This window comes from Saccopteryx leptura, chromosome 3, assembly GCF_036850995.1.
Source record: "Saccopteryx leptura isolate mSacLep1 chromosome 3, mSacLep1_pri_phased_curated, whole genome shotgun sequence".
In the NCBI taxonomy this organism is placed as follows: domain Eukaryota; kingdom Metazoa; phylum Chordata; class Mammalia; order Chiroptera; family Emballonuridae; genus Saccopteryx; species Saccopteryx leptura.
In genome coordinates, this window is record NC_089505.1 from 8,027,937 (window position 1) to 8,151,117 (window position 123,181).

At 48.5% G+C, this 123,181-nt stretch overlaps 3 protein-coding genes, 1 long non-coding RNA gene, 2 other non-coding genes and 2 pseudogenes across 7 annotated transcripts; 7 read left to right on the plus strand and 1 right to left on the minus strand.

Annotated features, from left to right (window-relative positions):
• Nucleotides 1-9,427: 9,427 nt before the first annotated feature.
• On the plus strand, nt 9,428-22,067 carry LOC136398118 (microtubule-actin cross-linking factor 1, isoforms 1/2/3/4/5-like). The gene is made up of 9 exons (XM_066372525.1): nt 9,428-9,472; nt 11,431-11,664; nt 12,786-12,975; nt 15,620-16,137; nt 16,917-17,093; nt 17,355-17,478; nt 19,080-19,288; nt 19,674-19,988; nt 21,834-22,067. Exons 1-9 carry the CDS (start codon nt 9,428-9,430, stop codon nt 22,065-22,067), a joined length of 2,046 nt encoding a protein of 681 aa, XP_066228622.1.
• Nucleotides 22,068-28,138: 6,071 nt separating this feature from the next.
• On the plus strand, nt 28,139-72,763 carry LOC136398119 (E3 ubiquitin-protein ligase RNF213-like). The gene is given in 58 exon segments (XM_066372526.1): nt 28,139-28,175; nt 28,770-28,934; nt 28,937-28,986; nt 30,287-30,427; nt 30,548-30,712; nt 31,607-31,688; nt 31,691-32,046; nt 32,049-32,192; nt 32,194-32,575; nt 32,578-32,760; nt 33,681-33,865; nt 34,084-34,239; nt 35,785-35,971; nt 35,974-36,048; nt 36,051-36,692; nt 36,695-36,869; nt 36,871-37,086; nt 37,088-38,259; nt 38,262-38,429; nt 38,432-38,479; nt 38,482-38,589; nt 38,592-38,885; nt 38,888-38,932; nt 38,935-39,126; nt 39,129-39,349; nt 40,882-41,018; nt 42,222-42,317; nt 43,200-43,223; nt 43,225-43,316; nt 44,082-44,201; nt 44,683-44,828; nt 45,171-45,318; nt 45,462-45,600; nt 47,970-48,161; nt 49,581-49,726; nt 50,671-50,825; nt 52,564-52,772; nt 53,102-53,259; nt 53,262-53,280; nt 54,311-54,431; nt 56,316-56,416; nt 56,530-56,575; nt 56,577-56,716; nt 58,088-58,182; nt 58,185-58,244; nt 58,771-58,823; nt 58,826-58,872; nt 63,725-63,836; nt 64,962-65,075; nt 65,077-65,161; nt 65,392-65,502; nt 65,505-65,581; nt 66,331-66,453; nt 67,587-67,697; nt 68,884-69,123; nt 69,980-70,061; nt 70,774-70,808; nt 72,543-72,763. Coding segments are annotated over 58 exon segments (9,279 nt in total). The 3' UTR covers nt 72,699-72,763.
• Nucleotides 61,441-61,547, plus strand: LOC136402015 (U6 spliceosomal RNA). The gene has a single exon (XR_010750922.1). It is a non-coding gene; the product is annotated as a U6 spliceosomal RNA (small nuclear RNA).
• Nucleotides 72,764-73,129: 366 nt separating the features above from the next.
• TRNAV-GAC (transfer RNA valine (anticodon GAC)) lies at nt 73,130-73,205 on the minus strand. The gene has a single exon. It is a non-coding gene; the product is annotated as a tRNA-Val (tRNA).
• A 953-nt stretch (nt 73,206-74,158) lies between these two features.
• LOC136398681 (uncharacterized) lies at nt 74,159-76,910 on the plus strand. Of its 2 annotated transcripts, none has more exons than XR_010750030.1 (3): nt 74,159-74,292; nt 75,656-75,730; nt 76,520-76,910. It is a non-coding gene; the product is annotated as an uncharacterized lncRNA (long non-coding RNA). The 2 variants fall into 2 exon arrangements; XR_010750031.1 differs by lacking the exon at nt 76,520-76,910 and adding an exon at nt 76,109-76,501 and having other exon boundaries at nt 75,656-75,875.
• Nucleotides 76,911-78,086: 1,176 nt separating this feature from the next.
• LOC136398120 (microtubule-actin cross-linking factor 1-like) lies at nt 78,087-106,020 on the plus strand (annotated as a pseudogene).
• On the plus strand, nt 82,756-83,543 carry LOC136397054 (mortality factor 4-like protein 1 pseudogene; annotated as a pseudogene).
• A 1,168-nt stretch (nt 106,021-107,188) lies between the features above and the next one.
• On the plus strand, nt 107,189-116,077 carry LOC136398122 (microtubule-actin cross-linking factor 1, isoforms 1/2/3/4/5-like). The gene is made up of 7 exons (XM_066372528.1): nt 107,189-107,318; nt 109,956-110,473; nt 111,253-111,429; nt 111,691-111,814; nt 113,410-113,618; nt 114,005-114,319; nt 116,015-116,077. The coding sequence occupies exons 1-7, from the start codon at nt 107,189-107,191 to the stop codon at nt 116,075-116,077; spliced, it is 1,536 nt and encodes a 511-aa protein (XP_066228625.1).
• The last annotated feature ends 7,104 nt before the right edge of the window (nt 116,078-123,181 follow it).

Below are 123,181 nucleotides of genomic sequence, written 5' to 3' on the forward strand. Positions count from 1 at the left end.
CAAACTGGGTGGGCAGGCTGAGTGCCCAGGCTGAGTAGGCAGGCTATCGTGACATGTGCAGTAGGCAGGGTGTGTGGGTAATCTCAGGGGCCAGACTGAGTGGGCAGTTTGATTGGCCAGGCCAGGTGCCAGACAAAGCGTGAAGGCCGAGTGGCCTGGCTGGGGTTCCATGCAGAAGTACCTGGATGCGAAGCCATGTAGAGTGGGCAGTCTACATGTCCATGTGTAGTGGAGAGCCTATTAGGCTAGGCTGCATTGACAGGCTGAAGGGCCATAATGTGTGGCCCGCCTAAGGGGACAGCCTGATGGGCCAGGCTGAGTGGCCAGGCTCAAGGTCCATTCTTAGCAGTCATTCCAGGCTGCCAGGAAGAGGGGACATGTGGAATGGCCAGGCTGAGGGTCCAAGATGAGGAGACATGCGGAAGAGCCATTCTGAGGGGCCAGGTGGAGTGGGCAGGTTGAGTGCCCAGGATGGGTGGCCAGCCAGAAATGCCATCAGAAAAGCCAGGCTGAGTGGGCCAGGCTGAGTGGCTAGGCTAGTGGGCAGGAGGCTGAAAAGCCATGCTGAGTGGGCAGGCTGAGTAACCATGTGGAGTGGGCACACTGAGGTGCCAGGATGAGTGGCTAGGCCAGTGGGCAGGCTGAGTGTCCACGCTGAGTCAGCAGTCTGATGGGCCAGTCTGATAGGTCAAGCTGACGAGCCAGGCTGAGTTGGCAGGCTGAGGGTCCAAAGTGAGTGGCCAGCCTGAGGTTACATGTTTAAGCAATCTGAGGGGCCAGACTGGGTGGGCAGTTTGATTGGCCAGGCCAAGTGCCAGACAAAGTGGTCAGGCTGAGTAGCCAGGCTGGAATGCCATGCAGAAGAACCAGGCTGAGGTGACCTGCAGAGTGGACAGTCTACGGGTCCATGTGTAGTGGGGAGCCTGTTTGGCTAGGCTGAACTGACAGGTGAAGGGGCATATTGTGTGGCCCGACAAAGGGGACAGCCTGATGGGCCAGGCTGAGTGGCCAGGCTCAGGGTCCATTCTTAGCAGTCATTCAGGGAGGCCAGGAGGAGGGTTCATGAGAAATGGCCAGGCTGAGTGACCATATGGAGTGTGCAGGCTGAGGGTCCAGGCTAAGTACCATGGATGAGTGGGCAGGCTAGGGTCCATGTGCAGTGGAAAGGCTGTGTGGGCAAGCAGAGTGGCCAGAATGAGTGGGCAGTCTGAGTGGGAAGTCTGAATGGCCAGATAAAGGGGTCAGGCTGAGTGGCCATGTGGAAGGGCCAGGCTGAAAGACCAGTCTGAGGGGCCATGCGGAGTGGGGAGCCTGTTGGGCTAGGCTGAATTGACAGGCTGAAGGGCCATATTGAGTGGCCCGCTAAGGGGCCAGCCTGATGGGCAATGCTGAGTGCCCAGACTGAGAGTCCATTCTTAGCAGTCATTCCGGGGGGCCGGGAGGAGGGGACACGTGGAATGGCCAGGTTGAGGGTCCAGGCTGAGTGGGCAGGCTGAGGGCCAGACTGAGTGTCCAGGCTGAGTAACCATGTGGAGTGGGCACACTGAGGCGCCAGGCTGAATGGCTTGGCCAGTGGGCAGGCTGTGTGGGCACAATGAGTAGGAAGGCTAAGTGTTGATACTGAGTGGCCAGGTAGAGTGGCTCATCTCAGTGGTCAGGCTGAGTGGCCAGACTAAGGAACCAGGCTGAGTGGGCAGGCTGAGATGCCATGTTCAGTGGGCAGGCTATGTTGGCAGGCTTAGTGGCCAGGTGAAAGGCCGGACAATGGGAACAGACTGAGTGGCCTGACTGGACCGCCATGCAGAAGACCCAGTCTGAGGGATCGAGTAGAGAGGGCAGTCTGCGAGTCCATGTGTAGTGGGGAGCCTGCTGGGCTATGCTGAGTGGCCCGGCTGAGGGGCCAGCCTGATGGGACAGGCTGATGGGCAGGTTGAGGGGCCAGGTTCAGTGGCCATGTGAACAGGGTAGACTGAGGGCATAATCTGAGTGACCTTGTGGAGTGGGCAAGCTGAGGGGCCATTCTTAGGGGTTAATCTGGGGGGCCCGGCTGAGGGGCCATGTGGAATGGCCAGGTTGTTGAGGGTCCAGGCTAAATGCTCAGGCTGAGTGGGCAAGCAGAGGGGCCAGAATGAGTGGGCAGGCTGAGTGGACAGACAAATGGGCCAAGCTGAGTGGCCATGTGGAAGGACCAGCTTGAAAGACCAGTCTGATAGGCCATGCAGAGTGGGCAGGCTGAATGGGCATTTTGAGTGTCCATATGTTGTGGTAAGGCTGTTATGCAAGGTTGAGGGGCCAGGACGAGTGGCCATGTTGAATGGGCTGGCATAGGGGCCAGACTGAGTGGCCAGGCTGGTGGTGAGGCTGAGGAGCCAGGCTTAGTCAGCAGATAGAGGTGCCAGGCTGAGTGGCCAGTCTGGGGAGCCTGACTAAGAGACCTTAAAAAGTGTCCAGGCCTAGGGGCAAGGCTGATTGCCAGGCTGAGTGGCCAGGCTAAAAGACCATGTGGAAGGGCAGGCTTAGTGCAAAAGATGAGGAAACAGTATGAGGTGCCAGGCTGAGTAGCGAGTCCAGTGGCCTGGCAGAGGTGCCAGACTGAGGTGCATGCTGAGGGGCCATGTGGAGTGGACAGGCTGAGGGGGCATGTGGTATGGCCAGGATGAGGGTCCAGACTGAGTGTCCAGGTTGAGTGGGCAGGCTGAGTGGCCAACAGAAGGGCCACACAGAGTGTGCAGGCTGAGGGCCAAACTGAGTGTCCAGGCTTAGTAACCATGTGGAGTGGGCACACTGATGCACCAGGCTGAGTTGCTAGACCAGTGACAGGCTGAGTGGCAACACTGAGTTGGCAGGCTAAGGGTCCAAACTGAGTGGGCATGCTGAGTGGCCAGGCGAGGGGCCAAATGGGACAGACTGAGTGGCCTGACTATACTACCATGCGGCAGAGCCAGGCTGAGGAGCCATGTAGAGTGGGCAGTCTCTGAGTCCATGTGTAGTGGGGAGCCTGTTGGGCTAGGCTGAGTGGCCCAGGTGAGCGCCCAGGGTGAGTGGCCAGCCTGATGGGCCTGGCTGATGGGCAGGTTGAGGGGCCAGGCTGAGTGGCCATGTAAACTGGGTATGCTGAGTGCCAGGCTGAGTGACCATGTGGAGTGCACAGGCTGAGGGTCCAGGCTAAGTGCCCAGGCTGAGTGGGCAGGCTGAGGGGCCATGTGGAGTGGGAAGGCTGTGTGGGTAAGGAGAGGGACCAGAATGAGTTGGCAGGCTGAGAGGGCAGGCTGAGCGGCCAAAAGGTCCAGGCTGTGTGGCCATGTGGAAGGGCCAGGTTTAAAGATCAGTCTGAGGGGCCATGCGGAGTGGGTAGTCAGTGGGTCTATATGGAGCGGGCAGGCTGTTGGTCCAGGCTGAGTGGCCAGGTTGAGGGGTCAACCAGAAGGGCCAGGCAAAGTAGGCAGGCTGACTGGGCAATTTGAGTAACCATGTGTTTTGGGAAGGGTGTTATGCAAGGTTGAGGGACCAGGATGAGTGGTGCCAGCCTGAAGAGCGATGTGCAGTGGCTAACATGAAGGGTCCAGCTGAGTGCAGGCTGAGTGGCAGGCTGAGTGTACAGGCTGAGTGTTTAGTGGTCATGATGAGGGGCCAGGCTGAGCCACCAGTATGAGGGGCCATGCTGAGTGTCTCGGATAGTGGGGATGCTGAGATGCCACGCTGAGTGGGCAGGCTGAATGTTTCGAATAGTGGGGATGCTGAGACACCACGCTGAGTGGGCAGGCTGTGGGGCCAGGCTGAGGGGCGATGTGCAGTGGCCAACGTGAAGGGTTATGCTAAGTGAAGGCTGCGGGGCCAGGGTAAATGCAGGCTGAGTGGCCAGGCTGAGCATCCAAACTGAGGGGATATGAGAAAGCACCATTCTGAGGGGCCAGGCTAAGCGGCCATGTGCAGTGGGCAGGTTGAGTGGCCAGGATGAGTTGGCAGGTGAAGGGCCATGTTGAAGGGCCAGGCTGAGTGGTTATGTGGAGTGGGCAGGCTGAGAGGCCAGGCTGAGTGGCTAGGCTAGTGGGCAGGCTGAGAGGCCAGACTCAGTGGGCAGGCTGAGTGTCCAGACTGAAAGAATAGGCAGAGGGACCATTCTGAGTGGACATGCTGGGGGGCTGGGCTGAGCGGCCATGTTTAGTGGTTAAGCTGTGAGGCCAACTTCAGTGGGCAGGTTTATTGTCCAGGCTGAGTGGGCAGTCTGTGAGTTCATGTGAAGTGGGGAGTCTGTTGGGCTACGCTGTATCGACAGGCTGAAGGGCCATATTGAGTGGCCTGGATAAAAGAACCAGATTTGCGCCAGTCATTATTTGAAAAGAATGTGTATTCCAGCCCCCTCCTCATGCCTCCAAGGAAACCAGTGAGGAACTGAAGAAAAAAAGAGGCCTCTGAGCTCCCAAATCCTCAATCTGAGTGTCGCGTAAAATGTCCAGTTCCCATGGTTTACCCATCTTAGCTCCTCGGTCAGTAATGATTTACTCTGATTGCAACATGCTTTCCCAATAAGCCTGATTTTCTCTTTTCCAGCCCCTGCCAGATGGGAAGCTTTAAGTTAAAGGGGGGAGGTCTACCGAGGGCAAACCACGCATGGCCCAGAAAACGGACGCCTCGGTGGACCTTCTGTTCTGGAAGGGAAGGGGTGCTGAATAACTCTCGGAACACTTTCTATCCCTGGTGTTTGAATTTTAAGATGTAATTGTGTTGGAAAGTCTGTCCCCCTGATCTTGGACCCTTCCCTCTGACTTAGACCTCTGTCCACGGGGCTGCTGGCAGACTCACAGGTAAACCAGATGTTGGTGGTCAGGCGCAGGGGCCCGGGCAGTCCTGAGGCTCCTCATTTGACTTCTAAATGATTTTATGGGGGTTTCCTTTCAGTTTTATGTTGTCCACCTATGTAAGACATTTGACCCAAGAACCACGAATCTTGTACGACAGAAGCACCCTGCGGCACGTGGTGGCCCCTCGGTGACAGGACCGGCCCCTTGGTGACAGGACCGGGTTTACACATCTTCTTTCTGGTGGCCCCGGACTTGACGTCACAGCTGCTGGCTCACCTGAAGGGACGTAGGTACTGACTTTCTGTTTTTCCTCGAGATGAACTTAATGCCCTCATGTCTTGAGCATTCTTGTTCTGGGAGGTTAGCCATCTTGCAGACTCAGGGATACACCTAGGGGACAGTGCAAGTGTCATCACTGTCATCAGTGGAGGAAAAATGGTACTGACCCCTTTCCCCAGCGGCCATAACCAGCTGTCTGTGAGGCACACAATAGGGCTACTACATAGGAAATAGAATCGTCCAGGGGCTGCCCGGCAAAGGACACCACCATCTCAGTGAAAGGGAGACCTACTCAATCGAGAGAATATTTGTAAACCGTACATCTGATCATAGGTTAATATCCAAAACATATAAGGAACTCCGACAACTCAATAGCAAAAACACCAACATCTGATTTAAAACTGGACAGAGAATTTGAATAGGTATCTTTCTCCCCAAAGAAGACATCTCCATGGCCAACAGGTGCATGAGAAGGTGCTCAACATCACCATTCAGTGGGGACATGCAAACTAACCACGGCTAGGGACACCTGTTAGAACAGCTACTCGCCAAAAGACAGGAAATAACAAATGCTGGTGAGGATGTGAAAAAAAGACAACCCTTGTGCACTCTTGGTAGAAATAAAAAGTGGTGCAGCTACTAACAAAAACAGTGTAAAGTGTCCTCAAAAATTTTCTATATAGAGCTACCGTATGATCTAGCAATTCACTTCTGGGAATATATCTGAAGAAAACAAAAACACTAATTCTGAAAGATATGCGAATTCTCCCATTCATTGCAGCATTATTTGCAACGGCCAAGATAGTGAAACAACCCAAGTGTCCATCGGTGAATGAACGGACAAAGAAAATGTTGTGTGTACATGTATATATGTATACACACACATACAATGGCATATTATTCAGCCGTAAAAAGAGAATGAAATCTTGCCATTTCTGACAACATGGAGGGACCTGAGGGACATTACACTGAGTGAAATTAATCAGACACAGAAAGACAGGTGCATTATGATTTCACGTAGATGTGGGATCTAAGAGGAAGAACAAGCTCACTGATACAAGGAACAGATTGGTGGTTCCCAGAGGGAGGGGATGGGGGTGAGTGAAATGGGTGAAGGGGGTCAAAACTGACAAACTACAGTTATAAAATAAATAAGTCGTGGGGATGCCGTGTACAGCGTGGTGACTATAGTTCACAATACTGTATCGCATATTGAAAAGTTGCTAACGGAGTAGGTCTTTAAATCCCTCATCACAAGAAAAAAATTCTGTGAAATCGTGCAGGGGAATGTAGAATCTTTTCTCCTTCTAATGCCGACTTCTACTCATCCCTGTGCAGGAAGCTGCGGGTCTCCTCTCCAGAGAGTCCCCATGGACACCCTGGGGAGCAAACCGCACAGAGGGTGCAGGTGAACACCCAGGTCTGAGCCACAGGGCAGCTCAGGGGGCTCCAGGCCTTTTAGTTGTGAGAACTGGTGGAAGGTGGGACGTGGGAGTATGTGGACCGTCTCAGGGAAAGCGGACATGTTATCTGTGTGTCATTCTGAGAGCTGACTTCTTAATGGAATGAGCTGAGAGTGTGAGATTGGAGGGCAGGAGAGCTGACATGCCAGACTGCACAGAGTGCACCTGCTTAGAGGACATGGGCACCCCTGCACATCAGGACTGGAGCTGCTTGGCTCTGTGTCTGCAGAGGATTCTGAGCGGCTGGGCCACGGGTGATGGGAGGAGGGGCCGTCTGGACTGCTCTGAGTCATTCCTCAGGCACAGAGGGTGGCTCTGTGAGCTGGGCTCGGGTCGGAAGTTTTTGTAGGAGCGCGATGGAGAGAGGAACCAAGGATGATTCCTGGGCTAAGACCTGATAGAGACAGAAGGCTTTTGTGCTCAGGAACAGTCAACCCACAGCTCCCAGCACGGTCCTGTCCACTGTGACATTACCGGGAAGTTTTCTAGGTCACACGGGGCTCGTGTTCAGCTCTGGTCACTCACAGTTCAGGAAGCAGAGTCGGTTTGGCCAACTGCTGTCTGAGCTGGAGGACCAAGAAAGTGGAGGATGTGGGGACTGGGTCCGAGAAGGCAGGAACTGGAAATGGCTAGCCCAGAGGTGGTGTGTCTAGACATGCTCTGAGGGCGTATCCAGTCAAAGCACTGACTGGTGGAAGAGCAAGGAAAGTAACTTTTTTGAAACTCTTAAGTGCAAAGTTAGGAGTACTGGGTAAACTCGACAGGGGTGTGAATTCTGGCTCAGTGAGCAGTCTCCTGGACCCGAGCTTTGGGTTCCGCCGTAAAAGGGCTCACTCGATGTGGACTCAGCGTTAGCCATGATGGGGTTCTGGCAGAGGCTGGGAGGTCATTTGTTCGGGGCACTGCTATGGGGCCCTGGACCAGAAGAAGGAAAAGAGGGCCCCTAACGTTACCTGATCTCAAAGAGCTGACAGTCTTCAGGGACATACAGTCAGGTCACGCAATGTCATGTCAACAGTTGACCCCAACAAGCAGTGAGATGTGAGAATTACAGAGATGCATGTGTAATGCCACCTGGCTGGCTTCAGGGAAGGTGAGGCTTGCACGGGGTTCTTCCTCTGTGACTTCCACGCCCCCTCTGCCCCTGCACCTCCTTTTTTCTCCCCAGTGGGGCCAGCTCATTCTTCAGTCCCGGTTTTTCCTCCTCAGCTTGGTTTCCAAAAATTCTGCCCCCTTGACATCCTCCCCTGGCCCTCTCATCCTCTCTAAATGATCTCATCTACCATCATAGCGACAATGATGTGAATTTTTCTTGAACTTCTGATCCTGAAGAGTAACTGCCCCTGATAGTCTGCATGCCTGTGGTTTCCTGTGGGTTTAAAGCCCCTTGTGACTCTGATCTCTCTCTCATCATTGAATTTTCTCTGTGTATAGCCTTGTTGGGCACATTTCTCTCTCTGTGTAATACCCTTGGGTCAGAAACCCTGAATTTCTTAAGAGCTATATAAGAATCTGGACGGTGTGATGTTTACCTCATTCCTGACATCACTGTTTTCTGTCCAAAGTGCAAGTCTGGGATGTTCTGGCTTCTTCCTTAAGAAAAGTGGTTCTCACCTCGGTCACGATGGAGGAGCCGGGCGTGTCGTACACCCAGCCACACTGACAGGGGCCCAGCGGCAGGTGGCTCCTGTTGGTGGCCAGGACGGCCAGCGGGTCCACGCAGCCCAGGGCGCTCTGGTTCCAGTCCGCCTCGTAGCTGCGGCAGTGGCGGGGGAAGGTGTGAAGTTCGGCTCCTCGGCCGGGCTCCAGCCACAGCGCCGGCTCAGCTCAGCCACGCTGGGGCTCGGGCAGCGGTGGTCGGGGGTGAAGCCCAGGAAGACGATGCCCACGTAGATGGGGGCGAAGGCGGCGGAGAGCAGAGCGAGGAGGAAAAACGTTTGCTTCTGGAAGAAGTTGAACTCCCCTACGTGCTCTAGGATGTCATCCACACTGGGCACTCTTGCTGCAGGCAGAAGTCCTGATGCGTTTTCCTCCACGGCCGCACTGTCCCTGAGAGAGGCTGCGGCCAGCTCAGCACAACTCTGGACCAAAAGTCAAAGTGTGAGTGTGAGTTTGCTTTAGAAAGGGGGCAGCTTTTGGTCCAGACCTTCCTGAGATCAGGCCGGCCCCCAGCTGTGCCCTTCTCCAGAGGGAGCTTGTCCTGCTGCTCTCCTGATGTGCCTGAGCAAGTAACGGGGCCAGATGTTGTGTTGAGTAACGTTGCTCCTGACGAGCTTGCACAGCCTCCTACCAGCGGCACAACCAATCCTTCCTCTGTGTCACAGCGGGAGACACCTGAGCACTTGCATATCATGGACCTGTTCATCTTTTCCTCGTGTACCAAGTGTCCAGGAAATTAACATATTCGTAGCTCACCCACACAGTCCGCCTTTTCTCCAAGGCTCTGCAGTGAACGCACAAGCACTTGGCCATGCCCGCCAGCGGCTTGTGACGCAGGGACTGGACCAGAGCCCTCGCCGGTATTCGAGGAGCTGTGCAGACACTTCCACCGGTCTGCACTACAGACAACGGCATGTGCCCCGGAAGTGTGGCGCGGCTGTTTATTTGGGGTTTTCTCTGCATGTTATAATTCTACTTTTTTAAAAAAATGCCAGTTCTCGCCTTTCAACTCTGAAGTGTCCTTCCCTTGACCCATTTGTAAGGAAAAATATTTGCCACACTTGTAGGTCAAGGGTGAGACAGGAGCGTTCTCGTCCTGCTGTGTTGTGTTCCCAGATATTTCTGCCTGTGGTCAGGGTGCCCCATCAGCATAGTGTTGGGCGCACCCAGATGCCAGGGAAACAGGCGACCCATCTTCCTGGTGGGCTAAAAAATACTGGCTGCATGGGGGAGCTGCCCCGTGAAGGTGGCCTGTTGGTACCTCCACACGTGAGAACACCAGACATCGAATCCAATTTTCTTTCCTCCTCCTGTTCTCATCTCCCACCAACTTTTTCACCCTGAGCTATAACCTTGTTTTATATTTCAGGGAATTATCTTGTTTTCATAAAATGAAAGTTATTAATTGTCTCTTGGCCCCTTTGCATTTTAATTAGACCCTGCAGAAACAACAAAATACTTGTCACCAGAAACTGGAAGATCTTTGCAGCTGGGTAGGACAGGCGGAAAGAGCATTGGTGGGCCACCAAGGCAGAGCCACCCAGCAGGATGTTTCTGCTTTGCAGAAGAACCAAAGTGACTTGAAGGTCAGTGTGGGTTAATTCATTTCTTAAATTCCTTCAACAAATATTTATAAAAGGTTGCTAGATATCATGCATAGTGCTTAGTGCTACCAACATACTGGTAAATATCCCTGCTCACATGAAGCTTACCATCTAGTAGAAGGGTCAGGTGTGTGTGTGTGTGTATAGAGTCATGAAAATGTATAAGTAATTATTAATTATGTCAGGAAGGAAAAGTTACAAGAACGTATAATAGAGAGACCCAATCTAGTCTGGGATATCAGAACAGTTTACCTTGAAGAAGTGTCGCTTAAACCGAGAAATGAAGGACACACAGGGTTGAAGGCATGAAAGGGTGAGAGGAGGAAGAGAATATGTAGCCTGTGTATCTGTGTTGGTGAGAATGGGATCAAGCCCCTCACTGTCCAGAACTGAAAGACAGCTAGTTCAATTGGATTGAAAAGAACACAAGAAAGATTAGTGACTAATGAGGCTGGAAACTACTCGGAGGTGCCCACGTCATGCTGGTTCTTACAGGCTCCAGTAAGGATAAGGAGAGGATGGAAGACTAACCAGGCCTTGACTCAGCTAGAATCCTGTTGTCAACTCTCATTACACAGTCAAAATATATTCAACACGTTTATGGAGTTCTTCATTTTTGTCTTCACTAAATATTTAGTCAGAAATTTAAATTTAAATTTTGCTTTAAAATTGAATATTAGAGCCTGACCAGGCGGTGGCGCAGTGGATAGTGCGTTGGGCTGGGATGCGGAAGGACCCAGGTTCGAGACCCTGAGGTCACCGGCTTGAGTGTGGGCTCATCTGGTTTGAGCAAAAGCTCTCCAGCTTGGACCCAACGTTGCTGGCTCGAGCAAGGGGTTACTCACTCTGCTGAGGGCCTGCGGTCAAGGCACATATGAGAGAGCAATCAATGAACAACTAAGGTGTCTCAATGCGCAATGAAAAACTAGTGATTGATGCTTCTCATCTCTCTGTTCCTGTCTGTCTGTTCCTGTCTATCTCTCTCTCTCTGACTCTGTTTAAAAAATTTTTTTTGAATATTAGAAAATTTCTTAATTAAAAATTATTTTAAAGCCTAACCAGTCAGTGGCTCAGTGGACAGAGCGCCAGACTGGGAAGCAGAGGGCCCAGGTTCAAAACCCTGAGGTCACCGGCTTGCACGTAGGCTCACCAGCTTGAGCACAGCGTCGCTATCTTGAGCGTAGGATCATATAGACATGACCCCATGGTCACTGGCTTGAGCCCAAAGGTCATTAGCTTGAAGCCCAAGATCTCTGGCTTGAGCCCAAGGTCACTGGCTTGAGCAAGGGGTTGTTCTCTCTGCTGTAGCCCCCGGGTCAAGGCACATATTAGAAAGGAATCAGTGAACAACTAAGGTGCCACAACAAGGAATTGATGCTTTTCATCTTTCTTCCTTCTTGCTTATCTGTTCCTATTTGTCCCTCTCTGTCTCTCTTTCTCTGCCTCTGGCACAAACAAACAAAAAAAATTTTATTATTTGCATTGGTTTAGGCCTAAACCTTAAGCAATTATAGTCAGGGACATACATGTGTTGCAGATAGGTCATCCCACCTCGTAGTGTTGTTAGAGGTCTTAGGTGTACTGAAGTCAAAGGCTCTGCCATCCCTGTTTTCATGTGTTAAGGATTTACAGGACGACATTCAGAATCATGCCACCTCATTCGCCAGTGTTATTAGAGACATTGAAGGGCTCCTGGAAGAGGACCAGACCAAGATGAGCCCCCACGAGTTGACAACTCTTCAGGAAAAACTTCGTCAGGCTAAGGAGCAGTATGAGGCTCTCCAGGAAGGGACGCGGGTGGCCCAGAAAGAGCTGGAGGAAGTGGTGACCTCAGCCTTACAGCAAGAGACTGAGAAGGTAACCAGACTGCAGTGACACTTGCTATTTCTCCAAAAATGTTTTGGTACCTACACAAATGAAAGGTAATGAGGGGAAACTACCTTATAGAGAGCATAGACTCATGAACAAGGGCTGTTTCAGGAACAGATCTGTGAACCAACATTTTATTTTTTACAAGAAACATGCTGAAGAATTTTAAGTCAGGAATAGTTGGTAGGAAATTCATATTACCCCAACCCCCCCCCAAAAAAAAAATCTGGCTGCTGAGTGCTCAGTACTCTAGTTGGAAAATGTCAGAAAGAATTTAGTGAGAAAGAGGTACTCTGAGGAGGACAATGCAAATGTCATATTTCTTCCAGGAATCTAGACTCGTGATTCGAGAGTGCTGGGGGATGGGGAGTATTCGTGGGCTGCAAGCCACCCCCCACCTGCCACTGTGGTTTCAGTGGGAGTCAGCACTGGGATACCCTGTGAGAAGGGAGGTCTCAGGTGGTCTTGTGTGCCCACTCGGCACTGGCAGATTGAATTGGAATCCTTTGTCTGGCCACGGACTCTGATGCTAACAGGGAAGTAGAGAAAAGAGAAATAAGTTACTTGAAGATGAATTCTGAGCTATATGAATGTATCCCATGGCATATCTTTTCAATCAATTAAAATACTTGGAGAGTCAGAAAATAGTTTCAGAACTTAATGCTCTTTTGGCAGAGAAAGGGATAGCAGGAGACTATTTCCCTTAGGGAGGAGCAGCCAGGGAGTTGAGTGTGACTGTGTTCTCTCTTACCCTAGGAGGCAGTGTATCACTTGCATATCTAGAAAGGATGCTGTGAGACTTGCTGGGGTGCCAGGACTAAATCGCCTCCTAATAAAATGAAGCCTTTTAATAAAATCCTGGGATTTTCTCCCTCCCACTCTATCTTTTAAAACAGTAAGGTATAGAGAAAATCTAGAGATAATTTTAAATAATTCTTTTTTTCAATAGATTTAGATGCTTGTTCTTTTTTGTGGGTCAGTGACAAATTTTACCATGTCTTAGAGCTTCTCTTTTTCTTTAGCGTAAAAATTTCCCTCTTGACTTAACCTGTACCCTGTAATTGCTGAGTATCTATGGCCTTCCCACTGGGCTCCCTCTGTGGCTTCAGAGCAAGGCAGTAAAGGAACTGGCTGAAAACAGAAGTCAGATCGATGCTCTCTTGGATTGGATGGCCTCAGTGGGCTCCCCTGCTGGACAGATGGAGCGGCTGTCAGGAGCTAGCCTGGAGAAAGGAGACTTGGATACCACTGATGGTCACATGGGAGTGAACCACACCGCAGAGAAACTGGACAAGCGATGTGAGAAGATGAAGGTGAGGGTGTTAGCTTGTCCTCACTGTGCTGGGGACTCTCTTCTGCCCTGGACAACTTACCATAACCTTGCTCATAGATCCAGTGAGCTGTTCAGTTTATCTCTTTGATGTCTCAGCAGCTTTGTCACTGTTGGGCGCTCACCTTGCAGTACTCTGCCCCTTACTTTGCACAGCGCTGCTCTGCCCTTCATAATCTTTCCCCTAGGCCCCCTTTCTAGTGCTGTTGTGCTTTCCAGTAGTGTTCTAGGCCTCCTCTCATCTTTCAGAATATACTTTTCTAGTCTTGTCTATTTATGACATTTCAGTTATCATTTATACTAAATAATTACATGTGTATATTTGTCTCCAGCCCAAATGCCTGTGCTGAGCTTCAAGCCAGTATATAAACCTCTATCGGTGACTTGGAATCACAGGCGCCTCAAACTGACAAGTGGAACTCTTGTTTACTATACTGCCCCTCCCTGATCAAACACGTTCTCCTTCCTGTATGCCCACTCACTGCCTGAATTAGACCTCATCTTAGATTCCTTTCCCTGCCTCACTGCCCCATATCGCATCGGTCATCAAACCCCATGTTGCTTATCTCTCTTTCACAGCAGCCACACTGCTTTATCTCCAGTGAGATGTTACTGTAGTTCCGACTGCTATCAAGTCATCTTCTACTGGTCTCCTTTCCTGTTGGCTTTTATCCTCCAATCCATCCCCCACACTAAAGGGATCTTTCTAACATGCTATACTCTTTTAATGGTTTCCTATTGCACTCATGAAACCATTTCTTACTATGTATCTCTACTCATTTATTCATTCATTTAGCAAATATTAACCACCTGCTATATGACAGGCATTAGAGATTAACCAGTGAACCAACCAGATAAAGTGTCTCCTGGGACATTAACTGACATGCGCAGGTACATTGTATTACATGATTGAGGGATGCTTATATATTCAGGGCACTTAAAAACACATGGATCACATGTTTTAGTAGTGATATCTTTCTAGCAAAGCCAATCTGATTTAGCTGGAGCGCTTCATTGAACAGCTTGTGTGGTCCATTGCCTTATCATGTACTAATAGGATTTCTGCCTCTGGCATGCTTCTGTGCTTGGAAGATTCATTGTGTTGTGTCCCCCCTAAGCCCTGGCACTCTTGTAACAGCACAGAGCAGAGATGGTTCTGCTGTCATGGGAACCTTCCTGACACCTCCTGCTGGCAGCAGTCAGCTTGCCCAGGGCTATCTCCATTCTAGGAAGGAAACTGCCGTATTGATGGTGGATGGGTTAGAGGATGAGAAGGAGACATCTGGATGTTATACAGATAGGCTATATGGTGCTATACGCTCCCTGCTATCTATGTGAGCAGGATATATATATATATATATATATATTTGTCACCCCCGCTTCCCTGAGAGGATGTTGGAATCTGAGGCTATCAGATTGCTGTTGGTACAGGCTAAAATTGGATAATATCCTGAAGAAACGTAGGCAATAGTCCTTCTCTCAGTAGTTGCGTAAACAGTATAGATATTTAGGCACACTGACTGAGCTCCCACTGACTTTTGTTAGACTCGGAAAGAACATTGTTAAAACAACCACTACTTGCCTGACCAGGCGGTGGCGCAGCAGATAGAGCGTCGGACTGGGATGCGGAGGACCCATGTTCGAGACCCCGAGGTCGCCAGCGAGAGCAGGGCTTATCTGGCTTGAGCAAAGCTCACCAGCTTTGACCCAAGGTCGCTGGCTTGAGCAGGGGGTTACTCGGTCTGCTGTAGCCCCACAGTCAAGGCACATATGAGAAAGCAATCAGTGAACAACTATAAGTGCCACAACAAAAAACTGATGATTGATGCTTCTGATCTCTCTCCATTCCTGTCTGTCTATCCCTCTCTCTGACTCCCTCTCTGTCTCTGTAAAGAAACAACAACAAAAAAAACCACCACTACTGTCCTCCTTTCACTTGTATTCCTTTGGAATAGAAAGAAGGTCCACATAGAAACACATGGAGATAGCACATACAAATGACCTGTTCTGTCCAGAAACACTATTTACTCTAATATATAAATTTTTTACTAACAAATTAATTTTTCTAGATCTTTCCTGTTAGGGACGTAGGTAATTGTCTTCACAGATAATTGACTGACAAGTCCCAGCTAAGAATTTGCAGTTTTTATATTGTCCCATGTGTGGCTCACCCAGCTTATTCTCTCCTTCCATTAATGTAGGTAACTATTAGTTGGCAATTTGTACCTTCTCTTTGACTAAGGTAGTTTAGTGAAGAGAGTCAGGTCAGGAGTTCATCCCTTAACTATCTGCATGACCTTTATCAGTAGTGTGTCTTTTTGGTATTCACTTAACCCTATCTTTAATATTGATATTATATTGTCTTCCCACATTGCATATTGTGCCACAAGTCAGATGAGATAATACATATAAAATATGTTTAAGAAGTATGTTTCTATATGTGTTAGTTCAGCTGGAATTGGCATATGGCATCATGCTTAGAGAGAAAGAGATTAGTGATTTCTGAACATCTATAAATGTGGTCTATGAATTTCTCTTTCACCTTTAGTTATAGTTATAATCAAATTGTTCTGGTTTCTGTACTGATTATCCTTTGGGGGATTTTTTGCCAAGGCCGACACCAAGAATTGCTGTCTCAGCAGCCAAATTTTATCCTGGCCACCCAATCAGCTCAGGCCTTTCTGGACCAGCATGGCGACGATCTCACACCTGAGGAGCGACAGACGCTGCAGGAAAAGCTAGGAGAGCTCAAGGAACGCTACGCTACTTCCCTGGCCCAGTCTGAGGCAGAGCTGAAGCAGGTGCAGACGCCACGGGGTGAGATGCAGAGGTTTCTGCAGGACCATCAGGAGTTTGAAAACTGGCTGGAACGGTCTGAGAAGGAGCTGGAGAGCATGCACCAGGGAGGCAGCAGCCCCGAGGCCCTTCCCTCCCTCCTCAAGCGGCAGGGCAGCTTCTCAGAGGACGTCATTTCCCACAGAGGAGACTTGAGATTTGTGACTATCTCAGGACAGAAAGTGTTGGACACTGAAAACAGCTTTGAGGAAGGCAGAGAACCATCAGCAACTGGAACCTTAGTGAAGGACAAGCTGAAGGATGCAACAGAGAGATACACTGCTCTCCATTCAAAGGTATGGAAGAGGCTCTGGCAGCCTCTGGGTCAACGATCGTGGCAGCCCCCACACTACTGTGGGTGGTTTCTGAGGCTTAGAAACCTCACAACACAGTGAGTGAGCTCATCTGTATATAGACTACAGGCAGAATGTCTTTTTGAGCTGTGCAAAAATGTAAAATGTAGAGGCCTATGGGCTGATGCCTGATCCTAGCCATACTGGGTATGTCTCACTCTGGTGATGAAGGTGGAGGTGCTCACCTCTTATATCTTGACCAGCAGACACAGCTCCCGAGAGACATAGCACAGGGGAAGCTTACACCACGTACGCAGTCTGTGTTCCTGGACAGAGCATCTAGGGTTAATCCTTATTTTCACTCCTATCGAAGACCTCTGTTTAGCTCCTCAGGTATAGAGTCTAGTGAGTTCTTCTTACTTTTATTGTGCTTTGTACCAATACCTCTTAACCCTTGAAAAGGAATACTTTTGTACCTCTTAATGCCATTTCTGCCTGCAACCTGATGTATATTATTGAATACTTTGGTGGTTTGTCATCCAACTCACTAAATCTTCTCTTGTATGTAATAAAGTTGAGGTGAATAGTAGAATCAAGCAGCAAGGAACTCACTCATAAAAGGTCGTTGCTACCCCTCTATCCATGGAGGCCTCGGTACTACTTCTAACTGTAGTTACGGTGAGTTCCCTGTAACAAAGCCGGGCCTCTCTTTGGACTCGGCCTAGGCAGCTGCTACCTTTTGCCGGGCCTTGCTTAAGCTTGCTTTCCCTCCTCTCTGGCAGTGTACACGATTGGGTACTCACCTGAACATGCTGCTAGGCCATTACCGGCAGTTCCAGAGCAGTGCTGACAGCCTGCAGGCCTGGATGCAGGCTTGCCAGGCCAATGTGGGGAAGCTCCTCTCAGATACTGTTGCCTCTGACCCTGGGGTCCTGCAGCAGCAGCTTGCAACAACAAAGGTAAGACAGGACACAGGCTGTGGTTTTGTATGGCTTACAGTATCCAAAAGTAAAACAAATACTGGTATTTAGGTTAAAAGCTGCTGTTGGGTTGGGATGCCTGGGAGAAGATCCCATTCCTAAACAATTTATTCTAGTATCTACGGCTGTGGATAAGCTGAGAATTACTCTGTAAAGCATCTTAGTGGTCCTGGATTCCTAGAACCAGCTTTGATTACTCACTCACATGTTTTTCTTTTGTCCTTTTTCATGGACAAGCAGCAGTTGCAGGAGGAATTGGCTGAGCACCAAGTACCTGTAGAAAAGCTCCAAAAAGCAGCTTGTGACCTCATAGAAATTGAAGGGGAGCCAGCCCTAGACCACAAGCGTGTTCAAGAAACTACAGGTGTGAAGTGGCAACAGGAATAATGTGGTCTTAAATCCTAGTATGTACCTCTGTAATAGATCCCATTGTGTTCTGTAAGTATCTGATCCTAGCTGGGTGCTGAGGATATAAACATGAATAGGTTACCCTCTCATGAACTTGATTCTTCTGTCATTGAAGGGCCTTTGCAGTCTGGCTTCAACCTCTTTTCCCTAGGCTTTCTGCCTTCTATCCACACCCTACATTTTCCTCTCCCAAGTAAATTTCGCATTTCTTTCTTTCTTTTTTTTTTTTGTATTTTTCTGAAGCTGGAAACGGGGAGAGACAGTCAGACAGACTCCCGCATGCGCCCGACCGGGATCCACCCGGCACGCCCACCAGGGGGCGATGCTCTGCCCCTCCGGGGAGTCGCTCTGTTGTGACCAGAGCTACTCTAGCGCCTGGGGCAGAGGCCGAGAAGCCATCCCCAGTGCCCGGGCCATCCTTGCTCCAATGAAGCCTCACTGTGGGAGGGGAAGAGAGAGAGAGGAAGGAGAGGAGGAGGGGCGGAGAAGCAGATGGGCGCTTCTCCTGTGTGCCCTGGCCGGGAATCGAACCTGGGACTTCTGCATGCCAGGCCAACACTCTACCACTGAGCCAACCGGCCAGGGCCAGATTTCACATTTCTTAATTGCTTTACCCCTGAAGTTTTTTCTGTTGCTTAGCTGATAACATTAATTGTTTACCATACATAATGAAATCTTGCTTGTGCTTCAAGATGTGGCCAAGAGGTTGCTTGCTTTGTAAACTCCTGACTTCTGCTGGAAAAGAGGTCTCCTGACCTCCCAAAAGAAATGAGAGAGAAATAATTGTTCTTCTTTCAGGCTTCTCTAGTACTCTTAATCCCAGTGTGAGGCACTCGTGCTTTTGTCTTCACGGTTAGTTGTGATGTGCCTTCCTCTGCCTATGCTCTTTTACATTTATAAAAAGCAGGATTTGACTGTGATTGTCTTTAGTCCTCAGCTTCTAGCACAATTTCTGGCACTTAGTAGGTGCCAAATACATAATGCTATGGAATTCGGCTCAACTACTAATGCCCTTTAAGCTTATTCCTTCTATTTGTCTTGATGTCTATTACTATGATAATTAACATGCCATTTAAATACATTCTTTTTTTTTTTTTTTTGCATTTTTCTGAAGCTGGAAACAGGGAGAGACAGTCAGACAGACTCCTGCATGCGCCCAACCGGGATCCACCGGCACGCCCACCAGGGGGCGACGCTCTGCCCACCAGGGGGCGATGCTCTGCCCATCCTGGGCGTCGCCATGTTGCGACCAGAGCCACTCTAGTGCCTGAGGCAGAGGCCACAGAGCCATCCCCAGCGCCCCGGCCATCTTTGCTCCAATGGAGCCTTGGCTGCGGGAGGGGAAGAGAGAGACAGAGAGGAAAGCGCGGCGGAGGGGTGGAGAAGCAAATGGGCGCTTCTCCTGTGTGCCCTGGCCGGGAATCGAACCCGGGTCCTCCGCACGCTAGGCCGACGCTCTACCACTGAGCCAACCGGCCAGGGCTAAATACATTCTTTTTTAAAAGCATAACACAAAAATAGTCTCCACTCTCTTTTTTCATGGCCTTGACTTTCCAGATTCCATACTTGGCCGTTTCCAAAGCCTGTCCTGTGGCCTGGTCGAACGCTCTGCTCTGCTGCAGAAGGCGATTGCCCAGTCTCAGAGTGTGCGGGAGAGCCCGGACAGCTTGCTGCAGTCCATCCGGGAGGTGGACAAAAACCTGGAAGAGAAGCAGGTGGCATCCCTCTCATTGGGAGTCATCCAAGAAGCCCTTGCCACTAACATGGTGAGACCTCTACCACCAGAGTTTCATATAGGTTATATTTGCCATGTTCCATAATTGTATCACTTTGCAAAAGTAACAGGAGAAGAATTCATTTTTATGAATCTTCTGATGATGAGACTTTGATTGACTAGTCCATATGAAGATATTCCTACCTAATTTCCAAACCATTGTTAAACTTGAAGAACAGTGGTGACAGCATAGTCATTTGGTGGAAGGGGTTCTAGTACTAGGGGGAATGAGACATAGGGAACTCTGAAGGCTTCGTTGCAACTCTAAACCTCCTTGAGGGGGTGAGCATGTAGTTATTACAAGTTTATTAGTCTGTGGCTCGGGTCTCCTAGAATAAGTGAGCCAGGAGCTTGGCAGCCATGTTTTTTGATGACAGAAATTGAAGCAGGACATTGCTCGGCAGAAGAGCAGCTTGGAGGCCACCCGTGCGATGGTGACCCAGTTCATGGAGAACGCAGACAGCATCACGGCCGCAGTACTGCAGGGCAAGCTGGCGGAGGTGAGCCAGTGCTTTGAACAGCTCTGTCTACAGCAGCAAGAGGAGAGCTCTCTAAAGAAGCTCCTGCCCCAAGCAGAGATGTTTGAACATCTCTCTGACAAGCTGCAGCAATTCATGGAAAACAAAAGTCGTATGCTGGCCTCTGGAAATCAGCCAGATCAAGATATCGCACATTTCTTCCAGCAGATCCAGGTGAGGACGTACCTGCCAAATGACAAGACAAAGGGAAAACAAGGGCGAGGAGGGGACCAACATTTATTGAGCGCATACGTTGTCAGTCAGTGTACTGGAAACTTTACCTTAAAGTTATCTTAAAAGAATTATCACAACCATCCTGCAAACTAGATATTGTTTGTCCATTTTTTAAAAACATACCCTAATTTTTCACTCATAATACATGTTCAGCCCGATCAGAAGGATACTTAGCTCATCATAGTCACTCAGGGATGCAAGTTGATGAAAACTTCATCCTGACACAAGTTTTTATGATTATTGCTTCACTAGGAAGAAAGAATATCATATACATTTTGTTAATTGAAGCAAGCTTTACTTGCCTGCAGCTGACTGACTGATATGTAATCCTGCCAAGTAACTAGAAGGCATGGAAGTAGGAATATTTGGTGAAGAGTATTATCTACCAAACATAGATACATATATCCAGCAGTGGAATTGCTGGGTCATAATATATAGCCAGCCAACCTGTGCTCTGGAATGGCTGCCCATTCTGTTTCATTAGCCTTTCTATTCATTTACTATAGTACACTATTATTAATTACCAGAACTTTAAGGTATGTTTTAATATCTGGTATGCTCTCATTCTTGTTTTTTTCCTTCAGGATTTTTCATAGCTATAAAAATATGAACTTTATGAATCAACTTTATTCTATAAAAAAATTGATATTTTTATTTGGGTCATATTAAATTTACCTATACATACATACATACATGTATATGTAAATACACATTTTTATGGACACCTTTCCATTTATTCAGTCTGCTTTTGTATGTTGCAGACTGTTTTACTCATAAAGATTTTATGTTTCTTATTAGCTCATTCCTGAAATTGTACCTTTTGTGTGGCTATTGTATGAAGTCTTCACACTTGATTTTTATATGTTGGTTTTATGTTCTGATACCTTATTTATTGAATTACTTCATTGTTTGATTTATTTGTGTTTTTGATTCTCTTGGGTTTTGCAAGTACACTTTCATGTAATGTGAAAATGTAGTTTTATCTCTTTCAATTTTTCTGCCACAAATTGTTTTCTCTTGCCTAACATCTTCAATGCAATGTTAAATAATAGTGGAGAGAGTGTTTGCCTGGTTTTTGGAAGAAGAGGTAGACTGTAGAAGCTTAGAGAGGTGTAATGGCCTAAGATCACAAGCCAGTAAGAGGCAAAACTGCCATTGAATTTCAGGTCTTTTTGATTCCAAAACCTCCATTCTTTTCATTCCCTTATGCTGCCTAGCTTCTTTCATCTTTTAGTGTGTACTTATTTTTCTCCTCCAAGGCAATGCCTTCTCATTCCATAACTAGAATGGGCACAACGGGGTCTGAGGGGGAGCTGGGCCAGGGGTGGGGGGAGAAGAGGGCGGGACTCTCCCTTGTCAGGAGATTTGCTCTGCTTGGCGAGACTCCTGCAGTGTGGCTCCCGTCCTTCGCCCTCCCGGGGGCGGGGCTTTCCCTCCAGCCTGAGGGCCGCGGGGGCGTGGCTTGCTGAGCCGAGCGGCTGGCGCCCGGGCTCTCTCTCCCCGAACCGCGCGGAAGCCCCTCCCCCGGTGCCTCGGCCTCCAATCCCTTCCCTGTCCGCTCGGGTCTCTCCTTTTCCTGCCCCCGCCCCGCTCCCTGTCCGCCCTCCTCCCCTGAGCTCTGCGTCGCTCCTGGGCTTCCAGGGGAGCTGCCCGCCCGGCGCGGCTGAGGCGCGGCGGCGCCGGGAGGGCGTGAAGAGCCGCCCGCCAGCCCGGCCCTTCCAGCGAGCCGCGGGCAAACGGCGCCTTTTGTTCCCAGCCAGAAGTTTTCGTGCCGAACCATGACAGCTGCGGGCCGGGAGGTCGGCGGGGCTGGCGGCGCGGGAGGCGGCAACCACAGCACGCGGGACTCAGCTGCCGGAGGGACAAACTAACTTCCGGAGCGCGGGACCCGAGGCCGGCGCGGCCCGGAGCCACCTGCCAGCCCGCGGTGAGGCAACCCTGGCCCTCGGGGTGCGCAGCGTGGCGGGGGAGCGGGCCGCGCTGAGCGAGCCCTTCCGACAGACCCGCGGCGGCTGCTGAGCATCAAGTGTGAAAGCACAGATCCAAGAGCAGAAGGTCAGTGAGAATGTTGGGACAGGGAACTCGAACAGCCGCAGGGAGTGGCAGACAACACATTCGCTTACACTTTAAGAAGCGTGTTCAGTTTTAGTGGAAACCTCACATACTTTGTGTGATCCTGAAAGAGAAAGGTAGACATTTATTTTTACTATCTTTAACGCACTAGTTTACTGTGGCATGTATTAGACTGAACACTTTGACTTAAGTATCCTATTTCAATGTTTTAGCCACAGCTTTAGCTTAAGAGGTTTTTGGTGTTTTAGGGTCAGCAAAATTTTAAACAATGCATTTATATAATTTTATGTATAAAGAAAAGTCTATCTAAATATCGGGAGGGTGTTAATTTTTATTTCAGTGCATTTTTCTCCTGGTTCAAAGTAAGTTTCCTGTTAGTCACGTAATGATGGCAGTCACTGCTCCATTTAAAAACTTAAGTGTATGAAAAGTTTCCGTGGATGGTAGGAACTGTGCTGTACATCTTATGTTTTTGCCTCAAGGTGAAAAAAGTTTCTTCTATTATTAAGCTTAGTATTTGGTTGGGGTGGGGATTGGGGACTTGTTTTTTATTCTTATTGTGAATTTTAAAGTGACCGACCCCATGTTATCACTTTTCATTCTTTTTAATCATGTGTACTATAGCTGCTCCAGCGACCCTTGGATGATCGAAAGGCCACTGTAGACAAGCTTCAAGCAGAAGGAGGCAGACTAGCCCAGTCAGCTGAACTGGCTGATAGAGAAAAAAATCACTGGACAGTTGCAGAGTCTGGAAAGTAGATGGGCTGGGCTCCTCAGCAAGGCAGCAGCCAGGTAAGGCCAGAGGCGTTTTGAGAATGGGTCAGAGAAGGTTTGTTTTGCCCTATTTTTGACTTGCTATCACTGAGATGCTCTAAAAGCTCCTGGGTGCTTCATACAGTGCTTTGAAAGGTATTTAATGGCTTTTATCTTAAAGAGGGTACAGTCTTACAGATGATCCTCATAACCAGAATATCTCTCAGGTTATGAGTGTCACTCCTCCCTAAATTACTGAGACCTGGAAGACACCTTGGTCTGTTTTTCTGCTGCAGCATAATTGTGATTCCAAACAGACACAAGATTCCTGCCATCCAGCCAGTTAATTTTCTGAGTGTTTGAAACAGATTTTTTCCCCTTCATATTTATAAACAATGTTTTTGATACTTAGAATTGAAATTTTCACTGATTTTCTTTCAGCTTATTAGAATATTAGATGTTTTTGCATCATAGAGCTAGTCTGTGGTTCTGTTAAATGTGCTTTCAAGAAATGCATAAATATTACTTTCTTCAATAAATGGCAAAAAGACAGGTAGTATACTTTTCTCCTCCAAGGCAATGCCTTCTCATTCCATAACTAGAAGTTCCCCTAGTGTCACATGGGCTTAATAAGTCACAAGGATGTCTTTACTTTCAGCCTGTACAGTCCCCATTTTTAAAAATAAATGATAGCTGATCAGAAATCAATACGAGAGTAGTAGAGTTGATTATTTCTTATTTTGGACTAATTCAGTTGTCTGCCAATAGCAGACTTCAAATAACTTCCTCCTCAGTCTGTTTACTTTCCCCTGCTCATGGCTTATGTCTTATCTGAGTTACAAAGCAATTGCTTGTCCATATTAGTGAGAAAAAACAAAAATAAAAGAATTCAACTTATTTTTACTTCCAAATTGCACGGCTTTTCTTCTTTCTCTGGCCATTTCTATCAGGATTGCCATTAAACTTCCAGTTACCCAGGCCTAAAACCTCAACCCTACTGTTAGTTCCCCTTACCTCCCACCAGCACCCCCAGTTTGTCACATCTACCAGCATGCTAACTTCTGTCCATTTTACGTCTATGGGGTCTTCCAATTCATGTACCTCAGTTCATGACTTGAGTTCTCATTTGGCTTAGTTCACATGAAGTAGCTTCCTAACCAGTCACTTTACTCATCACTCTGCTGCCACTTACCCCAAGGCCTTTGCCTCTTTGCACACTCAAAAACATTAAATGTTGCCTGTAAATAAAATCTAAACTATCAATAGTTAACCCAGCATTCAAAACTTTCTACTGTTTGGTCTTAATTTACCTTCTTAGTTTCCCCTATTCCTCTCAGTCTTTATACAGTGTGTCCGTAAAGTCATGGTGCACTTTGACTGGTCACAGTAAAGCAACAAAAGACGAGAGAAATGTGAAATCTGCACCAAATAAAAGGAAAACTCTCCCAGTTTCATACCTATTCAGTGCAGTTCAATGTGGGCTCAGGCACAGATTTTTTAGGGCTCCTTAGGTAGCTATCCCATATAGCCTCTACAGACTCGTCACTGACGGCTGGCCTACCAGAATGGGGTTTCTTCACCAAACTGCCGGTTTCCTTCAACTGTTCATCCCACCGAGTAATGTTATTCCTATGTGGTGGCGCTTCGTTATAAACGTGCCGGTATTCACGTTGCACTTTGGTCACAGATTCGAATTTAGTGAGCAACAGAACACACTGAACTTTGTACCGTCCGCATCTCCACTGGCATGGCCGTGGGCTGCTCTGCTGTATACACGGTATTACATCATCATCTGCGCGTGCGCACATGCTGCCACATCATCCTACAGAAACTGGGAGGGATTTCCTTTTATTTGGTGCAGATTTCACATTTCTATCGTCTTTTGTTGCTTTCCTGTGACCAGTCAAAAGTGCACCCTGACTTTACAGACACACTGTATTATAGGTAAAGAAAATCATGTTCTGTTCTTCAGTATCTTCTCTCAGTCTCCTATTCGGTCTTTTTGCTGGTAGTGTTGCATCTCCACAAAATACTTTTGCCATCTTCCCTTCTTCTGTGAATTCCCTAAGTACAGCGGTACCTTGAGATACAAACAGACCAACGTACGAATTTTTTAAAGATAAGAGCTGCGACTTGGTCCGTATTTTTGTTAGAGATCCGAGGGAAATTCCGAGAAACATGTCATGATTCATTCGGGAAGCTGCCGCTAGTTAACACGTTGGCACACGGGTCCAGTATCGGCAGTTTGATATACGAGTTGACTGACTTTTGAACTCGGTTACAGAACAAATTAAATTCGTATCTCAGGGTACCACTGTATAGAATAATCTCACCTTCCTCTTAAATAGCTGTTTATCAGTACCTTGCACTATGGTTTTTATTAGTTTACGTAGTAATTATCTCCTGGGTCTATACTTTCATTAAAGTCATGATTTGTTTCTAATGGACCTATGATTCTTGTTCTTCCCTACTCATTCCCATCCTCCTGGCCTAACACAGTTTTTAGGCCATTTTTTAAAAGAAAAATGTCAAAAGCAGCTTCATTTGCTATAGACATTGTAAAGATCTTTTTGGAGTTTTTTTTTTTTTTTTAGAGTACTTGATTATTTTTTTAATTTCTTTTTTTACAGAGAGAATGAGAGAGAGGGGAAAGATAGGGACAGACAGACAGGAACGCAGAGGCATCAATTATCAGTTTTTCATTGTGGCACTTTAGTTTTTCATTGATTGCTTTCTCATATGTGCCTTGACTGTGGGGCTACAGCAGAATGAGTAACCCCTTGCTCAAGCCAGCAACCTTGGGTCCAAGCTGGTGAGCTTTGCTCAAACTAGGTGAGCCCGCGCTCAAGCTGGTGACCTCGGGGTCTTGAACCTGGGTCCTCCGCATCCCATTCCGACGCTCTATCCTCTGCGCCACCGCCTGGTCAGGCTAATTTAGAGTTTTAATACTAGATTTTCGATGCCTCTATATTATTTTAGGTTTTCTCTTTGAACCCCAAGTCCTGTATACATTGAGTTAGTCACACTTCCAGAATCCAAAATTAGAGATGAATCAGAAAGACAAATTAGGGCCAATTTTTTAAAATGAAATTCTAGTTTAATATTAATCTTTAAAATAATATGTTATTGTTTGCAAGAGAGAGAGAGAGACCAGTGAAGCATCAACTTGTAGTTGTGTCACTGTAGTTGTTCATTGATTGCTTCTCATACATGCCTTGACTGGGGGACTCAAGCCGAGCCAGCGACCTTTGGCCTTCAAGCCAGTGACCATGGGATTATTTTGATGATCCCATGCTCAAGCTGATGAGCCTATGCTCAAGCTGATGAGCCTGTACTCAAACAGGTATTACAATTCAGTACAAGATTTTTTTTTAATTCAATGAGAGGAAGGGAGTCAGAAACTGACTCTCACATGTGCCGTGACTGGGATCCACCCAGCAAGCCCACTAGGGGACACTGTTCTGCCCACCTGAGGTGTGGCTCTGTTGCTTGGCAAGTGAACTCTTCTTAGTGCCTGAAGTGGAGGCAATGGAGGTTGGCCTCAGCGCCTGGGGCCAACTCACTCTAATAGAGCCATGGCTGCAGGAGGGGAAGAGAGAAAGATGTGAGAAGGGGGAGGGGTGGTGATGCAGAGGGGCACTTCTGTGTGCCCTGACTGGCAATCAAACCCAGGACATTCACACGTCTGGCTGACACTCTACCACTGAGCCAACTGGCGAGGGCCCCAAGATCATACACTATAAGCTTGAACTCCTGCTATGGATTCTTGAGTGGGTCCTAGTTCCAGGCCCTCACTTCTGTACCTAAGACACAGAACAATTACACATACTGGGTGAATTCTTGTGGAGCCTACTTTAAAGAATGTCTCTACAGAACTGTAGCGGTCACTGCTGATTGAGGGAGGACAGCCGTGGGAGGGGGGGGTACAGTGCCCAGTTCTGGGAGGAGAGCCTTGTAGGCATGTTGCCATTGTAGCAGTTTCCAGTCCAGGAGGGTCAGAGGCCCTTGCAGTGGTCAGCATTCCTGCTCAGATTCTGGGGCCCCATGGAACCAGCTCCAGCCCACAACAGAGCTTTGTCTTGCAGACTGATGATTTTGAGAGCTTCCGCCATGAAAAACTGGACCAGATCAATAAGCAGCTCATCTGGGCCCACTAGCTGCTATAGGGCATTGACGAGGCTCTGTACCGGTGTCTGTGGGAGGTGTCCCTGAGGAAGGAGTTCATCAGCTGCGTCCAGGAGGCTCTCGGAGTTACAGCCTGCCCCAGGGGTTGCAGAAGTCTGGTTGTCCTGATGCACTCAGGGCGGCTGTCCTAAGCTGACAGGTCACATGAAGGACAGGGCAGGGGTGCCATCTGCATTCTGTGACTCACATGCCATACATGCTTGTTGACAGGATTTCTATCAGGACAGTATATTTCTCATGCTCTTGGGTCAAAATGACTTCCTTGGCTATTGTGCCCCCCACACTGCATGCTGACTATGAACGTCTGGGGATCATTTTCTTAAAAATCTCAGGCTCTGGCCTGACCAGGTGGTGGCGCAGTGGATAGAGTGTCGGACTGGGATGCAGAGGACCCAGGTTCGAGAACCCAAGGTCGCCAGCTTGAGTGTGGGCTCATCTGGTTTAAGCAAAAAAAGCTCTCCAGCTTGGACCCAAGGTTGCTGGCTCAAGCAAGGGATTACTCGGTCTGCTGTAGCCCCCCGGTCAAGGCACATATGAAAAATCAATCAATGAACAACTAAGGTGTCGCAATGAAAAATTAATGATTGATGCTTCTCATCTCTCTCTGTTCCTGTCTATCTATCCCTCTCTCTGATTCTCTCTCTGTCTCTGTTAAAAAAAATAAAATAAATTTCACCCTCTGGTTGTTTTTCACTGGAGGCCAATGGAGAGATTTAATTTAGTTGGTGTGATGCATTCCTCTTCCGATGGGGTGGGGCGGGGAGGGAGGTTGGCAGCCTGTTGAGCTCTGTGGCTGAGGTGCTGTAGGGAGAGCTCCTTGGAGGAGAGGAGGAGAAGTGAGGAAGGAGAGACGGGGAAGGTGGACAGTGCCCGGAGTGGGCGGAGCAGTGGGGGCCTGACCATCCCAACTGCCATCCCAAGCCTTTTTGCCTGCAACTGGGAGCTCTGGTCCACATGGACACATCCTCTAGTTAGTAAGTATCCCAGAGAATTACCCCTGTTTCTTACAGTCTCTGTCGACATAGTATTGTTACCAAGCAAGGCAGGCTTGCTGCCCACCACGCACAGGAACCACTACCATGGCACCAGCTTTTGGAAAAAGAAAGAGCTTTCACTGTGAGTTCAGCTGACAAGGAGACAGTGGCAGAGCTCACATCTGTCTCATCCGGGGTTTGGGTGGGAATTTAAGTGGTTTCCGCACCGAATCTTTCTGGACAGCAGATGAGTCACTCAGAAAGGGTTCTGGAGCTCAGATTCATGACGTGGCCCGTCCTCTGGTCCCATATTGGGGAGCTGTTACAGGTCCACACATATCACTCATGAGTAGGGTGAGCTTTGGCCCTGGGTCCTGTTAGAAAGAATCAGGACAGGAGACCAGTTTGAGCTGGTTCTGCGGTTCTAGTACTTACCAGCTGAACCCCTTTCTGTGTAAGTTGGTGATGTCGCGTAGACTGAGTGGAATCAGGCACAGGAAGCCTTGGGCGGTGCCTGGATCCTGCTTCCAAGGGGTCAGATGTTGCTTAGTGGTGTTCAGAGAAGAGGCCAAAGGGAAGGTGCCCAGGTTCTTAGTGAAAGCAGAAAAGTGGATAAAAACCCTCCACGTCTATTCAGTGTCCATTTCTAGCTTCACTGAGGATTACTGTCCACAGGTAGAGCCTCACATTGTTGTGGAGAGGCCCCATGCTCACCCGTCTCTTCTTCCCCCCCCAGGGATCAACGACCTGAAGGTGTTTGTGGACCTGGCATCCATCTCTGCAGGGGAGAATGACATTGATGGGGACCGCGTGGCCTGCTTCCACGATGCCATGCAGGGCTACACTTCTCTGCTCCACAAGTTGGACACAAGTGCAGGCTTCCATGAGTTCATGGTCCATCTGAAGAACTGTGGAAGGCTCTGGAAAATGACCTGGACCTCCCCAGCAAACTGGTAAATCTTACTTCAGGCTCCCAAGCCGATGGGGTTCAATCAAGCATTGCTCAGCTGTACTAGGGGCACGGCTGTGCAAATCACACGCCTGTGGGTGGGCGTTCATGCAGATGTTGTTTGCAAACAGTTGAAAATGATGTTTGCAAACAGTGCTTCCTGTATGGAAGTGCTCCACCTCTCATGTTACAACATAGGATACAAAACTGCAAGTAAATAAGACTAAATTCTACTAGGTAAAACACATAGGGGAGAAAAAAGAGAAAGGAAACATATTAACATGTTACCAGTGTTTTCTCCAAATGGTGATTATTGTGACTTGATACTGTGTGCTTTCTGGTACTTTCTATATTTCCTACAATTGGGATCTATTTACTTTTTTAATTTTAATTTTTCCTTTTAAATGAGAGGAGGGGAGATAGTGAGACCGAGTCCCACATGGGCCTTGACCGGGATCTACCCAGCAACTGAGCTATTTTTAGTGCCTGAGGCTGATGCGCTCCAACGGAGCTATCCTCAGTGCCCAAGGCTGCACAGGAACCAATTGAGCTACTGACTGTGGGAGAGGGAGAGAGAGAGAAGAGAGAGAGAGAGAGAGAGAGAGAGAGATTGAGGAGAGGGAGGAGGGGGAAGCGGATGGTCGCTTCTCCTGTGTGCCGTTACCAGAAATCAAATCCGGGACGTCCATAAGCTGGGCTGATGCTGTATCCACTGAGCCAGCTGGTCAGGGCTGGATTAACTTTCAGAAAAATCAAACATGTCCATTTATCGGAAAAGTAAACACTTCCGATGATGATGTGATGTATCTTCAGCGAGGTTTGAGTAGACCCGGGCCGGATGGATCCTTGTGGGGAGCAGGGAGCAGTGGAGTGAGCAGCAGATGGAGGGGTCTCATTTTCTATGCTGGCAGCTCATGTCCAAACAAAAGGCCATTGTTGTAGTTTTTCCTTAATTCTGCTGGTCCAGACTTGGGGACCCCAAAAGGACATTTAGAATGGAAGAACCACAGCCCTGTTATTTCTAGTATTCCTCCCGACCCCAGCTGGGAGACTGGCAGAACAGCGCCGCCTTCTGGCCACCTTGTCCAAGTGTCCACAAGTACAGGTGGGAACAGTGCGACACAAGTGTTCTGAGAGAAGCAGCTGAAGCACATGGGCGTGGGCAGCAGCTGAGGAAGCCTCCCTTGTGGGGTGACTTGCCCAGCCCGGCAAAGGGAGTCGGCATTTGCCCTCGAAGGCAGAGCTGGGAGGGTCTGCGTGAAGACAGAAAGAACACATCACTGTTTTCTCTCCTGTCCCAACAGCGTGACTCGGCCAGGAACTTGGAGTGACTGAAAACGGTGAAGGAAAGTCATGGGTCTGTGGAACTCTCGTCCCTGTTGCTGGCCACAGCCATCAACAGCAGGGGCACCTACGTGATCCAGGCGCCCGGTGATGGCCGGAAGGTGTGTGCTCACGTCCTGGGCACGGCTGGCCACAGCAGAGCTGACAGGCTGCTGGGAACTGGGGTAGAGAGGTTGTGTCTCCCTCCGAAAAATAACTTGTAAATGTGTCCTGTTTCTCAGATTTCCCCAGACACAGTTCTACAGTTACGCCTCCCGGAGAGCCACGGGGACCTCCAGCAGGTGCAAACATACTCCTTGGAGGAGCTGAGGGAGCTTTTGAATAAATTGATGCTTATGTCTGGCAAGAAAGACCACAACAGTGCTGAGTTGGAGCAGTTCTCCCAGGTGAGAACTCCGTTTCCCTGGAGGCTGTAGGGCAGGGCCAGGGCTGCTCAGTTTGGGCCAAGGACCCCCTGCTGAGTGGCCTCAGGGCTATAAGTAAGGTTTGGGTTTGGATTTGATTACTAATCATTGATCTGCTCTGAGAGTCAGAGTCATGGGTCTGCAGCATGTGTGTCATCCAAAATCGTGACCCAAAGGGGACGCCTCATGGGCAAAAGGCACCCTGTTGAGAAAATACATCAGAAGGAACCTTGTTGAGAAAATATATCAGAACAGTCTCATTGTTTGTTACGAGATTTTCTTCATTTTTATTTTATTTTATTTTTTATTTTTTTTATGTTTTTTTTTTTTCTTCTTCATTTTTTTTAAGTGAGAAGAGGGGAGATGGTAAGACAGACTTCTACATGTGCCCCGACTGGGATCCACCCAGCAACCCTGTCTTGGGCTGATAGTCGAATCAACCAGGCTATTTTTAGCTCCTGAGGCTGATGTGCTCAGACCAACTGAGCTATATCCTCAGTGCCTGGGTTGAGCTACTGGCTGTGAAAGGGGAAGAGAGAGAAAAGGAGGAGAACGAGGAAGAAAGAAGTGGATGGTCGCTTGTCTTGTTTGCTCTACCAGTAATCAAACCTAGGACATCTGTACACCGGGCTGATGCTCTATCCACTGAGCCATCTGGCTAGGGCCACTAGATTTCCTTTCACACTCAATTGTTCTTTTTTTCCACGACCGCCTCCGTATTTACAACTTCCAGCCTTCCCTGGGAAGAGGGCATGTGACAGAGGAAGGTAGACCTCTGTGGTCAGTCCCTGCCCTCCAGTGCTTAGGAGTCGAGGTCTGATTGTTCTCTCTGTGATCTGCTGGGTGACACCTGCCTCCTGCTTCCGTTCACAACAGGTGTTTTGCAACATGCAGAGGCTCACGCAGTCCTTTATAAACCGATACTGCGCCGGGAACTTGCTGTTCCGGGCCTGGAAGGCAAGGTGTACTGCTTCCCTCGGAAGGACATGTCTGTGCAGATGGACTTCAACCTGGGCCTGGGGCTGCTGGACACGCTAGCTGGGAGTGGGCCACTAGCCCCGCTGCTGGAGGCCATCTGCTGGCAGACGGAGCTCTTCCTGGAGCAGTGGGAGCGTTCCATGGCCCAGAAGCGAGCTCACCACTTCCACCTCAACTACTACACGGCCGAGCAGCTGGTGTACCTGAGCACAGAGCTCGTGCGGCAGCCACCCAGCGATGCTGCCCTCACCGTGCTGTCCTTCATCAAACGTAACTGCACCCCTCAGGACGTCGTGGAGGCCTGCGTGAGGTCTGAGAGCAGGGCAGCCAGACCCCCCTGTGGCAGACAACGGTGCAGGAGTTGCAGCTCATGCTCAGCTGTGGATCTAGCGTGGTGGACAAGCTCGGCATCATCATGAGACAGTCCCTGGTGTCTACGAGCGCCTTCCTGCCTCATGGCCTGGACTTGGAGGCCTTGGGCTGGCTGCCTGGCACACCTGGCGAGGATGGGTGAGGCTCCCGTGATGCGGGAGCTTCCAAAAGGCCTGCGGGTCGGCCAGCTCAACCTCATCATCTGTGGCCCCTTGGAGGTGCTGCTGGCTGCCCTCTGCACTTACATGCAGAGCCCAAAGCGTCCGCTGCCTACCTATGATGAGGTGCTGCTGTGCAACCTGGGACCAGCACTTCTGCGCCGCTGCCTGAGCCTCAGCTCCCAGAGGCGCCGCATCTACAGTCTGCTGTATGCAGACCAGCTGAGGTACGAGGTGGCCTGCCAGACGGAGGCGCTCTTCCATAGCCTTTGCACGCGGCCTCACCGGGAGGACTGCCAGCTCATCATGGTCTGTGACTATGAACGGGAGCACTGCCACCTCCCTCTGTCTTCAGCCAGCACAAAGTCCCCATCATCCCCCAGGTGCCCCTTGAGGCTGTCCAGACCTACCTGGCACATCATTGTCGGGTCCCCGAGTGGACCCCATTGGCCTCTGCCATGTTCAAGGACCAGATGTGTGTGGGAATCGTGGCCTCGGAGAGAGCGGGTGTTGGTAATGACAGCTGCTGGGGTGGACAGGTCCCCTGTGTCCCAGGAACCACCTGGTGGCTCTTCCTTATCCCACAGGGGTGGGAGGTGATTCAAATGAAGCCCTCACCCAAGAGGGGAAACTGAGTCTTAGGGAGACATGGCTTATCTGAAATTGCAAATCAGAGTCCAAACTGGAACGGGACCCTCTCCACCTTCCTTGTTTAAACAACCTCCGAAGTTTCCTCATTGTTTTTTTAGAACTCCAATGGCTGCTTCAGGGTTGGTGTGGGTGGGTCATGAGAGCAAGAGGAGACATAACCCTGGACTCTTTTTTATTTCCTTTTTTCAAGTGAGAGGAGAGGAGATAGACAGTGCACCCCAACAGGGATCTACCTGGCAACCCCCATCTGGGGCCATGCTCTCAACTGAGCTATTTTTAGTGCCTGAGGCCAAGGCTCCATGGAGCCATCCTCAGCGCCTGGGGCTAACTCGCTTAAACCAGTTGCACCATGGCTGTGGAAAAGGAAGAGAGAGAGAGAGAGAAGGGGAGGAGTGGAGAAACACATAATTGCTGCTTCTGTGTGCTCTGATCGGGAATCAAATCCTGGACTTGCACATGCTGGGCATATGCTTTACCACTGAGCCAAACAGCCAGGGCCACCTCTGTCTGTTGGTCTTTGTCTCCCGTCAGTCCCCATTACCATTTTCATTCTAGTGACTGAATCCCCTTCATAGCACTGCCCCTTCCCTCCCTACAGCCTATGCATGGTGCATCACCGGCCCTAGGGAAACAGCGTGGACACCTGCGTTTCTTTGATCCCGAGGTTACGCCTTGCGTTGGTTTTGCATTTTGCACAGAAAGAAGTGACTTGGGCTAAGTCTTTCTGGACTCGCGGATCATTGGACTGCAGCCCTGGCACCTAATGTTCTTATCTTAATGTTGCAGGAAAGTCTATGTGAAGCGATTGCACGAGACTCTGAAAATGAAGTTTAGTAGGAAACAAGTGCCTCTAAAAATTACTCGATTGATCGACGCCCAGGTGGATGAGAATCAAGTGCTGGGCTCCCTGCTCCCCCTCCTGGATGCCCAGCATCAGACGACACCCGTGATTTTCCACTTTGATGTGACCTCCTCAGTAAGTGCCAGGGACTCCAACTGAGTGGCCCTGTCAGGAAACAAGTGATGCTGAGCCCTGTCCCACTCCACCCCCCAGCATAAGGATTTCTTTACCATGTATAGATATTCAGTCTTGCATATCAAAGAACAGAATAAGAAGGTCCTTGAAGGGGATGGGTTGGGGAAATTGGTCTTCTTGTGTATGAATACTGACAGACCCACGTGCTTCTGCTCAAGGTGCAGACTGGAATCTGGGCGTTTCTTTTCAAACTCCTCATTCTACAGTACTTGATGGACATAAAAGGGAAAATGTGGCTGCGGAACCCGTGCCATTTATATGTCATAGAGATCCTGGAAAGACGTTCTGCACTGCCTCTGAGGTCTTCCAAACTGGTGCGCTTCCCAGGGCCCCGTCATGGCATGGCATGGTGGAGTGGGGTCCTTCCTACGTGCTTGTCACCCCCTACTTGTGCCTTAGCAAAGCAGCCAAGTGTGATGTTAGTAAAGAAAGATTAATCTTTAAACTTTTTAAAAGTTTTTTTTTAATTTATTGGGGTTTTTTTAGAAAGAAGAAAGGAGAGGGGAAACATTTGTTTGTGGTACCACTTATTTATGCATTCATTGGTTAATTGTTATATGTGCCCTGACTGGGGATCAAACCTATAACCTTGGTATACAGGAAGGATCCTTCAACCACTGAACTATCCTGCCAGGGTCTAACCCTGTTTTTTTCTTTTTATTTCCTGGAATAAAAATAGTTTTATTAGTTAGCAGCATCTTAAATTTATTTTGAGTCACAGCTGATGCCGAGTCTTATGGGATAGATATCAACTGTGCTTCTGAGGGAGGTAAATTCCTGTGCTGAGAATTACTATCTTTCTTAATGCAGCTGGGATGGGAAGGAGACTTCTGGCACATAAATTTCTTGACAAAAGGGAGTTTTACACACACACACACACACACACATGCGCGCGCTCGCACATGATGTAGAGCATCAGTGGTAGTCAACCTGGCCCCTACCGCCCACTAGTGGGCATTCCAGCTTTCATGGTGGGTGGTAGCGGAGCAACCAAAGTATAAATAAAAAGATAGATTTAACTATAATAAGTTGTTTTATAAAGAGTTATTCTGCCAAACTTAGCAAAAGTCCGACATAAAGTACTTGGTAAGTAATCATTATTATATGCTTTAACTTGCTGTAACTCTGCTTTATAAATTTTATAAAGTAAAGTTACTTCTCTACTTTATAAATCACCATTACCGTGGAACCGGTGGGCGGTTAGAAAATGTTATTACTAACAGATACAAAGTGGGCAGTAGGTATAAAAAGGTTGACTACCCCTGATGTAGAGATTTAGTTTCAGGAGCTCGGGTGGAAAAGATTTCCTGATGGGGAACGCAGCTCTCACAGTGCCCGAGTTTACAAATAATCATAGCTGCTGCAGAAAGGGGTTTACAGAAATGGCTTTGCAAAAAGTGTTTTTGGAAGGTCTGTCCAGTACAGACTATGTGGACGGTTCAAACACAAAAGCAGTTTTTTAAAAAAAGTTTAGTCGTGTCCCTGGCCTGTTGGCTCAATAGAGAGAGCGTTGGCCCATTGTGTGGATGTCCTGGGTTCAATCCCCGGTCAGAGCATAAATGAGAAGCAACCACCTGCTTCTCCCTGCCTCCTTCTTCCCCTTCTTTCTGTCTTCCCCTCCTGTAGCCAGTGGCTCAATTGGTTCAAGTGTCGGCCCTGGGCACTTAGGGTAGCTTGGTTGGTCTGGCGCATCAGCCTCAGGTACTAAAAATAGCTCGGTTGATTAGAGCATTTGCCCCAGACAAGGGTAGCTGGATGGATCCCAGTCAAGGCCCATGTGGGAATCTGTCTTATCTCCCTTCCTCTCACTTAAGAAAGAAATTCAATCATAACCATTTTATTTCTCTCTTCCTTTCCAGAAGTCAAATGCCCCCCACTTCAGTTTTCTTGGCATCTTCCCAAAAGTCACCTGCAGGCCTCCCAAGGAAGTGTTAGACATGCAGTTAAATCCTCAGTGGAACCAAGAAGAGCCAGGAATGGATCCAACAGAGTTCTGCAGCAAGACTTTCCAAAGGCCTTTCCAATATTTACAGCGGTTCTATCAGAAACAAACCTGGACGTGTTCCAGTACGAGGAAGGCGTGGTTGAGGGCACACCTGCGGAGTGCCTGCAGCACCTCCTGTTTTATGCGGAGTGATAAACCCGTCCCGGTCGGAGCTCTGGGACTTTGCTCGGTTCCTCAACTACCAGCTCAGAGACTGTGAATCCTCTCTCTTCTGCAACCCAAGAATCGTTGGGGACACTCTGAGGGGCTTCAAGAACTTTGTGGTCACCTTCATGATTGTTATGGCGAGAGATTTTGCCACACCCACCCTCCACACATCTGACCAAAGCCCAGGGAAGCACATGGTCACAATGGACGGGGTCAAGGAGGAAGACATAGCCCCTTTCTCCCTCCGAAGGAAGTGGGAGTCAGAGCCCCACCCATACGTGTTCTTCAACAGTGACCACACGTCCATGACGTTTATAGGGCTCCACCTGCAGCCCAACGAGAAGGGCATGGTCGACGCCATTGACCACTTGAGTAAGAAGGTGATCAAAAAAGATGTCATGACGATGGATCGGTTCCAGGGGCTGTTGCTTCAGAGGGTGCCCTTCAATGTTGACTTTGATGAGTTGCCCAGGCATAAGAAACTGGAACGGCTCTGCCTGGCTTTAGGGATCCAGTGGCCCATTGACCCTGACAATACTTATTACCTCACTATGGAAAATAGGCTCAAAATCCTCGCCATTGAGATGCGTTTCCAGTGTGTGATCCCCATGATCATCATGGAGAGACCGGCTGTGGGAAAACCAGGCTCATCAAATTCCTTAGTGACCTGCGGCGTGGGTGTGCCGATGCCGAAACCGTGAAGCTGGTCAAGGTCCACGGAGGGACAAGTGCAAACATGATCTATGACAAAGTCAAGGCAGCGGAAGTCCTTGCCCTCACCAACACAAATGAGTACCACTGTCTTATTCTTCGATGAAGCCAACACCACAGAAGCCATCAGCTGTATCAAAGAAGTTCGGTGTGACCACATGGTGGACGGCTGGCTGCTAGCTGAGGACTCTGGCTTGCATATCATTGCGACCTGTAACCCCTACCGTACACACTCCCAGGAGATGCTCTCCTGCTTAGAGGCAGGTGGTTTGGGCTACAGAGTGAGTGCAGAGGAGACTAGACAGGCTGGGCTCCATCCCCTTGAGGCAGCTGGTACACCGAGTCCGTGCTCTGCCGCCAAGCCTGATCCCTCTGGTCTGGGACTTTGGGCACCTGAGTGACTCCACAGAAAAGCTATACATCCAGCAAACAATCCAGAGACTGGTGGATGCCACCCAGATGGGTCAGGATGAGACGCGTGTGGTCACCGACGTGCTCTCCGCCGCCCAGCGCTTCATGAGGAAGAGAGAGAATGAGTGCAGCTTCGTCAGCCTCAGGGATGTGGAGCGCTGCGTGAAGGTCTTCAGGCGGTTTTATGACCACAGCAAGGTGCTCTTGTCAAAGCTGAATACCTCCCTCTGTGTGTCTGACACCAGCAGAAATGACATTGAGAGAGACCCTGTCCTCCGGTCGTTGGTGCTGGCCACCGGGGTGTGTTATCACGCCTCTTTACAGAAACAAGACTTGTATCGGAAAGCCGTTTGCTGGTTTCTACCACAACCATACAGCGATAGCAAGGCCGTGCTGGACGAGATGATGCGGACGCAGGACCTCTTTCTGGATGGTGTAGCTCTAAGGAAAACCGTCACCAAGAACTTGGCTTTAAAGGAGAATGTCTTCATGATGGTGATCTGCATTGAGCTTAAGATCCCTCTCTTCCTGGTGGGAAAGCCCGGCAGCTCCAAGTCTCTCGCCAAGACCATTGTGGCGGATGCCATGCAAGGCCAGGCCGCCCACTCAGACCTCTTCCGGAGCCGGAAGCAGGTCCACCTGGTGTCATTGCAGTGCAGCCCACACCCCACCCCACAAGGCATCATCGGCACCTTCAGGCAGCGTGCCCGTTTCCAACAGGGCAAGGACCTGCAGCAGTATGTCTCCCTGGTGGTGGTAGAAGAGGTCGGACTGGCCGAAGACTCGCCCAAAATGCCCCTCAAGGCTTTGCACCCGCTGCTGGAAGACGGTTGCATTGAAAATGATGACCCTGCTCCCCACAAAAAAGTCGGCTTTATCGGTATTTCCAACTGGGCTCTGGACCCAGCCAAGATGAACCGGGGTATTTTTGTGTCACGTGGCAGCCCCAATAAGAAAGAGCTCATAGAGAGCGCCAGGGGGATCTGCTCGTCAGAGCCCCTTATTCAAGAAAGAATCCAAGGATACTTCCCGTCCTTTGCCAAAGCCTACGAAACAGTCTGCAAGACAAGGGATTCTTTGGGCTTCGTGACTACTACAGCCTCATCAAAATGGTCTTTGCCTCCGCAAAGGCTTCTAACAAGAAGCCTTCCTCACAAGCTATCAGCCAGGCCATCCTTCGGAATTTCAGCGGCAAAGATGACATCCATGCCCTGGACATATTCACAGGCAGCTCAGAGAAAGTCAGACTATGCAGCTGATCAGGGACAACGTGTATGGTGACCTGAAGGTGTCGGGCAGGAGCCGGAAGACTCTGAATCCCGCTACTTGCTCATGCTGACCAGAAACTACGTGGCCTTGCAGATCCTGCAGCGGACCCTCTTCCGTGGAAATAGCAACCAGAGATCATTTTCGGGTCCAGTTTCCCCAGGGACCAAGAGTACACCCAGGTCTGCAGAAACATCAACCGGGTGAAGATCTGCATGGAGACTGGCAAGATGGCGGTGCTCCTCAACCTGCAGATCCTCTACGAGAGCCTCTACGATGCCCTCAACCAGTACTATGTCTACCTTGGGGGCCAGACGTACGTGGACCTCGGCCTGGGGACCCATCAGGTCAAATGTCGGGTTCACCCAGACTTCCGCTTGATAGTCATTGAAGAGAAAGACGTTGTCTACAAACACTTCCCATCCCCCTCATTAACCGGCTGGAGAAGCACTATTTGGACATCAACACCGTTTGGAGAAATGGCAGAAGAGCATCGTGGAGGAGCTCCAGGGCTGGGTGAAGAAGTTCATCTGGGTCAAAGAAGAGCTATTCCAAGCCAGACACAGCTACAGCCCTTCTGGCGTCTTCATTGGCTACCACTCGGACACTTGTGCCTCTGTGGTGCTTCAGGTCATAGGGAGGCTGTGTCCCGGGACCTCAACCATGAGCGTTACCAGAAGGTGCTTGAGGACGCCAGGTTGGTGCTGCTGAACTGCATCACGCCTGATGCCATGGTCCGGCTCAGCTCTTCCTCCCTGGGCGTCTTTGCCGCTCAGTCCCTGTTGCAAGAATACTACTGTAGGCAGCAGCATGACTCCTCTGCAGACTTCCTTCAGGCTCACCTCCGCACACCAAATCCGGAGCCCCATGTTGTCTTCACAGAGGTGATATCTTCCTACAGTTTTACCCTCAGAGTCCTTGATCCTTAGTGTCAAAGACTCAAGATTCTTTTCCAGTCAGTGTCTAGATATCAGAAAGGGACATGTTGAGACTTTTGCTTCCTTTTCATGTTAAGTGTGAGGAGACCCATAATTTATAAAAGTGCAGTTTGTGTGCCTGTTGCTGTGCAGAGCTCTGGGCTGACAGTAACAGTCAACAGTGTTTACGTCAACAGTTGAAGTATCATGTTCAATCACAGTACTCAGGGTACTGGGGACAAGAAAATGCATTGGCACAGTTCTTGTCCTTGGCCAGCATAGAGTATAACGTGGAAAGACAGACTCACAAACCTGAGCCGTTGATACCATTCCATGATGCTCTCCCCAGGCAAGGAGGGGCAGTGCAGGCCAGGCTGTGAAGTCAGATGGATCTTCTTTAAGAGCTGACCCCCTAAACAGATTGTGAAATATGGCTGAGGACAGTACTACAGGCAGAGGGCCTTGGATGAAGGTGTGAAGCAGCACAGCCTGTGCAGGAGACTAGGCATTGATCTCTGATGGAGCTTAACGTTCCAGGCCTAGTGCCGAGAGGTAGGGTTGACATAGCGTTGGAGAAACTGCATGGAGGGCCCATACAGCGGCCCCGAGGAGCTTGGTGGTTCCTGCACAGAGAGGAGTTCTGGAGAAATATGTGTTGAGATACAGGAGGAAAGTCTGATAAGAAACTATCCTAGAAAAGATACACCAGTAGGGAGACTGCTGCAGGTGTTCAGAGTGATGGCGGATGGGTGTGACCAGGAAATGGGAAGGAATGCGCTGGCTGGTTCTGAATAAGGGCCACAGGAGGTGGAGGAGTCCGGGGGTGACTCCCTGGCTTCTTCCTCAGATGGTCAGAGGTTTGGTTAACCACAATAGAGAATCCTGGAACAAGCAGCAAGTCTGGGGGACACTGGTAAATTCTCTTTGGTGCTCCTCTAACACCCAGACAAACGTGTCTCTCATGCAGCTGTATGTAGAAATTGGAAGGTCTGTGGTAAGGCAGCCTGGAGACGGGAACCTGGCAGCTGTGGGATCAGCATGCCCATAAGGAGTGTTTTGCTTGCACTATGTGGTATGACCCAGTGGTAGAGAATTGGCAGCCACAGAAAGGAAGGGGCATCATTGGCTAACTGCATCTGAGAGTATGAAGCAAGATTGCCAGGGAAGAAGTGACATTTGTGTTGAGCCCGTAAGGGAATTGCCAGAATTTCCAGTAGAGACTGAAGCAGGAAGAGGCATTGGTGTCTGGGAAGGGCACCCCACCTTAGGGACGGGGTGTCTTCTCTCCACTGCCCTTTGATTATTGGTTGTTTCCCTCAGCACTGCCTCATATTTTAAAACTCTGGGTTGGGATGATTTTCTGTCTATGTGCCAGCTGCCCCATGCTGCGCCCATAGAAAATATTTGCTAACCATCCTCATGTTCCTGGGATTTCAACTTAGGGGATGTGCTAATAATTTTGAATTCTAGTGAATAATTTGCATTCCCTGACTTTGCAGATTACTACTTTCTCCAGACTGCTCACCAGTCGTGACTGTGAGAATTGAGAGTCAAAAGTTAATGGCAGGTCCCTGAAACCCACGATCCTGTCACTGCAACAGTTTGACACAGAGCACTCATTCCTCAGAGAAATCCGGTGAGGTCCCTTGCCTTTCCTCCCTCTGGGCTTCATCCTCAGTCCTGGCTGTGTCGTATGTTGTTTGTGTGGCTGTTGGGACCGCTGGTGCTTGTCACCAGCGTCGGTTAGTGAATGTGAGAACTTGTGACTGTGAAAAGGACAGCTGCGGAAGTCTCTTGTGTCCTTGTCATTGCTGTTATCTTCTGCGGGAACATTCTTCTCTGGCCCTTGGTCCTTGTATCTCTTGAGGAAGCATTTATTGGGGTTTGTTCTTTCTCCACTGTAGGGAAAGGATGCTCACCTTGTAGAGCAGAATCCCATCTGTACAGTTTTTCTCTCTGCAGCCCTTATAGTTCCCATCACTCAGAGCCAGGAGGTCATTGGCACAACTTTTTTTTTTATTAAGTAGAAGCAGGGAGGCAAAGAGACAGACTCCCTCTTGTGCCCTGAATGGGATCCAGCCAGCAAGCCCCTTACCAGGTGATGCTCTGCCCGTCTGGGACCATTGCTCTGTTGCTCGGCAACCGAGCTGTTTTTAACTCCTGAGGCAAGGCCATGGAACCATCCTCAGTGCCTGGGGCCAACTTGCTTGAACCAATTGAGCCATGGCAGCAGGAAGGGAAGAGAGAGAGAAGTGGAAGGGGTGCGGGTGGAGAAGCAGATGGGCGCTTCTCCTGTGTGCCCTGGCCGGGAATCAAATCTAGGACTTTCACACCCCAGGCCAGTGCTCTACTGCTGAACCAACTGGCCAGAGCCATCATCCACTTTTCTTTTCTTTTTACTTTTTATTTTTTTGTACTTTTTCAAAGTGAAAAGCAAGGGGGAGGCAGACAAATAGACTCCCACATGTGTCCGACCAGGATCCACCCGGCATGCTCACCAGGAGGTGATGCTTGGCCCCTCTGGGGCGTTGCTAAACTGCAGTCGGAGTCATTCTAGGGCCTGAGGCAGAGGCCATGGAACCATCCACAGCGCCGAAGCCAACTTTGTTCCAGTGGAGCCTTGGTTGCCGGAGGGGAAGAGAGAGAGAGAGAGAAAGGAGAGGGGAAGGGGTGGAGAAGCAGATGTGTGCTTCTCCTGTGTGCCCTGGCTGAGAATTGAACCCGGGACTCCACACGCCGGGTCGACGCTCTACCACTGAGCCAACAGGCCAGGGCCACATCACCTACTTTTTTAAGATTGGTGAACTCACTTGCATAATTTCCCTTTTTTCCCCCCTAGAAACTGCTTGACTAACACAGCCTCATGTACAATCCTCATCATTCAAACAGATTTTGAGGATGGGGTTCACAGTGCTCAGCTCATTGCATCGGCTAAGTATGTTTCTGTTATTTTTCTCAGAAATCACGAATAGGAAACCCAAAATTTATTTGGGACCTCCTAAAGAATTGCTTTCCTGAGAACAGTATGGTATCTTGGTAGACATAGAAATAAAAATAAAACCAATTCTCTCTTTTCGTTTTCCCGATTGTGGACTAGAGAAACTGAACAAGGAGAAGCAAAAAGAGAAGGAAAAAAAGGCTAATCACAATACAGAAATGGTGGAGTGATGCAAGATGTGTAAACAATAGAACATTAGTGGGAATTTTAAAAAGGGGGCATCCTTGACACCTGGGCTTGCAGACATGTTTCAATACTTAAAAGTAGTTTTAAATTATTCAATTTGAACTTGTGGCAAGGTCAAGGACAGTAGCAGGCTGTAAATGATTTTATTTGCATTTGTTGGATTTTTATAGTGTTTGTAGGGAAACATGGTACTTCCCAAGTTGTGTCCCCTATTACTCAAAGTCAGTGATTTCTGGACCTTTGAAAGCATTGGAAGCCATATGTCATGCCCTGGTCATCTGTTCTCAGAGCCCTGTTGCTTACAGTATAAAGTTTTGCTAGACTTGCCTTTGGTGGCATTAGGGCAGCACATCTAGATCCCAGGTCAGGGGTTCCAGTTGGTAAGAAATTTCTTTTCGAAGCAGGAGGACACAGGAATGGGAGTGGGCAGGGATAGGCTAGAACATGCCCTCATTCTCTCATAAGAGGGGTAATCAGGAGGGTCTGATATATATTGAAAACTGGAAAAAAAATAAGGTGAGACCATAAGCTTGAGCAGGCCAGCTTTGAGGACAGACACCCATCAGCCATGCCACAGCTGTGGTTTTATTTGCTTTGATTTGTTTTGGGTTTACGTGTTTGTTTTAAAAACAGGTATTCCGTTATAAATGAAATCAACGGTTCAAGGGAATAAGGACTACATCTTTGTCTATTTCATCACAAAACTGTCCTGGATGGGAAGTGGAACATCCTACGTGGGATTCCACGGAGGTGAGAGAAAGATAGTACTGACTGTGGTTATGTGTAGCACTTCAGTTGTGTCTAACTTGGTCCTGGGGTGTACAAGTCTGAAATTAGAAAATTAATGTCAATCTCAACAGTCTTTGGTCCAGATGCAATTAGATTTGTTACCACTGATTACCGGGGGAAAAAAATCCCTTATCTTTGGACTTGCAGCTTCCTCGTGTAGCATTTCCTTTATTACCTTCTAGATGAACACGCATGCGGCCTCTCTGGTTCCTCACCTTCATTATATGGGTAATGCTGAGAGGGCCTTCCCGACTCATCTGTCATGGACACACTGATATGTTGTGCCTGTTTTGGGGTGGGGGGACATGCTATCTTAAATCAGTCTTCCTCTCTCCTTCCCCCTCCCTCCCTGTCTCCTAAGGAATGGCTCACCAAATATTTGTCATGTAAGAACGTTGGCATTCTAGAAATAGACACATAGCGGTTTACTTTAATAGTTCCCTAGGTGATGGAGGGCAGCCCTGCCGGTGCCCCCCGGCCCTGTACCAACTGTGCCAGGGCAGATGGGATACCACCTATGTAGAAGACGGCAGCCCTTCTTTGGGGGGCCTGGACCAGCTGGTTATTTCAGGCTCACAAGGATTGCAGTGTTGGGCTATTGAGACACAGCATGTGTCAGACTGTCACTCAGCAGTGCGGGTCAGCACCAAGACGTGGTGCCTCCTGCTCTGACAGATGGGTAAACCGGAAAAGATGCCAGCAGGCTAGGGGCTTTGCTCTTTACAGGGCTGTGGCACTCCGTGCACATCGACGACCTCCCGAAGTCCACGGTCATGGTTTCTGACGTGACGAAGCTACAGAACGTGACCATCAGCCAGCTGTTTGAGCCAGACGGTGGGTCTGTGTGTATGTCTTGGGGAAAATCTCTGGGGATGCGGGAGGGAGGCCATGTGGTCAGGCAGTGTCGGGAGTGCTGCAGTGTGCTGTGAGAACAGGGCCCCCGTGCTTCCATTGCCAGAGCCCTCGATCCTGCCTCTCAGCGGCAGCTGGGACGGCTCCCAGGCATCCCTACTGCTTTCCCAGGCCATGCAGGAGGCAATATTTCCACTGGGAAAAGTTGTCTGTGGGTGCAGAGGGCTACAGAAATGACACCTGTGGCATATGTCACCTTCTCTTCCTGTATCATCGGCCCTTGGAGCCTTGCTTGGAAGTGAGGGGTCCCTTCTGAGGACACCTGAGGGGCAGACTGGGGGTTCTGCATGTCCCAGGCCTCTCCTTGGGGACCCTGCTGGAGCCAGGACCCATGGAACGGCTGCCAGCCGGTACCCTGCATGCAGTTCAGGGCCGTCTTCTGGGCAGTAGGTTGATTATGTTGCTTTTCTTGTAGCCGAGATGGGACACAGGGCTGGAGACAGCCATGAGGAGGGGATGGAAACAGAGACTGGTGAACCGAGGGCCGAGACCCATGTGGACATGGAAACAGACAGCTCCGAGGTAGTGGAGAGCAAGACCTCTGAGCCCAGGAGAAGCCATGTGAGTTCAGCTCCCTTGTTCCTGGGGCCTCCCCAGAGCTGCTGGTCACCCTCCGGCGCTCCACACCTGCCCCCAGAGAAGCTGAGGACTAGACGGGCAGACCGGGCTAACCTGGCACCATTTTCCTGCATGCTGCAGAAGAATTACAGGAGGGGGCGCATGTGGGCTTTCCGTGCCATCTCCTGGATGTGTTCGCTCTGTCCCTTGAGCCCCAGCTGAGTCCTGAGGACCTGCAGTAGTTCTAAGGGAAGCCAGGCAGGTGGGTGGGCGTGGGGGGACCTGTTTCCAGCTGGGCCTCGCCCACGCTTGGGTGGCTGACAGGAGCCTGCCTGTGTCCGGCAGACAGCAGCCCTGGACACTGACAGCCTGCTGCGGAGCTCCATCCAGAGTGCAGTGGGCCTGCTCCGCGACCTGGGCACGCCCAGTCAGCGGAAGGTGCGGTGGGCGGGGATCCTGCTCAGCCTCCTCAGCGAGGACTGGGAGCCCGGAGGTGAGTGCTGGGGACCCCAGCGGGGCCCGGCCTCGGCTGGAGACCTGGCCAGGCTCCAGGTGGCCCGGGCTGCACCCCTGGACCTCAGCAGGGGCGTGGCATGTGGCAATGTTGGTTGGTGTGTCCCCTTTGCTGTGTTGCAGTTGCTTTCTTGTGGGTCACCAAGATGCGCCTCCACGACCTCTTAACACAGCAGGAGCAAAGCTGCATGTCACACAGGAAGGAGTGGGTGGTGCAGGAAGCCTCCAACCCCGATGCCCTCCAGGAGGCGGGCACGTTCAGGTACCTGATGAAAGCCACCAGGGAGGGGCCTGCAAAACAGTGGGGTGACTGACAGGCAGCCTGTGCAAGGTCAGAGCTCTCGAGTTTCTTTCTTTCAGCTATTCAAAGTGTCTTCCCCCCAAGAAAAGTCTAAGATGGTCTGGATAGGGGTTCTATGGGGGCTTGCAGACTCTTTTCTCTACTTGTGTGTGTGTTTAAATCTGTTCTTGGAGGATGTAGCCGTTCGCCAGCATGTAACAAACCATAGAAACAGATTCTGTTTGAGGTCATTAAATTAAAAAGGTGATGTGCAGGGAGGGGAGAGGAATTACTTCTCCAGACCTCCTACTTGAAGTTATTCTCTAACTAGAAGAACAAGCTCCTGGAGAATTCACTTATTGCCTGTGGTCCTTTTTCTCTAAAACCACCATGATGACCAGTGTGGCCCAGGAAGGAGGGGCCGGTTCGAATCCCAGGTGGAAAATTCTGTCCATGCCTGAGCGGCAGGATTGCGTAGACTTTCTTTGGGACTCTGGCCTCAGCTCTCTCGTCTCTGAATGAAGGTTTTTCTCATCCTTTGGCCCCTCTGGGTCCAGTGGCCCAGGCTCTGCTGGACTCCGCTCTGGGTGTACGAGTAGGCGGGACTGGAACACAACCGGGTGGGGGCTCATCAATGGGGTTTTATTACTGTAGGGGTCTCTGCTTCTTCTCCACCCCTCCAATTATCCTTAATTTCTTTCCTAATTCTACTTCCTGAGTCAGGAATTTTATAAGATACGAACCTTAGAAGGATTTCTGTGCCCCTTGGCTGTGCCAGTGTACTTCATCAAATACTTTATTTTACATAAATACTTCTTAAAGTCTGTGTCGTCAGGGGCCCCCCTTTACACACCGCTTTTGTTGCTCATCTCCTCATTTGCCGGGTGTTCAGAGGGGTCAGGCGTCCCACCCATGACAGCTCTGCCATTTGCTGTAGCCCCAGGACTGACCCATCTCACCTGTTGGTCGGGGACAGGGCAGAACTGCACACTGGTGTCAGGTGTCAGGAGGCAAGTAGAGCTCTGGGGCAGCCAGTCCATGACCGCAGCCTTGGGAACGAATGTTCACCATCCGTGTATTTTGGACCTCAGTCCTTTGCCCTCTTGGGATTAAACAGTCCAAACCCTGGTGCTCTTCACACTCAGGATTTTCCAGTACCCGGAGCCCAGAGTCTGCATGCTTGTCCTGGAGTGACTTCCCTGCCTCTCCCTGTAGCCAGTGCTTCCCTTCCCCTTTTGTAGTCTCTGCACTTTTTCTACTTAGGCATTTTTCTCCCTCCAATCAAGTGACCTCTTGGGTCATTGTCATGCTTTGTTTCTTCAGTAGATGGGTTTGAATTCTCTCCAGGTCCCTACATACAATAGAGCTAAGAAACTGAAGTGGGTATTTTCTTCTTTTGAAAATCCTGCATTTTTCTCCCTAGTATTAATTAACTAGCAAGAGATGCCTCATTGTTTTTTGTTCGTTTTGTTTTGTTTTATTTTGTGTTAAGTGAGAGGAGGAGAGGCAGAGACAGACTCCTGCTAGCAGCCAGACCAGGATCCATGTGGCAAGCCCACTAGGGGGCGATGCTTCGATGCTCAGCAACTGAGCTCTTCTTACCACCTGAGGTGGAGGCCATGGAGCCATCCTCAGCACCCAGGGCCAACTTGCTCCAATCGAGCCATGGCTGCAGGAGAGGAAGAGAAAGAGAAAGAAGTGAGAGGAGGAGGGATGGAGAAGCAGGTGTTCGCTTCTCCTATGTACCCTGACTGGGAATCTAACCTGGGACTTCCATACACTGGGCCAATGCTCTACCACTGAGCCAACTGGCCAAGGTCTCATGTTTTGTTTTGTTTGGGTTTTTAGGTGAGAGGAGGGGAGATAGTGAGGTAGACTCCCACATGTGCCCCAACTGGAATCCACCCGGCAAACCCATCTGGAACTGATGCTTTAGTACTGAGCTATTTTTAGCACTCGAGGCTGACGTGCTTGGACCAACTGAGCTACCCTCAGTGCCCAAGGCCATGCTCGAACCAGTTGAGCCACTGGCTGTGGGAGGGGAAGAAGGAGGGAAGGGGGAGAAGAAAGGGGGGAGAAGCAGATGATTGCTTCCTCTGTGTGCCCTGACTGGGAATTGAACCTGGGACGTCCATACACTGAGCCACCAGCCAGGGCCGTCTCATATTTTACCACAAGAGTTTTTTAAATGAATTGTAGTTTATTCTATATAAACTTAATTACAGTGACAGTGTAATGCAATTAACAGAAACAATCACATTTATATATATCACTACTCAGGTCTAGTGTACAAAACCCCCAGTGACAAAAGCTCACTCTGGGCTAGCCACATGCTGTCTCCCTCACTGCAGGCACACCCTCTGGAGGCGCGTCCAGGGTGCAGTGACCCCTCTCCTGGCGAGCATAGTGTCTGTCATCGACAGAGATGGCAACCTAGAGCTCTTGGCCACGCCTGACACTCCATCCTGGGCCAGAGACCTTTGGATGTTTATTTTCAGGGACATTAAGCTTCTGAACATTCCTGTTGTGATGAGCGATACCAGGTGAGTAGAGGACTTCCTGCCTGTGGTGAGGAAGCACCCAGCACTGTGGCAGTCGGAGTCTGCTCTTCCACGTGTCCAATAGCACACAGGGCCCTGACTGGATAGTCACACTTAGTCTGGCACTTGGTGTAGCCTCACGGCCTGTGGGAGGAGTTTAGTGGCATCTGAGGAATCTGGGCTTCAGGCGCCGGCCACATTCCGTGCCCTCAGATCATGACATGACGAGCATCACCGTCATCCACTCCATCTTTTCGGAGAGGCTGCAGTGGGAGAACTGCGTCGTCTATGTGCTTCCTGGTTTCTCTCTGTGTGGTGGGGCTCTCAGAGCCTAGCCCTAGGTCCACTCCTGTGTGACTCCCCAAAGCTTCCTGTTTGGATTTTAGGGGGCTTCTTTACAAAGGAGAAGTGATTGTCTGCTTTCCCCCTCCCTTGCCCCCTTCTTTCCCTCTTCCCCTCCTCAGCCATTGACTTGATTGGTTTGAGGTTGGCCCCGGGTGCTGAGGATACCTCCCTTGGAATGCATCAGCCTCAGGCACTAAAAATAGCTCAGTACTCAAGCATCAGCCCCAGATGAGGTTGCCAGGTTGATCCTGGTGAGGGTGCATGCAGGAGTCTGCCTCACTATCTCCTGTCCTTTCACCTTAAAAAAAAATGAGTTAAGTGAAATTCAAAATCACTGGTGGAGACCCCGAGAAGACAGACTCAACACTTGAACATGAGACAAACTCGTTCTGACCTCATGTCCTGTCTGCACAGGGCACGGCAAAGCCCTGGCTCCCTGAGACTGTAGCCAGCCTACTTGACCCCTCCCAGGCTTGGTCTGTCTGCACAATAGATTACACAAGGCCATCCTTGAATTCCTTTAGAACAGAAACCTGAGCTGTGACACAGACCAGAGGACTGGCTTCATTACCTTAAACATTCCTCAGTCTTTTTTTTTTTTTTTTTAATTTTTAATTTTTATTTTTTTACAGAGACAGAGAGAGAGAGAGAGTCAGAGAGAGGGATAGACAGGGACAGACAGACAGGAATGAAGAGAGATGAGAAGCATCAATCATTAGTTTTTCATTGCGCATTGCGACACCTTAGTTGTTCATTGATTGCTTTTTCATATGTGCCTTGACCGCAGGCCTTCAGCAGATCGAGTAATGCCTTGCTCGAGCCAGTGACCTTGAGCTCAAGCTGGTAAGCTTTGGCTCAAACCAGCTGAGCCCGCGCTCAAGCTGGTGACCTTGGGGTCTCGAACCTGGGTCTTCTGCATCCCAGTCCGACGCTCTATCCACTGCGCCACTGCCTGATCAGGCAAACATTCCTCAGTCTTGAGAGCTAAGAACAGTGGGCTGGGGGGAGGTGGCTCCTGTCTTACATTTTGAGTGATACTTCACTGACTGTTTTCTGACCTCACTTGCCCAACTGCAGGTCCAAGAATGAGATGTCCCACATCCTGGTGCAGAGCCACATGAACCTCTCGGACAATGTCTGCAACGCTGTCCCATTCAGCTGGAGGATCAGGGACTACCTGGAGGAGCTGTGGGTCCAGGCTCAGAACATCTCCAAGGCTGCAGGTACATCCAGGGGAACACTGTAAGGGATCGCTGTGGCAGGAAGAGAGCCCAGGAGCCTGTCACAGGCTAGTCATTCTCATTCTGAGCGTCCTGGACAGCGAGGGCCCCAGGACTCCAATGTCCTCGGTCGGTGCTTTCTCAACAACTGCCAGTTTCAAGAGCAGAGTGCCTCCGTCCAAGCTGACTGTGTCCCCTCAGAACCCTGTGGCACCTTGCCTAGCTGTCTGTGACATGCCAAGTGGTCTGGCCATTGGTGTGCCAGGAAAACCAATATTCACATGATGCTTTGGGAGAAGTCATCTTCCATAATGAAATAATATTTTTAAAAGGTTGGCTTATAGCTCTGCCTTTAAAATCTTTAAAATACACAGATTAAGATCCTTGAAGATGAGCTTATTTTTCTAAGCAAGCCTCCTGCCACTTTTTCTGAGCAAACTTGAAGCCACCTGTCCCCAGAGGAAGGAGTTTTTCTGTTTCGAGGCCACTCCAACTGACCCTGCTTTGCCATGGTAGCATGCCACATGGGGCAGCGCCCCATTCCCAGAGGCAGATCTTTAGTTTGAGCAGAATGTGCCCCCCAGTCCTAGAGAGCAGCCCACTCTTTCTGATCCTGGGGTTCCTGAGATGCATCAGGACTCAGACACACATTCGGTCTGTCTTGGGCCGTCTTCTCCTTTTGGGGCTAGTGAGGCTGTTTGTGACTGAAATGGAACATCAACTCTGCCTTTGTGTCTGCCCTTCCCCCAGGAAATATGGAATGCATCAACGCAATGATCTTAGAGTCAGGCCACCCACTCTCCTGTGCTGCTGGTCAGCGACCCTTCCCCGCTGCGAGTGTCTGCGGAGCGGCGGGCCCAGCTATGGGGGCTACGTGTCCCGAGCAGAGGGACAGGGACGCACTGGAGTGGCGTCCTCACCCCGGGCCACTCTGGTCTCCCCCTCAGGGGCATCCAGTAAGTTTGTAGAGATCTTCCAGAAGAGTCCTCTGGGCTGCTTCCTCGCTCAGCTCTGCAAGGAGGAGAGGCAGGAACTGCTCGGCTGCTACCTGAAGGACTTCGTGCTCTTGACCATGAGGGTGCCCGCGGCAGAAGAACCAATGGTAAGTGCTGACGCTGGGGCAGTGTGGACTGGCTGCAAACAGTGCTGCGGGACAGGACTTGGTCCGGGAGGACCCCGGTTCAGTGCTGCGGGACAGGACCTGGTCCGGGAGGACCCCGGTTCAGTGCTGCGGGACAGGGCCTGGTCCGGGAGGACCCCGGTTCAGTGCTGCGGGACAGGGCCTGGTCCGGGACGACCCGGTTCAGTGCTGCGGGACAGGGCCTGGTCCGGGAGGACCCGGTTCAGTGCTGCGGGACAGGGCCTGGTCCGGGAGGGCCCCGGTTCAGTGCTGCGGGACAGGGCCTGGTCCGGGAGGGCCCCGGTTCAGTGCTGCGGGACAGGGCCTGGTCCGGGAGGGCCCCGGTTCAGTGCTGCGGGACAGGGCCTGGTCCGGGAGGACCCCGGTTCAGTGCTGCGGGACAGGACCTGGTCCGGGAGGACCCCTGGTTCAGTGCTGCGGGACAGGACCTGGTCCGGGAGGACCCTGGTTCAGTGCTGCGGGACAGGACCTGGTCCGGGAGGACCCCGGTTCAGTGCTGCGGGACAGGACTTGGTCCGGGAGGAACCTGGTTTCTGACAGGCTGCCGCACCCTCGGCCCATCGCCCAGGCCCCTAAAACAGGGAACTCTCTAGCAACATGATGAAGATCTCCAATGTCCCTGGAACACCTTCTTTTTAAATGCTTAGCTTCTCTGAAAGGAAATTAGGCAAATGTTTAACAGACTATTACAGGATAATAATAATAACGGAAATTTCAACAGAAAGATACTTCCTTCAAACTTTGTACGTAAAAAAGGAAAGGGACAGATTGGAGAACATAATTAAGGATTAATAAAGTATGCTTAGGAGTCAATAAGAAAATTCGCCCGATTTTTTAAAAAGGAGTAGAAGTTATAAACCAACTGTTCACAGAATTATACAGGCATCCAGAAAGCATTTTTTAAAGTTATTTACAAAAATTCCCTTTAGAAGAGAGAGAGAAGAGTGGGGAGGAGCAGGAAGAATCAACTGCCACATGTGCCTTGACTGGGCAAGCCCCAGGTTTTGAACAGGCGACCTCAGCGTTCTAGTGCGCTACCACAGGTCAGGCCAGAAAACATTTGTAAAACTGCTCAAACTCACTAGTAATCAACAAAACATGAAGAGTTGAAGAGACTCTCTTTACCTGTCCCCATGGCAATACTGTTTTTTTAAAAAGGCCAGCAGTTTTTTCATTGCAGACAGCCGTGTGACCAGCACAGAGCTTCCTGAACACTCCTTGGCAAGGCAAACAAGTGACCTTACAGAAACTGAACTGCGGATTCTGTCCAGAGAGCATTGTTGCACATGTGGTCAAACAGCTTAGTCCTAAGAATGTTCTTTCTAGCTTTGTTGCTAAAAATGGAAGATGAGAAACCATTTAAGTGTCCAAAAATAGGGGTTGGACAAATGAAGGGCGCCCCCTGCGGCCCTTCGATCGGGATTGCACAGCCAGTAAAGACGGTGCTCTTCAAGTACACCTAAGAACAGAGAAACCGTTCATGATGAAAAGTGATACTGTGACCCTCACTTGGGGACAACAAGGAGGACAGGTAGGGGTGTTCAAATGCTAGGAGTGGATGACACCAAGAGGTAGACGAGGAACAGTGCCAGTATGCCTAAGTTTCCCTTTCCTGCCATGTTTTGAATCGTCCCAGTTTTCCATGAGCAGCAACATGTCTGTGTGTGTGACTTAACACGTACACACTCTCTTACCCCAGTTCCCGCGGACAGCTCTGTGGTCCTGCGTCTACCAATTGACAGCAGGAAGCCCCGAGGAGGAGCTGTCTCTCCCATGGGTTCACCTGGCCTATCAGCATTTCAGGATCCGGCTCCACAACTTCTCCAGAATCTTGACTCTTCATCCCCCAATTCTAGACAGCCTAACCAGCGCCACACAGAGCCACAGCTGGGCTGGACATGAGATGCTATGACCATTCTTGGGGACAGTTAGTTCTTCCAGCCAGGGATTGGCCTTCCTTAAGCAGGTGGGAGGGTGCTCCCGGGCCTCTCTGGGAAAGAAAGCTGACAGCCATGCTCCAGATAGGAGACCCCTGCATGGGGCACCTACATTGGCACAACACATGTCAAGACACAGAAAACAGGGCCTGCTGTCTTCCCAGACCATCAAGAGGAGGCTGTGCGCAGGTACCGTGCGAGCACACTGAGCTAACTGCCAGGGCCTCTGGGCTTGGGATTTAGAGCCACTAAAGGGGCCAAGGAAGCGCTGCATCGCAGGTCTGCTCTCCACCCCCAGACCCTGGATGCGTTTGCAACAATGGCCTGTACTGAGCTGCTGACGGGGGGCCTGCTGAAGCCCAGTCCCGAGGCATGGCTACAGACGGTGAAGAACTTGTCCATCCCTCTGGGACTCCTCTGCTCCGACGGGTACGTGCCAGACCACAGAGGCCTGGCCGAGACACCATCAGGGAAGTCAGGTGAGTCACTGGAGCTGCACTCAGAGCCCCTTCCACTTGTGCTGAGTCCCAGGCAGCTCAGAGAGAAAGACGACGCAGATACCCCTGCACGGAAGGAGCCCCTTTCTCCTTCATTCCCTTAACATCAATGCACCACCACTGCCCCCAATGCCAGGCCTCCAATTGGCACTAAAGACACAGAGAAGAGCCCTGGCCGGTTGGCTCAGTGGTAGAGCGTCGGCCTGGCGTGCAGAAGTCCCAGGTTCGATTCCCGGCCAGGGCACATAGGAGAAGCACCCATCTGCTTCTCCACCCCTCCCACTCTCCTTCCCCTCTGTCTCTCTCTTCCCCTCCTGCAGCGAGGCTCCATTGGAGCAAAGATGGCCCGGGCGCTGGGTATGGCTCCTTGGCCTCTGCCTCAGGCGCTAGAGTGGCTCTGGTCGCGACAGAGTGACGCCCCGGAGGGGCAGAGCATCGCCCCCTGGTGGGCAGACCGTCGCCCCCTGGTGGGCGTGCCAGGTGGATCCCGGTCCGGCGCATGCGGGAGTCTGTCTGACTATCTCTCCCTGTTTCCAGCTTCAGAAAAATACAAAAAAAAAAAAAAAAAAAAAAAAAGACACAGAGAAGAAGAAACCATGTGCAGGAAGTACACGGAATGAGGGGGTGACAGAAGGGTGAGCAGGCACTGGGACCCCATGGCAGGAATGCTGTGACAGTGGAACAGCCAGAAAGGACCCCACACAGGACAGTGTGGAGCGGGGCACATTCAGGGCAGTCATTCGAGGTGGACAAGTCCTGTGCTGGCTGTGCGGGCTCAGTGGCACTCAGCAGGCACAGCTGAGACAAGAATGTGCCACCCCAGGTGACCTCCATGCGGAGTCTAATGAGAAGCCAAACTCGCTAGAGGCCAGGCAGCGCATGACAGGGCCCACACCGGTCTCTCTCTCTGCTGGCACCCCTATCCGTGGCTCATCTTCCTCCTCCAGAGCCCCCCTCCCGTGGCTTCTCTGGCTCTCTCATCAGCTGAGTGGGTGGCGCCCTCTCTTGACAGAAACCTCTGGCACCGCATCTCCTCCGTGGTGCTCTTTGTGGAGCACGTCCTGCTGGGGACCAGGAGCTGCATGCCCGAGCTGGACTAGCTGGTGACCAAGTATGTCCTCTTGCTCGACAAGGTGAGCACTTAGGCTTGTCTCAGCATGCAGCATCTGTCTGTCCCACACAAAGAGTAACTGCAGCATAGCCTGACCTTTATCTGACAAGGTCAGCTAGAACTGCAAAGGGAAGTGATCCTGTCACAGAGGCTGCCGGGTTTTCTGTGTTTAATTCTTCAGTTGCTCACCCTATCCTGCGTGCCAAGTCAGAGCACATCGTTTTAGAGAAGCCACTCATGCACAGGACGTGCAGTGAAACCTTTGGGACAGCAGAGGAGGAAGGGCTCCAGCCCGATCCTCAGTGCCCAGACCAGCCTGGCCACTACTTGCAAAATCTAGGAACATTCTACCTGTCCAACAGTGGGATAAAAGGGAACTGGTACAGTCATCAGATGGTATCCTATAGCGGTTAGTTACCAGGAATGAGCTGGACCTTCATGTAGTGATGAAGAAAGCAGGTTGCAGAAGCTTAGATACAGTGTGATGCAAAGTTTAAACCCATTCAAAACAATAACAGTATCTTTATTCATGCATACAAATGTTCCTATCTTTTTTTTTTTTTTAAACAGAGGCAGAGATAGAGAGGGACAGATAGGCACTGACAGACGGGAAGGGTGAGAGATGAGAAGCATCAGTTCTTTGTTGCAGCGCCTTAGTTCACTGATTGCTTTCTCATATGTGCCTTGACCAGCAAACTACAGCAGAGCAAGTGACTGGCTCAAGCCAGTGATCTTGGGCTCAAGCCAACGACCTTGGGCTTCAAACCAATGACCTTTGGGCTTCAAGCCAGCGACCTCAGGGCTCAAGCCAGTGACCATGGGGTCATGTCTGTGATCCCACACTTAAGCCAATGACCCTGCTTTCAAGCTGGTGAGCCTGTTCTCAAACCGGCGACCTTGGGGTTTTGAACCTGGGTCCTCTATGTCATAGTCTGATGCTCTGTCCACTGCGCCACTGTCTGGCCAAGCGGAATGTTCCTATCTTTAAAATTACTCAGAACACACTTGACCAGGCAGTGGTGCAGTGGATAGAGCATCGGACTAGAATGCATAAGACCTAGGTTCGAGACCCCAAGGTCGCCAGCTTGAGCGGGCTCATCTGGTTTGAGCAAAAGCTCACCAGCTTGGACCCAAGGTCACTGGCTCGAGCAAGGGGTACTCGGTCTGCTAAAGGCCCATGGTCAAGGCACATATGAGAAAGCAGTCAATGAACAACTAAGGTGTCAAAACGAAAACTGATGATTGATGCTTCTCATCTCCCTCTCTGTTCCTCTCTGTCCCTATCTATCCCTCTCTTTGACTCTCTCTGTCTCTGTAAAAAAAACAAAAAAAAAAAGAAGACAAAACTACTTAGAACAATAACAGCGTCTTTACATATGGATAAAGACCCCACAGTCTCTTTGGGGAGAGGACGGATACATTTGGATTGCAGTTTAGCTGTAACATCTAGTTTCTTTAAAAAGTAATCTAAAGCAAATGTTCCAAAACAAATAAGATTTCTTAAAGCTTGGTGGTAGATTCACAAGTGGTCGCTGTATTATCATTTAAAGTTTGAAATCTCTTATAGAGGGAGGAGGGACTAGACCTTAAAAATAGGAAGAGGGAGCAATCGGAAGTTGAGAACACCAACCTTCTCCCAAAAGTGGCATGGTCACAAAGAGCATTCAAAGCTAAAGACACTGAAATAAGTACAAAAAGAAAAAAAAAAAAAAAAGACACTGCTAAGCACAAGCAAGGCCTCTCCCTGCAGACAGATGGAACAGTCCTGGTTCCCCATCAGCAGGCCAGCCGGGTGGGTGCCGTCTCTATTGCCATGGGTTGGAGAAGATCTTGGTTCACCTGGCCTGGCCAACCTTGCCCTTCCTTATTGCTAATTCTCTTGCTGGTCACTGCCTTTCTCCTCCAGTACCTGCACGAGAACTCTGACATCAAGACCCACAAGCGTTTTGTGGTAGTGATGACCGCTCTCTGTGAATGTAAGGAAGAGGCCAGCGGGATGTTTACCCGGTGAGACCTTTGGTTTGGGACCCACGAGGGAGAGGACGTTGAACCATTGGTGTTTCTAGTGTCTCCCAGCCAGCTTCTGTGCTTTAGCACTGACCACTGGCCTTGGATCCTAGGTATGGAGTCCAGCCGTGCCCTGTCTGCCTGGGAGACGCACACGACCCTGCCTGCCTGCCTGCCTTGTGAGCACGTGTTCTGCCTGGGCTGTGTCCGATCCTGGCTCATTTCTACACAGATGAGATGCCCCTTGTGTTTAACCGACTTGCCTGGCAACTTTTCTCTAAAGGTTTTCCACAAACATAGGTAGAATATCCTTTCTCTTAAGAAAGGTTCTTTCTTTTTCGCCAATACGGTATTCAGAAATAGAACTCTGTTAACTTTAGGAAACGTGGTCATAAGGGACTATTCCAACAGAGAAAATAGACCTTCATAATAACACCTAATGTCTCAAAATTATTGTCTCCCGCAGACATACATGTGTATAGATTTGGGAGACAGCAAACCAGACAGTCTTAAGTTATATAAAGTCGTCACCAAGAGAACAAAGGAATGTAGGTGGTTTTTCCTCTTGTTGTGGTACAGCCGTTCATGTTCTATGACCCGAGGGTAAGCTGCGGGCTGGCTAAGTACTCTTTGGGGTAGGTCATTAAAGTTAACGGGAGTCCCGTGGGAAGGGCTTGGCTTCCTCCCCTTTCCTCCTTTCTGGGGCCAGCCCTGTGGTGGGGTCTTTGACACACACTTAAGAGGTTAGCCAGCTGGTCCAAAAGCTCAGGGGTTCTTAGAAGGAGATGAGCACATCCTTCCTGGCACTGTTCTCCAGGCCCCTCCAAGCCATGTCAGGAGATGTTTACATGTTTTTGTTTAAAAAATCAAAATGCCGCCTGACCAGGCGGTGGCGCAGTATATAGAGCGTCGGACTGGGATGCGGAAGCATCCAGGTTCGAGACCTCAAGGTCACCAGCTTGAGTGCGGGCTCATCTGGTTTGAGCAAAAAGCTCACCAGCTTGGACCCAAGCTCGCTGGCTCGAGCAAGGGGTTACTCGGTCTGCTGAAGGCCCGCGGTCAAGGCACATTGAGAAAGCAATCAATGAACAACTAAGAAGTCGCAACGCTCAATGAGAAACTAATGATTGATGCTTCTCATCTCTCTCCGTTCTTGTCTGTCCCTGTCTATCTCTGCCTCTGTGTAAAAAAAAATCAAGGCCCTGGCCGGTTTGCTCAGTGGTAGATTGTCAGCCTGGCGTGCAGAAGTCCCGGGTTTGATTCCTGGCTAGGGCACACAGGAGAGGTGCCCATCTGCCTCTCCACCCCTTCCCCTCTCCTTCCTCTCTGTCTCTCTCTTCCCCTCCCGCAGCGAGGCTCCATTGGAGCAAAGATGGCCCGGGTGCTGGGGATGGCTCCTTGGCCGCTGCCCCAGGCGCTGGACTGGCTCTGGTTGCAACAGAGCGATGCCCCGGAGGGGCAGAGCGTTGCCCCCTGGTGGGCGTGCCGGGTGGATCCCGGTCGGGCGCATGTGGGAGTCTGTCTGACTGTCTCTCCCCATTTCCAGCTTCAGAAAAATACAAAAAAAAAAAAAAAATCAAAATGCCTTCTGCATCGCAAAGCACTGAGTATGGAGGGAATTGGGAGCCCATCCTATAAGCCCTTTGACTGTAATTTTCCACCATTTCCAAGGGATGCCATTGAGAAGTACTTCCACTTCCGACAGATGTGCACCAGCTTCTCTGTGGACCTGGTGTCTACCATGTGCTTCAAAGACAACTGTCCCCCACTCAGGATGTGGTCGAAGCTCTTCTGTCTCTGCTCTTTGTGCAAAAGAACCTCTTAAGAGGCCCTGGCCGGTTGGCTCAGCGGTAGAGCGTCGGCCTAGCATGCGGAGGACCCGGGTTCGATTCCCGGCCAGGGCACACAGGAGAAGCGCCCATTTGCTTCTCCACCCCTCCGCCGCACTTTCCTCTCTGTCTCTCTCTTCCCCTCCCGCAGCCAAGGCTCCATTGGAGCAAAGATGGCCCGGGCGCTGGGGATGGCTCTGTGGCCTCTGCCCCAGGCGCTAGAGTGGCTCTGGTCGCAATATGGCGACGCCCAGGATGGGCAGAGCATCGCCCCCTGGTCGGCAGAGCGTCGCCCCATGGTGGGCGTGCCGGGTGGATCCCGGTCGGGCGCATGCGGGAGTCTGTCTGACTGTCTCTCCCCGTTTTTAGCTTCAGAAAAATGAAAAAAAAAAAAAAAAAAAAAGAACCTCTTAAGAAATGAGCTCCAGAGTAAGTTGCTTTCTTCCTAGGAGTCTAGACATCCAGTCTCCCTCTTGTTGTCACATGTCTGGTGTGACCAGTGAGCTTACCTCACTCCGGTTAAAGGGTGCCGTGAACACACAAAATCTCTGTCTCCCTTTGACGACGTTGTGGACAAGATTTGCCTGTCATCCGCTCCATGGTCCTGAAACTGCTTCTGAAGTACAGGTCAGTGCACTGGCGTCCAAAAACCCTGCCTGCTTTTATTTTTCTTTCATTCTTTTTTTTTTTAAATAAGTGCAAAGAAAGGAGATCAAGAAACAGACTCCCATGCCTGACCTGTGGTGGTGCAGTGGGATAAAGCATCGACCTGGAACACTGAGGTTGCCGGTTCGAAACCTTGGGCTCGCCTGGTCAAGGCACATATGGGAGTTGATGCTTCCTGCTCCTCCCCTTTCTCTCTCTCTCTCTCTCTCTCTCTCTCTCTCCCCCCTCTCTCTAAAAATAAATAAATAAAGAAAGAAAGAAAGAAAGAAAGAAGAAAGAAAAAAGAAACAGACTCCTACGTGTGACCCAACTAGGATCCACTTGGCAATCCCTCCATTTGGGTCAGTGCTTGAATCAACCAAGCTATCCTAAGCACCTGGGGCTGACACTCAAACCAATAAAGCCACTGGCTGCAGAAGGGGAAGAGAGAAAAGGAGGAGAGGGAAAGAGAGAGAGAAAGATAGTCGCTTCTCATGTGTGTCTTGACTGGTGATCAATTCCAAGATGTCTGCATGCTGCGCCGACGCTCTATTCGCTGAGCAGCCAGGCAGGGCTTTTCCTCTTCATCCAGGTTCTCTCTGCTGCCTGCACTCGTCCCCGCAGGACAGGCAGGCAGCAAGTTCACGCTCAAGGAAGGCTTCTCCAGCGGCACAGCGCCTGCCTTAGTTGTCTGTATTGGGGGGTGTTGGCCGTTCTTGCATTCTTGCAAATGCACACAGCACCACCACGGCACATGTTGTCAGGGAGAAGAAAGCAGGTGGTGGGAAGGGGCCTGGGATTTGACTGAGGTGGGAACTCCCTAGCGGTCTAGGCGTGTGATGTTTGGGAAGGTAACTGATACTGTCCCCTGGCTGTCCCAGACATCCTGAAAGCTTTGCTTCAGCTCCTAAACTTCTCTGTCTTTGTAGATGGATAGAGAAGTCCCATAGGGCGTTGAGTTCTCCTTTAGAAAGAGCTAAGAAGGTGACCTGTATTCAGAAGGCTACTCCCAAAGGGTGCTCAGCATATGTGGCCCGTGTTCTGATTGGCACGGTGTCCTTGGAGGTGTTGGCCAAATCAAGACGCTGCAAGAAAGGCTGTACTAGAAACCACTATTTTTGACTTAACCATCCAAAAGCAGACATAGAGGAGAGATTAGATGTCCATGTAACACATGGATCCATAGCATCCTCGTCCATGGACACATCCTTTTCCTTTTTAATGTTCATCATTTATGAAACAGGGTTCCTGCAGGATTTTCAAACAGAAAGCTCTTAAAATGCATTTTATTACAGAACCAGTATCTCGTTCTGCTTTTTAGGTGTATACATAGTTGACTTGCGATGTGAAAAGAGCCTCCTTTGATGTTCTGTAACGTCCACCAGCTCTGATAAGTGTCGACATCTGTGTGCACTTGACGTTCTTTGCTCAGAGACATCACCATGGAGTCGCTGACAGGCGTACCTCCCGGCATGTAGTGTAGATGTAGTCACAGGAGTAGAGACAGCCCACTTACAGGGTACACGCTCTGTCTTGCAATAGGGGCTGTACATTATAGAACTGATACTAAGATAGAAATCTTGAGCCCTGGCCGGTTGGCTCAGTGGTGGAGCGTCGGCCCAGTGTGTGGACTTCCTGGGTTCAATTCCCAGCCAGGGCACACAGGAGAAGCACCCATCTGCTTTTCCACCCTTCCCCCTCTCCTCTCTCTCTGTCTCTCTCTTCCTTTCCTGCAGCCAAGGCTCCATGGGAGCAAAGTTGGCCCGGGAGCTGAGGATGGCTCCATGGCCTTGCCTCAGGCGCTAGAATGGCTCCGGCGGCAATGGAGCAACGCCCCAGATGGGCAGAGCATCGCCTCCTGGTGGACATGCCGGGTGGATCCTAGTCAGGTGCATGTGGGAGTCTGTCTGACTGCCTCCCCGTTTCTAACTTCGGAAAAATGCCCCCCCAAAAAACAGATAGAAATCTTGAAACATAAGACATAATTTTTAAGTTGGTATTGTCTCTGAGATGTGCTGGCTTGTTGTCCCTTTGTTTTGGGGGTTTGAACATTTTTGTGTGTATGAAGAACTGATTTGGCTGGACTAGGAGTTGCTTTGTGGAAATCTAGACAGCTCTCTGGGTAGACTGCCCCCCTACACCCTCCAAGCCCCCTGTTCCTGGGCTGCCTCACCCCTAGCTGCCTGTGCTCTGGACACTTGAAGGGGGACCAGTCACACTTTTTTTCTGGCTAAGTCTTGGGCCACAGAGGGCGGACACCACTTATGCAAGTTCCTTGTTGGGGTCAGATGCCCAGGACAGTATCAGTAGGGGCACTTGACGATCCAGTATTGCAGTTCCAGAGTGTGAGTACCTGGACTCTACAGGGAGTCCGTGCGGTCACGACTATTTTTAATATAGTACTAAGATGATTCACCTTTTTCAATATGTTGGCATGTGCAATGTGACTAACGCCACAGTGGGTAATGGCTGGCATCTCAGCATGAGGAAAACTGTCCTAGGAGCCCTTCCTCATCACCATGCATGGGTTGTCCTAAAAATAGCAGTTTTGTGCTCACCTCAGCAGCATGCGCGCTAAACTTGGGGTGATACAGAAAATATTAGCCTGACCCCTGTGCAAGGATGACATGCAAATTCAGGACATGTAACAAAAAATAAAATAAATAAAAATAAGAACGGCAATTTCTTACCTTTTGTGACAACATGGATGGACCTGGAGACTATTATGTTAAGTGAAATAAGCCAGGTAGAGAAAGAATAATATCATATGACCTCACTTATATGAGGAATCTAATGAACAGTGTGAACTGAGGAACGGAATAGAGGCAGAGGCGGGGTCAGAGGGACCAGAGGGAAAGAGGAAGAGAGGATGGGATCCCAGAGGGGAGAGGGATTAGTGAAAGTAGTACACATAACACAGAGACAAAGAGAGCAGGACAGCAAATCCTGGAGGGAAGGGGGAGGGTGTTGGGGGGAGGGGCCAAAGGGGGTATCAAGGGGAACATGGGATGGGGAGGGAGATATATTCGATAGGACACTGAATCTATGTAAACACAGTAAATTAAAGTAAAAAAAAACAAAGAATGGCAGTTTCCCTGAAGAACATCCTTGGTGAGGATATCAAAGTCATCACTCTGACTAGATCTTGACCCTTGAGGATAGGACACGGATGTTCTGTTGACGTGAGCAGCACACAACAGGAAAACCATGCCAGCAATTTCTGAGTGGCACTCCAAGCGAGCTGCTTTGTGCACGGACGCCTTCTGGGACTTGGCAAGGGACTGCCATCCTGTAGTGACTCAGACCTGGGCATTACCTTTCCTCAAAAGCAAGTGAAGGGAAAATTCAAGCTTCTAAGCAAAAATGAAAATTTTGCAAACTTGTATCTTCTACTGTGAGCCTGTCAGCTTTCTCATAACATAAAGACTTTTTGATGACATGGGTAGTGATATTAGGAATGTGAGGTTTGGCCCTGGCCATGTTGCTCTGTGGATAAAGCATTGTCCCAGCATGCCAGAGGTCACGGGTTCAATCCAGATCAGGGCATGTATGAGAAGCAACCAGTGAGTTACAACTAATGTAACAATGAGTTGATGCTTCTCTCTCTTTCGGTGAATGGAAAAACAACTAAGAAAAAAAAAATGTGAGGTTTTAAAATAAAAATGTGTCAGTGTTGGCAAGTTCCACATAGCTCAGTGCACCAATGTTTTCGAATGACCCATGTTTCATGTTACAGAATCATGTGTTTGTCAGAAACAACTCTGCTTCAAGTGCAAGGTCGACCATTTGACTTAATGTAACTGGCTAAAAAGGCACAGGTGCAGTTTCAAAGAGCACATTGGAACATCTTTAGAAACTACCCATTTATCAGAGAAGAATATTTAAAGTTACCTGGAAGATAAGATGTTTCTCCCAGATACACAGCACTCCAGAGCAGATTCTCTCTGATACTTCAGTATAGGCACAGCTGATGGAAGCAAGAGCAAGTCAGAAGGTCAGGCCGACTCAAACTGTTCTGCGAGGCTTGGAAAACAAAGCCATTTTTGTTTTGAGAAATAGCTTGATTTTAAATGTTATTTTTTAAAAATCTCTAGTGGGCTCAATTTTGTCATTTTAAATGAGTTAATTTCTACTACTGTAAATATCAATAGCTATAACCCACATAAACAAAAGCTCTTAGGGGTTCTCCATAATTTTTAAGTCTGCAAAGGAGTCCTGAAACCAAGACATGTGGCAACAGCCAGTCTAAAATGCAACATTTTTTTCCCCCTTCTTTTTTCGAGTGAGAGGAGGGGAGACTGAAAGACAGATTCCTGCGTGTGCCCTGACCAGGATCCACCTGGCAACCTCCATCTGGGGTGGATGCTCTGCCCATCTGGGACCATGCTCGCAACCTAGCTATTTTTAGCACCTAAGGTGGAGGCTTCACGGAGCCGTCCTCAGCACCCAGGTCCAACTCGCTAGAACAAATGGAGCCTTGGCTGCAGGAGTGGAAGGGAGAGAGAGAAGCCAGAGGGGGAAGGGTGGAGAAGCAGATGGGTGCTTCTGTGTGCCCTGACCAGGAATCAGACCAGAGATTCCCACATGCTGGGCCAGTGCTCTACCACTGAGCCAACTGGTCAGGGCCCTAAAATGCAGTATTTTATATTCTCCAATGTCATACTGAAACATTTTCAATGAAGTCATGTGACATACTATATCTATGTATGTATGTATATATTTACATAGGGAGACTGACAGAGATAAGTCAGTAGCTATTGTTTTCATTTATTTGTTTTTTCAAAATAAATGCCCGGACCTGAGATAAACAGATTTACTACTTCTTTTTCTGTAGCTTCCACGAAGTGAAAGATTATATTCAGGATTACTTGTCCCGATTGGAGAAGAAAGCATTCATAGGGGAAGAGAAGACCGAGCTGTACATCCTGGTCAGCAGATGTCTGGAGGTAGCGTCACCCCTCCCTGGATTTCTTTGGCACACTGGTTGCACCATGTCATTTGCACAATGGAAAAGCACTTCTGAAAAGTCACAGAATACAATTTTTTTCAAATGAGAGGAAAGGAGAGAGACAGACTCCAGTATGTACCCTGACTGGGGTCCACCCAGCCAGCCCCCTACTGACAATGCTCTGCCCATCTTGGGCCGTTGCTCTGCAACAGAGTTATTTTAGCACCTTACGTGGAGGCCCCACAGAGCCATCCTCAGTGCCTGGGGCCAACTCACTCAAAGCAATGGAGCCATGGCTGCGGAACAGAAGAGAGAAAGAGAGAAGAGGGAGGGGAAGAGGTGGAGAAGCAGGGCTTCTCCTGTGTGCCCTGACCAGGAATTATACCTGGGAAATCCACATACCAGGCTGATGCTCTACCACTGAGCCAACCAGCCTAGGCCACAGAATACAATTTTAGTGGCTGAAATGAACGGACATGGTGTTCCAGGGAAGGGTTTCAAAAGCACTGCCTCCGCCCTCAGTCATTGTCTATATTGGCATTGATGTGCAGGAGAAAGAAAATGAAGACAGGCTGGACAATAGACCATTCAAGTTCATGTTTAGCTCCAGGGGGAGGGACTTCGAATACTTTCCATTTTCATTGTCTTCATTTTTTTTGTTATGTTCAAAACTTTTACAATGCATTTGAAAAAACTTTAGATCATACACCATTTTTTTTCCTCAGAGGTTTCCTTTGTCTCCTCTTTCTTGGTCTTAAAGTAAAAAAAAGAGAGAATAGGTTTCAAGGGTTCAGAAAAATGGACTGGAAAACCTACAGCCTTCTTCATCCTCCCTGTAGTTTCTGTGTGTTGCATGGGAAGTTCTGGAGGGTTGGGCTCGCATATTAAAATGAACATCACTGGCCTGACCTGAGGTGGCACGGTGGATAAAGTGTCAACCTGGAACACTGAGGTCGCTAGTTCGAAACCCCAGGCTTGTCTGGTCAAGGCACATATGGGAGTTGATGCTTCCTGCTTCTCCCCCCTTCTCTCTCTTTCTCTCTCCCTCTCTCTCTCTCTCCTCTGTAAAAATAAATTAAACAAAACAAAACAAAACAGTGCCCTTTTCCATCTGGTTCCCCAGGATTCCATCCACGAGAAGAATAGTTCTTTCCCCACCAGTGATGACCTGAGACCCCTCCGGAAGGATGGTGAGTTACTCCCGCATGTCTGTCAGGAGGCATCACAGAGAACCTGCCGGTGAGGCTTCCGTGGAATACCTGCAGGAGATGGCCCGGATCCGCGTCTGCCTAGACAGGGCTTCCGAGGTCCTCCAGAGCTCCGGCCGGGCTCGGGCAAGTTCTCCCTCTGCACCTTTCTTCTCCTCGGCTCAGACCCCCCTTACAGAGAAATCCGGGAAGTGTGGGAGACTGGTCCTCAGAGTAACACTGGCCCCATTTCCCTCAAGTTGGTGTTTTACTCCAAGTTCCTATTTTACTAGCTTCGTGTCTGTCCCAGACTCTGAATGACAACACTGTCCCCGGCACTGACCACTTTATCCTTGGTCTCTGCAGAGATGGCCAAGGAGAAGCAGCAGTTCCTGCAACAGGTCAAGCACTTCTGCGCCCGGGTCCAGAATGACGGGTACCGGGTGTACCTGGTGAGGAAGCTCACGGGCCTTCAGGGGAAGAGTTTGTACAGTCTCTGTCCAGGCCCGGACATCCGGCCCAGTGGGTGTTTCCCAAGGAAGTCACTGCACAGCAGGTGAGGAGCAGTCCCAACACCCCTGGGTACTGTCACACCTCTGGGCACAGCCCCCTCCCAGGAGCAGGTGTCCCCAACTTCCTCCTGCCCACTCGGGAAGGCTGGCGTCTGGTCTGGGCCTTTGTGTTCCAAGTCATTCAGCTCCACCAGTGATGGCCTTTCCCAGCTTGCCTGAGGGAGAGGTGTGCGTGCACCGGCCTCTGCTCCGCTGTCCTCCTGTAGTCCTTATGGGGCATCACTTCGGATCCCGCTGGACACGGGAGCAGTAAAAAATAGGTCTGTGGCTTTTGCTTCCAGAAAAGTAAGTCATTGGGCTTGTAGGACAAGGTCTTTCTACCCCAGCAGCGGGGATGGGGAGAACCAGGGTGCAACAGTCCTTTCCTCATGCTCAGAAATAAATTGCGTTGTTCATAGTGGCACTAAAAACGCTGACATTTCGGGGGAGGGGGGTTAACTACCAATTGGTGCATAGACTGAGTGAAGTCACCTGGCCTCTGATACTGCTGAGTGGAGACAAGGTTGGCATCGCCTCCTCCTTCCCTGCTCTGTCCACCCCTCCGGCTGCAGGGAGCCTGGAGGAGTGTCCCACACAGCACTGCACTTCCCTGCCACGAGTCAGCCTGGAGTCCCGGCTTAGCACCTTTGAACCTCCAGTGATCGCCAGCTTCTTTTCCTTCTGCAGACAGTTACCTGCTACACGTTACCCCCACCGTCCCGCCATGATTAACTCTGTGTTCCTGGGCTTGCAGAAGGACTCTCCAGGCCAGATGGATCGCTACCTGGTGCATGGAGAGGAGGACAAGGCTGTCCGTGACGCTGTGTGCAACGTCATTCTGGAATGCAAACCCCTGGCATTTGTAACTGCTCTGGAGGTAGGATGGGTCAAGGCCTCTCAGAACCTGCCTCTTTCCTTTGTTATATCCCACAATGCACTGGAGTGTCCCAGAGGGTGACAGCGCCTTGGAAGCCACAGTTCCCTGGCCCCCACTGGCAAGCAATAATAGAAGAGCTGGGTGGACAGGTTTGCTTGGTCTCGCTGACCTGCCAAGGCCATTAGTGACAGCAGGTCCTATATGTTGTGTCTGTCAGTTACTTTCTCTCTGAGACCCTGCTGAGATCACTTCCTACAAGATTGCTCTGATGGGACTCATGTGGGCACAACCAGCAGTGTGGGTACTCACGGGTGTTCACTGTCCAGCATGTGCCTATTATGCGTGCATGCAGTTCTCTGTGTTAAAGAGAGATGGATGCAGGGTGTTTAGAATCTATCTTTTGGCCCTGGCTGTTTTGCTCGGTGGACTGAGCGTTGGCCTACTATGTGGACACCCTGGGTTCAATCCCCAGTCAGGGCACACAGGAGAAGTGACCATCTGCTTCTCCCCCAAACCCACCCTCTCCCCCACCCGCCCCCGTCTTCCCCTCTGCCCCTCCCGCAGCCAGTGGCTCTGTTGGTTCGAGCGTCTGCCCCAGATTCTGAGGATAGCTTTGTTGGTTTAAGCATCAGCCGCAGACGCTGAGGATAGCTTGGTTGATTCCAGCACCGGCCCCCAAATGGGGGTTGCTGGGTAGATCCCTGTAGGGGCGCATGTGGAGATCTGTCTGTCTACCTCCCCTCATCTCACTGAATAATAATAAAAAATGAATCGAGTCTGATCTTTCAAGTGTTCTGGTGCTGCTTCTTTTTGGAGACCCCATTTCCCCTGGCACTGTGCCAGGACATGTTTCCAGGACCAGGAAGTGGTCAGAGAATAGATGGTGGCGTCTGTTATGCCGTCATGAGACTTCTACTACATGTGCTCTGAGTCTAGTAGAAATCTTTGTGAACTCTGCAGCCTTGGAGCTGTCTGTTGCCAGGAGGCAGTCCTTGAGGCTCAGGGTCCAGGTCCGTAGGGTCTTAGGAAAGTCTCCTCACCCTATCGTGGTGTAGGGGCTGAAGCACATGGGCTCTGGCCCTTGGCGGGACCTGTATATGCTACAAAGTCTTTCTTGGTGTCCTTGCTCTCAGGCCTGAAGGAGCTCCCAGACCCCACAGGCGGTCTACCTACTGTTGGCGCTTTTCAGAGAGGTCACCGCTCTGCACCAGTCCTGCAACGCCAGCCTGCACCCCAAGCCAGAGGTGAGTGTCTGTCTCCAGGGCTTGTGGCCATAGTCTCAATATTCGGAGGGTACTTGTCTGCCCATAATTTTTAAATCTAGGATAGGGGTTTTCACCTTTCTCATATGGAGGGACTATTTTCTGTTTTACTCAAAGCTGTTAGAATTATAGGTAAAACTAAAGTCAAGGCCCTAGTCAGGTAGCTAAGTTGGTTGGAGTGTTGTCTTGATTCGCCAAGGTTGCAGGTTCGATCCCCAGTCAGGGCACATGCAGGAATCAACCAAAGAGTGGAACAACAAATCAATGTTTCTTTCTCTCTCTAAAAATCAGTCAATAAAAACAATTTAAAAACTAATGTCGCCGATCAGGCGGAGGCACAGTGGATAGAGAATCAGACTGGGTTGCAGAGGACCCAGGTTCGAGACCCCAAGGTCACCAGCTTGAGCGTGAGCTCATCTGGTTTGAGCAAGGCTCACCAGCTTGAGCCTAAGGTCGCTGGCTCAAGCAAGGGGTTACTCGGTCTGCTGAAGGCCCGCGGTCAAGGCACATATGAGAGAGCAATCAATGAACAACTAAGGAGTCACAACAAAAAACTAATGATTGATACTTCTCATCTCTCTCCTTTCCTGTCTGTTCCAGAGCAATGATCAGGCATTGTGTGCCTATCTATCCCTCTCTCTGACTCTCTGTGTCTCTGTAAAAAACAAAACAAAAAGCCCTGGCCGGTTGGCTCAGCGGTAGAGCGTCGGCCTGGCGTGCAGGGGGACCCGGGTTTGATTCCCGGCCAGGGCACATAGGAGAAGCGTCCATTTGCTTCTCCACCCCGCCCCCCTTCCTCTCTGTCTCTCTCTTCCCCTCCCGCAGCCAAGGCTCCATTGGAGCAAAGATGGCCCGGGCGCTGGGGATGGCTCCTTGGCCTCTGCCCCAGACACTAGAGTGGCTCTGGTCGCTGCAGAGCGACGCCCCGGAGGGGCAGAGCATCGCCCCCTGGTGGGCAGAGCGTCGCCTCTGGTGGGTGAGCCGGGTGAATCCCGGTCGGGCGCATGCGGGAGTCTGTCTTGACTGTCTCTCCCCGTTTCCAGCTTCAAGAAAGATTAAAAAAACAAACAAACAAAAAAAAAAGATATGTGACTGACTTGAGAGCAAACCAGTGAATTCAGCGTGCCTTCTTCTTTTGTGCTTTAACATTGAAACATGTTCCTGTCAGCAACGTGAGGCCATGAACAAGTTCATTGAAGAAAGCCAGATCCTTTCCCCCAACATGAGAGGTTTTGCCACATCTCTTGTGGCCAACACACTGCCACTGCTGAGGACGGATCCCGGTGACGGTGGCCCTGAGGGCACAGTGACAGAAATGGCCATTCATGCTGCAGCTGTCCTCCTCTGTGGACAAAACAGAGTCCTTCAACCCCTGAAGAACTTGGCCTTCTCCCCGGTCACCATGGTGGTAAGACTGCACGCTCTGCTTGGTCACCGGCAGACACCCAGCCCCTGCCGGGGGACCTGCTGAACATGCTTGTTTTCTTGAGTCTGCCTCTGTCTCACCTGATCCTAAAGTCCACTGTGACAGTGACAGTCTTGCCTCACTCTTGGTTGTCTCATGGAGAGCTGTGACATTTTCTTCCCAGTGTTTGGGGTTGAGAAGAAAGAAAACAAGACGTCTGTGTCCTTGCTCTGGACCTCCTGCCTGATCCTTGCTCTGGACCTCCTGCCTGATCATTTCTCTGGACTCCTGCCTGATCATTTCTCTGGACCTCCTGCCTGATCATTTCTCTGGACCTCCTGCCTGATCATTTCTCTGGACTCCTGCCTGATCATTTCTCTGGACCTCCTGCCTGATCATTGCTCTGGACTCCTGCCTGATCATTGCTCTGGACTCCTGCCTGATCATTGCTCTGGACTCCTGCCTGATCATTTCTCTGGACTCCTGCCTGATCCTTGCTCTGGACTCCTGCCTGATCATTTCTCTGGATCTCCTGCCTGATCCTTGCTCTGGACTCCTGCCTGATCCTTACTCTGGACTCCTGCCTGATCATTGCTCTGGACCTCCTGCCTGATCATTGCTCTGGACTCCTGCTTGATCATTGCTCTGGACTCCTGCCTGATCCTTGCTCTGGACTCCTGCCTGATCATTGCTCTGGACTCCTGCTTGATCATTGCTCTGGACTCCTGCCTGATCCTTGCTCTGGACTCCTGCCTGATCATTGCTCTGGACTGCTGCCTGATCATTGCTCTGGACCTCCTGCCTGATCATTGCTCTGGACCTCCTGCCTGATCATTGCTCTGCTTTCTTGGTTTTTCAGACAGCATCTCTCCCAACGATGCCTGAGGACTTGCAGGCTCAAGCCACAAACTGGCAGGGTCTAGAACCCGTCCGCTGGTATAGTAAGTATTGATGTCTCAGACAGTCACAGTTCTCTGAGCTTTGAAGTTTCCTGATGCCACGGGAGCCGTTGGCTTAGAGTGGGAGGTCATGTGGTTGGTGCCTGAGGGTCCCAGAGTGCCCTGCCCCTCCTGCCATTGGTGCTTGGTGGGACAGGAGCGGCCTGCAGAGTGTAGATGACCTTCATCATGTCCTTCCTGGTCATGGGCAAGGACCTGCAGGACCTGCTCCTTTTCCCTGGACTATGCATCTGGGGAGAAGGACACTGGGAACCACTTACATCAGAGGCTCAGTTACAACAGAACCAGGTTTTTTGATCTAAAGATATTTTTTTTAGAAAAAATAAAACTGGGAGACAGAACCATGTCACCCATGACTTTATGTAAATTTTGCTCTTGCCTGAGTAAATAATCAAAAGTTATTCTAAAAGTTGTTCTAAAACATGCTCGTGGCAAAAAAACCCAGAGAAAACAGAAGTATATAAAATCCTATCTACCTTGCCTTCCACGGTAACCCCAGCATAGGCCTGGGATCTAATTTCTGTCTGCTCTGTAGACTTCAACTCAGAGACACTTTCCCATACGTACTTGGGACACATCCACCTTGCGTCCAGTGTAGTCAGGCCAGTGCGGAAAGAGTTAGCTTTCCCTTTGAGCCGTGGGTCATTAGGTGAAACCTCACCAGCCAATGCATGTCCCATTGTTCTCCCAACAGTGTGTCCCAATGGTCACCAGTGCTGTGTAGGAGAGGTGAGTCTTGTTTTGGAGCAGGGTTTGGGGGGCTTAAAACGAGTGTTCCTTCAGGGCTGGGAGGGGTGGGAGAGCATGGAGGAGGAGGATAATGAGGTCTTGTCTCTCCAGGAGAACATAGACTGTTTTGAGGGCTATCCCAGGTGTTCCAAATAAAGCTCTAAATGGAGCTCCGTGTGCCCAGCCAGCCTCTCAGCCTCGACACTTTGCACATACCTCTTTACTGGGGGCTGTTTTGTGCATTGCAGGGTGTGTAGTATCCCTGGCCTCACCAGATGCTGGGAGCACCCCTCTCCCCAGTGTGACACCCAGGGATGTCATGGGTCCCCTGGGGGACAGAATGGCTGCTGGTTAGGAACCAGTGCTAGCCACTTTTCCTGGCCCCTGCAGACACGTGTCTTTCTGTGATGGCAAAGTGGGGACTGGGTCAGAAGCTGGATGACCAGCCCAGAGAAAAGAGACAGGGCAGAGAGCAGAGCCAGGAAGAGGAAAAAGACTCGTAGCTCATAAGCTGGGGGGGCAAGACCTGTGTGTTCCTCATCCCTGAGTCCCAATACCCTTGTTAGGGGCGTTGGTAGCTGCCTGCTCAGTAGCAGGCTGTGGAAGCAACAAATGTTAATCGATAAATTAAATGAGAGACACAGAGGGAACTAACTGATATGCACCCTCCGCTCTAAGTTTCCTGACTTCCGTATCCGTGAAGGGTGATAGCCAGGTTCACCCCAGACTATGCTAGCCCTGCCTGTCTATAGTCTGTCCCAGAGTCCGAGCCACAGTTGCCAGCACAGAGTCCAGTGTTGGAGAACGAGGAAGCAGTAGACCATATGGTTCCATTATTTTAAAGATATTACTCATTTTAGCCTGACCAGGTGGTGGCACAGTGGATAGAGCGTTGGACTGGGATGCGGAGGACCCAGGTTCGAGACCCCGAGGTCACCAGTTTGGGTGCGGGCTCATCTGGTTTGAGCAGAGCTCACCAGCTTGGACCCAAGGTCGCTGGCTCGAGCAAGGGGTTACTTGCTCTGCTGTAGCCCCACGGTCATCAAGGCACATATGGGAAAGCAATCAATGAACAACTAAGGTGTCACAACGAAAAACTAATGATTGATGCTTCTCATCTCTCTCCGTTCCTGTCTGTCTGTCCCTGTCTATCCTCTCTCTGACTCTCTCTCTGTCTCTGTCAATAAAAAAATTAAAAAAAAAAAGATATTCATTTTAGAGAAAGAGGAAGGGGGAGGAGCAGGAAGCATCAATTCTTATATGTGTCTTGACCAGGCAAGCTCAGGGTTTTGAACCCGCGACCTCAGCATTTCAGGTTGACACTTTATCCTTTGTGCCACCACGGGTCAGGCATTTATTTATTTTTTAAAATAAAATTCCATAATGGAGTTGAGGAAATGCGGCGCTCCCAGTATCGGGAAAGAAAGCGCCCGAAATGGTGACGGTAGGGGGTGGAGAGCAGACAGAGCCCAGGATGGAACACTGGCTAGACACACAGTGATGATTCTGTCTGGGAGGGAAACTTCAGTTGTCTCTCCTGTTGGAGAAAGACCCAGATTTGCGCATGTTCAACATAATTGGCACAGAACATGTGCCCTGTCCCCCTCCCCCTGCCACCCATCGATACACATGCACCAGTGAGCACCCCTGGGGGCAGCCACTGCTCCGTGGTCTGTCTGCATCATGTGTGCACTGGTGTGGGTCCCGGGGCTGAGGCCATTGGCTCTGATCTAGTGCGGCATGCCCGTGGAGCAGAGCGTCTGCATCGACTGCGGCGCACCCATTGGAGGGAAGGGTCACAGACCCACCCAAGGACTCACTGTTGTCCAGTACGTATGGCTGTGTCCTCCGGTCACACCCTGGGCTGTGGCCTGTCTCTGTTCCGGCTGAGAAACTGGTACTAAACATGGTGTCACTGCTGTAGCGCCGGTGTACCAATGATGTGCTGGGAGGTGTCAAGGCCACAGTCCCTGTAGTCATACCCCAGTCTGTCATGTCATTGGCCAACTGGCTTCTTTTTTTATTTTTATATTTTTTTTACTTTTCTGAAGCTGGAAACGGGGAGGCAGTCAGACAGACTCCCGAATGCGCCCGACCGGGATCCACCAGGCAGGCCCACCAGGGGGCGATGCTCTACTCATCTGGGGCGTCGCTCTGTCGCGACCAGAGCCACTCTAGCGTCTGGGGCAGAGGCCAAGGAGCCATCCCCAGCGCCCGGGCCATCTTTGCTCCAATGGAGCCTCGGCTGCGGGAGGGGAAAAGAGAGACAGAGAGGAAGGAGAGGGGGAGGGGTGGAGAAGAAGATGGGCGCTTCTCCTGTGTGCCCTGGCCGGGAATCGAACCCGGGACTTCCGCATGTCAGGCCGAAGCTCTACCACTGAGCCAACCGGCCAGGGCCAAGCCAACTGGCTTCTTACCTGCAAAACAGACAATGTGTTTAGTCCTTATGAATGTGAATACTTGTTTATGCCACGTCTCCCACTAGGGACTGTCTGAGGCATGCTCCTGGTGAAATATGCTTGGCACATATCAGTGACCTAACCCAGAAGGACATTGAAGTTTACAAAACCAAAAACCGGACCTTGTCTCTCTGGGCAGATGCCATGTCACTTGTCAACTCCCTTAGTTTCCTCTTGTTAAGAAAGTAAAGGAGACATAGTCTTCCCGAATGCTGTGGGATCCAGGTAAAACCTGGTCTCACAGTCCCGCACCTGTACACCAGGTGAGGACGGTTGTAAGCACTGCCTTAGGGTGGCAGGTGGGGCCTCTGCGTGGTCATTGTCCATGCTGGCTATCCTGGTACAGTTACAGTTTCAAATATTCTAACCTGTTAGCTTCACAAACCATCAGAATGTCCTAGAATGGATAACACTTTTGCAACTGGACATGTCTGTCACATAGTACCTGCCATCTGGGTACAGTAGGACATCCTTTGCCAGAGCGTGGGTCCTGGTCTTTGATTTGGGAGGAGACCAGTGGTCACATGTCCCCACGTCAGCGTCAGCTCTCCTTACTTAGCCCACCTCCTGTCCCCGCGGGACTTCAGACGTCCGTCCTGACGTGCGGCCCAGTGATGGGACTGAGTGCCGTCTCGTTCAGCCACTTTCCCTCAGAAGGTTGTGGGCTTTTGGTCAGCCAGGAAGGTGGTTCTAGAAGGAAGAAGACTTCTAGGAACATGGTCTTGGCTTTAGCAGAAAGAGTACTTTTAACATCATTCTCTTCCATAACATGAGCCTGGTCTGCAGGCCTAAGGGGCTGGTGTGGGCCCTGAGAGCTCAGGAGAAATGACCTCAGCCCTCACCTTGACATCTCTTGCTCTTCCCAGAGAAAACCCAGACGGAACTCAGACTGGCCATATTCTGGGAAGCCCGACCTCCAGCTCCCAACCGGAAGTTTCTGACCAACAGCTGTCCCCGTAGTTTTTCTTCTCGCCCGGTTACTCACTCACCTGGCCATGCTTTTGGGAGTGGCGCACAGCCAGCAGGTACTGTGGCATGCTGCCCCTCTCTCTGTTTAGTTCCTACGGTGATGAGCTGCTCCTGCAGTGTCTCACAGCGTGTCCTTCTGTCTAAAAAGTCCTAGCCTAGGGGTTGGGAACCTATTGCTTAGGAGCCAGGTGTGGCTCTTTTGATGGCTGCACCTGGCTCGCAGACAAATCTTTGATGAAAATAATAATGTTAAAAATACAAAACATCCTCATGTATTACAATCCATTCATTTCCTACCGCTCATGTTCATGGTTGCGGGTAGCTAGAGCCAATCACAGCTATCCTCCGGGACAACACCAAATTTTTATTGGATAATGCATAATGTATACGGGTCGTTGTATGGCTCTCACAGAATTACATTTTAAAATGTGGGGTTCATGGCTCTCTCAGCCAAAAAGGTTCCCAACCCCTGCCCTAGCCCCTCCTGAGGATTTTGGGGTTGTCTTGGCTACCTAATCCACAAGCTGACATAGAACACAGGTACCCTGCCTCTCCCCGCTGGGACATCTGATGGTGTGGGGAAGCACTCACCAGCTCTTGTCAACCCCATTTTAAATGGCCAGCTCCATTTCCACCCAGGAACAGGGAAGCTAACGCAGAGTCAGTCTTCCCATGTCGGGGCTGTGGCTCAGGGGGTTGGGGGGCTGAGGCCTACAGTGGGAGGAAGAAGAGCATGTGGCTTCCTCTAAGTTAAGGGACTGTGAGAGCAGGCATCCCCTTTCCTGCTGACAAGACAGAGACCATCTCTCCACCTCCCCCTCCCCCTTCCCACCCCCGCCGGCAAAACCTGCTGGCTCACTCGTTTTTTAGCCCTCCTGCCTTCCACTGAGCTCCCTGTCTCCTCCACCTTGTGTGACACATCATTCTCTGGCTGCCGCAGGCTCTGAGCCACATCATCAAGCCCGCAGTGAGGGACCCGAGAGGGTTTCTGCAGCAGCACCTCCACAGGGACTTGGAGCAGAGGTTGCTGGTTTGATTCCTGATCATGGCACATATGGGAACAGATCGATGTTCCTCTCCCTCTCTCTGTCTCTCTCTCCCTCTTCCACTGAATTCAATAAATAAAGTTTTAAAAAATAAAATAAAACTGTTAAGGGGGGGGATCAGTGCAACCTTCATGCAAAGGCCCCTAAATTTTAGGAAGGGGTTTGATGAATTGGAGACACTGGGCAGTCTGGGACTGGAGCCTGGCAAGGGTGGGTGGGGAGTTCAGGGATGTCTCTGCCGCTCTCATGACTCCCCAGCCCTGCACTGTGCCTCCAGCAGCCCCTCTGCAGGCTAGTTCTGCACTGAGCACGTGGCCTCCCCTTGGAAGCCAATTTTCCACACAGCGAAAATGTTTTCTCTTGCCCACTTTAGCAGATGGTCCCCTACCTCGGCCTGAATTGAGAAATCACACAGGGGACAGCCGGCCTCCTTGGCAATGTCTTCCAGGCACGTAAGCTTACAAACTCACCTCCATCCTCACCCTCGCCATTTGTCTTCATTGTTGCTATGCCCTGGAGCTGGCCAGGGAGACCACCAACAGGGCACTTGGCTCAGATGCTGCTCAGGAAGTATGAGGGAGGGAGGAAAGAAGGTAGGCAGTTTTTGAGGGCTTGGTTGTGGCTTTTTGTTTCCTTAACACCCTTATCTGCCCTGTCCCCTCCACCCTTCCCAAAAAGGAGACTGCTAAAGTCCAAGTCATCCTGGTGGTTGGCAGTAGAGGGGGGTGGATTCCTAGCTCATAGAGGATGAATTCATAAGTCATGGCAGGGACTCAGGACCTAGACTTCCACAGTGAAGTCCTCACTCAAGTGCCCCCTGATTTAGACAGCAGAAGAGATTCTTCTGGGAAGAAGATGTGACTTGGATCTTCTTCGGATTATCAGAAATATGAACTTCACCTGACCAGGCGGTGGTGCAGTGAATAGAGCATCGGACTGGGACATGAAGAACCCAGGTTCAAAATCCCGAGATTGCCAGCTTGAGCATGGGTTCATCTGGCTTGAGCACAGGTTCGCTTGAGTGTGGGATCACACACATGACCCCATGGTCACCGGCTTGAGCAAGGGGTCACTCAGTGTGCTGTAGCCCCCTGGTCAAGGCACATATGAGAAATCAATCAATGAACAACTAGAGCTGCAACAAAGAACTGATTCGTCTCATCTCTCTCCCTGTCTGTCTGTCCCTATCTGTCCCTCTCTCTGTCTCTCTCTGTATGTGTCAAAAAAAAAAAAAAAGAAGAAGAAAAAAGAAAGAAAAGAAAAATGAACTTCTATGAGGTTGAAGGGCAGAAGTCTGGCCTGAAGGTTTGAGGAAGGACAACAGGGATCCCCAGAAGACAATCAACATTGTAGTGAATTCTGGTGAGGACCGAGTCCCTGGAGCAGGACTGATGGCGGGCAGGGGACATGCAGTGGCCAGGGGCCAGAGCCCCAGTGTGAGCAGGGTGACATGGAGTGGGCTGCATCAGGTGTCTGTGCAGAGGCCCCCACTGGTAGCCATGGGCTGGGGAGGTTAGTCCTCAGGCTCCTGGAACAGCCCAATGGGATGGCAAGACCATTTGATCTTGCCTTATCGTTCTGTGCCAGGGGAAACCAAGAGGACCACTGTCCACTTCCCAGAGTGACCATGGGAGTCTCAGGAAATGCAGGTGTCTTCCTGGAGAAACTGAGAGTTGAAATCATTATATAGGTTTCAAAGATCAGACAGTTCGAGACCATTTGTTTGAACACCAGGAGAGGAAGGAGTTTCTGCCCCTGTAGGGAGGAGCATCTTGGGAACCTGAGTCTCAGGGACTTCCCTGGACATGACATGTGTGTGGACCAGAGGGGTCATGGGTGTCTGAGCAGTAAGGTCCCAGCAAGGAGCAGGTCTGGGGAGAGCTTAGCTGGGGTCTGGGTGCTTTGTGAGGTGTTGGGCACCTCCAAAGATGAACTCTGACCCGAAGGCTAGTGTGGAGATACGGGCTTCGCAGCTGAAGTCCCACTCTGATTCTTAGAGCTCAGAGGTTGTCCAGCCTCTTGCTTACAAAATCAGGTGTTGTCATTAGGACACCGATTTGGATTGAGTGTCCTCAGTGACAGTTGCTTGGATGTTCTCCTCTTTCCTGATCTTCCCAAAAGAGTCCGTGTGCCTGGTAGGGGCTGGGTGGATGGGGAGCCAGCCAGGATGGGTAGGGGCGGGGTGGGGAGAGGAGCCTGCCAGGAGTGGTAGGAGCCGCCTAGGAGGGGGTAGGAGCTGCCTAGGAGGGGTAGGAGCCGCCTAGGAGGGGTAGGAGCTGCCTAGGAGGGGTAGGAGCCGCCTAGGAGGGGTAGGAGCCAGTGAGGAGGGGTAGGGGCGGGGCGGGTGGGGAGAGAGCCCGGAGTGTGTGGACTGGCAGCCACTCTGCAGCTCGGCCCCTCTCTTGGAGGTGGCTGCAGACTGGGTTGCGCCAGTCGCCTGGCAGCGGCCCTGACAGCGCCAGTCATGGGGAGCTAGAGGCCCACACACCTTGGCACCGGTGGCTCCCAGACCCAGGAAGGAAAGAACCCAGACACACAGACTCTTTTGGGCGGATCTGGAGAGAGGAGGCCGGCCAAGCAGCTGTCACTGAGGACACCGCGGGATGCTCTGCCCTCAGCATTCAGACGCGCTGGTATCTGCTCGGGGCGAGGGGATGCGCCCCCCCTCCCGCAGAGCTGCTCCGGTCCCGGCACTGTGGGTCTCGAGCTCCAGCGGCCGCCTGTACTGTGCCCGCACTGTGGGAGCGCGCCCTGCCGCACCTGGGTCCAGTCTTCGGGGGAAGTGCAGGAAACGCTCCCTAAACTCCACTTGGTATGTCTTGCCAGCTTCCTTCTCTTCTCCGCTCCCTCCGGGGACCTCGCAGCCACCGCCCACCACCTCCTGCGTGTGGGGCCCGCCCGACTCTCTTTCACGTGCACGGACAGCCCCGCTCGCTCCCATTCACACGGACTGGCTCTGCGCCGCGCCGAAGCCCGGGCAGCCGAAACTTGGATTAACAGCTGCCGGGAGTGCTGGAGCCGCCCAGTGGTCTGCTGTGACCCGCTGCCGGGCCTCGTGTCCTGGGTTCCCTCCCGCACCGCGGCCGCTGCCGCCACCTTCAAGGAGAATGGTGAGCTGGGCATCCGCCTCCCGCTGGGGAGGGGACCTAGCACAGGGCAGAAACCGCTAGATTTGGGGTGAAGTGACAAGGGAGGAAATCAACTAGGGAAGACAGGCCCGGGATGGCAGCCACAGTACTTTTTTGAGGCGTGGTATTGCTGGGGAATGCCTGGGGAAGACTTTTTTTTTACAGAGAGAGTGTGTCAGAGAGAGGGATAGACAAGGACAGACAGAAACGGAGAGAGATGAGAAGCATCAATCATTAATTTTTTTTTGTTTTTTTTTTTGTTTTTTTCTGAAGCTGAAAATGGGGAGAGACAGACAGACTCCCGCATGTTCCCGACCGGGATCCACCCGGCACGCCCACCAGGGGGCGATGCTCTGCTCCTCCGGGGTGTCGCTCTGCAGTGACCAGAGCCACTCTAGCGCCTGGGGCAGAGGCCAAGGAGCCATCCCCAGCGCCCGGGCCAGTTTTGCTCCAATGGAGCCTTGGCTGCGGGAGGGGAAGAGAGAGACAGAGAGGAAGGAGGGGGGGGGGTGGAGAAGCAAATGGGCGCTTCTCCTATGTGCCCTGGCCAGGAATCGAACCCGGGTACCCCGCACGCCAGGCCGACACTCTACCGCTGAGCCAACCAGCCAGGGCAATCATTAGTTTTTCACTGCGTGGTGCAACACCTTAGTTTTCATTGATTGCTTTCTCATATGTGCATTGACCAGGGCCTTCAGCAGACCGAGTAACCCCCTGCTGGAGCCATCGACCTTAGGTTCAAGCTGGTGAGCTTTTTTTTTTTTTTGCTCAAACCAGATGAGTCCACCCTCAGGCTGGCAACCTCGGGGTCTCAAACCTGGATCTTCTGCATCCCAGTCCGATGCTCTATGCACTGCGCCACCGCCTGGTCAGGCATAAATAAATTTTTATTAATGTTAATAGGGTGATACCAAAAAATCAGGGTACATATATTCAAAGAAAACATGTCCCGGTTATCTTGCCATTCAATTATGTTGTATATTCATCACCCAAAGTCAGGTTGTCCTCTGTCACCCTCTATCTAGTTTTCTTTGTGCTCCTCCCCCTCCCCCTTCCCCTCTCCCTCCTTTCCTCCCGCGTCCCCCACCTCCCCCCCACCCCTGGTAACCACCACACTCTTGTCCATGTCTCTTAGTCAGGTTTTTATGTCCCACCAATGTATGGAATCATGTAGTTCTTGGTTTTTACTGATTTACTTATTTCCCTCCATATAATGTTATCAAGATCCCACCATTTTGTTGTAAATGATCCGATGCCATCATTTCTTATGGCTGAGTAGTATTCCATAGTGTATATGTGCCACATTTTCTTTATCAGTCTTCTGTTGAAGAGCATTTTGGTTGTTTCCATGTCTTGGCCACTGAACAATGCTGCAATGAACATAGGGCTACATGTGTTTTTACGTATCAATGTTTCTGAGTTTTGGGGGTATATACCCAGTAGAGGGATTGCTGGGTCATAAGGTAGTTCTAATTTTAGTTTTTTGAGGAACCACCATACTTTCTTCCATTATGGTTGTACTACTTTACATTCCCACCAACCATGAATTGAGGGTTCCTTTTTCTTCACAGCCTCTCCAGCATTTGCTATTATTACCTGTCTTGTTGATAATAGCTAGTCTTAACAGGTGTGATGTGGTATCTCATTGCAGTTTTGATTTGCATTTCTCTAATAATTAATGAAGATGAGCATCTTTTCATATATCTGTTGGCCATTTGTATTTGTTCCTGGGAGAAGTGTCTGTTCATGTTCTCTTCCCATTTTTTTTATTGAATTTGTTTGTTCTTTTGTTGTTGAGTTGTATGAGTTCTTTGTATATTTTGGATATTAGGCCTTTATCTGAGCTGTTGTTTGAAAACATCATTTCCCATTTAGTTGGCTGTCTATTTTGTTGTCAGTTTCTTTTGAGACGTTCGCTGGGGCTTGAGGTTAAAGTAGTGTGAGATGGGCACGAGCGAGGTGATTCTTGGGGTGAATTTAGAGTCATGGGTGTCAGTGTGTGTCTTGCCCAGAGGTGGGCGCAGCGCTCTGGGCTTTCTTTGAACTGTGCTCAGCCAAGTTTGGGGGCTCGCGCTGGGCCGCTTCCCGGGGTGTCCTTGGGGACTGTCGCTTGCAGTGCCAGATGGCTTTGGGAGAGGTAGGGGTGTGCAAGGCCCGAGCACAGGGTGGGCAGAGGACAAGCAAGGATTAGTGAACTTGAAGGTGGGGTGTCTTCTCCTCCCCAGCCTGTCTCCACTCCTCTCAACCCCACTCCTTGCCTCCTGGTAGTTCCTGTTCACGCAACCCTCCCCCCCCCCCCCCACACACACACTCACTCACACACTCAGAAGTTGGATGCTGTTGGGCAGATAAAATGTATTATGCTCACTTTGTTAAAGGTAACAGGAGGAGGCCGTCACCCAGTTGATATTAATGTGTGTTGGGGTGGGCTAAAGGCAGGCAGAGTCCTTGTAGCCTGGGGCTTGGTTTTGGGATTAAACCTTTCCTACCCTTTTTGATGTGGGGTGGTACAATCCAATCATGCCTCAGAAAGTGACTTTGTATTAGAGACTTCCCTGTTTTGTATATTGGATTAAAGGTTTGGATTTCTACACTATAAAATGGGGACAGAGCGGGAGCTTGCCCTCTTGGTTCCTGAGATGATCATTAGAGGAGAGAGCAGAGCAGAGAGCAGAAGGAGGCCACGTGGAGTAGGCCAGGAAAAGCAGCCAAGATGGCAGAGTGCTGAGTGAGATGCCAGTTTGTGTAGAGTTTGTATCTGGGATAAGGAAGGAGATGGGGAACTGAGGAGAATAAGGCTGGTGAGCTAGAAACCTTTGATTCTAGGAAAGTCGGATAAGTCAGTGGCTTTGTGAGCACTGAATGTGAGTGGGTTTTGGAGCCCAGTGTGTATTTTTACTTGCCCGCCGGGTGCAAGCTAGTTTGAAAGAAAATGGCCTATCAGTTTTTGGCTCCATTTCTTTACCGACTGTCCGAATCCAATGCGAACCTGCGTGAGCCGGGCTGCTTTGATAGTGGTAGCCCTGGCCCTGGATACTGGCTTTACAGATGCCATCAAGGGGGATTGTCACATTATTACTACTAAGAGGAGCGTGAGATCTTGTGAGTACTGGCTGGAGCACGAGACTCCTGCTTTTAGGACTTGAGTGACAGCCATGTTTTCCGGATGAGAGGAAAGAAAGCCCAGCCTTGGTTGGATGCCTGTACCTGGTGTTTGCCTGTATGTATGTACAAATGGTCTTTGATTAAAGTGATTGAATGAGCAGCAGGGTAGACTTCTTTACTTTAGAAATGTGAAGTCACTTACCAGTGAATTGATGGAGACACACAAAGACTCATAATGATGGGAGGGAAAAGGTTGCTTACATGTAACTGCCTCCAGTGCAGGGAGTTTTAACAATGGAGCAATGAAAACTGCTCTGGCCCCTTTCAGATTACTCTCTGCTCTTTTAAAATAGTCTTTAGTAGAACTGGTTTTGCCCAGGGCGTCTATCGCGAAGTTGGGTGGGGTGGCGAGTGGGGGCGGTAGTCGGGGTGGTGGGAGGAGGAGGAGGCGGCGGCAAATCCCTATAAATGGTGCCAAAGCAGGACCCGAAGCCTAAATTCCAGGAGGGTGAACGAGTGCTATGCTTTCATGGGCCTCTTCTTTATGAAGCAAAGTGTGTAAAGGTTGCCATAAAGGACAAGCAAGTGAAATACTTCATACATTACAGCGGTTGGAATAAAAATTGGGATGAGTGGGTTCCAGAAAGCAGAGTCCTCAAATATATGGACACCAATCTGCAGAAACAGCGAGAACTTCAAAAAGCCAATCAGGAGCAGTATGCGGAGGGGAAGATGAGAGGGGCTGCCCCAGGCAAGAAGACATCTGGTCTGCAGCAGAAAAATGTTGGAGTGAAAACAAAAAAGAACCAACAGAAAACACCTGGAGCCCTGGCCGGTTGGCTCAGCGGTAGAGCGTCGGCCTAGTGTGCGGAGGACCCGGGTTCGATTCCTGGCCAGGGCACACAGGAGAAGCGCCCATTTGCTTCTCCACCCCTCCGCCGCGCTTTCCTCTCTGTCTCTCTCTTCCCCTCCCGCAGCCAAGGCTCCATTGGAGCAAAGATGGCCCGGGCGCTAGGGGATGGCTCTGTGGCCTCTGCCCCAGGCGCTAGAGTGGCTCTGGTCGCAATATGGCGACGCCCAGGATGGGCAGAGCATCGCCCCCTGGTGGGCAGAGCGTCGCCCCATGGTGGGCGTGCCGGGTGGATCCCGGTCGGGCGCATGCGGGAGTCTGTCTGACTGTCTCTCCCTGTTTCCAGCTTCAGAAAAATGAAAAAAAAAAAAAAAAAAAAAAAAAAAGAAAACACCTGGAAATGGAGATGGTGGCAGCACCAGTGAGACACCTCGGCCTCCTCGCAAGAAAAGAGCTCGAGTGGATCTTACTGTTGAAACGAGGAAACATTCACAAACAGAGTTGAAGTTAAAGGAAAGATTCCTGAAGAACTAAAACCATGGCTTGTTGATGACTGGGACTTAATTACCGGGCAGAAACAGCTCTTCTATCTTCCTGCCAAGAATGTGGATTCCATTCTGGAGGATTATGCAAATTACAAGAAATCTCCAGGAAACACAGATAATAATAGGGAGTATGCTGTTAATGAAGTTGTGGCAGGGATAAAGGAATACTTCAATGTGCTGTTGGGCACTCAGCTGCTCTACAAATTTGAGAGACCACAGTATGCTGAAATCCTTGCAGACCACCCTGATGCACCTATGTCCCAGGTGTATGGAGCGCCACATCTACTGAGATTATTTGTACGAATTGGCACAATGCTGGCCTACAAACCTCTGGATGAGAAGAGCCTTGCTTTATTACTGAATTATCTTCATGATTTCCTAAAATACCTGGCAAAGAATTCTGCAACTTTGTTTAGTGCCAGCGATTATGACGTGGCTCCTCCTGAGTACCGCCGGAAAGCGGTGTGAGGCGCATACTAGTTACGTTTGGATCTCTGTAACACATTTCTGTTCTTAGTCCTCCTGTACAAATGATGTACTTTGAAAATGTTAGTGTAGAACAGAGTTGATGTTTGTTTTCTGTTTGAGTTAAACAGAGAAAATAAAAGGGGTTATAGCTCCTTTTTTCTTTTTCTTTTCATTTCTTAAATTTTATTTCAAAGTTGCTACCAGTGTATTGATGGACAATGGAGAGACATACTGTAGAGTGTTCTTTTGCCTAGTTGACAAAGCTGCTTTTGAATGCTGGTGGTTCTATTCCTTTGACACTACGCACTTTTATAATATGTGTTAATGCTATATGACAAAATGCTCTGATTCCTAGTGCCAAAGGTCCAATTCAGTGTATATAACTGATCACACTCATCCATTTGTGCTCTTTTTTTTTTTTATTGGTGCTTAAAGTAAAGAGTTTATCCTTTGCAAGTCATCCACATTGTTCCTTAGGCATTTTATCTACTCAGATTGTTGAAGAGTGGTGGCTTGTTTATGGTTTTTGTATTTGTGTCTAATGCACGTTTTAACATGATAGGCGCAATGCATTGTGTAGCTACAGTTTTCTGGACAAGCCAATCTTTTAGGAATTGTTTTTCAGATCTTCAATAAATTTTATCTTTAAATTTCAAAAAATAAAATAAAAAATAAAAAAATAAAAGTTTTCTCAATTAAGAAAATATATAGAATATCATAAATAATGTAAAACAGTGTATTCAAATAGATGCCTAAAGCAGATTACCTGGGAGACTGTGAGCATAGTATTCAGTGGAGTTTCACACAAGTACTAGGATCATGGTTTCTAGATTAAGCCAGACCTCATGCTTAGATTTTAATACTGGAAGTTGCTTCTCTTTGACATCTCTGTGAGAAGGTGTGGCTGACAAGGTGCTGATTATGCCTGCATCATTGTCCTTATCATTTTGCAGGCATACACAGATGTTTTTGAATGAATAATCTTCTTACTCACTGAATTTTCACTCATTCAAAAAGTATTTATTGAGCCAATGAGCACATAATATACAGAGCTGAGCTGGTTGTTATTTTTATTCATTTTAATGTGGTGACATTGATAAATCAGGTCAATATGTTCAGGGAAAACATTTCCAGATTATTTTGACATTTGATTACTTTGCATAACCCTCAGCCAAAGTCAAATTGTCTTCTGTCACCTTCTATCTGTTTTTCTTTGTGCTCCTCCCCTCCCCCCACCCCCCCTCTCCTTCTTCGCCCCCCCCTTACCATCACATTTTTTTTTTTTTTTTATTCATTTTAGAGAGGAGAGAGAGAGGGAGAGAGAGAGAGAGAGACAGGGGAGAGGAGCTGGAAGCATCAACTCCCATATGTGCCTTGAACAGGCAAGCCCAGGGTTTCGAACCGGCGACCTCAGCATTTCCAGGTCGATGCTTTATACACTGCGCCACTGCAGGTCAGGCACCATCACATTCTTGTCCATGTCTCTGAGTTTCATTTTTATGTCCCATCTATGTATGAATTTTTTTTTTTAATATTTTTTTTGTATTATTTATTCATTTTTTAGAGAGGAGAGAGAGATTCAGAGAGAGAGACAGGGGGGAGGAGCTGGAAGCATCAACTCCCATATGTGCCTTGACCAGGCAAGCCCAGGGTTTCGAACCGGCGACCTCATCATTTCCAGGTCGACGCTTTATCCACTGCGCCACCACAGGTCAGGCAATATGAATTTATATAGTTCTTTGTTTTTTCTGATATACTTATTTCACTCCGTATAATTTTATCAAGGTCCATCCATGTTATTGTAAATGATCCAATGTCATTTCTTATGGCTGAGTAGTATTCCATAGTATATATATACCAAAGCTTTTTAATCCACTCGTACATTGATGGACACTTAGGCTGTTTCCAGATCTTCGCTATTGTGAACAATGCTGCCAGAAACATGGGGGTGCATTTCTCCTTTTAGAACAGTTCTATGGTTCTCTTAGGGTATATTCCTACAAGTGGGATAGCTGGGTCAAAAGGCAGTTCGATTTTCAATTTTTTGAGGTATCTCTGTACTGTTTTCCAGTGGCTGCACCAGTCTGCCTTCCCACCAGCAGTGCAGGAGGCTTCCCTTTTCTCCACATCCTCGCCAGCACTTATTCTGTGTTGTTTTGTTGATGAGCACCATTCTGACTGGTGTGAGGTGATATCTCATTGTGGTTTTAATTTGCATTTTTCTAATGATTAGTGATGTTGAGCATTTTTTCATATGCCTATTGGCCATCTGTATGTCGTCTTTGGAGAAGTGTCTATTCATTTCTTTTGCTCATTTTTTTATTGGATTGTTTGTCTTCCTGGTGTTGAGATTTACAAGTTCTTTATAAATTTTGGTTATTAACCCCTTATCAGACGTATTGTCAAATATGTTCTCCCATTGTGTAGTTTTTTTTTATTCTGTTCTTAGTGTCTTTAGCTGTGCAAAAGCTTTTTAGTTTGATATAGTCCCATTTGTTTATCCTGTCTTTTATTTCACTTGCCTGTAGAGATAAATCAGCAAATATATTGCTGTGAGAGATGTTGGAGAGCTTACTGCTTATGTTTTCTTCTAAGATGCATATTGTTTCACGGCTTACATTTAAGTGTTTTATCTATTTTGAGTTGATTTTTGTGAATGGTGTAAGTTGGTGGTCTAGTTTCATTTTTTTGCAGGTAGCTGTCCAATTTTCCCAACACCATTTATTAAAGAGGCTGTCGTTACTCCATTGTATGCCCTTAACCTCCTTTGTCAAGTATCAGTTGTCCATAGAGCTGTGGATTTATTTCTGGGTTCTATGTTCTGTTTCATTGATCTACTCCAGGCTGTAAAATCTGACCCAGAAATTTGTTGTCTTAAGTTTCTATTTTGTCAGAGTAAGTGATCTTTACCTATGTGCAGACATAGCATTGACATAGTTGAAGCTATGCCATAAATATAGTTTACTTTTTCTCTAATTATTTTTATTTCATACCTTTCTTATCAGGGAAAAATGTCCCAGAATTTTCACACTAGTTATGTTGAGGCTCCTGGGAAGCTGGAGACACAGTATTGTAAACTAAAGGTAAGTTTTGACTAACTCTCCTGTGTTCTGTTCATGGAGAATCTGTTTCCCTCCATACACCTCTGCCCTAGCTAGGAAAGCTCTGAGTTTGGCCCTGTTTTGGTTTTCTGTTAATGAGATTGTATCATTTACTCTGCAGTTGTTCACATGTAGTATAATATTTTCTTAATGGATCAGAACCACTGCCCCAGGAAGTTTTAAGTAGAACCTGTCTGAGCTGTCATGCTTTACAAAGCAGTGGCTGTGTGTGCTCTGAGACACCATACTGAAAGTTTGAGGTTGATTAGGAGGGGACTTCTGTGTTCTTCATTTCTATCACTCAGTGTTGCCCAGGGTAGGACAACCCAGGATCATTTTTTATCCAGGGAGCCCCACAAAGGCCTGGTTAGTTCCAGCTTTTAGTTAAAATTGACAAGGGCTCTCTCTGGGAGTCCTGTACCAGACTTGTACTACATTTAAGTCAATGGAGAAGCACCCAGAGATGTAAAAAGGAAGACAAAATTCATTTCCTGAATTATTGTTTGCTTGGCAGTCAAATGTGCTATCTTCTGTAGATGAAAGGCTGATGGTTTCACCTTGTAACCCTTGCTTTGTCTAGGGAACTTCTAGCTTCCGGATGAGGCACCTTCAGAGCCTGCATAAATTTGTTTCCAGAGCTACAGCTGAGTTGATTTGGTTGAATGAGGAGGAGGAGGAGGAACTAGCATATGATTGGAGTGACAACAATCCCAATATCTCGGCCAAGAAAAATTACTTCTCTGTGAGTCTACCACAACATGCCTGTCATATTTCTGTAATAGCAGCAGAAGGAGACAGAGGGTCTAGTCTGCTGAGAGCGTGGTGTTCTGGGTTTGCGTTCTGCTAGGTAGAAATAAGGATACTGTTTAAGGCATCTGCGCATGGGAGAAGTGGATGTGGAGAGAGAGAACTCGCACGCTAGAATGAGTTTGTTTAGAAAGGCAGTGTCTTGGGTTCACAGAGCAGCAGCCTGCAAGTTGAGTCATTTCAGAAGCAACATGGCTTGTGGTTAAGCTTATAGTCTTTGAAGTGAGCTAGTTCCAATGTAACTTCTTATTCCTCTGCTTACTAGCTCTGTGACCTTGGCAAGTCATTGAATCTCTCTGGACCTCTATAAAATGGGATAATAGCACCACTTCAAAGTGTTGTGTAAAAGATTCAGTAAGATTTAATAAGCTAATAATCTTAGTATTGTTTAACTGAGGCCTCTCAGAAATGCTGAATTCTCTAATTCATTAAAAAACTTTTTGGTCTCAATCTCTTCATTTGTGAAATGGGAAGGAAAATTCAGCATTGGACTATGGGACAGTACTGTATTCTTTTCAGTGCAAGATGGACACAAGTTGATAGGGTTACTTTTTGGTGTTTTTACTATTTCTACATCTCGGAGGATTTTTAAATATTTTGTAAATCCTATGCAAATAGGAAACTTTTTAACTAACATTTACATTATATATTTTAATTCCATGACTTTAGAGTTTATTTTAAAATATAGGCTTTTCCTGAATAGAGAGTAGTACAGGATTCTTCTGAGGTAAAGGAGACGGAATAGATATGATAATACCTAGAACAGTCTGTATGAGAACAGACTATATAGATATAAAGAAGGTGCTTGGAAAGCATCAAGGGAGAGGGGTCAAATCTGATAGAAGAGCTGGCATCTAAAGTAGGTCTTGTAATGTTAATAGAATTCAGAGCCAGAAGAGGACACTACAGGCTGTGGGAAGAGTCTTAGCGAAGCCAGCCACTCAGGGCCTCGGGTCCACTGGTGTGTCAGGTCCTGTGTTAGGTGGGTGCAGGCATGAACTAGCCACTCTAGCCCAGTTTTGTCCTTTCTCTGCTTTCAGTGCTCGTCCTATGTTCCCTCTCTTACTCAGGTCTGGCGTGGGTCCCACATCCTTTGTGAATCATTCCTCAGTAATTCCGGTATTTTTGCTCCTTTCTGAAATCCTTTGGCATGTACTGTTCATGCATCTCATTTTGGCTGTAACCCAGTGCTGTAGGCTTTTAAAAAGTAGGGCAGGGAACAGAGCCTTTTCTTCACTGATACTGTCCCTTTAATAGTGCTTATTGCATACACCTTTATTCCATTTTCAGGAGTTGAGAATGGAACTGGAGGAGAAACAGGATGTGTTTCGGTCTCTACGAGATACAGCAGAGCTGCTATCACGTGAGAACCACCCAGCCAAGCAGACGGTGGAGGTATGGACTGGAGGATGTGTGCTCAGAGGCAGTTGTTATAAAAGTGTTCAAATCGGTGGCTTTGTTCTGCTGAAAGACCTGGAGGAATGATGGGAACATTTGTCTTGGGTCTTCTCCCTTTTCGTCTGAGCCCTCAAAAGACTGCAAACAGTTTAGATGGTCTAAGAAGAATACTATGAAAAACAAGAAGGGATATTGACTCCTAACTTCACGGGGAAAATGCCTTGGACCATATTTTTTCAAGTAACTGCCCAGACAGATCCTCTTGTTGATGTGGTAGCATTGCCCAGAGAGGGAAGATGGTAGAGGAACTCAGGAGGGGTTTGTTTATGCCTGAGTTTTGCTGGCTAGATCCTTGAGTTGCAACTGAGTGTGGAGAGGCCTTTTCTGTGTAACCCCTTCTTACAAGACCATGTTAGATAAAGACAAGCCTCTTGCTTACGGGAAGCACTGAGCAGTGCCAGTCAAGTACCTCCATGTATCTTCTGTAGGCCTCCCTATCCTTAGGAGATTGTCCTTGGAGGAGAGCGTTGTGCGTGTATTGGGTGTGTTGATTTCATGCTGCTCTACTTGTGCTTGGTGGTTGCAGGCTTACACCGCCGCTGCCCAGTCCCAGTTGGAGTGGATGAAGCAGCTGTGCTTGTGTGTTGAGCAGCACGTGAAGGAGAACACTGCTTGCTTTCAGGTACGTGGGCTGTCTGCGTGCATGCCTTTGTGTAAGCATGTGTGTATCAGACACTGAGGAGAATATTTTCAGTCTCGCAAGAGATTGTGTGTACGCATGCATATACATGGGGAAGGCAAAGTTAATCTCACCTGTGTCAGTTAGCTTCTATTGTATAAACCAGCACCCTAAAACTAAGTTGCTTAAAACAGCAATCATTTAGGTAGTTAATGATTCTATGGTTTGACACTTAGGGCTCTGCTCAGCTGCGTGGTCTTCTCATCTTACCTGGCTGAATCATGACTGCAGGCAGCTGGCAGGCAGGCTGGGGTTGGTGGGTCCCTAACAGCATCACTCCATGTCTGACGTCATCTGAGGTGAGGAGCTACAGGTCTGTATACAAGTCTGTAGCTCCCAGCAGGTTATTCTGGACTTCTCCACGTGGTGCCTCTGTCCACAAACAGCCAGAGAGAGGGAGCCCCAGCGCACCAGCGCCTGTCTGCTGCCTTGCTTAGTAACAGGCCAGTGGCCAAAGGAAGTCATGTGGCCATGCCCAACTTCCAGGGGAGGAGAAATAGACTCCATCTCTTGATGGCAAGACCTATAGAATAACAGGGCCATTTTTTTTTCTACAGTCTCTCACAGAATGAAGGATATGCTACTTGTTTTCAAATGAGGGTAGGCAGAGACAATAAATTATTATCTGTTTGGTTTTGCCCTAAGTTAAATATTCTTCCTGATGATTTTGTAATTATACCAACAAATTAAAACATTTGATAATTCAACCTCTAGGCTTTTGTGAACTATACCTCACAGCCCAGTGCTGTCACTAGTGAGAAGTCAAGAGGAATGAGCAGAGCTTTCTGGGGGGGGGGGGGGGGGGGGGATGGTGAAGCCGGCTGACTTTTCCACAGTGCTCAGCAGGCTTTGTGCTAGTCACCAGTAATAGTTCTAGGCCACGGCATCATGAAAGTTCCCGTTTATACTTCCATGGCCTTTGTAATGAACGCTCACTGAGCCGGGAGAGTGTAATCGGCTCTGCTCGGCTCTGCGCAGTAGGCTGTCGCAGTTAAGGTCTTGGTGTTGCTTTGTAGTGAGCACAAGGCACCCCTCCCGTCTGTCCCCACAGTTCTTCAGTGATGCACGAGACCTGGAGTCTTTCTTGAGGAACCTCCAAGAGTCCATCAAGCGGAAATACTTCTGTGACCATAACACCAGCTTATCCCGCCTCGAGGACCTGCTCCAGGACTCCGTGGTGGGTGTTGCATCAGTGGGACGATTACAGAAAGGAGCTCTGAGAAACAGGGTAAACCTGTCAGCTGCTGCTGTTTATATCCTTGAAAGCTCCAGGCAGTGGGTCATTGTTTTTATGTTTGGCTCACATTCAAATAGAGTTTAATCAGTTTGCTCCCTTTCCTTTTTTCCTTTTTCTTTAAAGACATTGCTAATAAGATTCCTTTGGGTACATTATTGAAGTAAAGGCCTAGTCATCTCCCCTGAGCCTCTTAGCGCTCATCATACTTTCTTTGCCCTGTTCCTGTCTGATTCAGTTCTGTAGATTGGAGCAGAGATGAGGTGTAGAGCAACAAAAGTAGGGTTGAAGGGGATTAACTGACATCAGATTCTTCTTCACTCAGAAAACCCCTATGAAACTAGACTTGAGCCAAATTTCTCTTCCTTGGCAATTTTCTTTAGGTAATGATGAGGTACTAGAAAATTGAATTTAATTAAGGACATTAAAATCTTACTTAGAGGTAATGCTATATTTCCCAGTTTATTTACGTATCAATATTTACTTTAAAAAAATACAGTATTGCATTTAGTATTTAACCCATATCAATTTTACCTTTATTTCCTCCAATGAACTGTCCCTTCAGGAGTGCTGTAATGAAATCAGCAGGACCACTTCCATTTACTGAATGTCTATTACGTAGAGTTGGCAAGACAAGGCTCAAGGTATATCTCTCAGTAAGAATGAAATATGTTTGTAATAGAGAAATTATTTTTCCTGTATGAGAAGCCAGGGGACCCTCACACTTCAATAGAAGATTATAAATAAAAAAAGCAGAATAACTCAAAACAATGCCATTTGTTTTGTGGGTAAGACTTGGGCACTAATGAATGTTGGTTGGTGGGTTTTTTATGTATGTATCACCTGGGCAGATAATCTGTTAATTTGGAATGAAGGGTAAAAACCTGACTTTTCAGATGTTGTCTCTACAGTGTCTCTTTCGGAGGTACTTCAGGTGTGAAGGAGGATTATAATAATCCTTGGCTGTTATCTCCTCCCTCCCACAGAGTACCTTCCTGTCGTAGGGTAACTCCTCTGCAGTTGTTGTCATATCTTCTCTTCTCGAGGGTCGCTGCTCTGTTCCCTCCTCTCCAGGTCAGGGGCATCGGGTTGGCGGCATCCTCGGGGCATGGAGTCACCTGGGTCTGCTCCTCAGCTTGTCCTCAGCTTTCCGTCAGGTTCGGGAGCATCTGTCCTGGCTTCTGGTTCTTTTCAGAACTTTTACCACGCCGAGCACTTGGTATCTAGAGTTTGAGATACTTGGCTATGGGTTAGACAGAAACTGACATCTTTATTGCAAGGCAAATGACATGGGTGGGTGAGCTTGCAAGTATGGAACAGTGAGGCTGTCTCCCTGATAGATTCCATTCCTCTTTCTTAACTAATAAGTTCAAGTTGTATTTCTTCCAATCATGCTCCCCGGGACAGGCACAGGTAGTTTATTTAAGCATTTCTTTTTTTAACTTGCATATTCTTAATTCCTTAATGACATTTCTTAACATTATTAACTCTTTTCTCTCATTACATCTATTTCCCCCCTAAGAAAGCCCTCGTCTGGGGAGTTTTTGTACCTTGAAATGGGCTCAAAACATTCCGGTTAATCTTTTACGTTAATGGAATTGGCAGTAGATCACTACCAATTTTGTTGACAAGAGGTTCATTAGTTTTTAAGATAATTGGGTTTGCAGAAACTTGAGAGTTTTAATTTTGCACGATACTGCTTTCAAACCAATCAAATTTACATGATTGTCACACAGCAAGGCACTAAAAGGTGAACCCTAAATCATTTGTCGCAAGGCCTTCACCAACAGTATTGATTTGTAGATTGTTGGTTGGAGAGCTAAGATCTTTCTGGAGAAAGTTTGACTCAATTAAAAAAAGTAAAACATTTGTGGTGGATATAACTTAAAAATTTTAAAGAACTTAGAAGTTGAATAAGAACAACAATAACAACATGGTTGTTATTGTTTTTAATTTCTGTGTTGTTTGAACTTTATTTGGGGAAATCCTTTGCTAGCTTTATAGTTGTATTTGGCAACTAGAAGGTCTTTTTCTTTTATTTTTATTTTTTGCCTGTAGCTTTTCTGGTTCCTTGAAAGGGCACAGGGAAAAAGCTGCAAAATTTGAGTGCAAATGCACTTGGTGGAAGACAGAAATGGTCTCTCCTTCTTCCTCTACCCCGGTGTTTCTAAGATGGCTCCACCAACAATTATTTAACTGAGAAATGACATTCTCTAAGGGAGTGGAGTATTCAGTTTTTGTTAGTCACTCTTGAGTACCAACATTAGTGTCTTTCTTATTTTCTTTTCATTTTGTAGGATGAAAAGGAGCAGCTTATACAGTCCAGGAGTTCTGTTGCCAGTCTTGTTGGGAGATCAAAAACAATTGTTCCGGCCCTGGCCGGTTGGCTCCGCAGTAGAGCATCAGCCTGGCATGCAGGAGTCCGGGTTCGATTCCCGAATTCCATTCCCAGCCAGGGCACACAGGAGAAGCACCCATCTGCTTCTCCACCCCTACCCCTCTTCTTCCTCTCTGTCTCTCTCTTCCCCTCCCGCAGCGAGGCTCCATTGGAGCAAAGATGGCCCGGGTGCTGGGGATGGCTCTGTGGCCTCTTCCTCAGGCGCTAGAATGGCTCTGGATGCAACAGCGACGCCCCAGAGGGGCAGAGCATCGCCCCCTGGTGGGTATGCCGGGGGGGGGGGGATCCCGGTCGAGCGCATGCGGGAGTCTGTCTGACTGCCTCCCCGTTTCCAGCTTCAGAAAAATGGAAAACAAAAACAAAAACAAAAAAACAATTGTTCCGTTAAAGCCATGAAGTCCTAACCATGTGCTGAAGAGCACCATTTCTGTGCACGCCATCTATGACTACCGGCAGATCGAGGTAAGGAGAGGGAACGGGTATTCTGGCTCTAGAGGGAAGTGAGGGACAAGGGAAGCTTCCTCATAGAGTTATGACAGTAAGGAAAAATCAAATGATAAAGAGTGGGATTTTTTGTCTGTTTTTTAAATTTTTATTTATTTTTTAAACAGAGACAGAGAGTCAGAGAGAGAAATAGACAAGGACAAACAGGAACGGAGAGATGAGAAGCATCAATCCTTAGTTTTTTATTGCGCTTTGCGACACACCCTAGTTGTTCATTGATTGCTTTCTCATATGTGCCCTGACTGCGGGCCTTCAGCAGACCGAGAAACCCCTTGCTTGAGCCAGCGACCTTGCATCCAAACTGGTGAGCTTTTGCTCAAACCAGATGAGTTTGCACTCAAGCTGGCAACCTCGGGGTCTCGAACCCGGGTCCTTCCACATCCCAGTCCGATGCTCTATCCACTGCACCACCGCCTGGTCAGGCAAGAGAGTTTTTAAAATTTAGAAATTTTTTTTTTTTTTTGCATTTTTCAAAAGCTGGAAACGAGGAGGCATTCAGACAGACTCCCGCATGCGCCCGACCGGGATCCACCCGGCATGCCCACCAGGGGTGATGCTCTGCCCCTCTGGGGCGTAGCTGTGCTGCATCCAGAGCCATTCTAGCACCTGAGGCAGAGGCCACAGAGCCATCCCCAGCGCCCGGGCCATCTTTGCTCCAATGGAGCCTTGGCTGCGGGAGGGCAAGAGAGAGACAGAGAGTAAGGAGGGGGGAAGGGTGGAGAAGCAGATGGGCGCTTCTCCTGTGTGCCCTGCCCGGGAATTGAACCCAGGACTCCCACATGCCAGGCCGACGCTCCACCACTGAGCCAACTGGCCAGGACCAAAATTTAGATTTTTTTTTCTGAAGCTGGAAACGGGGAGAGACAGTCAGACAGACTCCCGCATGCGCCCGACCAGGATCCACCCGGCACACCCACCAGGGGCAACGCTCTGCCCACCAGGGGGCGATGCTCTGCCCCTCTGGGGCGTCGCTCTGCTGCGACCAGAGCCACTCTAGCGCCTGGGGCAGAGGCCAAGGAGCCATCCCCAGCGCCCGGGCCATCTTTGCTCCAATGGAGCCTTGGCTGCGGGAGGGGAAGAGAGAGACAGAGAGGAAGGAGAGGGGGGTGGGGATGGAGAAGCAAATGGGCGCTTCTCCTATGTGCCCTGGCTGGGAATCGAACCCGGTTCCCCCACACGCCAGGCCAACACTCTACCGCTGAGCCAGCTGGCCAGGGCCAAAATTTAGAAATTTTTAAACTTTTTTATTTATTGACCTTAGAGGAGAGAGAAAGAAAGGGGGTGAGGGGAGGAGCAGGATGCGTCAACTCATTGTAGTTGCTTCTCATACGTGCCTTGACCAGACAAGCCCAGGGTTTTGAATTGGTGACCTCAGCATTCCAGGTCAATGCTCTGTCCACTGTGCTACTACAGGTCAGGCTAACGTTTAGAATTTAGACATGCTGAAATCTCTTCTGTCATTTTCTTTTAAAAGCTTCAACTCTATAATAATAATTTGCTCCCGACCTATGTGATTGGCTTCATCATCTACCCAGCTGCCTAAGTGGTGACAGAAATGGTACTTGGTAGCACCTGGGAGATACCTTTGACTTCTCTCTCGTCCCCTATGGCTAGTAGGACTGCCAAGTCAGTACTGACTTATAAATAAATAAATAAATATCCTTTAGCTGTTCCTTTTTCTATCCCAAGTTTCTCTCACTTGGATCATTGTATCAGCTTCCTCATCCAATGCGTTCTTTTTCTTCTTCTTCTTTTTTTTCCAAGTGAGAGGAGGGGAGATAGAAAGACAGAGTCCCACATGTGTCCTGACGGGGATCCACCCAGCAACTCCTGTCTGGGGCCGATGCTCTGCCCATCTGGGACAATGGCTTGCAACCAAACTAGTTTTAGCACCTTAGGTGGAAGCTCCCCAGAGCCATCCTCAGCACCCAGGGCAATATTCTCAAACCAGCCGAACCATGGCTGCAAGAGGAGGAGAGAGAGAGAGAGAGAGAGAGAGAAAAGAGGGAGGGGTGGAGAAGCAGATGGTCACTTCTCCTCTGTGCACTAACCAGGAATTGAACTGGGACATCCACATACTGGGCCGACCATCTACCACTGAGCCACCAACCAGGGCTCTAATGCATTCTTTTTTTTTTTTTGTACTTTTCTGAAGCTGGAAACGGGAAGGCAGTCAGACAGACTCCCGCATGCGCCCGACCGGGATCCACTGGCACGCCCACCAGGGGGCGATGCTCTCCCTATCTGGGGCGTCGCTCTGTCGCAACCAGAGCCACTGTAGTGCCTGGGGCAGAGGCCAAGGAGCCATCCCCAGCGCCCGGGCCATCTTTTGCTCCAATGGAGCTTCGGCTGCAGGAGGGGAAGAGAGAGACAGAGAGGAAGGAGAGGGGGAGGGGTGGAGAAGCAGATGGGCACCTCTCCTGTGTGCCCTGGCTGGGAATTGAACCAGGGACTTCACATGCCAGGCCAACACTCTACCACTGAGCCATCCACCAGGGTTCTAATGCATTCTTTATCCTACCACCAGCATGATCATTTACAAAGAATTGTCACTCCCCTGCTTAAGTCCTACAGCAATTCCCCTTTCTATTTAGAAAGTCTAAATTCCTTAGTATGGCTTCAGATGTCTGAATAATTTTTTTTTACCTCTCTGGCCAAGATCATGTCTCTTCCGTGCATTCTCAGTAAATTTTATTATTCACACAGTATTGTAACTGTATACCCCTTGAGAATATGTGGAATATAGACCATGTTTGTCAGATTTCCATTTTACCATTTTTATCTCTAGTGGCCTAGCACACTTTCCGGTACACGGCTGGCTTGATAAATATTGGTTATACAAAAGAATGTATGAACTTCTCCTGCACTTTTCTGTCTCAATATTTGTCTATAAAATAGTGATAACACTAGGTTACTTATCTCCCAAGAGAAAGTCCTGATAATTCCAAATACTTAACTGTTTTCAGGGATTTGGGTGGGATGACAGGAAGGGAGGAGGAGAAAGTATCACAAAAGCAAAGTTGTGAGTATTCATTATGTCTATTTCATTTTTATTCTACTGGTTGATTATGTGAGAGATTGCTCTTGGAGGTCTTAACAGTCTCCTTCTACCCTTCATTTACCGCGTTATTTGACATGTACCAGGCATTTCATAAACACTCGCTTTATGGATTTGACATCTGCACCCTTTCCTGTGTTTTGTATTTTTACATGTTATCTTTTTGTCTGAATCAGGAACTCTCCCTAAGTGATGGCAGATCTCCAAAATGATTTTTTCTTACAGATTTCATAGTCTTGAGGTCAGGCCCCAGGTAATAATGGGTTGTTGATTTATCCATTAGCAATTATTTGTAAATTTGTCTCTTCAGAGCACTATATGCAAGAATGACGAATGTGTATTGGAAGATAATTCACAGAGGACCAAGTGGAAAGTGATCAGCCCCTCAGAGAATGAGGCAACGGTGCCATCTGTTTGCTTCCTCATCACTCCACCCAATTAGGATGCCATTGTGATGGCCAGCAGGTGACTTTGCTCAGCTGTCCCTGTGTGCTTCCACCTGTGCTGTTTGTCCTGGGAGCACAGATATAGGGACAATCTGCGTTTATGATCTGGAACAGAGGGACCCAATTTTAGTTTCTTTTGGGAAAGACTTTCTATTAGAATTTCAAGTCTTACACTCCCAGCCACAAGTAGAGTTTCAGTAAATGCTTGTGTTCAGTTGAGACATTTTCTTCTTAGTTTTTTTTTTTTTAATTCATGAGAAAAGGGGGAGGCAGAGACATACTCCTGCATGTACCCCAACTGGGATCCACTGCAGCAAACCCACTAGGAGGTGATGCTCTGCCCATCTGGGGCCATTGCTCTGTTTCTCCAGCTGAGCTTTTCTTAGTATCTAAGGAGGAAGCCATGGAGCTATCCTTACTTAGTGCCTGGGACCACCTTGCTTTAACTGAACCGTGGCTGCTGGAGGCGAAGATAGAGAGAAAGAGAGAAGTGAGAGGGAGGTGAGTGGAGAGGCAGGTGGTCACTTCTTCTATGTACCTTGACCTGGGATTGAACCTGGTACATCTACATGCTGGGCTGACGCTCTACCACTGAGCCAACCAGGCATGCTGAGAAATATTTAGTAATAATTCTTTTTTTTTTTTTTTTCTGAAGCTGGAAACGGGGAGAGACAGACAGACTCTTGCATGCGCCCGACCGGGATCCACCCGGCACGCCCACCAGGGGCGATGCTCTGCTCCTCCGGGTCGTCGCTCTGCCATGACCAGAGCCACTCTAGCGCCTGGGGCAGAGGCCAAGGATCCATCCCCAGCACCCGGGCCATCTTTGCTCCATTGGAGCCTTGACTGCGGGAGGGGAAGAGAGAGACAGAGAGGAAGGAGGGGGGCGGGGTGGAGAAGCAAATGGGCGCTTCTCCTATGTGCCCTGGCGGGAAATCGAACCTGGGTCCCCCGAACGCCAGGCCGACGCTCTACCGCTGAGCCAACCTGCCAGGGCCAATTCTTTTTTAAAAGAATTCTTGGTTATAAATAGCTTATTCTCAGATTGATATTTTATATTATCTTTTTTTTTTTTGTATTTTTCTGAAGCTAGAAATGGGGAGAGACAGTCAGACAGACTCCTGCATGCGCCTGACTGGGATCCACCGAGCACGCCCACTAGGGGGCGATGCTCTGCCCCTCTGGGGGGGTCGCTCTGTTGCGACCAGAGCCACTCTAGCGCCTGGGGCAAAGGCCAAGGAGCCATCCCCAGCGCTCAGGCCATCTTTGCTCCAGTGGAGTCTCGCTGCGGAAGGGGAAGAGAGAGACAGAGAGGAAGGAGAGGGGGAGGGGTTGAGAAGCAGATGGGCGCTTCTCCTGTGTGCCCGGGCTGGGAATCAAACCTGGGACTTCTGCATGCCAGGCCGATGCTCTACCACTGAGCCAACCGGCCATGGCTTCTCAGATTGATATTTTAATGATAGCTATTTTTTTTCTTTAATTTATATTTTATTAGAGTAATATATATATATTTTTGACTGTTGAATTATACCAAAGAGTTTATAATAAGACCTACCAACCACCCTCCCCATCCCAGAGTTCTGCTTTCCAGAGTCAACTATTTTCAACTCTTTGAAGCAGATTTTTCTGGTTTTAATTCCAAATTTCTTAATCATGTGATTTTTTTTTCTATTTTCTGATTTTTTTCAACTTTGTTGACTTCCTCCTCTTGGAAATTAACATTTAGCTTGCTACACATACACCTGCATACACTTCTTTTTCCATCTTCCAAATGTAGTTATGTCACAAGTTTTGTTTAAATTGATACTTTTGTGTTACCACATTAAATGGTTTATGGCTGAGCCACAGGTTGATGACTGTGGGGGATTGCTGTGAGGTGTCTTCTCCTTGGGCCTTTCTGCTCTGAGCTCATCCTCAGCCACTCTGCTTGCTTGTGCTTGGCTCTGGGACTCGCATCTTTTTCCTATTTCTCAGGAACCCCAAGCATACCCTTGCCTCAGGCCCTTCTCTTTTATGTGAATTTTTTTTTCCCCCCCTGAAGCTGGAAACGGGGAGAGACAGTCAGACAGACTCCTGCATGCGCCTGACCGGGATCCACTCGGCACGCCCACCAGGGGCGAAGCTCTGCCCACCAGGGAGCGATGCTCTGCCCCTCCGGGGCGTCGCTCTGCCGCGACCAGAGCCACTCTATTGCCTGGGGAAGAGGCCAAGGAGCCATCCCCAGTGCCCGGGCATCTTTGCTCCAATGGAGCCTTGGCTGCAGGAGGGGAAGAGAGAGACAGAGAGGAAGGAGGGGGGGGGTGGAGAAGCAAATGGGCACTTCTCCTATGTTCCCTGGCCGGGAATCGAACCCGGGTCCCCCGCACGCCAGGCCGACGCTCTACCGCTGAGCCAACCGACCAGGGCCTTTTCTGTGAATATTGATGGGATTTACTCCCCTACTCACTGCCTGTCACTTGCTGTCTCCTTTATTCATCTTTCTTTTTCTCCATGAAACTTAACACAGACTAACATAATATATTTGTTTATTGCTTCTCCTCTCCTCTTAGAAGTTCCAAAAGAATAGAGGTTTTTCTTTTTTTTTCTGTTTTGTTTACTTTGTAGCTTTAGCAGCTAGAACTAGTGCTGGAACATAGTAGGTGCTCAGAGGTGTTGTTGAAGGAAAGAGTGAATGAGTAGGTGACTGAAAATATGTATAAGTAGATTACTTCATTTACTTTCTTGTATGGCTTCATGTTTCCTTGAAAGTGATAATTGTTTTGCTTTTAAGTTTGATTAGTTGTTGTCTATTTGCATATTACGGATATAAGGCCAGTGGCCTTGGCCATGCAGGTTCACATTGGATTTGGGCAGACTTTGGTAAAGGAACTGTGGAGACAAAAAATGCTAGGCCATTCTGTTTATTAGAGTCTTGCAACTGCTGTTGAGCAAGCCAAAAACAGGCCAGGGTGGGGGGAACCCCTTCCTTGGCAAACTGTAGCAAACAGTGGCCCTTCCCAAGCTGGCAGGCAATCCACAATTTGCGATCTGCTGCCCTGAGGGCGAGCGCCCGCAGCCTTACCTAGACTAGACCCACATGGCGCTGCCCTGTACTCATGCACCAATCAGGCAAAGTACAAGCAAGCAAGCATACACACCACACACTTTTTTGCCCAAAAATGACTTTATTTTCACACTCTCCTACATTTCTCTAAAAGACATCACAATATGGCCAATCACCGTTGATAATTTTCATTTTTATATTCTCTTGGAAACATCTCTCTTGGGTCGTCCTGTCTTCCTTTCCAGTCTGAATCTGCGGTGCGAGCCTGCTTCAGTACTGCCTCCCTGGCTTGTACTTCATCCCGAAGATCTTCTCTACCTCTCTTCGGGGCTGGGCCCTCTGGTTCCTAGAAACCAACTCTTATTTGTTGGTGTCTTTCCTGGATTGGGAGAGAGTCCACTCTCTAGGAACCTCCTGAGAAAAAGTCCATGGGAAGTAAATTTTTTGAGACCTCTCATATCTGAAACTGTCTTTCTTCTCCCTTCATAAGGAATTGTCCAGTTATGAATTTCTATAACATGAAGGCACTGTTCCACTGTTGTTTAGCTTCCAGGGTTTGCTGTTGAGAAGTACAGTTCTATTCTCATTCTTTATCTTTCTTTTTTTTAAGTTTACTTACCTATCAAATTCTCCCTTTGTAGTAGTGAGCAGTCCTATGGTTTGACAGATGCACAGAGTTGTACATCGTCTCATACAGTCACAGTACAGATCAGTTTGATACTTTAACTTCCTGAATGAAATCTGTATCTCTCTGATGCTTTTGAAATCCTAGCTTGTCTTTAATTTTTGGAGGGAATGCTTTGTTTTCAGGGGAAGCTTTATGCTAATTCTGAACACAGACTGAAAACACACATCTTTGAGATCTGGGGAAAATTTTCTTGGACTATTTCTTGAATTGTTTCATTCCCTATGTTCTGTTCTTGCCTTAAGAACTCTCATTTGTCAGATATTGGATCTCCTATACTGATTCTCTAATTTTCTTTCTGTTTTATATTTTTCTGTGTTTTTGTTCTTTTGGATTTTCTGAACTTTTATTTCAACTTTGCTGATATTTTAGTGGGGTTTTTGGAAAAGGGGAAGATAAATTAATGAGTTTAATGTCTTTTATTTAACTGTCAATCTTGGCTTCTAGTTTTTCATCCTACTTTGGTATCTCACGTTTCTAAACTTGAAGAAATCTGTGGTAATTTGATATTTGTTGCTTGTGTCTGAATATCTGTGAGTTTGTCTTCCAGAAGTTGAGACTGAATTAGGGAATGGGATGCTTACAAAAAAAGTCTTCTTCTCAAGCAGTTTCCTTCAATCTGCCAGATGAACTTTTAAATAGCTAATAGCAATCATTTTTGAAGTGTTGAGGTTGACCTTTTCAACAATTCCAAATGAGGTTCTTTTATCTCTGATTTTCTTCGTAATTGCTTTCCCTGGGTATTTCCTCTGACTTCTCATAATTGTATTACATGCAGGTAACATTTATGAGATTGCTAAATGTGTGCTGATATAAAATACATGATAGCATAGCAAATCCAAATTGTTTGAGGATCTCTATTAACTTAGTTCTAAAGATTCCTGGGTTTTTAGTGTCTGACTTACTCATTTTCCCAGCTCAGCATACACACTCAGTTCTGCTAAAGTAATCACGTTTATTCCGTAGAGGGTCCCTAATGTGAAGCTGAAGTCTTACAAAAGCTATGCCCTGGCTCTGTGTTGTTCCTAGAGTGGAGTAGTCTTATCAGAAGGTCATGTCCTTTGGCATCAGCTACATGTTAACACCAAAAGCCTTATCTCCTGGAACTACCTGAGGAAGGACCTTGACCTTGTAAAGACCTGGAACCTGGAAAAGGTAATTATGAAAGAAAGCATGAGCCCAGGCTCATATCCTATTGGCAAGTTTTTTTCCCTACTCACCCAATCAGAAAACTAAAGGGTCAGGGAGACTGGTTCAATGTTAAGGGCCTGTGGCTTTTAACAGGTTCAATGTTAAGGAAATTTCTGATGAAAATATATAACCTATTTGGTACTCTTGGCAGAGAGAGAGGGGTGCAGGCTTCTTCTCACTGCAGGATAAAAATGTCTTCTGCATAAGAGTATGTTGCAGGGGACTATGGTGAATTAACCGTTATTAAGGGTTATGTCCAAGGGGGCACAGAGGGTGCTTGTGGGTGATGTTCTGTTTCTTAATCTAAATGCAGACTACATGGACAAGTTCAATTTGTGAAAAATCAGTATGTTTACAGTTATGGCTTGTACATAATTTGTGTCTGTTAAATGTCAATAAAAAGGAGAAAGAAAGTATTATGTTCCCATTCTATTGAAATTTCTTGTGGCTTTTCCTGCCTAGCTTGGGTCATCACCCCCAGGGGACGGGCACCAAGTGATGAAGACCCTGCAGGCCCACGACGAGGACTTCCTTCAGGACAGCCGGGATTCAGTGCTCTTCTCAGTGGCGGACCGTCTGCGTTTGGAAGAGGAAGTGGAGGCTTGTAAAACCCACTTCCAGCACCTGTTGTAATCCATGGAGAACGGTGTGTGCCTGGGAAGAGGAGGGGCCTGGTGGAATGAGCCCTCATGTAAACTAGAAAGTGCTGTCACCACTCAAACTAAAACCTTGAAAGAGAGAAACTTGTAGAGATGAATTCAGATCAGGGAAGAAGAGGCCATATTTTAGTCTATGTTGCTAATCAGTCCTTCACCTTGTCTTGTGGAAATAAAGTGTTTGGATCCTTAAGGATCATTATATAATGCAGGGAATTTAGGCCCAGGCATAAGGTTGCCCATGTAAGGCCTTGTTTTCATTGGTGGACTGTCGGTTCTGCCGGAACCATTGGTTCCCTGTGTCTGAGGGTGGAGCTGCTTGCCCAGGTTTGCTGATCTCTGGTGTGGTGCTTGATGGTCTTCTGTGCTTGTGTATTCACAGAGGACAAAGAGGAAACAGTGGCCAAGATGTACATTTCAGAGCTGAAGAATATCGGGCTGCGCCTGCAGGAGTGTGAGCAGAGGCTAGTCAAACGAATTCAGACTCCAGCCAGCTCTAGGATCGACAAGATGCCCGGCAGGACAGTGCATTAAGGATCGCAGAGCAAGAGGTACGCACTAAGGGCAAGGCGAGTGTTGGTTGCACAGTGAATGCTTTCAGAATGAATTGGGTGGCAAGAGAGTATGTCCAAAAAAAATAAAGCAATAGACTCATGCTTCCCTGCAGCCTGTGCCTTTTACCTGTGGAAAAGCCTGATTTCAGCTCTGTGATTGCCAAAAATTGATTAGTTCCATCCACAGTTTGGAAGGCAAACAGACTGGTAAATTGCTCTAAGCACTGCATTTGGGCTATGTATTTGAAGACTGCTTAGTAAAGATGCTCCTGTCTGGTCTCTTACATGTAAGTGTTCCTTTGTATTACATAGTTTCTGCCAGTCATTTGACTCAAAAAATTTTAAGGAAAGAATCAGATTCTACTCTGGATTCTAATGCACTTTCTCTGTGACTTGGAGCAAATTAACTCTAATCTTTAGTTTCCTTTCTTAGAAAATGGAGACAATATGTGAGTCACAGAGTTAGTTATTTTGAAAAAATTAAGTAATATAATACATATAATAAGCTTTCTGGAAAGGTAACATGCTATGAAAATTTGAGTAGTATTCTTGAAGTAAAAGCAGCAAATACTAGTTGCTTTCTTAAGTGCTCGGAGGCATGCATAGTAAAGTAAGGCAAAATTCTTGTTTTTGGCTTATAGTGTAGTTTAAAAAGAATAAAAGGTTGAAATCACAATTAGAGACTTCAGTCTAAGAGAGATTATAAAATAGTACCTAGTGTACTTCCAGATTTCCAAGCAAACATTACTCTAGGAATTTCTAGAGGGTTTTAGAACATTTCCACTTGGCATGGTAGAGAGAGTTCCAAAGAATATTCGACTTGGTGCTCGCTCCACAGTCCATACACTAAGAGTGGAATAATACAGAGATTAGCATGGCCCCCATGGGGGAAGTGTGACACAGATTTGTGAAGCGTTCCATATTTCTATTGGCCTGTTTGTTCCAGGATATTACTGTCACAGAATGTTTACCATTTAGTAAAAATCTACCATCAAAAAAGTATTAGATTTGATCTGGGAGCTTCAAGGAAATGAAAAGAAATGGCTAATGAGAAGGAGTGATTTCTTTTTTCTTCTTACCTTTCTTAATTATTCTTAAGCTTGAAGAGGAGGTCGAGCGGGCACTGTAGCGTTCATTGGCCGTAAGGGACCTAATATGCCTGTATGACTCATATCATATGAACCTGTAATTCTCATTTGAAATATTTTACTTTTCTGTGGTCTTTCAAAATCTACTTCTCCCTACAAAATTGAACATTCTAAGAAATAAGGTTAATATTTAGCTCTTCTAAAGGACTTTCGTTTTTCTTTTTCTATTTTTTATTTTAAAATTGTTTTTGATATACAAAAATTTTTATTCTTCACCTAGATTTATCCATCACCTAGATTCCCCAAATGTTAACTTTTTTTACATTTGCTGTGTCATTTTCTTCTGCACGTATGTATACAGAATAATAATCTTTTTTCTTGAGAGTAACTCCCAGAAATGATGCTCCTTTAACCCTAGATACTGCAGTGGGTGTTTCCAAAAACCAGGGTAGTTTCTTATATTACCACAGGACAATGCTTGAAATTTGGAAATGAATATCGATAGAAAACTTTACTAAAATTTTGCTTTAAAATTGAATATTAGAGCCTGACCAGGCGGTGGCGCAGTGGATAGAGCGTTGGGCTGGGATGCGGAAGGACCCAGGTTCGAGACTCCGAGGTCGCCGGCTTGAGTGCAGGCTCATCTGGTTTGATCAAAAGCTCACCAGCTTGCGCCCAATATTGTTGGCTCGAGCAAGGGGTTACTCGGTCTGCTGAGGGCCTGCGGTCAAGGCACATATGAGAGGGCAATCAATGAACAACTAAGGTGTCGCAATGCGCAACGAAAAACTAATGATTGATGCTTCTCATCTCTCTGTTCCTGTCTATCTCTCCCTCTCTGACTCTCTATGTCTCTATTTAAAAAATTTTTTTTGAATATTAGAAAATTTCTTAATTAAAAAATATTTTAAAACCTAACCAGTCAGAGGCTCAGTGGATAGAGCGCCAGACTGGGAAGCAGAGGGCCCAGGTTCAAAACCCCGAGGTCACCGGCTTGCACGTGGGCTCACCAGCTTGAGCACAGCGTCGCTATCTTGAGCGTAGGATCATATAGACATGATCCCATGGTCACTGGCTTGAGCCCAAAGGTCATTAGCTTGAAGCCCAAGATCTCTGGCTTGAGCCCAAGGTCACTGGCTTGAGCAAGGGGTTATTCTCTCTGCTGTAGCCCCCGGGTCAAGGCATATATTAGAAAGCAATCAATGAACAACTAAGGTGCCACAACAAGGGATTGATGCTTTTCATCTTTCTTCCTTCTTGCTTATCTGTTCCTATTTGTCCCTCTCTGTCTCTCTTTCTCTGCCTCTGGCACAAACAAAAAAAAATTTTTTAAGTTTATTATTTGCATTGGTTTAGGCCTAAACCTTAAGCAATTATAGTCAGGGACACACATCTGTTGCAGATAGGTCATCCCACCTCGTAGTGTTGTTAGAGGTCTTAGGTGTACTGAAGTCAAAGGCTCTGCCATCCCTGTTTTCATGTGTTAAGGATTTACAGGACGACATTCAGAATCATGCAACCTCATTCACCAGTGTTATTAGAGACATTGAAGGGCTCCTGGAAGAGGACCAGACCAAGATGAGCCCCCACGAGTTGACAACTCTTCAGGAAAAACTTCGTCAGGCTAAGGAGCAATATGAGGCTCTCCAGGAAGGGACGCGGGTGGCCCAGAAAGAGCTGGAGGAAGTGGTGACCTCAGCCTTACAGCAAGAGACTGAGAAGGTAACCAGACTGCAGTGACACTTGCTATTTCTCCAAAAATGTTTTGGTACTTACACAAATGAAAGGTAATGAGGGGAAACTGCCTCATAGAGAGCATAGACTCATGAACAAGGGCTGTTTCAGGAACAGATCTGTGAACCAACATTTTATTTTTTACAAGAAACATCCTGAAGAATTTTAAGTCAGGAATAGTTGGTAGGAAATTCATATTACTCCTACCCCCCCCCCCCCAAAAAAAAATCTGGCTGCTGAGTGCTCAGTACTCTAGTTGGAAAATGTCAGAAAGAATTTAGTGAGAAAGAGGTACTCTGAGGAGGACAATGCAAATGTCATATTTCTTCCAGGAATCTAGACTCGTGACTCGAGAGTGCTGGGGGGATGGGGAGTATTCGTGGGCTGCAAGCCACCCCCCACCTGCCACTGTGGTTTCAGTGGGAGTCAGCACTGGGATACCCTGTGAGAAGGGAGGTCTCAGGTGGTCTTGTGTGCCCACTCGGCACTGGCAGATTGAATTGGAATCCTTTGTCTGGCCACAGACTCTGATGCTAACAGGGAAGTAGAGAAAAGAGAAATAAGTTACTTGAAGACGAATTCTGAGCTATATGAATGTATCCCATGGCATATCTTTTCAATCAATTAAAATACTTGGAGAGTCAGAAAATAGTTTCAGAACTTAATGCTCTTTTGACAGAGAAAGGGATAGCAGGAGACTATTTCCCTTAGGGAGGAGCAGCCAGGGAGTTGAGTGTGACTGTGTTCTCTCTTACCCTAGGAGGCAGTGTATCACTTGCATATCTAGAAAGGATGCTGTGAGACTTGCTGGGGTGCCAGGACTAAATCGCCTCCTAATAAAATGAAGCCTTTTAATAAAATCCTGGGATTTTCTCCCTCCCACTCTACCTTTTAAAACAGTAAGGTATAGAGAAAATCTAGAGATAATTTTAAATAATTATTTTTTTCAATACATTTAGATGCTTGTTCTTTTTTGTGGGTCAGTGACTGATTTCACCGTGTCTTGGAGCTTCTCTTTTTCTTTAGCGTAAAAATTTCCCTCTTGACTTAACCTGTACCCTGTAATTGCTGAGTATCTGTGGCCTTCCCACTGGGCTCCCTCTGTGGCTTTCAGAGCAAGGCAGTAAAGGAACTGGCTGAAAACAGAAGTCAGATCGATGCTCTCTTGGATTGGATGGCCTCAGTGGGCTCCCCTGCTGGACAGATGGAGCGGCTGTCAGGAGCTAGCCTGGAGAAAGGAGACTTGGATACCACTGATGGTCACACGGGAGTGAACCACACCGCAGAGAAACTGGACAAGCGATGTGAGAAGATGAAGGTGAGGGTGTTAGCTTGTCCTCACTGTGCTGGGGACTCTCTTCTGCCCTGGACAACTTACCATAACCTTGCTCATAGATCCAGTGAGCTGTTCAGTTTATCTCTTTGATGTCTCAGCAGCTTTGTCACTGTTGGGCGCTCACCTTGCAGTACTCTGCCCCTTACTTTGCACAGCGCTGCTCTGCCCTTCATAATCTTTCCCCTAGGCCCCCCTTTCTAGTGCTTTTGTGCTTTCCGCTAGTGTTCTAGGCCTCCTCTCATCTTTCAGAATATACTTTTCTAGTCTTGTCCATTTATGACATTTCAGTTATCATTTATACTAAATAATTACATGTGTATATTTGTCTCCAGCCCAAATGCCTGTGCTGAGCTTCAAGCCAGTATATAAACCTCTATCGGTGACTTGGAATCACAAGCGCCTCAAACTGACAAGTGGAACTCATGTTTCCTATACTGCCCCTCCCTGATCAAACACGTTCTCCTTCCTGTATGCCCACTCACTGCCTGAATTAGACCTCATCTTAGATTCCTTTCCCTGCCTCACTGCCCCATATCGCATCGGTCATCAAACCCCATGTTGCTTATCTCTCTTTCACAGCAGCCACACTGCTTTATCTCCAGTGAGATGTTATTGTAGTTCCGACTGCTATCAAGTCATCTTCTACTGGTCTCCTTTCCTGTTGGCTTTTATCCTCCAATCCATCCCCCACACTAAAGGGATCTTTCTAACATGCTATACTCTTTTAATGGTTTCCTATTGCACTCATGAAACCATTTCTTACTATGTATCTCTACTCATTTATTCATTCATTTAGCAAATATTAACCACCTGCTATATGACAGGCATTAGAGATTAACCAGTGAACCAACCAGATAAAGTGTCTCCTGGGACATTAACTGACATGTGCAGGCACATTGTATTACATGATTGAGGGATGCTTATATATTCAGGGCACTTAAAAACACATGGATCACATGTTTTAGTAGTGATATCTTTCTAGCAAAGCCAATCTGATTTAGCTGGAGCGCTTCATTGAACAGCTTGTGTGGTCCATTGCCTTATCATGTACTAATAGGATTTCTGCCTCTGGCATGCTTCTGTGCTTGGAAGATTCATTGTGTTGTGTCCCCCCCTAAGCCCTGGCACTCTTGTAACAGCACAGAGCAGAGATGGTTCTGCTGTCATGGGAACCTTCCTGACACCTCCTGCTGGCAGCAGTCAGCTTGCCCAGGGCTATCTCCATTCTAGGAAGGAAACTGCCGTATTGATGGTGGATGGGTTAGAGGATGAGAAGGAGACATCTGGATGTTATACAGATAGGCTATATGGTGCTATACGCTCCCTGCTATCTATGTGAGCAGGATATATATATATATATTTGTCACCCCCGCTTCCCTGAGAGGATGTTGGAATCTGAGGCTATCAGATTGCTGTTGGTACAGGCTAAAATTGGATAATATCCTGAAGAAACGTAGGCAATAGTCCTTCTCTCAGTAGTTGCGTAAACAGTATAGATATTTAGGCACACTGACTGAGCTCCCACTGACTTTTGTTAGACTCGGAAAGAACATTGTTAAAACAACCACTACTTGCCTGACCAGGCGGTGGCGCAGCAGATAGAGCGTCGGACTGGGATGCGGAGGACCCATGTTCGAGACCCCGAGGTCGCCAGCGAGAGCAGGGCTTATCTGGCTTGAGCAAAGCTCACCAGCTTTGACCCAAGGTCGCTGGCTTGAGCAGGGGGTTACTCGGTCTGCTGTAGCCCCACAGTCAAGGCACATATGAGAAAGCAATCAGTGAACAACTATAAGTGCCACAACAAAAAACTGATGATTGATGCTTCTGATCTCTCTCCATTCCTGTCTGTCTATCCCTCTCTCTGACTCCCTCTCTGTCTCTGTAAAGAAACAACAAAAAAAAACCCACCACTACTGTCCTCCTTTCACTTGTATTCCTTTGGAATAGAAAGAAGGTCCACATAGAAACACATGGAGATAGCACATACAAATGGCCTGTTCTGTCCAGAAACACTATTTACTCTAATATATAAATTTTTTACTAACAAATTAATTTTTCTAGATCTTTCCTGTTAGGGACGTAGGTAATTGTCTTCACAGATAATTGACTGACAAGTCCCAGCTAAGAATTTGCAGTTTTTATATTGTCCCATGTGTGGCTCACCCAGCTTATTCTCTCCTTCCATTAATGTAGGTAACTATTAGTTGGCAATTTGTACCTTCTCTTTGACTAAGGTAGTTTAGTGAAGAGAGTCAGGTCAGGAGTTCATCCCTTAACTATCTGCATGACCTTTATCAGTAGTGTGTCTTTTTGGTATTCACTTAACCCTATCTTTAATATTGATATTATATTGTCTTCCCACATTGCATATTGTGCCACAAGTCAGATGAGATAATACATATAAAATATGTTTAAGAAGTATGTTTCTATATGTGTTAGTTCAGCTGGAATTGGCATATGGCATCATGCTTAGAGAGAAAGAGATTAGTGATTTCTGAACATCTATAAATGTGGTCTATGAATTTCTCTTTCACCTTTAGTTATAGTTATAATCAAATTGTTCTGGTTTCTGTACTGATTATCCTTTGGGGGATTTTTTGCCAAGGCCGACACCAAGAATTGCTGTCTCAGCAGCCAAATTTTATCCTGGCCACCCAATCAGCTCAGGCCTTTCTGGACCAGCATGGCGACGATCTCACACCTGAGGAGCGACAGACGCTGCAGGAAAAGCTAGGAGAGCTCAAGGAACGCTACGCTACTTCCCTGGCCCAGTCTGAGGCAGAGCTGAAGCAGGTGCAGACGCCACGGGGTGAGATGCAGAGGTTTCTGCAGGACCATCAGGAGTTTGAAAACTGGCTGGAACGGTCTGAGAAGGAGCTGGAGAGCATACACCAGGGAGGCAGCAGCCCCAAGGCCCTTCCCTCCCTCCTCAAGCGGCAGGGCAGCTTCTCAGAGGACGTCATTTCCCACAGAGGAGACTTGAGATTTGTGACTATCTCAGGACAGAAAGTGTTGGACACTGAAAACAGCTTTGAGGAAGGCAGAGAACCATCAGCAACTGGAACCTTAGTGAAGGACAAGCTGAAGGATGCAACAGAGAGATACACTGCTCTCCATTCAAAGGTATGGAAGAGGCTCTGGCAGCCTCTGGGTCAACGATCGTGGCAGCCCCCACACTACTGTGGGTGGTTTCTGAGGCTTAGAAACCTCACAACACAGTGAGTGAGCTCATCTGTATATAGACTACAGGCAGAATGTCTTTTTGAGCTGTGCAAAAATGTAAAATGTAGAGGCCTATGGGCTGATGCCTGATCCTAGCCATACTGGGTATGTCTCACTCTGGTGATGAAGGTGGAGGTGCTCACCTCTTATATCTTGACCAGCAGACACAGCTCCCGAGAGACATAGCACAGGGGAAGCTTGCACCACGTACGCAGTCTGTGTTCCTGGACAGAGCATCTAGGGTTAATCCTTATTTTCACTCCTATCGAAGACCTCTGTTTAGCTCCTCAGGTATAGAGTCTAGTGAGTTCTTCTTACTTTTATTGTGCTTTGTACCAATACCTCTTAACCCTTGAAAAGGAATACTTTTGTACCTCTTAATGCCATTTCTGCCTGCAACCTGATGTATATTATTGAATACTTTGGTGGTTTGTCATCCAACTCACTAAATCTTCTCTTGTATGTAATAAAGTTGAGGTGAATAGTAGAATCAAGCAGCAAGGAACTCACTCATAAAAGGTCGTTGCTACCCCTCTATCCATGGAGGCCTCGGTACTACTTCTAACTGTAGTTACGGTGAGTTCCCTGTAACAAAGCCGGGCCTCTCTTTGGACTCGGCCTAGGCAGCTGCTACCTTTTGCCGGGCCTTGCTTAAGCTTGCTTTCCCTCCTCTCTGGCAGTGTACACGATTGGGTACTCACCTGAACATGCTGCTAGGCCATTACCGGCAGTTCCAGAACAGTGCTGACAGCCTGCAGGCCTGGATGCAGGCTTGCCAGGCCAATGTGGGGAAGCTCCTCTCAGATACTGTTGCCTCTGACCCTGGGGTCCTGCAGCAGCAGCTTGCAACAACAAAGGTAAGACAGGACACAGGCTGTGGTTTTGTATGGCTTACAGTATCCAAAAGTAAAACAAATACTGGTATTTAGGTTAAAAGCTGCTGTTGGGTTGGGATGCCTGGGAGAAGATCCCATTCCTAAACAATTTATTCTAGTATCTACGGCTGTGGATAAGCTGAGACTTACTCTGTAAAGCATCTTAGTAGTCCTGGATTCCTAGAACCAGCTTTGATTACTCACTCACATGTTTTTCTTTTGTCCTTTTTCATGGACAAGCAGCAGTTGCAGGAGGAATTGGCTGAGCACCAAGTACCTGTAGAAAAGCTCCAAAAAGCAGCTTGTGACCTCATGGGAATTGAAGGGGAGCCAGCCCCAGACCACAAGCGTGTTCAAGAAACTACAGGTGTGAAGTGGCAACAGGAATAATGTGGTCTTAAATCCTAGTATGTACCTCTGTAATAGATCCCATTGTGTTCTGTAAGTATCTGATCCTAGCTGGGTGCTGAGGATATAAACATGAATAGGTTACCCTCTCATGAACTTGATTCTTCTGTCATTGAAGGGCCTTTGCAGTCTGGCTTCAACCTCTTTTCCCTAGGCTTTCTGCCTTCTATCCACACCCTACATTTTCCTCTCCCAAGTAAATTTCGCATTTCTTTCTTTCTTTTTTTTTTTTTGTATTTTTTCTGAAGCTGGAAACGGGGAGAGACAGTCAGACAGACTCCCGCATGCGCCCGACCGGGATCCACCCGGCACGCCCACCAGGGGGCGATGCTCTGCCCCTCCGGGGAGTCGCTCTGTTGTGACCAGAGCTACTCTAGCGCCTGGGGCAGAGGCCGAGAAGCCATCCCCAGTGCCCGGGCCATCCTTGCTCCAATGAAGCCTCGCTGCGGGAGGGGAAGAGAGAGAGAGGAAGGAGAGGGGGAGGGGCGGAGAAGCAGATGGGCGCTTCTCCTGTGTGCCCTGGCCGGGAATCGAACCTGGGACTTCTGCATGCCAGGCCAACACTCTACCACTGAGCCAACCGGCCAGGGCCAGATTTCACATTTCTTAATTGCTTTACCCCTGAAGTTTTTTCTGTTGCTTAGCTGATAACATTAATTGTTTACCATACATAATGAAATCTTGCTTGTGCTTCAAGATGTGGCCAAGAGGTTGCTTGCTTTGTAAACTCCTGACTTCTGCTGGAAAAGAGGTCTCCTGACCTCCCAAAAGAAATGAGAGAGAAATAATTGTTCTTCTTTCAGGCTTCTCTAGTACTCTTAATCCCAGTGTGAGGCACTCGTGCTTTTGTCTTCACGGTTAGTTGTGATGTGCCTTCCTCTGCCTATGCTCTTTTACATTTATAAAAAGCAGGATTTGACTGTGATTGTCTTTAGTCCTCAGCTTCTATCACAATTTCTGGCACTTAGTAGGTGCCAAATAATAATGCTATGGAATTCGGCTCAACTACTAATGCCCTTTAAGCTTATTCCTTCTATTTGTCTTGATGTCTATTACTATGATAATTAACATGCCATTTAAATACATTCTTTTTTTTTTGCATTTTTCTGAAGCTGGAAACGGAGAGACAGTCAGACAGACTCCCGCATGCGCCCAACCGGGATCCACCCGGCACGCCCACCAGGGGGCGACGCTCTGCCCACCAGGGGGCGATGCTCTGCCCATCCTGGGCGTCGCCATGTTGCGACCAGAGCCACTCTAGTGCCTGAGGCAGAGGCCACAGAGCCATCCCCTGCGCCCCGGCTATCTTTGCTCCAATGGAGCCTTGGCTGCGGGAGGGGAAGAGAGAGACAGAGAGGAAAGCGCGGCGGAGGGGTGGAGAAGCAAATGGGCGCTTCTCCTGTGTGCCCTGGCCGGGAATCGAACCCGGGTCCTCCGCACGCTAGGCCGACGCTCTACCACTGAGCCAACTGGCCAGGGCTAAATACATTCTTTTTTAAAAGCATAACACAAAAATAGTCTCCACTCTCTTTTTTCATGGCCTTGACTTTCCAGATTCCATACTTGGCCGTTTCCAAAGCCTGTCCTGTGGCCTGGTCGAACGCTCTGCTCTGCTGCAGAAGGCGATTGCCCAGTCTCAGAGTGTGCGGGAGAGCCCGGACAGCTTGCTGCAGTCCATCCGGGAGGTGGACAAAAACCTGGAAGAGAAGCAGGTGGCATCCCTCTCATTGGGAGTCATCCAAGAAGCCCTTGCCACTAACATGGTGAGACCTCTACCACCAGAGTTTCATATAGGTTATATTTGCCATGTTCCATAATTGTATCACTTTGCAAAAGTAACAGGAGAAGAATTCATTTTTATGAATCTTCTGATGATGAGACTTTGATTGACTAGTCCATATGAAGATATTCCTACCTAATTTCCAAACCATTGTTAAACTTGAAGAACAGTGGTGACAGCATAGTCATTTGGTGGAAGGGGTTCTAGTACTAGGGGGAATGAGACATAGGGAACTCTGAAGGCTTCGTTGCAACTCTAAACCTCCTTGAGGGGGTGAGCATGTAGTTATTACAAGTTTATTAGTCTGTGGCTCGGGTCTCCTAGAATAAGTGAGCCAGGAGCTTGGCAGCCATGTTTTTTTGATGACAGAAATTGAAGCAGGACATTGCTCGGCAGAAGAGCAGCTTGGAGGCCACCCGTGCGATGGTGACCCAGTTCATGGAGAACGCAGACAGCATCACGGCTGCAGTACTGCAGGGCAAGCTGGCGGAGGTGAGCCAGTGCTTTGAACAGCTCTGTCTACAGCAGCAAGAGGAGAGCTCTCTAAAGAAGCTCCTGCCCCAAGCAGAGATGTTTGAACATCTCTCTGACAAGCTGCAGCAATTCATGGAAAACAAAAGTCGTATGCTGGCCTCTGGAAATCAGCCAGATCAAGATATCGCACATTTCTTCCAGCAGATCCAGGTGAGGACGTACCTGCCAAATGACAAGACAAAGGGAAAACAAGGGTGAGGAGGGGACCAACATTTATTGAGCGCATACGTTGTCAGTCAGTGTACTGGAAACTTTACCGTAAAGTTATCTTAGAATTATCACAACCATCCTGCAAACTAGATATTGTTTGTCCATTGTTTTAAAACATACCCTAATTTTTCACTCATAATACATGTTCAGCCCGATCAGAAGGATACTTAGCTCATCATAGTCACTCAGGGATGCAAGTTGATGAAAACTTCATCCTGACACAAGTTTTTATGATTATTGCTTCACTAGGAAGAAAGAATATCATATACATTTTGTTAATTGAAGCAAGCTTTACTTGCCTGCAGCTGACTGATATGTAATCCTGCCAAGTAACTAGAAGGCATGGAAGTAGGAATATTTGGTGAAGAGTATTATCTACCAAACATAGATACATATATCCAGCAGTGGAATTGCTGGGTCATAATATATAGCCAGCCAACCTGTGCTCTGGAATGGCTGCCCATTCTGTTTCATTAGCCTTTCTATTCATTTACTATAGTACACTATTATTAATTACCAGAACTTTAAGGTATGTTTTAATATCTGGTATGCTCTCATTCTTGTTTTTTTTCCTTCAGGATTTTTCATAGCTATAAAAATATGAACTTTATGAATCAACTTTATTCTATAAAAAAATTGATATTTTTATTTGGGTCATATTAAATTTACCTATACATACATACATACATGTATATGTAAATACACATTTTTATGGACACCTTTCCATTTATTCAGTCTGCTTTTGTATGTTGCAGACTGTTTTACTCATAAAGATTTTATGTTTCTTATTAGCTCATTCCTGAAATTGTACCTTTTGTGTGGCTATTGTATGAAGTCTTCACACTTGATTTTTATATGTTGGTTTTATGTTCTGATACCTTATTTATTGAATTACTTCATTGTTTGATTTATTTGTATTTTTGATTCTCTTGGGTTTTGCAAGTACACTTTCATGTAATGTGAAAATGTAGTTTTATCTCTTTCAATTTTTCTGCCACAAATTGTTTTCTCTTGCCTAACATCTTCAATGCAATGTTAACTAATAGTGGAGAGAGTGTTTGCCTGGTTTTTGGAAGAAGAGGTAGACTGTAGAAGCTTAGAGAGGTGTAATGGCCTAAGATCACAAGCCAGTAAGAGGCAAAACTGCCATTGAATTTCAGGTCTTTTTGATTCCAAAACCTCCATTCTTTTCATTCCCTTATGCTGCCTAGCTTCTTTCATCTTTTAGTGTGTACTTATTTTTCTCCTCCAAGGCAATGCCTTCTCATTCCATAACTAGAATGGGCACAACGGGGTCTGAGGGGGAGCTGGGCCAGGGGTGGGGGGAGAAGAGGGCGGGACTGTCCCTTGTCAGGGGATTTGCTCTGCTTGGCGAGACTCCTGCAGTGCGGCTCCCGTCCTTCGCCCTCCCGGGGGCGGGGCTTTCCCTCCGGCCTGAGGGCCGCGGGGGCGTGGCCTGCTGAGCCGAGCGGCTGGCGCCCGGGCTCTCTCTCCCCGAACCGCGCGGAAGCCCCTCCCCCGGTGCCTCGGCCTCCAATCCCCTCCCTGTCCGCTCGGGTCTCTCCTTTTCCTGCCCCCGCCCCGCTCCCTCTCCGCCCTCCTCCCCTGAGCTCTGCGTCGCTCCTGGGCTTCCAGGGCAGCTGCCCGCCCGGCGCGGCTGAGGCGCGGCTGAGGCGCGGCGGCGCCGGGAGGGCGTGAAGAGCCGCCCGCCAGCCCGGCCCTTCCAGCGAGCCGCGGGCAAACGGCGCCTTTTGTTCCCAGCCAGAAGTTTTCGTGCCGAACCATGACAGCTGCGGGCCGGGAGGTCGGCGGGGCCGGCGGCGCGGGAGGCGGCGAATACAGGCGGCTGCTGGACATGCAGCCCACGGCGCGGCGGCTGCGGCCCGGGGACTGGCGGCGGCGGGGGAGGCGGCAACCACAGCACGCGGGACTCAGCTGCCGGAGGGACAAACTAACTTCCGGAGCGCGGGACCCGAGGCCGGCGCGGCCCGGAGCCACCTGCCAGCCCGCGGTGAGGCAACCCTGGCCCTCGGGGTGCGCAGCGTGGCGCGGGGGAGCGGGCCGCGCTGAGCGAGCCCTTCCGACAGACCCGCGGCGGCTGCTGAGCATCAAGTGTGAAAGCACAGATCCAAGAGCAGAAGGTCAGTGAGAATGTTGGGACAGGGAACTCTAACAGCCGCAGGGAGTGGCAGACAACACATTCGCTTACACTTTAAGAAGCGTGTTCAGTTTTAGTGGAATCCTCACATACTTTGTGTGATCCTGAAAGAGAAAGGTAGACATTTATTTTTACTATCTTTAATGCACTAGTTTACTGTGGCATGTATTGGACTGAACACTTTGACTTAAGTATCCTATTTCAATGTTTTAGCCACAGCTTTAGCTTAAGAGGTTTTTGGTGTTTTAGGGTCAGCAAAATTTTAAACAATGCATTTATATAATTTTATGTATAAAGAAAAGTCTATCTAAATATCGGGAGGGTGTTAATTTTTATTTCAGTGCATTTTTCTCCCGGTTCAAAGTAAGTTTCCTGTTAGTCACGTAATGATGGCAGTCACTGCTCCATTTAAAAACTTAAATGTATGAAAAGTTTCCGTGGATGGTAGGAACTGTGCTGTACATCTTATGTTTTTGCCTCAAGGTGAAAAAAGTTTCTTCTATTATTAAGCTTAGTATTTGGTTGGGGTGGGGATTGGGGACTTGTTTTTTATTCTTATTGTGAATTTTAAAGTGACCGACCCCATGTTATCACTTTTCATTCTTTTTAATCATGTGTACGATAGCTGCTCCAGCGACCCTTGGATGATCGAAAGGCCACTGTAGACATGCTTCAAGCAGAAGGAGGCAGACTAGCCCAGTCAGCTGAACTGGCTGATAGAGAAAAAAATCACTGGACAGTTGCAGAGTCTGGAAAGTAGATGGGCTGGGCTCCTCAGCAAGGCAGCAGCCAGGTAAGGCCAGAGGCGTTTTGAGAATGGGTCAGAGAAGGTTTGTTTTGCCCTATTTTTGACTTGCTATCACTGAGATGCTCTAAAAGCTCCTGGGTGCTTCATACAGTGCTTTGAAAGGTATTTAATGGCTTTTATCTTAAAGAGGGTACAGTCTTACAGATGATCCTCATAACCAGAATATCTCTCAGGTTATGAGTGTCACTCCTCCCTAAATTACTGAGACCTGGAAGACACCTTGGTCTGTTTTTCTGCTGCAGCATAATTGTGATTCCAAACAGACACAAGATTCCTGCCATCCAGCCAGTTAATTTTCTGAGTGTTTGAAACAGATTTTTCCCCTTCATATTTATAAACAATGTTTTTGATACTTAGAATTGAAATTTTCACTGATTTTCTTTCAGCTTATTAGAATATTAGATGTTTTTGCATCATAGAGCTAGTCTGTGGTTCTGTTAAATGTGCTTTCAAGAAATGCATAAATATTACTTTCTTCAATAAATGGCAAAAAGACAGGTAGTATACTTTTCTCCTCCAAGGCAATGCCTTCTCATTCCATAACTAGAAGTTCCCCTAGTGTCACATGGGCTTAATAAGTCACAAGGATGTCTTTACTTTCAGCCTGTACAGTCCCCATTTTTAAAAATAAATGATAGCTGATCAGAAATCAATATGAGAGTAGTAGAGTTGATTATTGATTATTTCTTATTGTGGACTAATTCAGTTGTCTGCCAATAGCAGACTTCAAATAACTTCCTCCTCAGTCTGTTTACTTTCCCCTGCTCATGGCTTATGTCTTATCTGAGTTACAAAGCAATTCCTTGCCCATATTAGAAAAAACAAAAATAAAAGAATTCAACTTATTTTTACTTCCAAATTGCACGGCTTTTCTTCTTTCTCTGGCCATTTCTATCAGGATTGCCATTAAACTTCCAGTTACCCAGGCCTAAAACCTCAACCCTACTGTTAGTTCCCCTTACCTCCTACCAGCACCCCCAGTTTGTCACATCTACCAGCATGCTAACTTCTGTCCATTTTACGTCTATGGGGTCTTCCAATTCATGTACCTCAGTTCATGACTTGAGTTCTCATTTGGCTTAGTTCACATGAAGTAGCTTCCTAACCAGTCACTTTACTCATCACTCTGCTGCCACTTACCCCAAGGCCTTTGCCTCTTTGCACACTCAAAAACATTAAATGTTGCCTGTAAATAAAATCTAAACTATCAATAGTTAACCCAGCATTCAAAACTTTCTACTGTTTGGTCTTAATTTACCTTCTTAGTTTCCCCTATTCCTCTCAGTCTTTATACAGTGTGTCCGTAAAGTCATGGTGCACTTTGGTCACAGTAAAGCAACAAAAGACGAGAGAAATGTGAAATCTGCACCAAATAAAAGGAAAACTCTCCCAGTTTCATACCTATTCAGTGCAGATCAATGTGGGCTCACGCACAGATTTTTTAGGGCTCCTTAGGTAGCTATCCCATATAGCCTCTACAGACTCGTCACTGACGGCTGGCCTACCAGAATGGGGTTTCTTCACCAAACTGCCGGTTTCCTTCAACTGTTCATCCCACCGAGTAATGTTATTCCTATGTGGTGGCGCTTCGTTATAAACGTGCCGGTATTCACGTTGCACTTTGGTCACAGATTCGAATTTAGTGCGCAACAGAACACACTGAACTTTGTACCGTCCGCATCTCCACTGGCATGGCCGTGGGGTGCTCTGCTGTATACACGGTATTACATCATCATCTGCGCGTGCGCACATGCTGCCACATCATCCTACAGAAACTGGGAGGGATTTCCTTTTATTTGGTGCAGATTTCACATTTCTATCGTCTTTTGTTGCTTTCCTGTGACCAGTCAAAAGTGCACCATGACTTTACAGACACACTGTATTATAGGTAAAGAAAATCCTGTTTTGTTCTTCAGTATCTTCTCTCAGTCTCCTATTCGGTCTTTTTGCTGGTAGTGTTGCATCTCCACAAAATACTTTTGCCATCTTCCCTTCTTCTGTGAATTCCCTAAGTACAGCGGTACCTTGAGATACAAACAGACCAACGTACAAATTTTTTAAAGATAAGAGCTGTGACTTGGTCCGTATTTTTGTTAGAGATCCGAGGGAAATTCCGAGAAACATGTCATGATTCATTCGGGAAGCTGCCGCTAGTTAACACGTTGGCACACGGGTCCAGTATCGGCAGTTTGATATATGAGTTGACTGACTTTTGAACTCGGTTACAGAACAAATTAAATTCGTATCTCAGGGTACCACTGTATAGAATAATCTCACCTTCCTCTTAAATAGCTGTTTATCAGTACCTTGCACTATGGTTTTTATTAGTTTACGTAGTAATTATCTCCTGGGTCTATACTTTCATTAAAGTCATGATTTGTTTCTAATGGACCTATGATTCTTGTTCTTCCCTACTCATTCCCATCCTCCTGGCCTAACACCAGTTTTTAGGCCATTTTTTAAAAAGAAAAATGTCAAAAGCAGCTTCATTTGCTATAGACATTTTAAAGATCTTTTTGGAGTTTTTTTTTTTTTTTTAGAGTACTTGATTATTTTTTTAATTTCTTTTTTTACAGAGAGAATGAGAGAGAGGGGAAAGATAGGGACAGACAGACAGGAACGCAGAGGCATCAATTATCAGTTTTTCATTGTGGCACTTTAGTTTTTCATTGATTGCTTTCTCATATGTGCCTTGACCGTGGGGCTACAGCAGAATGAGTAACCCCTTGCTCAAGCCAGCAACCTTGGGTCCAAGCTGGTGAGCTATGCTCAAACTAGGTGAGCCCGCGCTCAAGCTGGTGACCTCGGGGTCTTGAACCTGGGTCCTCCGCATCCCATTCCGACGCTCTATCCTCTGCGCCACCGCCTGGTCAGGCTAATTTAGAGTTTTAATACTAGATTTTCGATGCCTCTATATTATTTTAGGTTTTCTCTTTGAACCCCAGGTTCTGTATACATTGAGTTAGTCACACTTCCAGAATCCAAAATTAGAGATGAATCAGAAAGACAAATTAGGGCCAATTTTTTAAAATGAAATTCTAGTTTAATATTAATCTTTAAAATAATATGTTATTGTTTGCAAGAGAGAGAGAGAGACCAGTGAAGCATCAACTTGTAGTTGTGTCACTGTAGTTGTTCATTGATTGCTTCTCATACATGCCTTGACTGGGGGACTCAAGCCGAGCCAGCGACCTTTGGCCTTCAAGCCAGTGACCATGGGATTATTTTGATGATCCCATGCTCAAGCTGATGAGCCTGTACTCAAACAGGTATTACAATTCAGTACAAGATTTTTTTTTAATTCAATGAGAGGAAGGGAGTCAGAAACTGACTCTCACATGTGCCGTGACTGGGATCCACCCAGCAAGCCCACTAGGGGACACTGTTCTGCCCACCTGAGGTGTGGCTCTGTTGCTCGGCAAGTGAACTCTTCTTAGTGCCTGAGGTGGAGGCAATGGAGGTTGGCCTCAGCGCCTGGGGCCAACTCACTCTAATAGAGCCATGGCTGCAGGAGGGGAAGAGAGAAAGATGTGAGAAGGGGGAGGGGTGGTGATGCAGAGGGGCACTTCTGTGTGCCCTGACTGGCAATCAAACCCAGGACATTCACACGTCTGGCTGACGCTCTACCACTGAGCCAACTGGCGAGGGCCCCAAGATCATACACTATAAGCTTGAACTCCTGCTATGGATTCTTGAGTGGGTCCTAGTTCCAGGCCCTCACTTCTGTACCTAAGACACAGAACAATTACACATACTGGGTGAATTCTTGTGGAGCCTACTTTAAAGAATGTCTCTACAGAACTGTAGCGGTCACTGCTGATTGAGGGAGGACAGCCGTGGGGGGGGGGTACAGTGCCCAGTTCTGGGAGGAGAGCCTTGTAGGCATGTTGCCATTGTAGCAGTTTCCAGTCCAGGAGGGTCAGAGGCCCTTGCAGTGGTCAGCATTCCTGCTCAGATTCTGGGGCCCCACGGAACCAGCTCCAGCCCACAACAGAGCTTTGTCTTGCAGACTGACGATTTTGAGAGCTTCCGCCATGAAAAACTGGACCAGATCAATAAGCAGCTCATCTGGGCCCACTAGCTGCTATAGGGCATTGACGAGGCTCTGTACCGGTGTCTGTGGGAGGTGTCCCTGAGGAAGGAGTTCATCAGCTGCGTCCAGGAGGCTCTCGGAGGTACAGCCTGCCCCAGGGGTTGCAGAAGTCTGGTTGTCCTGATGCACTCAGGGCGGCTGTCCTAAGCTGACAGGTCACATGAAGGACAGGGCAGGGGTGCCATCTGCATTCTGTGACTCACATGCCATACATGCTTGTTGGCAGGATTTCTATCAGGACAGTATATTTCTCATGCTCTTGGGTCAAAATGACTTCCTTGGCTATTGTGCCCCCCACACTGCATGCTGACTATGAACGTCTGGGGATCATTTTCTTAAAAATCTCAGGCTCTGGCCTGACCAGGTGGTGGCGCAGTGGATAGAGTGTCGGACTGGGATGCAGAGGACCCAGGTTCGAGAACCCAAGGTCGCCAGCTTGAGTGTGGGCTCATCTGGTTTAAGCAAAAAAAGCTCACCAGCTTGGACCCAAGGTTGCTGGCTCAAGCAAGGGATTACTCGGTCTGCTGTAGCCCCCCGGTCAAGGCACATATGAAAAATCAATCAATGAACAACTGAGGTGTCGCAATGAAAAATTAATGATTGATGCTTCTCATCTCTCTCTGTTCCTGTCTATCTATCCCTCTCTCTGATTCTCTCTCTGTCTCTGTTAAAAAAAATAAAATAAATTTCACCCTCTGGTTGTTTTTCACTGGAGGCCAATGGAGAGATTTAATTTAGTTGGTGTGATGCATTCCTCTTCCGATGGGGTGGGGCGGGGAGGGAGGTTGGCAGCCTGTTGAGCTCTGTGGCTGAGGTGCTGTAGGTAGAGCTCCTTGGAGGAGAGGAGGAGAAGTGAGGAAGGAGAGACGGGGAAGGTGGACAGTGCCCGGAGTGGGCGGAGCAGTGGGGGCCTGACCATCCCAACTGCCATCCCAAGCCTTTTTGCCTGCAACTGGGAGCTCTGGTCCACATGGACACATCCTCTAGTTAGTAAGTATCCCAGAGAATTACCCCTGTTTCTTACAGTCTCTGTCGACATAGTATTGTTACCAAGCAAGCAGGCAGGCTTGCTGCCCACCACGCACAGGAACCACTACCATGGCACCAGCTTTTGGAAAAAGAAAGAGCTTTCACTGTGAGTTCAGCTGACAAGGAGACAGTGGCAGAGCTCACATCTGTCTCATCCGGGGTTTGGGTGGGAATTTAAGTGGTTTCCGCACCGAATCTTTCTGGACAGCAGATGAGTCACTCAGAAAGGGTTCTGGAGCTCAGATTCATGACGTGGCCCGTCCTCTGGTCCCATATTGGGGAGCTGTTACAGGTCCACACATATCACTCATGAGTAGGGTGAGCTTTGGCCCTGGGTCCTGTTAGAAAGAATCAGGACAGGAGACCAGTTTGAGCTGGTTCTGCGGTTCTAGTACTTACCAGCTGAACCCCTTTCTGTGTAAGTTGGTGATGTCGCGTAGACTGAGTGGAATCAGGCACAGGAAGCCTTGGGCGGTGCCTGGATCCTGCTTCCAAGGGGTCAGATGTTGCTTAGTGGTGTTCAGAGAAGAGGCCAAAGGGAAGGTGCCCAGGTTCTTAGTGAAAGCAGAAAAGTGGATAAAAACCCTCCACGTCTATTCAGTGTCCATTTCTAGCTTCACTGAGGATTACTGTCCACAGGTAGAGCCTCACATTGTTGTGGAGAGGCCCCATGCTCACCCGTCTCTTCTTCCCCCCAGGGATCAACGACCTGAA

Coding starts and splice junctions, on each gene's coding strand:
- LOC136398118 (XM_066372525.1), top strand. CDS start 9,428: ATGGGGGAGCTGCCCCGTGAAGGTGGCCTGTTGGTACCTCCACAC. Junction 12,976..15,619: donor AGAGAAACTGGACAAGCGAT/GTGAGAAGATGA, acceptor TTTTTTGCCAAG/GCCGACACCAAGAATTGCTG. Junction 19,989..21,833: donor ATTTCTTCCAGCAGATCCAG/GTGAGGACGTAC, acceptor GAACCATGACAG/CTGCGGGCCGGGAGGTCGGC.
- LOC136398122 (XM_066372528.1), top strand. CDS start 107,189: ATGGCCTCAGTGGGCTCCCCTGCTGGACAGATGGAGCGGCTGTCAGGA. Junction 113,619..114,004: donor AAGCCCTTGCCACTAACATG/GTGAGACCTCTA, acceptor TTTTGATGACAG/AAATTGAAGCAGGACATTGC. Junction 114,320..116,014: donor ATTTCTTCCAGCAGATCCAG/GTGAGGACGTAC, acceptor CTGGGCTTCCAG/GGCAGCTGCCCGCCCGGCGC.